The 139591-nt window shown below is 48.1% G+C and overlaps 1 protein-coding gene and 2 long non-coding RNA genes across 4 annotated transcripts; all 3 read left to right on the top strand.

Moving 5' to 3' along the window:
- The first annotated feature begins 7625 nt into the window (after positions 1-7625).
- On the top strand, positions 7626-11271 carry LOC143691898 (uncharacterized). The gene is made up of 3 exons (XR_013180554.1): positions 7626-7967; positions 8588-8651; positions 10146-11271. It is a non-coding gene; the product is annotated as an uncharacterized LOC143691898 (long non-coding RNA).
- A 30687-nt stretch (positions 11272-41958) lies between these two features.
- On the top strand, positions 41959-133580 carry LOC129134156 (uncharacterized). 2 transcript variants are annotated; one of them, XM_077173133.1, is made up of 3 exons: positions 41959-43576; positions 132996-133193; positions 133322-133580. In XM_077173133.1, the coding sequence occupies exon 1, from the start codon at positions 41969-41971 to the stop codon at positions 43109-43111; it is 1143 nt and encodes a 380-aa protein (XP_077029248.1). In that variant the 5' UTR covers positions 41959-41968; the 3' UTR covers positions 43112-43576; positions 132996-133193; positions 133322-133580. The 2 variants fall into 2 exon arrangements, 1 of the variants encoding a protein (XP_077029248.1); XR_008536137.2 differs by lacking the exon at positions 41959-43576 and adding an exon at positions 130258-131528.
- LOC129119211 (uncharacterized) lies at positions 96783-100428 on the top strand. Its single transcript, XR_013180555.1, has 3 exons — positions 96783-97124; positions 97745-97808; positions 99303-100428. It is a non-coding gene; the product is annotated as an uncharacterized LOC129119211 (long non-coding RNA).
- Positions 133581-139591: the final 6011 nt, after the last annotated feature.

Here is a 139591-nt window from a genome sequence, read left to right as displayed (position 1 = left end):
AAAAGTGGTTTTTTTTTTTCCTTCGCTGTTGTATTCGTTGGTGGTTCGTTATATGGTGTGTTGTTTTATTTCTTGGTCTTATTACCTCTGTGTAAATAGTTTTTTTGAGTGAAGCTAACTTTCTGGACGGGTTGGTTTGTATTTGAGGTAGGATAAATTTCAAGAGGTTTCTTTCCTAGACTTCTGACAGGTATTCCTGGGATTTTGGTTTTGTTTACTGTGTGTATCAACAGAGAGATTTGGTAGGGCCAGCTGGGCTGCTGGAGTTTTGGGTGTTAATTTATGAGATGGCTTTTGTTCAATGCAGTTTTGAATTGTTGAAAGGGTTTTTAATGTAGTGGTTTTAAGGCGGTCTTTAAGAATTGTTTGTATCGTTTCACGTTGTTTGTAGTCGGTGTACGATCAGGGATATGGTGGAACTTCTTGAACGTTCTGGTTTTAGCGTTCCTAAGTTCCGATTTCTTTCTGCTTTGCTGTTTTGTTTCTGGTTTTCTTTTGGGGGACAGGGGCGTTTGTAGACGGTGGGTTTCTAGAGGCAATGTGTCTTTCAATTTGGGTAGTGATATTTCTTAGTATTTTAATAGTTTCGATTTTTTTTATTTTCATGCTTTTAATGAGTTGTTTTAAAATTTGGAAGATAACCTTTCTAGATGATTGGTTATTATTTGTGAGTTAGCCTCAAGGTAGAGCTTTGGGGGCTTTTTTTAGTAATGTTTAGGGTCAGTTGTAGGGTTTTGAGTTTAGTGAGTTGGTTGGATTTAATTTTTCACGGGTGTTTGTTTTGACTAGCAGTTCTGTCATTTTCCATGTGTATCTGAGTTTTTTGGGGTTTTGAGCCATTGGTTGAGGAGGAAGTTTATGATGAGAATGTACGGAGCTTTTGGGCTAGTTATAGTGGGATTTCAAATGTCTTGACAGTTCGGTTGATTTGAGTTTTTCTTAGGGTTAAATGTTGTGGGGTCTTTGTTCTGTTAGTCCTAGAAATAGGTTTGGTTTGGATACGCTGCGATGGGATGAGCGTGGGCTGCGTACCGGTGCTGCCGAAGGCGCGGTATTTGTGTGGTTCTGATGCGTTGGGTTAATGAATTGATACGGTCTAATATATAGATTAATTAAAGTAGAAATAAATATCAATATAAAAACAAATATAAAATGATAGTGGTAAACATAAATATAGAAAACAAATAGATAAACACATAAAACTATACTATATAGTATATTATTGTAACAGATGCTAATCTATAGAAACGATAGTCTATTATATATGTATACAAAGATATATAAAGATCGGTTGTAAATATAAAAATATTTAGATAGAGTTAAAAGGAATTGGGGATTTTTTGGGATTTTTTTTATTAGGTTATAGGCTGGGGTTTTTTTTCTAGATAGAAATAATATAAAAATAAAAATCCAGATCTCCAAATATATAACGCGTATACCGATCTCTCTAAATATTGAATATAAAGAAATAGAAGTAAAAGAATATCTAGGATATAAAAATACTATATATCTATTATTCTATTAAAAGGTATTCTCTCTAGTATGTATAATACCTACAAATGTAATAAATAAAAATTATAAAAGTAAATGTGAAGAGAATGATGAAAAATGAGATGATTTTTAGAGTTTTAAATATGGTTTAGATAAAGGGGTGTCTTTGGTTTTTGTTTGGTTAGAGGCAGGGGTTTTATTTGAAAGAATAGAAGTATTATAGAAATGTGAATCTTAAGATAGAAATCTATCATAAGTCTAGAAAGAGAAATGACGAAACTATGGATAGAAATTGAAATCTAAATCTATGTCAGTAATATGAAGAGTTGTAGTATAGAATAGAAATGACCTTATGTGGCAATATAAATGAGAAATGGGAATAGAAATAGAAGAAGATGTAAATATAGTTGGAAAGAAAGGGAATTTTTTGGCTTTTGTTTGAGTAGAGGCAGGGGTTTTATTTGAAATAACACAAGTGTTCCAGAAGTGAAAATCTGAAGGCAGAAATAGATAATCAATGAATCAAAATACGTATAAAAATATAGAAATAAGTCCTCGGAATAGATGGAATATAGAATATCAATTGATTTATAAATTGACATTGATAAAGAGAAATGGATCAGTAAGCAATACACATTATAAATAGAAATGTGACTATCAATAGGAAAACCTAGGGGTAAAATCTATTCAAATATTGTCTAAAAGAAAGGGTTGGGGTTTTTTGGGCTCTTCTTGGGTTAGAGGCAGGGTTTTTATTTGAAATAATATGAACATAGATATTACTCTTACCTGTTTCTAAATATTGAGATAGATAATCAAGATATAAATATAAAACCTAAGGAAATAGAAATAATAGGAAGGGATGTAATATAGAATACAAATAAGAGTATACATTGATATACAGTTTAAATGTCAATGTGAACATGAACCTGAAAGATACAATTTTAAAAAAGATTGAAATAGAGTTGAAAAGAAAGGGGTTCTTTTTGGCTTGAATTTGGGTAGAGGCAGGGGTTTTATTTTAAATAATGGAAGAGTTACAGAAGTAAAAATCCTAACACAGAAATATAGATGAAATATAGAAAGATAGGAATAAAAAGATGTCAATAAATAGAAGAAATAGGAACAGATGTAAAATAGAATATAAACTTATAAAAAATCGGAAATTATAAATGTAAAAATAAACATTACACATCAATATACATTTGAAATATAAATGTGGATATAAAGATGAAAAAAAAATAATTTTTTTACAAATTTAAATGCAGTCGAAATTAAAGGGGGTTCTTTTTGGCTTTTATCCGGGTAGGGGCAGGGGAATTATTTTAAATAATGTAAACGTTACAGAAGCAAAAATCCTAACAAATATATACTTACTATGTAAAAATATGTATAAAAATAGAGAAATAAATTTAAGTACTAGGGAGAGATGTAATATAGAATAGAAATTTATTTATAAATAGAAATGTATAAATATACATCAATACGCATTATAAATAGAAAGGTGAATATTAATATGAAAAACTATTTTAAAAAATATTTACGTATTTTTTAAAAGAAATTGTTGGGTTTGGGTTTGGTTTGGTGTTTTTGGTTTTTTTTTTTTTTTATCCTATTAGGTTAGAGGCAGGAGGATTTTTTTCTTCTTCCTGGTTGTTTTGGGGCATTTATTTCAGAGCAGCTTCTGGGGGGGATCGCCCCTGTTCCTTTTTGCCGCCTTGGCCGCCCGCAGGCCCAAGGCGCGCGGCGCCCCCGGCTGGGGTGGGCGGCAGTGCTGCCGCCTTGTGGGCAGAGCGCGGTACTGCAGCCCGGCGCCGCCGCCAGGCAGCCCTCTTGGGCGTGGCGCGTGGCGGAGTTTGTTTGACCTTCTCAAAAGGGCGGAAGAACGGAGGGCCCCCGGCGGTGTGTCTATCCGGAATGCCTGCACGGAACACCGATGCCGGCGCGGCCCCGACGAGCTTTTCTGTGGCGTTTCAATTGCGATGATGGCATTCCGATTCGCCTGCAGGGTTCGGCGTCGCGGGAAATCGTTTCTAGGGCTCGAGGTGGGTGTCGGCATTTTGATCAGGCAGCTGGCAAAACGGCTACGCCTTGGGGTCTTTCCAAGGGGCGCTGGGGGCGGGGCCGGGGCGGGGCGCCGTGTCGACGAGGTGACGTCATTCGGCGGCACTCTGCCTGCAGTTCGCCCATGCAGACGGCAGGGGGCGCTGTGCCGGCAGTGCGCCCATGCAGGCGGCAAAGGGCGCTGTGCCTGCAGTGCGCCCATGAAGACGGCAGGGGGCGCTGTATAAATAGAGTATTAAGTATAAACTATCTAGAAGAAGAAATAAAAGCTCGATGTCACCTGCAGCTGTAGAAAATTTCAGGCTCCCATGGAGGAAATAGTTTTCCTAAAATCATTACCGTTTTGGGGTTTTTTGCACTCCCCGGTAGCCTGAACGTTTCTACTGCTGCTTTTTTATCCTAAAGCCAGAATGGAAATCCCAGATTAGAAATACAGGGAAAGAAAGAGAGAAAGAAAGAAAGAGAGAGAGAGAAAGAGAGAAAGAGAGAAAGAAAGAAGGAAAGAAAGAAGGAAAGAAAGAGACAGAGAGAAAGAAAGAAAGAGAGAGAGAGAAAGAAAGAGAGAGAGAGAGACAGAAAGCGAGACAGAGAGAAAGAAAGAAAGAGAGAGAGAAAGAAAGAAAGAGAGACAGAGAGAAAGAAAGAGAGAGACAGAGAGAAAGAAAGAAAGAAAGAGAGACAGAGAGAGAGAGAGACAGAAAGAGAGAGAGAAAGAGAGAAAGAAAGAAAGAGAGACAGAGAGAGAGAGACAGAGAGACAGTGAGAACGAAAGAAAGAGAAAGAGAGAAAGAGAGAAAGAAAGAGAGACAGAGAGAGAGAGACAGAAAGAGAGACAGTGAGAACGAAAGAGAGAGAGAGAAAGAGAGAAAGAAAGAGAGACAGAGAGAGAGAGACAGAAAGAGAGACAGTGAGAACGAAAGAGAGAGAGAGAAAGAGAGAAAGAAAGAAAGAGAGACAGAGAGAGAGAGACAGAAAGAGAGACAGTGAGAACGAAAGAGAGAGAGAGAAAGAGAGAAAGAAAGAAAGAGAGAGAGAGAGACAGAAAGAGAGACAGTGAGAACGAAAGAGAGAGAGAGAAAGAGAGAAAGAAAGAAAGAGAGACAGAGAGAGAGAGAAAGAAAGAGAGACAGTGAGAACGAAAGAGAGAGAGAGAAAGAGAGAAAGAAAGAGAGACAGAGAGAGAGAGACAGAAAGAGAGACAGTGAGAACGAAAGAGAGAGAGAGAAAGAGAGAAAGAAAGAAAGAGACACAGAGAGAGAGAGACAGAAAGAGAGACAGTGAGAACGAAAGAGAGAGAGAGAAAGAGAGAAGGAAAGAAAGAGACACAGAGAGAGAGACAGAAAGAGAGACAGTGAGAACGAAAGAGAGAGAGAGAAAGAGAGAAGGAAAGAAAGAGACACAGAGAGAGAGAGACAGAAAGAGAGACAGTGAGAACGAAAGAGAGAGAGAGAAAGAGAGAAGGAAAGAAAGAGACACAGAGAGAGAGAGACAGAAAGAGAGACAGTGAGAACGAAAGAGAGAGAGAGAAAGAGAGAAGGAAAGAAAGAGAGACAGAGAGAGAGAGACAGAAAGAGAGACAGTGAGAACGAAAGAGAGAGAGAGAAAGAGAGAAGGAAAGAAAGAGAGACAGAGAGAGAGAGACAGAAAGAGAGACAGTGAGAACGAAAGAGAGAGAGAGAAAGAGAGAAGGAAAGAAAGAGACACAGAGAGAGAGAGACAGAAAGAGAGACAGTGAGAACGAAAGAGAGAGAGAGAAAGAGAGAAGGAAAGAAAGAGACACAGAGAGAGAGAGACAGAAAGAGAGACAGTGAGAACGAAAGAGAGAGAGAGAAAGAGAGAAGGAAAGAAAGAGACACAGAGAGAGAGAGACAGAAAGAGAGACAGTGAGAACGAAAGAGAGAGAGAGAAAGAGAGAAGGAAAGAAAGAGACACAGAGAGAGAGAGACAGAAAGAGAGACAGTGAGAACGAAAGAGAGAGAGAGAAAGAGAGGAAGAAAGAGAGACAGAGAGAGAGACAGAAAGAGAGACAGTGAGAACGAAAGAGAGAGAGAGAAAGAGAGAAAGAAAGAAAGAGAGACAGAGAGAGAGAGAGACAGAAAGAGAGACAGTGAGAACGAAAGAGAGAGAGAGAAAGAGAGAAAGAAAGAAAGAGAGACAGAGAGAGAGAGAGACAGAAAGAGAGACAGTGAGAACGAAAGAAAGAGAGAGAAAGAAAGAGAGACAGAGAGAGAGAGACAGAAAGAGAGACAGTGAGAACGAAAGAAAGACAGAGAGAGAAAGAGAGGAAGAAAGAGAGACAGAGAGAGAGAGAGACAGAAAGAGAGACAGTGAGAACGAAAGAAAGAGAGAGAGAGAAAGAGAGAAAGAAAGAAAGAGAGACAGAGAGAGAGAGAGACAGAAAGAGAGACTGAGAACGAAAGAAAGAGAGACAGAGAGAGAGAGAGACAGAAAGAGAGACTGAGAACGAAAGAAAGAGAGAGAAAGAAAGAGAGACAGAGAGAGAGAGACAGAAAGAGAGACTGAGAACGAAAGAAAGAGAGAGAAAGAAAGAGAGACAGAGAGAGAGAGACAGAAAGAGAGACAGTGAGAACGAAAGAAAGAGATAAAGAGAGACAGAGAGAGAGAGAAAGGGAGAGAGACAGAGAGACAGAGAGAAAGAAAGAAAGAGAGACAGAAAGAGAGACAGAAAGAAAGAAATAGAGAGAAAGGAAGAGAGCGAGAGAAAGAAAGAAAGAGAGAGAGAAAGAAATAGAGAAAGACAGACAGAAAGAAAGAAAGAGAGAGACAGGAAGAGAGCGAGAGAAAGAAAGAAATAGAGAAAGACAGACAGAAAGAAAGAAAGAGCGAAAGAAAGAAAAGGAAAAAGGAAAGGAAGAAAAAAAAAAGGAGGAAGAGAAAGGAAGAAAAAAAATGAAAAAGGAAAAGGGTGAGAGTGAAAAAGAAAGCGCGAAAGTGGAAAAGGGGGTGAAAAACAGAGTGAAAAAAAGAAAAAAGATTAGGAGTGGAAAAGAAAGGACATTCGGGAGGGGCGGTGCTGCCTAAGGTGCTTCCGCGCCCAGGAGCGAAGGAGCCGTTTGATCCCCTGGCGGGAGCGCCGCTCCCGGTGGCGGAGAACGGAGCGGTGGCTGTCAGTCCGAGACTCCAACTCCCGGCAGGCCCTGCGGCCGTAAAGCGCGGCGTCTGACGCAACGGCCGACGCGCCATATGAATGGCTGGCGGGCCGAGGCGGCCGCGTGCCGGGGGAGCGGGCTGGGCGCGGGGAGCTCCCGGCGCCTGTCCCACGCGGGACGGAGCCGCGGCAGCGACGCCGGAGGGGCGAAGCCTCCGTCCGGCCGCCCGCACGGAGCCGAGCGGCGCGGAAGGGGCGTCCGCCCGGTGCCTCGGCCTCGCTCAGCGGTCCCGGTGGCGGGGGCTGAGCTCGGGCGGGGCGCGCTGCCGCCCGCCGATGGCGGAGCGCCAGGCGGTGCTTTGCTGCCGCGGGCCGGGAGCTGCAGGAGCCGCCCCGGGCGAGCGGCGCCGGGCGCTGCCGCGGTCACTGTGCGGCGGCTGCCCTCGGGCTGGCGGAGGCGCGGGAGCCGCCGAGCTGCAGCCGTCTCCCTCGGGCCGCTGCCGCTGCTGCGGGCGGGGGCGGACGAGCGGCTGCGGAGGCGGCTCCGCGGCGTGCTCAGCCTTGCGAGCAGAGAGCGCTCGACATCGCTGGCATGACACGGCTGCTGAGTGCCTCAGTGCTCGTGGCTCTTTCTTCCACGCAAACAGATGGAGCGGCATCGCTGAGCAGTAAAACACAGCGATGGCCCGGAGAATGGCGAGCGCAAGGAGCGCCGGGCAGGATCCTTCTGATGGCACAGGTGCGATCGGCAAACTCAGCCCCTTGTGCCCCTGCCCTCCCGACCCCCAGGGGAAATGCTCTCCAGCCTCGAGCTGCTGAGAGACAAAACGTGTGATTTGACACTAGGGTCCGGAAAAGGTTTCCGTTTAGATTAGCAAATGCCTCCATTGTTCTCGGTTACATCCTAGGATCGGTTTTAGGCAGTGACTTTCTACCGCTTGTCGGATTTTCTTGTGCAATGGTAAGAAAATAGGCAGGTCTGATACTGGTTTCGCTTTTTTTCTACTTCATGTTCCATGAGCTGCTTTTATCCAAGCAATTGTTTTAAAGTTCTACTGTAGGCGTTTCTGGTTCACTTTTTTTTTTTTGTTTTTTTTCCTCTAAATCGGCAGTAAATATAGCTGAGTAAAATTACCTTGGTTTTCTTCCTTCTTAAATGTTTTTATTGATAATCCTATTTGAATATGCAGAACACGTGGGTATGTCCTGTAATATATCCTAGCTTTTCTTGTTTACAGGGTACTCAGGAAATATTTTTCCCTTCGAGTCCCACTGAAACATTCTCCGTGCAATCTCCGTTAAGGTCTGTGTTTACAAATAAGCCACCATCAGCTGAGATATTTGCCTGTGTACCTTTTCCTGTCATTCAGAGCTTGCGTTCTGTGGTTTTTATGATAAACCTATCAAACTTGCGAAACCGTTTTGCAAGTCTTGACCGTTGAAGGCAGCAAGAAGTGGTTTTAAAGCCTGTTCTTGAGCAGACGAAGGGAAAAAGTGTGAATTTGCTGCTGAACTTGTCCTTTTTCATTTGACTTGCCTTGAATTATTTAGGAAGAGAGAGCACTAGAAAAAAGAGAGAAATAGAATTGGTTCTTGAGCCCTCCTAAAATGCTCCCTGTGATTCCGTGTGGAGCCAAAGTGAAGGGTGATGGAACAGAGCCCCTGTGCTTTAGAAGGAAATCAATTTCAACCTGATCTCCACCCTGAGTCTCCCTAATTTCTGTTTCTAAAATGCAAACTCAGTTTAGGAAGTGTTGGGAGTTAGTATTTTGGGGAAGAAATGGCAGTTGCACAAACCGTTCCATTTCCCAGAGGCTCTGGGAAGGATTCATTTTGTAAGCGCTGTAACTGCCATCGGTTGGGGGTTCGGGGTTGGAATGTGCACTTGCCCTCCTATAAAGCACTCGTTCATTTGCATTTCAGTGCCAGGAGTCTGGAGAAACTGGAGAAGAGCCCAAGAGACATTTTTCATCCTGAGATACAAAAGGTAGGAAGTGACTTTTTTTGGTTTGGTTCTTTTTCTTTATGATTTCCTGGAAATAGAAGTAATTAAGTATAGATCCTACTGGTTTGTTTCTTCCAGTAGCTAATAAGAATAATAATAATAATCTAATACTACTTAAACTGTCTCTTTATCCATTGAACTGGCCATTTCAAATCCAAACTTCTAAACACCAATAAAACCATCATCCTTGTAGAATCTTTAATAGGAGGGGGCTAAAGATGCTGTTTTTGTTGACAGGATTTATTGGTTCTTGAAGGGCAAGAGGTGAGTACAAGCCTAACTACTTCTTGCTCACAGACCCGTCCGGTGAATGCGGCTTTGTATTTGGATGGGCTTTTGATGACTTCTAAATCAATTGCTCGTTACAGTAAAAAGAAGTCATGTTTTTTTGAACCTGACAGCAAAAATAACTTGAAGCACCAATTTAATAATAATTGATCACCCGTCTAAGTTAATGATTTTATGCTATACTATCAAAGTTTAAAGGTAAATTATTGTGTAGTAGGAGATGGTATAAAATGTATGTTCTAACGTGTAGGATGTATGCAAAGATTAGAGGAAACAAATTTTTATGTCTTCTGTTTGACTGTTTACCAAATAATATTTGGTTTTATTTTCCTGGGATCGGTGAATTTTAAATTTGGAGTCCTCTATGCTAAGGATGGTCAGCTTACAGGTGATGAAATGTTCAGTCATGGTGAGGTTTTCACCTTCTCCTTAATTGTTTTGCTCATCTGAAAAGAAAAAAAAAAAAAAAAAAAAAAAGGTATGTTTATTATTTGTTACCCCGTTCTGTCCGTTTCCTCAGTATTTGCTGGAGCTCTGCTTACCCAAGCTTTGGGTAAAACAAGCTTTGGGTTCCTTCTGTCCCACTGGGTGTTGCCCAGTTTGGTTGCATCTGGTGAAATTCAGCCTGAGCCCTTACAGAACCAGCTCAAACCAGGTGAGAGCCATTCGCAGCTCTCTCAGGACACCCGGAGGAGGATGGGTGACGTTTCTGAGCATCTGGCAAGTGCACTTCTATCAAAACTCGGCCTGTGCAATTTCTGGGGAAAACCCTTCTGTATCCTGAAGGGTTCCTCAAAGTCTGTTGAGGATCCGGTTAGCAGTTGCTCACCTGGATGGTTCCAGCTCCTCAAGCTAACACTTGTACTCTTGCCCTGTAGTTTAGATCTGTTGTAGTTTTGTTATTTTGCATGATTTTACGTCTTTGGACAGTAACGTGCATTTCACTCTTTGGAACCTCTCGGATCGTGCTTTGGTGCAGCACCACCTAATGGGACACTTGGCTGCTGTGCTGAAGGGCTTGGTTACTAGAATTGTAAATCCCGGAGAGTTTGTAAGTCTTCTGTCCCCAGGGAGGTGTCACGCTTTGTTCACCGTTGCTCTGTTTGTCGGGTGCTGCTTCTCGTCGGAGGTATTAACTTCAAACTGCCCTGTTCTTTTTTGAACTTTTTTTCCTGGTTCTCTCCGTAGGGCAGGGAAGGACTCTCGTATCCCGGTCGTCAGACTCAGCGCTGCCCGAGAAGATACAGAGACTGTAAAAATCATAAGAAGCAACTAGGACTGCAGAGGAAACAAACTGGAGAGAACAAAAGGTGATATTGTTCTCCTTAGCCTGGATTAGAAACATCCACTGCGCTTTGATGCCGGTGGCTGCCAGGGGCTCGTTAGGTCTCTTGAGGCAGGTGTAGGTGTTCACTTGTAGGTTCTATTTTTTGGCAAAGGACCACGAGAGAAGTTTATTTATAGATCCAAATAAACATTCATCTTATCTGAACATAACCTGTCATCCCCTTTCTGACATTAAGGACTCCTGTATAAATACTTGGGGGGGTTTTCTTTGTCGTTTCTGAATGGTTCCATTTTGCCGGCTACTTGAACGAGTCTGAGGGGGTTTAATTGCATACTGCTTCCTTGAAATTCTGTTGGTCTCTGCTTGGAACCCTTCTTGTACTGCTTAATGAAAGACTTCGGATGGTGTTTTCTTGCCTGTTTGTGTTTAAGGTCGTGCTCTGATGCATTTACAGAAGCCATGGCAGGAGAGAGTCAGCTGCTGGAGAAGAGGAGACAGTATTATCCCTGTGCAGCACGGAACTGTGCTACTGCTGTGTCATCAGCTGTGTCTGCACTGAAAGTAGCCACCTTCACTTGTAGGTAGCTCCTTGGTGCTTTAGGACACGCTGAGGGATTTATTCCTTTTGGGATCCACGATGAGAATTCCCAAGAGAGGTAGTAGTAATAAGGTCTGAGATTGGAAAAAAGCCTGTGTCCTTGGAATGTTGTTGTTGTCGTCAAAAGTTAATTTTTCCTTCTTTCTTAGCCAGTAGTCAGCTTTTTGCTTTATTTTTTGTGGTATCAGTATTTGATTGTTTAAAAAATTGCTTCAAAAGAACTGCAGTGGCTGGCCACCAGGACCTTGTTCCGATTTGCCTATTTGCTTGTAGCTAAAACCTTTCCATATTGTTTATCATTCTATTGAAGAAACTGCTGCCCAGTCAACTAAGAACTGAACATCTGTCTGTCTAGGACATGGGGAGAGGATTTAGGTCATGTCTTTGTTTCCAGAAAAAAGTTCCAGTGTAGTTTCTAACTAGAGGAAAAGGGGGGGGGGGGGGGGGGGGGGGGGTGAAGACGCGGGGCTCTGATGCCCCTGGGGGCACCCCGAGGTGCCCAGGAGAGGGAGCCCCACTGCGGTGCAGGAGCAGGTATGTTATCACGTACTAGAGAGCAAATTATAAATAGAAATATGAAAATTATAAATATAAAAATATTTTTTAGATCGTTAAAGAAAGCGGTTTTTTTAACTTGTCAATAGGCAGGGTTTTGATGATAAAAATGATAAATACAAAGAATATGAAGGTAGAAATCTAAGTCTAGAAAGATATCATAAATACATACAGATAAAGTTTAAAACTAGAAGAAAAAATCAGTTGCAGCAGTAGATACGATACATAATATAGATAATACTTTAAATACATGTCTAGAATTTTATAGATATTATAGATAATTATTAATAGATTGCATCAAAAGAAACGATAAATATAAATGTGAGTATAATTACACAAAGTATAAAAATATTTCGATACCGTTTAAAAGAAGGTGTTTTCGTGTATTTATTTGGTTAGAGATGGGGCTTTTGTTTGGATTAATAGACGTAGTCTAGAAATATAAATCTAACTGTAGAGAGATCCAATCGATAGAGGAGGCTATTTCTAAAAACACAACCGAACGCCGCCGCCTTCGGGGGAATCGCACGAGCTCGGCCGAAGCAAGGCGAGAGCGGCCGACCCTGAGGGCCTCGAGCGAACCGAGGCGAGGCTTCCGAGGCTGCCTGAAGCGAAGCGAGCCGAGCTCAGGCGAAGCGAGCCTGCTGCTCTCGTGCGCGCTGCTTAGCGCCAGTGCGCTCCCAGCCTAATGAGCTCCTGCCCGAGCCCGCGCTCCCGGTCGTGTCCGCGCCGTGGCCGGGCCACCCGCGGGACGCGGCAGCGGGAGAGCCCCGAGCCGGGCGAGCTGAACGGGAGGCGGCGGCGCTTGCCCGCCCGCCGTCGGGGAGCCGAGGCGAGGCGAGCGGAGCCGAAGAGGCGAATGCAGGCGCCAAGAGCCGAGTTGAGGCGCCAAGAGCCGACTCGAGCCGAGCGTCTCCGGAGCGAGCCGAGCTCCGCCGAGCGCCGCAGCATCCCGGGTAGGGCGAGGCGCCGGGCCGGGCTCGGGGTGCAGCCGGGGCTCTGGGAGGCTTCCCCGCCTGTCCCTCTCTCTAGCCCTCCTTCCTTCTCCCCGTCTTCGCCTTCTCTCGCTCCCTTTCCCCCATTCCCTCTCCCCCCGCAAAGCCGGCTCCTTCCTGTCCTGTCCCTAGCCCGCTACTCCCTTCTGTTCCCCCTGTCTCCTTCCTCTGCCCAGCCTCCGTGTACCCTCGTCCCGGGCTTTCCCTTCCCGTGCCGCTTTCCTGCACAGCCCGAGCTCCCTCGCCGCCCTTTGTCGTGCCCTGCTCTCGCTCCTCTCTTCCCGTGCCCCCTTTCCTTCTTTGCCCCGCAGCCGCGGGGCTCGGGCTGCCGGAGAATAAAGCCCCGAGGGCCGGAGCCCGGCGCCCCTGGGCCCTTGCGGGAGTCCCCGCGCGGGGCCGGAGGCTCTCGGCGGATCCCCCCGTGCCGCTCAAGCAGCGCGGCCGACAGCGCCGGAGCTGCGGCTTTGCCGGCATCGCGCTGAGAGCGGCCCCCGCTCCGTGCCGGGCCGTCCCCGCCGTCTGTGCCGCTCCCTCTCTCGCTGCCCCTGGCCCGTGACAGCGAGGCTGGGCAGGAACCTCAAGCCTTCTGGGGGCTGCCCCCCCTTTCTTGTTGCAGCAGAATCCCTTGCTGGGGCCATGCACGTGTGGGAAGGGCTTGGGGGAAGCGCTGCGCTGCTGTCCGGGGCAGTCGGATTCGTTCGGAGCCTTCTTTGGGGGTCAGGGAAAGGCGGGGTGAAGACTCGGGGCTCTGATGCCGTTGGGGGCACCCCAAGGTGCCCGGGAGAGGGAGCCCCACGGCGGTGCAGGAGCAGGTGGGGGGCGGGCGAGGGGCGGGGGTCACGCTGGGTGCCGTCCCCCGGAGGGACCCAAAGCTGCCACCAAATGCACAGGGAGGGGTGAGTGGGTGTAGGATGCTAAAACCTGGCAAGGCATTCGGTTTTCTAGGTATTGCTAAAGAATAGGAATTGGTCTCTAAACTCAGCTGGGGAGAAACCCTCTCTATGCACTCATTTGTTTACAGGAATGTAGAAGGTTCCGACTGGAGATGGGTAGTAGTTCTGAAGATATTGCCGTGAGGTTTTGATCTAGGAACGGACCGAGCTGTGCCCTGGAACCCTCAGAACAGCTGCAGGGGCTGAAGGCGATAGAAAGGGCTCTCTGGCACCTTTTGCCTCCGTTCTCTGCCAGCGCCCAAAGCGTGTCGCAGTCCCGGAAGAGGCGCTTGTCATCCCGAGAGCCAAAAGGAAGACGTGTAAAATCCCAGCTCTGCCTTGTGTTTCGTGTGGGTTTTTTACTTCGTATTGATGTCATTCCAGAGAGCAAGGAAAGAAGAAACGTGACCGGCTCCCACTATTACTGTGTGAAGGCTTTCTTGAAAGGCTGCTGTATTTCTATTGTCTTTTTCCACTCCAAGCTTGACTTTTGCCCTCGTTTTTCGAGCTCTGCTGCATTGGGTGTCCCAAGGAGGGCGGGGTTCCTCAGCAGGGCTCTTAGGAGGCGGCGCTGATTCTGCTTTTTCTGAAGGCGTCTCAAAGCGCGCTACCAGAATGACAGTTTTGTGCACTGGAAAGCTTTCCCTCAGTGCCATCAGCGCACGTCCGTGTCTGAATTGTGGAAGCAGACGGACTCAGAAAAGCCAGCACCCGGAGCAGATTTCTGTTGGCTCTGTGTCTGTGAGAAGCGGGCTGTGTGCTGGACGGGGAGAGGCGCTGTTGGAGAGCGGCATCAGCGCCAGGTGTGAGCTGTGAGGATGATGGGGGGCTCGGAGCAGCCCCAGGTGTGAGCTGTGAGGATGATGAGGGGCCGGCTCCTGCCGGGGGGGGGGGGGGTGCGAGGCTGTTTTAGGGGGAGGCTTCGCCTCAGCTGCCTTTTGCATGGAGCTGCTGAGTAGAGGGGTTCACGGGGGGGCTCCCGGGGCTGTCTCATGGAAGGACTGCGAGAGCTTCTCGCAGCGTCTGGGCGAACACCTGGATACGCGCTTGGATCCGCGGAGCATCGCTTCAAGGAGGTGCCGAGGGACGAATCTTTGCGCCGGGAAGCAGCAGCCGAACGGCTGAGGGCGTGTGGATTTGGAGCGGGGACTTTGGTCCTTTCCCTTTTCAATTGGATCTTGGCAGTCCCCCCTCCCCGCTTCCCCAGGAACAAAAAGGGAGCTTGTGAAGACAAAAGAAATGAAGGAGAGGCAAGCAGCTACTCTCCTAATATTGTCTGTGTTTGAACTAGGGGGGATCCGCTTTCGCTTGCGGTTCCAAGGATGTCGATTGAAGGAAAAGCTGCCTTTTCCCGGCTGTTAGGGGTATCCCAGGGGTGACAGGGAATCCCTGCGTTCCATTTGAACGGGAATGGGCAAAGTATTGTTGTCATCGGATGGCTTTGATTTGAAGGTAGCCAGCCCATTTTCATCATCCTAAGGTTTAAATGGAGGGGACAGCGCTGGTGTCCCTCCTTAGCAAGGGTTTGAATGGAGGTCAAAATCCCCCCTTGCACATGGCTTGAAGGATTTCATTGGAGGAAAGCCCCTTCTTTTCTGCTCTCCTAGGGGATGAACTTGAAGGGGAGAAGCCATTTCTTTGCCCTTGTTGAAGCGAGGTGAGCGCCGCCCGCGGCGTCAGTTTCGGGGTTGAGTTGCGGGAAGCCGCAGCTCTGGCGGCGTTTGCAGGGCTGCAGTCGGGCTGTGCCGCTGCATTTGAGGGCGCTTCTTGTGGCCGCGGCCCGGGCCGGAGCGTTGCCGCTCGGGAGCGCTGCCGGCCCGGGCCGGGCGGGTGCCGAGGCGCACGGGGAATTTGGCGCGGCAGCGGCGGAGCCGCTTTGCCGGTGCGAGCCGCCGTGCGGAGCCGAGGGCAGCTGGCGCCGGGCCGGCCAAGGGCGGCAGAGGCGGCGCGGGCGCTGCTGCGCCGGCCCGGCCGGTGCCGGCCGCTCTGTCCGCTCCGGGCGCGGGGCTCGGGCGCCGCCGGGGCCCCCCGGGCAGGGGGAGCGGGCGGGGGCGGGGGGGTCTCCGGGGCGGCGCCGCCCCTGCGCGCCGGAGCAGCCGCCGGAGGAGCCGCTTTGCCGCCGGGAGCCGCGCTCCGTCCGGGGCCGGCAGCGCGCGGTTGGGCTGCCGCAAGTTCTTGGGTGTCGTGGTTCGGAGGTGCTTTGTAGGGATCGATCGCACGGGTTTGTTCTGGTCGCAGTGGGTGTGCGCTAAGGGCTATGGCGTTCTTCCTGACCGGTACGGTTCTCGGTTCTTCGGGTGGTGACGATAAAGGTTTGGTTTGAATCGAGTTCCGTAGTCGGATATTTTTTTTGCCGGGCTATTCTGTTTTTAAAGGCGTGCAATGGTTTCTACGGGTCGTTGCGTGAAGCAGCGGCTCGGATTTTAATTCTGTCGCCGTGGCTTTTATTAGCGTGGGCGTGTAGCGTTTGTTTCGGTGGGTTCGAGGTGGCGTCGTGTCGTTAATAGCGGCGGGGTTTTTAAAATCTCTCTAATTGCGTTTGTGTTTCTCGTCTTCCAGGGCTTTTATTTCTTTGGTTTGTTTGATTGTAGTGTACGTTTTATTGTGACGGATCATTTGGGAGATCTTGTCAATGGTTACGTTTCTCTTTCGGCTTTGTGTTTATTTCTGGGTGGTATTTTTATTTTGATCGAATGAGGCTCTATGCGTTTATTCTTCAGTTGGGAATAATTTTTTTGAGGTAAATTAAAGTTGCTTTGGTTTGGGGGACTTTTGTTTTACAAATGTATTTTCTTTTGGTTTTTTTTGTTTTTTTGTTTTTTTTTTTCTTTTGGTTTCTTGTTGTCCTTTGACGTATTTGGTGGTTATTGATCAGTTTTATTTTTGGGAACGTGGGTATTTATATGGTGGGTCTTTTTAAGTTGGGTTTTTTTTTTTTTTTTGGGTAGTTATTTTCTTATTTTTTAGTGGTTGAGATTTTTTGGTTTTTTTCTATTTCGTTCATTAGTTCGCTTTCTAAAGTTCTTTTGACAGAGTATTGCTTATTCTTTGAGTTAGTGTAGATGTAGAATTTTGGTTAGTTTTTAAAATAACGTTCAGGGTCAGTGGCACTGATTGGAGTTGAGCGAGTTGGTTTGGGTTTTTTTAGAGGTTTTTGTGATTTGCTGCGTGTGTTTCTCAAGGGTTTTCTTTTCGTTTGGTTCCATTTTTCTGATGTGATGAGAACTGTTAGTGAAAAGAGTGTTGTGTGTTTTTTTCGCTGGCAGTCGTTTGGCTGGTGGAGGTATCTTGATGGTTTTGGAAGACATTGGTGGGAATTCGATGCTGTTTGTTTTGTCATTGCATTTAGGAATTGGATTTTAAATGTAAAATTCTAAGGATAGCTATCTTTAAACAAAACGAGTAGATGTGTAGAAATGGGAATAAACTTTCATTTTGATCTATTCGATCTCTATTTAAAATTTAACAGGTAACTTAAGTCATGATATATTCCAATAAGATATTGTATTTTTCAAAGAGCATTGTGTATGTTGATAGATATATCAATAGAGATGCTAAATATAAACACAGCTCAAAGGAAATTTTAAATCTAGAAATGTGTTGCGAATCTATGCAGATATATAGATCAAATTATTAAAGGATTGTAAATGTAAAGTTACATAAATCCATACAACACGTAATACAAGTGATACCGTATAGATCTTATGATGGTATATTATAGGAAACGGCTATAAATCTAGTACATCACTATGATATAATATCTAAAACATTATAGATATGGTAACTGTAAATACAACAACATTATTAAAAGTAGTTTAAAAGAAAGGATGGTTTTGTTTTTTACTTGGCAAAAGCAGGGGTTTTATTATAAAAACTACAAATACAAATGATAGAAAGGTAGAAATCTACTTGTAAAAAGATCTCATGAATACATCAAGATGGATATAAAAATTGAAAATATTAGAAAAAAGAAGTTGTAGCAGTAGATTTGGTACATGATAAAAATAATGATTTATCTCTATGATGTGAATAATAGATATGTGATATGTAATGATGAATGGAATGCATCAGTATAAACGGTGACTATAAAAGTGAATCTAATTATGCAAGCTCTAAATATAAAACTATTTCAATAGAGTTGAAAAGAAGGGTTTTTTGGTATTTGTTTGGTTAGAGATGGGATTTTTTTTGGAAGAATAAAAGTATGATAGAAATCTAAATGGAAGTCGAGAAATATACAGTCAATATATAATGATATTGCTAAAACCACAAAGTATGAATAAATACAGATAATAGGAATAGGCATAATAGATGGTATAAAGGACGTAACACATCACTGTCCGGTCTAAATATGCGTGTGAATAGAACTAGGAAAACTAGAACTATCAAATTTATTTCAAGAAGGCATGAAAGAAAGGGGGCTTATTTGGTTCTTGTTTGGTAAGAGGCAGGTTTCTGGCATTTATTTTTAGAGGAGTTTTTGGGGGGGATGGCCCCTGTTCTTTTTTGCCGCCTTGGCCGCCCGCAGGCCCAAGGCGCGCGGCGCCCCCGGCTGGGGTGGGCGGCAGTGCTGCCGCCTTGTGGGCAGAGCGCGGTACTGCAGCCCGCCGCCGCCGCCAGGCAGCCCTCTTGGGCGTGGCGCGTGGCGGAGTTTGTTTGACCTTCTGAAAATGGCGGCCAAAAGGGCGGGAAAGCGGAGGACCCCGGTGTGTCTATGCGGACTGCCTGCACGGAACACCGACGCCGGCGCAGCCCCGGCGGGATTTTCTCTTGCGTTTTAGGTGTACCCGACACGGGCTGTGTGGTCAGTGGCGCCGCGGGCGGGCGTATTTTGGCGTGTTTCTGACCGGCATGTGAGTAACCGCCTCTCTCGGCCGAGGGGTCCTCTCTCGGCCGCCATGTTGGGAGTGGCGCGTCGCCAATGTCGCGGGATTTTTTTTTTTTGACCTTCTCAAAATGGCGGCCAAAAGGGCGGGGATATCGCGGACCCGGGAGTCTGCCGCCCTGTGGCCAGAGCCCGGTACTGCAGCCCCCCGAGCCAGCGCCCTGCCCCTCGCCGCTGGCTGCCGGGGGCGGGGCAAGGGCGCGGCTGCCGAGCGAGGCAAGGGCGAGGGGCGGGAGCGAGGGGCGGGCGGGGCGGGAGCGAGGGGCGGGCGGGGCGGGCTCGGTAAATGGCCGGGAGGGGTGAAAGACGTTCAGGAGTGCAAAAGGGACACGATGGCTGAGAAGAATGGCCGGGGGGGGGGGCGGCCCGGCGGGGCCGCTTTCGGCGGGCGGCGGAGGCGCGGTCGTAGCGCTCCGCGGGCCGGGGGCAGCGAGCGGGGGCGGGCGAACGCCGTCGGAACGGAGCTGCACCCCCCCCCGAGCCCGCACACGCGCCTCTCCAGGAAGCGACGGCGGGCCGGAAAATCCCGGCGGGGCGGCGGCGCTGCCCGCCCTTTCTGCCGCCAGCTTTGCAAGGTAAGACCGTCCGCCCCGCCCCGCCCCGTCCCGCCGCCCTCCGGTGTCTGTAAACAGACGGACTCCCTCTGGCTTCCCACTTCTCCGTGCTGGAGAGTGGGAGAAAGGTCCGTGCTGCTTGCCGTGTCCTCGGTGGGCAGAGAGCTCTGACCTTGCCTTGCATGGGCTGCTGAGGATTGGATCCATGGGGATGTGCTTTGATGCATTTAGTGACCTTTACAGATTTCTTTCCCCGCTTTTTTCAGTTCCCAGAATCATGGAAGAATTCAGGTTGCAAGGGGCTCTAAAGATCACCTCATTCCAAGGCTGCTGCTGCCGTGGGCAGGGACGTGCTTCCATCGAGCAGCTTGCTCAGAGCCTCATCGCAGAGCACCGACGGGCCTTGAGCACTTGCAGCGGTGGGGCAGCCCCGGGACCTCTGAGCAACCTGTGCCCTGTGCCAGCCAGGTGCCAGAGGAGGAAGGAAGCCCTTCCCACCTGGAGCAGAGGCTGCGTAGCCTTGTGTCACCGAGCGTGTGAGACAGAAAGGCCCTTCCTTTCTGGAGGGGTAACAACACTCAAAGCTCTTTCTCGGGACAAGCAGAGCAATGGAAGGCCAAAGTAGCCTTCAGTTCTTCCAGCAGCTTTGGGAACAACTTGAAGGAGGAGCAGAGCTGGCCTGGTGCCTGCCATGGCTGTCTGTCTTCTTGGCTGAGGCTTTATAAATGAGGCGCTTTTCTGTAGTTCCTTTTCAGGCATGACGTGCAAGTTGCCCCTAGAAGTCCAAAGGCAGCTGTTTTCTTAGCAGAAGGAAGTCAGGAGGAGGCAAAGCCAGCAGCTAAGTCTGGATAAAAAACTTGGCTAACCTCTTTTCCCCCCCTCCTCCAAACAGGCAAGTGTGAAGCACTCAGCAGAGATCTGCCCAGGAAGAAAAGCAGAGCCAATCTCTGAGAAGAAGGGACGTGCGAGCTCTGGCGAGGACGGCTGCTCCCCCTGGCCTTGGTGTGGGACCTCCTGAGCTGCCATTCCTGTGGTGGGAGTGTTTCTCCTCTCCTCCAGCCAAGCCAGAGACCGCCTAGGGAGGAAGCAGGTAAGGTTGAAGTACCGAGGTCTCCCAGGTAAGAAGTGACACGGCAAAAGGAAATGGCCTCAACTTGCAGCAGGGAAGGCTTAGATTGGATTGGAGGGAAAATTTCTTCCCTGAAAGGGTGCTGAGGCGTAGGAGCAGGCTGCCCAGGAAAGTCCCCATGCCTGGAGACATGTCAAGGATGTCAAGATGTGGTGTTTAGGGACCTGACTTGGGGGGGCAGCAGCTGGGCTCGATGTCCTTAGAAGGCTTTTCCAACCGCAAGGATCCTACGGATCCTATGGTTCTGGAAAGCCTTGACCCCTCTGGCTCTAGCACAGCACCTGGATGCTGACAAAATGAGGCTGGTCCTAGAGCCTGGAGGTCCCTGTGCCACAGGGAGAGGACAAGCCGGTGTCACCTGCAGGGAGGGTCTCGTCCCCAGAGAGCCGTCAGTGACTCCGTCCCTGCCCGGGGCTCTGGGTGCGCCCTCGGGGGGCGGGGGACGACACCTGCCCTCAGGTGTCCCTCTGGGCACCTGGGAAGGGAACCAGGTCCATCCGTGCGGCAGCTCCAGGGCTTGCAGGCTTTGGGGCTTTGCAGCTGTGTGCCTTGTCACAAGGTGGCAGGGACGTGACACTGCCTGGCAACGCTGCTGGCCTCGGATCCTTGCTGCTCTCATCCTTATCCCATATGGATTTAGCAGCAATCTTCTGTCTTTGCTTTCAAACTGTCCTTGGGAGAGTTCCAAGAGAGGGTCATTAGTTATTTCAAAGCCTACATCTTTTACCTCTTGGCACTGAAGAGAAAAGACACAAACCTGCTTTGCATCCTTCTGCCTGGAAGTCATTGTGACACACAGGGAAGGGAGGAAGGGGCTGGCCGGGGTCAGCCTCTGCTGAGCCTCAGCTCTGGCTGCTCCTGCTCACAGGGTAAAGCCAAAAGCTGTCGTGATCAAAAACGCAGGCCGCCCTTCTGACCTGAGTCACAGGGGCCGTTTCTTCTGAATGAATCAAGGTGGGAAATCATTCTTGGAGCTTCAGAAGAAAAAAAACCCCAGAACCGTAGGTACGTTTGTAAGAGTGGGTATGTACGTACATTTCCTTCGATGAAGAAGAAAATCTTAGAAATATCATGTCACGTCTGGCTTCCTAGAGAAGATCCTGACCTCTGGGCTTCTGAAAGCAAATGGCTGTGCATTTATAGGAGCGTTTCCCTTCTTTTTATGTGCCTCCCCCAGTCATCTTCTACCCTTGCCCACGGCAAGGAGAGCGCGGTGATTTGGCTGCTCCGCTCTGCCGAGGTTGTTGCAGGCTGTGTAGCAGGGAGTGAGGCCTTTTGTGGCTGCTCATCAGACATTTTCCTACAGCCTTCTCCCTGCAATGGTAAAATGAGACTTGTGTTAGCGAGCAGTCAAGTAGAGCAGGTAACATTAGAAAAGAATTGTTTCTGAGCTGCTGTTCACTAGCACGTGTTTCCCCTTTCCGGCAGAGCGCGCATCATTGCGGGCTTGGGATCGATTGAAATGCGCTAAGGAAACCAGCTCTGGGGAGGGAGGGAGGGAGGGAGGGAAATGCTCTCTTAACATGTGCCAATTCTTCTGTCAAACTCATCAGGGCAGGACAGCGTTCAGACTGAAAGTGTAAGAAGATGTGGAGGGAGACAGAGAATCTGACAGGAGCACCGGACTCACAAGTGCACGAATTTTGCTTTTGGCTTGGATTCAAACGCAGAAGTTGTAAGGAATTTGGGAAGGAGAAGGGACATTTCAGAAGGAGAAGAAGAAAAAGAAGTTGTTGTTGTTGTTACAGCCCTGGCAAAATCTTTGGTTCTAGCTAATAAAGGAAGCTAGTTGAAATAAAAAAAAAAAGAAAAAAAAGTGGTTTTTTTTTTTCCTTCGCTGTTGTATTCGTTGGTGGTTCGTTATATGGTGTGTTGTTTTATTTCTTGGTCTTATTACCTCTGTGTAAATAGTTTTTTTGAGTGAAGCTAACTTTCTGGACGGGTTGGTTTGTATTTGAGGTAGGATAAATTTCAAGAGGTTTCTTTCCTAGACTTCTGACAGGTATTCCTGGGATTTTGGTTTTGTTTACTGTGTGTATCAACAGAGAGATTTGGTAGGGCCAGCTGGGCTGCTGGAGTTTTGGGTGTTAATTTATGAGATGGCTTTTGTTCAATGCAGTTTTGAATTGTTGAAAGGGTTTTTAATGTAGTGGTTTTAAGGCGGTCTTTAAGAATTGTTTGTATCGTTTCACGTTGTTTGTAGTCGGTGTACGATCAGGGATATGGTGGAACTTCTTGAACGTTCTGGTTTTAGCGTTCCTAAGTTCCGATTTCTTTCTGCTTTGCTGTTTTGTTTCTGGTTTTCTTTTGGGGGACAGGGGCGTTTGTAGACGGTGGGTTTCTAGAGGCAATGTGTCTTTCAATTTGGGTAGTGATATTTCTTAGTATTTTAATAGTTTCGATTTTTTTTATTTTCATGCTTTTAATGAGTTGTTTTAAAATTTGGAAGATAACCTTTCTAGATGATTGGTTATTATTTGTGAGTTAGCCTCAAGGTAGAGCTTTGGGGGCTTTTTTTAGTAATGTTTAGGGTCAGTTGTAGGGTTTTGAGTTTAGTGAGTTGGTTGGATTTAATTTTTCACGGGTGTTTGTTTTGACTAGCAGTTCTGTCATTTTCCATGTGTATCTGAGTTTTTTGGGGTTTTGAGCCATTGGTTGAGGAGGAAGTTTATGATGAGAATGTACGGAGCTTTTGGGCTAGTTATAGTGGGATTTCAAATGTCTTGACAGTTCGGTTGATTTGAGTTTTTCTTAGGGTTAAATGTTGTGGGGTCTTTGTTCTGTTAGTCCTAGAAATAGGTTTGGTTTGGATACGCTGCGATGGGATGAGCGTGGGCTGCGTACCGGTGCTGCCGAAGGCGCGGTATTTGTGTGGTTCTGATGCGTTGGGTTAATGAATTGATACGGTCTAATATATAGATTAATTAAAGTAGAAATAAATATCAATATAAAAACAAATATAAAATGATAGTGGTAAACATAAATATAGAAAACAAATAGATAAACACATAAAACTATACTATATAGTATATTATTGTAACAGATGCTAATCTATAGAAACGATAGTCTATTATATATGTATACAAAGATATATAAAGATCGGTTGTAAATATAAAAATATTTAGATAGAGTTAAAAGGAATTGGGGATTTTTTGGGATTTTTTTTATTAGGTTATAGGCTGGGGTTTTTTTTCTAGATAGAAATAATATAAAAATAAAAATCCAGATCTCCAAATATATAACGCGTATACCGATCTCTCTAAATATTGAATATAAAGAAATAGAAGTAAAAGAATATCTAGGATATAAAAATACTATATATCTATTATTCTATTAAAAGGTATTCTCTCTAGTATGTATAATACCTACAAATGTAATAAATAAAAATTATAAAAGTAAATGTGAAGAGAATGATGAAAAATGAGATGATTTTTAGAGTTTTAAATATGGTTTAGATAAAGGGGTGTCTTTGGTTTTTGTTTGGTTAGAGGCAGGGGTTTTATTTGAAAGAATAGAAGTATTATAGAAATGTGAATCTTAAGATAGAAATCTATCATAAGTCTAGAAAGAGAAATGACGAAACTATGGATAGAAATTGAAATCTAAATCTATGTCAGTAATATGAAGAGTTGTAGTATAGAATAGAAATGACCTTATGTGGCAATATAAATGAGAAATGGGAATAGAAATAGAAGAAGATGTAAATATAGTTGGAAAGAAAGGGATTTTTTTGGCTTTTGTTTGAGTAGAGGCAGGGGTTTTATTTGAAATAACACAAGTGTTCCAGAAGTGAAAATCTGAAGGCAGAAATAGATAATCAATGAATCAAAATACGTATAAAAATATAGAAATAAGTCCTCGGAATAGATGGAATATAGAATATCAATTGATTTATAAATTGACATTGATAAAGAGAAATGGATCAGTAAGCAATACACATTATAAATAGAAATGTGACTATCAATAGGAAAACCTAGGGGTAAAATCTATTCAAATATTGTCTAAAAGAAAGGGTTGGGGTTTTTTGGGCTCTTCTTGGGTTAGAGGCAGGGTTTTTATTTGAAATAATATGAACATAGATATTACTCTTACCTGTTTCTAAATATTGAGATAGATAATCAAGATATAAATATAAAACCTAAGGAAATAGAAATAATAGGAAGGGATGTAATATAGAATACAAATAAGAGTATACATTGATATACAGTTTAAATGTCAATGTGAACATGAACCTGAAAGATACAATTTTAAAAAAGATTGAAATAGAGTTGAAAAGAAAGGGGTTCTTTTTGGCTTGAATTTGGGTAGAGGCAGGGGTTTTATTTTAAATAATGGAAGAGTTACAGAAGTAAAAATCCTAACACAGAAATATAGATGAAATATAGAAAGATAGGAATAAAAAGATGTCAATAAATAGAAGAAATAGGAACAGATGTAAAATAGAATATAAACTTATAAAAAATCGGAAATTATAAATGTAAAAATAAACATTACACATCAATATACATTTGAAATATAAATGTGGATATAAAGATGAAAAAAAAAAAATTTTTTTACAAATTTAAATGCAGTCGAAATTAAAGGGGGTTCTTTTTGGCTTTTATCCGGGTAGGGGCAGGGGAATTATTTTAAATAATGTAAACGTTACAGAAGCAAAAATCCTAACAAATATATACTTACTATGTAAAAATATGTATAAAAATAGAGAAATAAATTTAAGTACTAGGGAGAGATGTAATATAGAATAGAAATTTATTTATAAATAGAAATGTATAAATATACATCAATACGCATTATAAATAGAAAGGTGAATATTAATATGAAAAACTATTTTAAAAAATATTTACGTATTTTTTAAAAGAAATTGTTGGGTTTGGGTTTGGTTTGGTGTTTTTGGTTTTTTTTTTTTTATCCTATTAGGTTAGAGGCAGGAGGATTTTTTTCTTCTTCCTGGTTGTTTTGGGGCATTTATTTCAGAGCAGCTTCTGGGGGGGATCGCCCCTGTTCCTTTTTGCCGCCTTGGCCGCCCGCAGGCCCAAGGCGCGCGGCGCCCCCGGCTGGGGTGGGCGGCAGTGCTGCCGCCTTGTGGGCAGAGCGCGGTACTGCAGCCCGGCGCCGCCGCCAGGCAGCCCTCTTGGGCGTGGCGCGTGGCGGAGTTTGTTTGACCTTCTCAAAAGGGCGGAAGAACGGAGGGCCCCCGGCGGTGTGTCTATCCGGAATGCCTGCACGGAACACCGATGCCGGCGCGGCCCCGACGAGCTTTTCTGTGGCGTTTCAATTGCGATGATGGCATTCCGATTCGCCTGCAGGGTTCGGCGTCGCGGGAAATCGTTTCTAGGGCTCGAGGTGGGTGTCGGCATTTTGATCAGGCAGCTGGCAAAACGGCTACGCCTTGGGGTCTTTCCAAGGGGCGCTGGGGGCGGGGCCGGGGCGGGGCGCCGTGTCGACGAGGTGACGTCATTCGGCGGCACTCTGCCTGCAGTTCGCCCATGCAGACGGCAGGGGGCGCTGTGCCGGCAGTGCGCCCATGCAGGCGGCAAAGGGCGCTGTGCCTGCAGTGCGCCCATGAAGACGGCAGGGGGCGCTGTATAAATAGAGTATTAAGTATAAACTATCTAGAAGAAGAAATAAAAGCTCGATGTCACCTGCAGCTGTAGAAAATTTCAGGCTCCCATGGAGGAAATAGTTTTCCTAAAATCATTACCGTTTTGGGGTTTTTTGCACTCCCCGGTAGCCTGAACGTTTCTACTGCTGCTTTTTTATCCTAAAGCCAGAATGGAAATCCCAGATTAGAAATACAGGGAAAGAAAGAGAGAAAGAAAGAAAGAGAGAGAGAGAAAGAGAGAAAGAGAGAAAGAAAGAAGGAAAGAAAGAAGGAAAGAAAGAGACAGAGAGAAAGAAAGAAAGAGAGAGAGAGAAAGAAAGAGAGAGAGAGAGACAGAAAGCGAGACAGAGAGAAAGAAAGAAAGAGAGAGAGAAAGAAAGAAAGAGAGACAGAGAGAGACAGAGAGAAAGAAAGAGAGAGACAGAGAGAAAGAAAGAAAGAAAGAGAGACAGAGAGAGAGAGAGACAGAAAGAGAGAGAGAAAGAGAGAAAGAAAGAAAGAGAGACAGAGAGAGAGAGACAGAGAGACAGTGAGAACGAAAGAAAGAGAAAGAGAGAAAGAAAGAGAGACAGAGAGAGAGAGACAGAAAGAGAGACAGTGAGAACGAAAGAGAGAGAGAGAAAGAGAGAAAGAAAGAGAGACAGAGAGAGAGAGACAGAAAGAGAGACAGTGAGAACGAAAGAGAGAGAGAGAAAGAGAGAAAGAAAGAAAGAGAGACAGAGAGAGAGAGACAGAAAGAGAGACAGTGAGAACGAAAGAGAGAGAGAGAAAGAGAGAAAGAAAGAGAGACAGAGAGAGAGAGACAGAAAGAGAGACAGTGAGAACGAAAGAGAGAGAGAGAAAGAGAGAAAGAAAGAGAGACAGAGAGAGAGAGACAGAAAGAGAGACAGTGAGAACGAAAGAGAGAGAGAGAAAGAGAGAAAGAAAGAAAGAGAGACAGAGAGAGAGAGACAGAAAGAGAGACAGTGAGAATGAAAGAGAGAGAGAGAAATAGAGAAGGAAAGAAAGAGAGACAGAGAGAGAGACAGAAAGAGAGACAGTGAGAACGAAAGAGAGAGAGAGAAAGAGAGAAGGAAAGAAAGAGACACAGAGAGAGAGAGACAGAAAGAGAGACAGTGAGAACGAAAGAGAGAGAGAGAAAGAGAGAAGGAAAGAAAGAGACACAGAGAGAGAGAGACAGAAAGAGAGACAGTGAGAACGAAAGAGAGAGAGAGAAAGAGAGAAGGAAAGAAAGAGAGACAGAGAGAGAGAGACAGAAAGAGAGACAGTGAGAACGAAAGAGAGAGAGAGAAAGAGAGAAGGAAAGAAAGAGACACAGAGAGAGAGAGACAGAAAGAGAGACAGTGAGAACGAAAGAGAGAGAGAGAAAGAGAGAAGGAAAGAAAGAGACACAGAGAGAGAGAGACAGAAAGAGAGACAGTGAGAACGAAAGAGAGAGAGAGAAAGAGAGAAGGAAAGAAAGAGACACAGAGAGAGAGAGACAGAAAGAGAGACAGTGAGAACGAAAGAGAGAGAGAGAAAGAGAGAAGGAAAGAAAGAGACACAGAGAGAGAGAGACAGAAAGAGAGACAGTGAGAACGAAAGAGAGAGAGAGAAAGAGAGAAGGAAAGAAAGAGACACAGAGAGAGAGAGACAGAAAGAGAGACAGTGAGAACGAAAGAGAGAGAGAGAAAGAGAGAAGGAAAGAAAGAGACACAGAGAGAGAGAGACAGAAAGAGAGACAGTGAGAACGAAAGAGAGAGAGAGAAAGAGAGAAGGAAAGAAAGAGACACAGAGAGAGAGAGACAGAAAGAGAGACAGTGAGAACGAAAGAGAGAGAGAGAAAGAGAGAAGGAAAGAAAGAGACACAGAGAGAGAGAGACAGAAAGAGAGACAGTGAGAACGAAAGAGAGAGAGAGAAAGAGAGGAAGAAAGAGAGACAGAGAGAGAGACAGAAAGAGAGACAGTGAGAACGAAAGAGAGAGAGAGAAAGAGAGGAAGAAAGAGAGACAGAGAGAGAGACAGAAAGAGAGACAGTGAGAACGAAAGAGAGAGAGAGAAAGAGAGAAAGAAAGAAAGAGAGACAGAGAGAGAGAGAGACAGAAAGAGAGACAGTGAGAACGAAAGAAAGAGAGAGAAAGAAAGAGAGACAGAGAGAGAGAGACAGAAAGAGAGACAGTGAGAACGAAAGAGAGAGAGAGAAAGAGAGAAAGAAAGAGAGACAGAGAGAGAGAGACAGAAAGAGAGACAGTGAGAACGAAAGAGAGAGAGAGAAAGAGAGAAAGAAAGAAAGAGAGACAGAGAGAGAGAGACAGAAAGAGAGACAGTGAGAACGAAAGAGAGAGAGAGAAAGAGAGAAGGAAAGAAAGAGACACAGAGAGAGAGAGACAGAAAGAGAGACAGTGAGAACGAAAGAGAGAGAGAGAAAGAGAGAAGGAAAGAAAGAGACACAGAGAGAGAGAGACAGAAAGAGAGACAGTGAGAACGAAAGAGAGAGAGAGAAAGAGAGAAGGAAAGAAAGAGACACAGAGAGAGAGAGACAGAAAGAGAGACAGTGAGAACGAAAGAGAGAGAGAGAAAGAGAGAAGGAAAGAAAGAGACACAGAGAGAGAGAGACAGAAAGAGAGACAGTGAGAACGAAAGAGAGAGAGAGAAAGAGAGAAGGAAAGAAAGAGACACAGAGAGAGAGAGACAGAAAGAGAGACAGTGAGAACGAAAGAGAGAGAGAGAAAGAGAGAAGGAAAGAAAGAGACACAGAGAGAGAGAGACAGAAAGAGAGACAGTGAGAACGAAAGAGAGAGAGAGAAAGAGAGGAAGAAAGAGAGACAGAAAGAGAGACAGTGAGAACGAAAGAAAGAGAGAGAGAGAAAGAGAGGAAGAAAGAGAGACAGAGAGAGAGAGACAGTGAGAACGAAAGAAAGAGAGAGAGAGAAAGAGAGAAAGAAAGAAAGAGAGACAGAGAGAGAGAGAGACAGAAAGAGAGACAGTGAGAACGAAAGAAAGAGAGAGAAAGAAAGAGAGACAGAGAGAGAGAGAGACAGAAAGAGAGACAGTGAGAACGAAAGAAAGAGAGAGAAAGAAAGAGAGACAGAGAGAGAGAGAGACAGAAAGAGAGACAGTGAGAACGAAAGAAAGAGAGAGAAAGAAAGAGAGACAGAGAGAGAGAGACAGAAAGAGAGACAGTGAGAACGAAAGAAAGAGAGAGAAAGAAAGAGAGAAAGAAAGAGAGACAGAGAGAGAGACAGAAAGAGAGACAGTGAGAACGAAAGAGAGAGAGAAAGAGAGACAGAGAGAAAGAAAGAAAGAAAGAGAGACAGAGAGAGAGAGACAGAAAGAGAGACAGTGAGAACGAAAGAAAGAGAGAGAGAAAGAGAGAAAGAAAGAAAGAGAGACAGAGAGACAGACAGAAAGAAAGAAAGAGAGAGACAGGAAGAGAGCGAGAGAAAGAAAGAAATAGAGAAAGACAGACAGAAAGAAAGAAAAGGAAAAAGGAAAGGAAGAAAAAAAAAAGGAGGAAGAGAAAGGAAGAAAAAAAATGAAAAAGGAAAAGGGTGAGAGTGAAAAAGAAAGCGCGAAAGTGGAAAAGGGGGTGAAAAACAGAGTGAAAAAAAGAAAAAAGATTAGGAGTGGAAAAGAAAGGACATTCGGGAGGGGCGGTGCTGCCTAAGGTGCTTCCGCGCCCAGGAGCGAAGGAGCCGTTTGATCCCCTGGCGGGAGCGCCGCTCCCGGTGGCGGAGAACGGAGCGGTGGCTGTCAGTCCGAGACTCCAACTCCCGGCAGGCCCTGCGGCCGTAAAGCGCGGCGTCTGACGCAACGGCCGACGCGCCATATGAATGGCTGGCGGGCCGAGGCGGCCGCGTGCCGGGGGAGCGGGCTGGGCGCGGGGAGCTCCCGGCGCCTGTCCCACGCGGGACGGAGCCGCGGCAGCGACGCCGGAGGGGCGAAGCCTCCGTCCGGCCGCCCGCACGGAGCCGAGCGGCGCGGAAGGGGCGTCCGCCCGGTGCCTCGGCCTCGCTCAGCGGTCCCGGTGGCGGGGGCTGAGCTCGGGCGGGGCGCGCTGCCGCCCGCCGATGGCGGAGCGCCAGGCGGTGCTTTGCTGCCGCGGGCCGGGAGCTGCAGGAGCCGCCCCGGGCGAGCGGCGCCGGGCGCTGCCGCGGTCACTGTGCGGCGGCTGCCCTCGGGCTGGCGGAGGCGCGGGAGCCGCCGAGCTGCAGCCGTCTCCCTCGGGCCGCTGCCGCTGCTGCGGGCGGGGGCGGACGAGCGGCTGCGGAGGCGGCTCCGCGGCGTGCTCAGCCTTGCGAGCAGAGAGCGCTCGACATCGCTGGCATGACACGGCTGCTGAGTGCCTCAGTGCTCGTGGCTCTTCCTTCCACGCAAACAGATGGAGCGGCATCGCTGAGCAGTAAAACACAGCGATGGCCCGGAGAATGGCGAGCGCAAGGAGCGCCGGGCAGGATCCTTCTGATGGCACAGGTGCGATCGGCAAACTCAGCCCCTTGTGCCCCTGCCCTCCCGACCCCCAGGGGAAATGCTCTCCAGCCTCGAGCTGCTGAGAGACAAAACGTGTGATTTGACACTAGGGTCCGGAAAAGGTTTCCGTTTAGATTAGCAAATGCCTCCATTGTTCTCGGTTACATCCTAGGATCGGTTTTAGGCAGTGACTTTCTACCGCTTGTCGGATTTTCTTGTGCAATAGTAAGAAAATAGGCAGGTCTGATACTGGTTTCGCTTTTTTTCTACTTCATGTTCCATGAGCTGCTTTTATCCAAGCAATTGTTTTAAAGTTCTACTGTAGGCGTTTCTGGTTCACTTTTTTTTTTTGTTTTTTTTCCTCTAAATCGGCAGTAAATATAGCTGAGTAAAATTACCTTGGTTTTCTTCCTTCTTAAATGTTTTTATTGATAATCCTATTTGAATATGCAGAACACGTGGGTATGTCCTGTAATATATCCTAGCTTTTCTTGTTTACAGGGTACTCAGAAAATATTTTTCCCTTCGAGTCCCACTGAAACATTCTCCGTGCAATCTCCGTTAAGGTCTGTGTTTACAAATAAGCCACCATCAGCTGAGATATTTGCCTGTGTACCTTTTCCTGTCATTCAGAGCTTGCGTTCTGTGGTTTTTATGATAAACCTATCAAACTTGCGAAACCGTTTTGCAAGTCTTGACCGTTGAAGGCAGCAAGAAGTGGTTTTAAAGCCTGTTCTTGAGCAGACGAAGGGAAAAAGTGTGAATTTGCTGCTGAACTTGTCCTTTTTCATTTGACTTGCCTTGAATTATTTAGGAAGAGAGAGCACTAGAAAAAAGAGAGAAATAGAATTGGTTCTTGAGCCCTCCTAAAATGCTCCCTGTGATTCCGTGTGGAGCCAAAGTGAAGGGTGATGGAACAGAGCCCCTGTGCTTTAGAAGGAAATCAATTTCAACCTGATCTCCACCCTGAGTCTCCCTAATTTCTGTTTCTAAAATGCAAACTCAGTTTAGGAAGTGTTGGGAGTTAGTATTTTGGGGAAGAAATGGCAGTTGCACAAACCGTTCCATTTCCCAGAGGCTCTGGGAAGGATTCATTTTGTAAGCGCTGTAACTGCCATCGGTTGGGGGTTCGGGGTTGGAATGTGCACTTGCCCTCCTATAAAGCACTCGTTCATTTGCATTTCAGTGCCAGGAGTCTGGAGAAACTGGAGAAGAGCCCAAGAGACATTTTTCATCCTGAGATACAAAAGGTAGGAAGTGACTTTTTTTGGTTTGGTTCTTTTTCTTTATGATTTCCTGGAAATAGAAGTAATTAAGTATAGATCCTACTGGTTTGTTTCTTCCAGTAGCTAATAAGAATAATAATAATAATCTAATACTACTTAAACTGTCTCTTTATCCATTGAACTGGCCATTTCAAATCCAAACTTCTAAACACCAATAAAACCATCATCCTTGTAGAATCTTTAATAGGAGGGGGCTAAAGATGCTGTTTTTGTTGACAGGATTTATTGGTTCTTGAAGGGCAAGAGGTGAGTACAAGCCTAACTACTTCTTGCTCACAGACCCGTCCGGTGAATACGGCTTTGTATTTGGATGGGCTTTTGATGACTTCTAAATCAATTGCTCGTTACAGTAAAAAGAAGTCATGTTTTTTTGAACCTGACAGCAAAAATAACTTGAAGCACCAATTTAATAATAATTGATCACCCGTCTAAGTTAATGATTTTATGCTATACTATCAAAGTTTAAAGGTAAATTATTGTGTAGTAGGAGATGGTATAAAATGTATGTTCTAACGTGTAGGATGTATGCAAAGATTAGAGGAAACAAATTTTTATGTCTTCTGTTTGACTGTTTACCAAATAATATTTGGTTTTATTTTCCTGGGATCGGTGAATTTTAAATTTGGAGTCCTCTATGCTAAGGATGGTCAGCTTACAGGTGATGAAATGTTCAGTCATGGTGAGGTTTTCACCTTCTCCTTAATTGTTTTGCTCATCTGAAAAGAAAAAAAAAAAAAAAAAAAAAAAAAGGTATGTTTATTATTTGTTACCCCGTTCTGTCCGTTTCCTCAGTATTTGCTGGAGCTCTGCTTACCCAAGCTTTGGGTAAAACAAGCTTTGGGTTCCTTCTGTCCCACTGGGTGTTGCCCAGTTTGGTTGCATCTGGTGAAATTCAGCCTGAGCCCTTACAGAACCAGCTCAAACCAGGTGAGAGCCATTCGCAGCTCTCTCAGGACACCCGGAGGAGGATGGGTGACGTTTCTGAGCATCTGGCAAGTGCACTTCTATCAAAACTCGGCCTGTGCAATTTCTGGGGAAAACCCTTCTGTATCCTGAAGGGTTCCTCAAAGTCTGTTGAGGATCCGGTTAGCAGTTGCTCACCTGGATGGTTCCAGCTCCTCAAGCTAACACTTGTACTCTTGCCCTGTAGTTTAGATCTATTGTAGTTTTGTTATTTTGCAAGATTTTACGTCTTTGGACAGTAACGTGCATTTCACTCTTTGGAACCTCTCGGATCGTGCTTTGGTGCAGCACCACCTAATGGGACACTTGGCTGCTGTGCTGAAGGGCTTGGTTACTAGAATTGTAAATCCCGGAGAGTTTGTAAGTCTTCTGTCCCCAGGGAGGTGTCACGCTTTGTTCACCGTTGCTCTGTTTGTCGGGTGCTGCTTCTCGTCGGAGGTATTAACTTCAAACTGCCCTGTTCTTTTTTGAACTTTTTTTCCTGGTTCTCTCCGTAGGGCAGGGAAGGACTCTCGTATCCCGGTCGTCAGACTCAGCGCTGCCCGAGAAGATACAGAGACTGTAAAAATCATAAGAAGCAACTAGGACTGCAGAGGAAACAAACTGGAGAGAACAAAAGGTGACATTGTTCTCCTTAGCCTGGATTAGAAACATCCACTGCGCTTTGATGCCGGTGGCTGCCAGGGGCTCGTTAGGTCTCTTGAGGCAGGTGTAGGTGTTCACTTGTAGGTTCTATTTTTTGGCAAAGGACCACGAGAGAAGTTTATTTATAGATCCAAATAAACATTCATCTTATCTGAACATAACCTGTCATCCCCTTTCTGACATTAAGGACTCCTGTATAAATACTTGGGGGGGTTTTCTTTGTCGTTTCTGAATGGTTCCATTTTGCCGGCTACTTGAACAAATCTGAGGGGGTTTAATTGCATACTGCTTCCTTGAAATTCTGTTGGTCTCTGCTTGGAACCCTTCTTGTACTGCTTAATGAAAGACTTCGGATGGTGTTTTCTTGCCTGTTTGTGGTTAAGGTCGTGCTCTGATGCATTTACAGAAGCCATGGCAGGAGAGAGTCAGCTGCTGGAGAAGAGGAGACAGTACTATCCCTGTGCAGCACGGAACTGTGCTACTGCTGTGTCATCAGCTGTGTCTGCACTGAAAGTAGCCACCTTCACTTGTAGGTAGCTCCTTGGTGCTTTAGGACACGCTGAGGGATTTATTCCTTTTGGGATCCACGATGAGAATTCCCAAGAGAGGTAGTAGTAATAAGGTCTGAGATTGGAAAAAAGCCTGTGTCCTTGGAATGTTGTTGTTGTCGTCAAAAGTTAATTTTTCCTTCTTTCTTAGCCAGTAGTCAGCTTTTTGCTTTATTTTTTGTGGTATCAGTATTTGATTGTTTAAAAAATTGCTTCAAAAGAACTGCAGTGGCTGGCCACCAGGACCTTGTTCAGATTTGCCTATTTGCTTGTAGCTAAAACCTTTCCATATTGTTTATCATTCTATTGAAGAAACTGCTGCCCAGTCAACTAAGAACTGAACATCTATCTGTCTAGGACATGGGGAGAGGATTTAGGTCATGTCTTTGTTTCCAGAAAAAAGTTCCAGTGTAGTTTCTAACTAGAGGAAAAGGGGGGGGGGTGAAGACTCGGGGCTCTGATGCCGTTGGGGGCACCCCGAGGTGCCCAGGAGAGGGAGCCCCACTGCGGTGCAGGAGCAGGTATGTTATCACGTACTAGAGAGCAAATTATAAATAGAAATATGAAAATTATAAGTATAAAAATATTTTTTAGATCGTTAAAGAAAGCGGTTTTTTTAACTTGTCAATAGGCAGGGTTTTGATGATAAAAATGATAAATACAAAGAATATGAAGGTAGAAATCTAAGTCTAGAAAGATATCATAAATACATACAGATAAAGTTTAAAACTAGAAGAAAAAATCAGTTGCAGCAGTAGATACGATACATAATATAGATAATACTTTAAATACATGTCTAGAATTTTATAGATATTATAGATAATTATTAATAGATTGCATCAAAAGAAACGATAAATATAAATGTGAGTATAATTACACAAAGTATAAAAATATTTCGATACCGTTTAAAAGAAGGTGTTTTCGTGTATTTATTTGGTTAGAGATGGGGTTTTTGTTTGGATTAATAGAAGTATTCTAGAAATATAAATCTAACTGTAGAGAGATCCAATCGATAGAGGAGGCTATTTCTAAAAACACAACCGAACGCCGCCGCCTTCGGGGGAATCGCACGAGCTCGGCCGAAGCAAGGCGAGAGCGGCCGACCCTGAGGGCCTCGAGCGAACCGAGGCGAGGCTTCCGAGGCTGCCTGAAGCGAAGCGAGCCGAGCTCAGGCGAAGCGAGCCTGCTGCTCTCGTGCGCGCTGCTTAGCGCCAGTGCGCTCCCAGCCTAATGAGCTCCTGCCCGAGCCCGCGCTCCCGGTCGTGTCCGCGCCGTGGCCGGGCCGCCCGCGGGACGCGGCAGCGGGAGAGCCCCGAGCCGGGCGAGCTGAACGGGAGGCGGCGGCGCTTGCCCGCCCGCCGTCGGGGAGCCGAGGCGAGGCGAGCGGAGCCGAGGCGCGCCGAAGGCACAGAGCGGCTGGGAGTTGGGCCGAAGCGAGGCGAGCGGAGCCGAAGAGGCGAATGCAGGCGCCAAGAGCCGAGTTGAGGCGACAGTAGCCGACTGGAGCCGAGCGTCTCCGGAGCGAGCCGAGCTCCGCCGAGCGCCGCAGCATCCCGGGCAGGGCGAGGCGCTGGGCCGGGCTCGGGGTGCAGCCGGGGCTCTGGGAGGCTTCCCCGCCTGTCCCTCTCTCTAGCCCTCCTTCCTTCTCCCCGTCTTCGCCTTCTCTCGCTCCCTTTCCCCCATTCCCTCTCCCCCCGCAAAGCCGGCTCCTTCCTGTCCTGTCCCTAGCCCGCTACTCCCTTCTGTTCCCCCTGTCTCCTTCCTCTGCCCAGCCTCCGTGTACCCTCGTCCCGGGCTTTCCCTTCCCGTGCCGCTTTCCTGCACAGCCCGAGCTCCCTCGCCGCCCTTTGTCGTGCCCTGCTCTCGCTCCTCTCTTCCCGTGCCCCCTTTCCTTCTTTGCCCCGCAGCCGCGGGGCTCGGGCTGCCGGAGAATAAAGCCCCGAGGGCCGGAGCCCGGCGCCCCTGGGCCCTTGCGGGAGTCCCCGCGCGGGGCCGGAGGCTCTCGGCGGATCCCCCCGTGCCGCTCAAGCAGCGCGGCCGACAGCGCCGGAGCTGCGGCTTTGCCGGCATCGCGCTGAGAGCGGCCCCCGCTCCGTGCCGGGCCGTCCCCGCCGTCTGTGCCGCTCCCTCTCTCGCTGCCCCTGGCCCGTGACAGCGAGGCTGGGCAGGAACCTCAAGCCTTCTGGGGGCTGCCCCCCCTTTCTTGTTGCAGCAGAATCCCTTGCTGGGGCTATGCACGTGTGGGAAGGGCTTGGGGGAAGCGCTGCGCTGCTGTCCGGGGCAGTCGGATTCGTTCGGAGCCTTCTTTGGGGGTCAGGGAAAGGCGGGGTGAAGACTCGGGGCTCTGATGCCGTTGGGGGCAGCCCAAGGTGCCCGGGAGAGGGAGCCCCACGGCGGTGCAGGAGCAGGTGGGGGGCGGGCGAGGGGCGGGGGTCACGCTGGGTGCCGTCCCCCAGAGGGACCCAAAGCTGCCACCAAATGCACAGGGAGGGGTGAGTGGGTGTAGCATGCTAAAACCTGGCAAGGCATTCGGTTTTCTAGGTATTGCTAAAGAATAGGAATTGGTCTCTAAACTCAGCTGGGGAGAAGCCCTCTCTATGCACTCATTTGTTTACAGGAATGTAGAAGGTTCCGACTGGAGATGCGTAGTAGTTCTGAAGATATTGCCGTGAGGTTTTGATCTAGGAACGGACCGAGCTGTGCCCTGGAACCCTCAGAACAGCTGCAGGGGCTGAAGGCGATAGAAAGGGCTCTCTGGCACCTTTTGCCTCCGTTCTCTGCCAGCGCCCAAAGCGTGTCGCAGTCCCGGAAGAGGCGCTTGTCATCCCGAGAGCCAAAAGGAAGACGTGTAAAATCCCAGCTCTGCCTTGTGTTTCGTGTGGGTTTTTTACTTCGTATTGATGTCATTCCAGAGAGCAAGGAAAGAAGAAACGTGACCGGCTCCCACTATTACTGTGTGAAGGCTTTCTTGAAAGGCTGCTGTATTTCTATTGTCTTTTTCCACTCCAAGCTTGACTTTTGCCCTCGTTTTTCGAGCTCTGCTGCATTGGGTGTCCCAAGGAGGGCGGGGTTCCTCAGCAGGGCTCTTAGGAGGCGGCGCTGATTCTGCTTTTTCTGAAGGCGTCTCAAAGCGCGCTACCAGAATGACAGTTTTGTGCACTGGAAAGCTTTCCCTCAGTGCCATCAGCGCACGTCCGTGTCTGAATTGTGGAAGCAGACGGACTAAGAACAGCCAGCACCCGGAGCAGATTTCTGTTGGCTCTGTGTCTGTGAGAAGCGGGCTGTGTGCTGGACGGGGAGAGGCGCTGTTGGAGAGTGGCATCAGCGCCAGGTGTGAGCTGTGAGGATGATGAGGGGCCGGCTCCTGCCGGGGGGGGGGGGTGCGAGGCTGTTTTAGGGGGAGGCTTCGCCTCAGCTGCCTTTTGCATGGAGCTGCTGAGTAGAGGGGTTCATGGGGGGGCTCCCGGGGCTGTCTCATGGAAGGACTGCGAGAGCTTCTGGCAGCGTCTGGGCGAACACCTGGATACGCGCTTGGATCCGCGGAGCATCGCTTCAAGGAGGTGCCGAGGGACGAATCTTTGCGCCGGGAAGCAGCAGCCGAACGGCTGAGGGCGTGTGGATTTGGAGCGGGGACTTTGGTCCTTTCCCTTTTCAATTGGATCTTGGCAGTCCCCCCTCCCCGCTTCCCCAGGAACAAAAAGGGAGCTTGTGAAGACAAAAGAAATGAAGGAGAGGCAAGCAGCTACTCTCCTAATCTTGTCTGTGTTGGAACTGGGGGGGATCCGCTTTCGCTTGCGGTTCCAAGGATGTCGGTTGAAGGAAAAGCTGCCTTTTCCCGGCTGTTAGGGGTATCCCAGGGGTGACAGGGAATCCCTGCGTTCCATTTGAACGGGAATGGGCAAAGTATTGTTGTCATCGGATGGCTTTGATTTGAAGGTAGCCAGCCCATTTTCATCATCCTAAGGTTTAAATGGAGGGGACAGCGCTGGTGTCCCTCCTTTGCAAGGGTTTGAATGGAGGTCAAAATCCCCCTTTGCACATGGTTTGAAGGATTTCATTGGAGGAAAGCCCCTTCTTTTCTGCTCTCCTAGGGGATGAACTTGAAGGGGAGAAGCCATTTCTTTGCCCTTGTTGAAGCGAGGTGAGCGCCGCCCGCGGCGTCAGTTTCGGGGTTGAGTTGCGGGAAGCCGCAGCTCTGGCGGCGTTTGCAGGGCTGCAGTCGGGCTGTGCCGCTGCATTTGAGGGCGCTTCTTGTGGCCGCGGCCCGGGCCGGAGCGTTGCCGCTCGGGAGCGCTGCCGGCCCGGGCCGGGCGGGTGCCGAGGCGCACGGGGAATTTGGCGCGGCAGCGGCGGAGCCGCTTTGCCGGTGCGAGCCGCCGTGCGGAGCCGAGGGCAGCTGGCGCCGGGCCGGCCAAGGGCGGCAGAGGCGGCGCGGGCGCTGCTGCGCCGGCCCGGCCGGTGCCGGCCGCTCTGTCCGCTCCGGGCGCGGGGCTCGGGCGCCGCCGGGGCCCCCCGGGCAGGGGGAGCGGGCGGGGGCGGGGGGGTCTCCGGGGCGGCGCCGCCCCTGCGCGCCGGAGCAGCCGCCGGAGGAGTCGCTTTGCCGCCGGGAGCCGCGCTCCGTCCGGGGCCGGCAGCGCGGGGTTGGGCTGCCGCAAGTTCTTGGGTGTCGCGGTTCGGAGGTGGCTTTGTAGGGATCGATCGCACGGGTTTGTTCTGGTCGCAGTGGGTGTGCGCTAAGGGCTATGGCGTTCTTCCTGACCGGTACGGTTCTCGGTTCGGGTGGTGACGATCAAGGTTTGGTTTGAATCGAGTTCTGTAGTCGGATATTTTTTTTTGCCGGGCTATTCTGCTTTTAAAGGCGTGCAATGGTTTCTACGGGTCGTTGCGTGAAGCAGCGGCTCGGATTTTAACTCTGTCGCCGTGGCTTTTATTAGCGTGGGCGTGTAGCGTTTGTTTCGGTGGGTTCGAGGTGGCGTCGTGTCGCTAATAGCAGCGGGGTTTTTAAAATCTCTCTAATTGCGTTTGTGTTTCTCGTCTTCCAGGGCTTTTATTTCTTTGCTTGATTGTAGTGTACGTTTTATTGTGACGGATCCTTTGGGAGATCTTGTCAATGGTTACGTTTCTCTTTCGGCTTTGTGTTTATTTCTGGGTGGTATTTTTATTTTGATCGAATGAGGCTCTATGCGTTTATTCCTCAGTTGGGAATATTTTTTTTGAGGTAAATTAAAGTTGCTTTGGTTTGGGGGACTTTTGTTTTACAAATGTATTTTCTTTTGGTTTTTTTTTTCTTTTTTTCTTTTTTTTCTTTTCGTTTCTTGTTGTCCTTTGACGTATTTGGTGGTTATTGATCAGTTTTATTTTTGGGAACGTGGGTATTTATATGGTGGGTCTTTTTAGGTAGGGTTTTTTTGGGGTTTTTTTTTGGGTAGTTATTTTCTTATTTTTTAGTGGTTGAGATTTTTTGGTTTTTTTCTATTTCGTTCATTAGTTCGCTTTCTAAAGTTCTTTTGACAGAGTATTGCTTATTCTTTGAGTTAGCGTAGATGTAGAACTTCGGTTAGTTTTTAAAATAACGTTCAGGGTCAGTGGCACTGATTGGAGTTGAGCGAGTTGGTTTGGGTTTTTTTAGAGGTTTTTGTGATTTGCTGCGTGTGTTTCTCCAGGGTTTTCTTTTCGTTTGGTTCCATTTTTCTGATGTGATGAGAACTGTTAGTGAAAAGAGTGTTGTGTGTTTTTTTCGCTGGCAGTTGTTTGGCTGGTGGAGGTATCTTGATGGTTTTGGAAGACATTGGTGGGAATTCGATGCTGTTTGTTTTGTCATTGCATTTAGGAATTGGATTTTAAATGTAAAATTCTAAGGATAGCTATCTTTAAACAAAACGAGTAGATGTGTAGAAATGGGAATAAACTTTTTTTTTGATCTATTCGATCTCTATTTAAAATTTAACAGGTAACTTAAGTCATGATCTATTCCAATAAGATATTGTATTTTTCAAAGATCATTGCGTATGTTGATAGATATATCAATAGAGATGCTAAATATAAACACAGCTCAAAGGAAATTTTAAATCTAGAAATGTGTTGCGAATCTATGCAGATATATATATATATCAAATTACTAAAGGGTTGTAAATGTAAAGTGACATAAATCCATACAACACGTAATACAAGCGATACCGTATATATCTTATGATGGTATATTATAGGAAACAGCTATAAATCTAGTACATCGCTATGATATAATATGTAAAACATTATAGATATGGTAACTGTAAATACAACAACATTATTAAAAGTAGTTTAAAAGAAAGGATGGTTTTGTTTTTTACTTGGCAAAAGCAGGGGTTTTATTATAAAAACTACAAATACAAATGATAGAAAGGTAGAAATCTACTTGTAAAAAGATCTCATGAATACATCAAGATGGATATAAAAATTGAAAATATTAGAAAAAAGAAGTTGTAGCAGTAGATTTGGTACATGATAAAAATAATGATTTATCTATATGATGTGAATAATAGATATGTGCTATGTAATGATGAATGGAATGCAACAGTATAAACGGTGACTATAAAAGTGAATATAATTATGCAAGCTCTAAATATAAAACTATTTCAATAGAGTTGAAAAGAAGGGTTTTTTGGTATTTGTTTGGTTAGAGATGGGATTTTTTTTGGAAGAATAAAAGTATGATAGAAATCTAAATGGAAGTCTAGACATATACAATCAATATATAATGACATTGCTACAACCACAAAGTATGAATAAATACAGATAATAGGAATAGGCATAATAGATGGTATAAACGACGTAACACATCACTGTCCGGTCTAAATATGGGTGTGAATAGAACTAGAAAAACTAGAACTATCAAATTTATTTCAAGAAGGCATGAAAGAAAGGGGGCTTATTTGGTTCTTGTTTGGTAAGAGGCAGGTTTTTGGCATTTATTTTTCGAGGAGTTTTTGGGGGGGATGGCCCCTGTTCTTTTTTGCCGCCTTGGCCGCCCGCAGGCGCAAGGCGCGCGGCGCCCCCGGCTGGGGTGGGCGGCAGTGCTGCCGCCTTGTGGGCAGAGCGCGGTACTGCAGCCCGGCGCCGCCGCCAGGCAGCCCTCTTGAGCGTGGCGCGTGGCGGAGTTTGTTTGACCTTCTGAAAATGGCGGCGAAAAGGGCGGGAAAGCGGAGGACCCCGGTGTGTCTATGCGGACTGCCTGCACGGAACACCGACGCCGGCGCAGCCCCGGCGGGATTTTTGTGGCGTTTTAGGTGTACCCGACACGGGCTGTGGGGTCAGCGGCGCCGCGGGCGGGCGTATTTTGGCGTGTTTCTGACCGGCATGTGAGTAACCGCCTCTCTCGGCCGAGGGGTCCTCTCTCGGCCGCCATGTTGGGAGTGGCGCGTCACCACTGTCGCGGGAGTTTGTTTGACCTTCTGAAAATGGCGGCGAAAAGGGCGGGAAAGAGGAGGACCCCGGTGTGTCTATGCGGACTGCCTGCACGGAACACCGACGCCGGCGCGGCCCCGGCGGGATTTTCTCTTGCGTTTCAGGTGTGCCCGACACGGGCTGTGTGGTCAGAGGCGCCGCGGGCGGGCGTATTTTGGCGTGTTTCTGACCGGCATGTGAGTAACCGCCTCTCTCGCCCGAGGGGGGTCCTCTCTTGGCTGCCATGTTGGGAGTGGCGCGTCACCACTGTCGCGGGAGTTTGTTTGACCTTCTGAAAATGGCGGCGAAAAGGGCGGGAAAGCGGAGGACCCCGGTGTGTCTATGCGGACTGCCTGCACGGAACACCGACGCCGGCGCAGCCCCGGCGGGATTTTTGTGGCGTTTTAGGTGTACCCGACACGGGCTGTGGGGTCAGCGGCGCCGCGGGCGGGCGTATTTTGGCGTGTTTCTGACCGGCATGTGAGTAACCGCCTCTCTCGCCCGAGGGGTCCTCTCTCGGCCGCCATGTTGGGAGTGGCGCGTCACCACTGTCGCGGGAGTTTGTTTGACCTTCTGAAAATGGCGGCGAAAAGGGCGGGAAAGAGGAGGACCCCGGTGTGTCTATGCGGACTGCCTGCACGGAACACCGACGCCGGCGCGGCCCCGGCGGGATTTTCTCTTGCGTTTCAGGTGTGCCCGACACGGGCTGTGTGGTCAGAGGCGCCGCGGGCGGGCGTATTTTGGCGTGTTTCTGACCGGCATGTGAGTAACCGCCTCTCTCGCCCGAGGGGGGGTCCTCTCTTGGCTGCCATGTTGGGAGTGGCGCGTCACCACTGTCGCGGGAGTTTGTTTGACCTTCTGAAAATGGCGGCGAAAAGGGCGGGAAAGCGGAGGACCCCGGTGTGTCTATGCGGACTGCCTGCACGGAACACCGACGCCGGCGCAGCCCCGGCGGGATTTTTGTGGCGTTTTAGGTGTGCCCGACACGGGCTGTGTGGTCAGCGGCGCCGCGGGCGGGCGTATTTTGGCGTGTTTCTGACCGGCATGTGAGTAACCGCCTCTCTCGCCCGAGGGGGGGGGGGGGGGGTCCTCTCTTGGCCGCCATGTTGGGAGTGGCGCGTCACCACTGTCGCGGGAGTTTGTTTGACCTTCTGAAAATGGCGGCCAAAAGGGCGGGGATATCGCGGACCCGGGAGTCTGCCGCCCTGTGGCCAGAGCCCGGTACTGCAGCCCCCCGAGCCAGCGCCCTGCCCCTCGCCGCTGGCTGCCGGGGGCGGGGCAAGGGCGCGGCTGCCGAGCGAGGCAAGGGCGAGGGGCGGGAGCGAGGGGCGGGGCGGGAGCGAGGGGCGGGCGGGGCGGGAGCGAGGGGCGGGCGGGGCGGGCTCGGTAAATGGCCGGGAGGGGTGAAAGACGTTCAGGAGTGCAAAAGGGACACGATGGCTGAGAAGAATGGCCGGGGGGGGGGGCGCGGCCCGGCGGGGCCGCTTTCGGCGGGCGGCGGAGGCGCGGTCGCAGCGCTCCGCGGGCCGGGGGCAGCGAGCGGGGGCGGGCGAACGCTGTCGGAACGGGAACGGGGCTGCACCCCCCCGGAGCCCGCGCACGCGCCTCTCGCGCGGCGGAAGCGACGGCGGGCCGGAAAATCCCGGCGGGGCGGCGGCGCTGCCCGCCCTTTCTGCCGCCAGCTTTGCAAGGTAAGACCGCCCGCCCCGTCCCGCCCCGCCCCGTCCCGCCGCCCTCCGGTGTCTGTAAACAGACGGACTCCCTCTGGCTTCCCACTTCTCCGTGCTGGAGAGTGGGAGAAAGGTCCGTGCTGCTTGCCGTGTCCTCGGTGGGCAGAGAGCTCTGACCTTGCCTTGCATGGGCTGCTGAGGATTGGATCCTTGGGGATGTGCTTTGATGCATTTAGTGACCTTTACAGATTTCTTTCCCCGCTTTTTTCAGTTCCCAGAATCATGGAAGAATTCAGGTTGCAAGGGGCTCTAAAGATCACCTCATTCCAAGGCTGCTGCCGCCGTGGGCAGGGACGTGCTTCCATCGAGCAGCTTGCTCAGAGCCTCATCGCAGAGCACCGACGGGCCTTGAACACTTGCAGCGATGGGGCAGCCCCAGGACCTCTGAGCAACCTGTGCCCTGTGCCAGCCGGGTGCCAGAGGAGGAAGGAAGCCCTTCCCACCTGGAGCAGAGGCTGCGTAGCCTTGTGTCACCGAGCGTGTGAGACAGAAAGGCCCTTCCTTTCTGGAGGGGTAACAACACTCAAAGCTCTTTCTCGGGACAAGCCGAGCAATGGAAGGCCAAAGTAGCCTTCAGTTCTTCCAGCAGCTTTGGGAACAACTTGAAGGAGGAGCAGAGCTGGCCTGGTGCCTGCCATGGCTGTCTGTCTTCTTGGCTGAGGCTTTATAAATGAGGCGCTTTTCTGTAGTTCCTTTTCAGGCATGACGTGCAAGTTGCCCCTAGAAGTCCAAAGGCAGCTGTTTTCTTAGCAGAAGGAAGTCAGGAGGAGGCAAAGCCAGCAGCTAAGTCTGGATAAAAAACTTGGCTAACCTCTTTTCCCCCCCTCCTCCAAACAGGCAATTGTGAAGCACTCAGCAGAGATCTGCCCAGGAAGAAAAGCAGAGCCAATCTCTGAGAAGAAGGGACGTGCGAGCTCTGGCGAGGACGGCTGCTCCCCCTGGCCTTGGTGTGGGACCTCCTGAGCTGCCATTCCTGTGGTGGGAGTGTTCCTCCTCTCCTCCGGCCAAGCCAGAGACCGCCTAGGGAAGGAGCAGGTAAGGTTGAAGTACCGAGGTCTCCCAGGTAAGAAGTGACACGGCCAAAGGAAATGGCCTCAACTTGCAGCAGGGAAGGCTTAGATTGGATTGGAGGGAAAATTTCTTCACTGAAAGGGTGCTCAGGCATAGGAGCCCAGGGAAGTCCCCATGCCTGGAGACATGTCAAGGATGTCAAGATGTGGTGTTTAGGGACCTGATTTGGGGGGGCAGCAGCTGGGCTCGATGTCCTTAGAAGGCTTTTCCAACCGCAAGGATCCTACGGATCCTATGGTTCTGGAAAGCCTTGACCCCTCTGGCTCTAGCACAGCACCTGGATGCTGACAAAATGAGGCTGGTCCTAGAGCCTGGAGGTCCCTGTGCCACAGGGAGAGGACAAGCCGGTGTCACCTGCAGGGAGGGTCTCGTCCCCAGAGAGCCGTCAGTGACTCCGTCCCTGCCCGGGGCTCTGGGTGCGCCCTCGGGGGGCGGGGGACGACACCTGCCCTCGGGTGTCCCTCTGGGCACCTGGGAAGGGAACCAGGTCCATCCGTGCGGCAGCTCCAGGGCTTGCAGGCTTTGGGGCTTTGCAGCTGTGTGCCTTGTCACAAGGTGGCAGGGACGTGACACTGCCTGGCAACGCTGCTGGCCTCGGATCCTTGCTGCTCTCATCCTTATCCCATATGGATTTAGCAGCAATCTTCTGTCTTTGCTTTCAAACTGTCCTTGGGAGAGTTCCAAGAGAGGGTCATTAGTTATTTCAAAGCCTACATCTTTTACCTCTTGGCACTGAAGAGAAAAGACACAAACCTGCTTTGCATCCTTCTGCCTGGAAGTCATTGTGACACACAGGGAAGGGAGGAAGGGGCTGGCCGGGGTCAGCCTCTGCTGAGCCTCAGCTCTGGCTGCTCCTGCTCACAGGGTAAAGCCAAAAGCTGTCGTGATCAAAAACGCAGGCCGCCCTTCTGACCTGAGTCACAGGGGCCGTTTCTTCTGAATGAATCAAGGTGGGAAATCATTCTTGGAGCTTCAGAAGAAAAAAAACCCCAGAACCGTAGGTACGTTTGTAAGAGTGGGTATGTACGTACATTTCCTTCGATGAAGAAGAAAATCTTAGAAATATCATGTCACGTCTGGCTTCCTAGAGAAGATCCTGACCTCTGGGCTTCTGAAAGCAAATGGCTGTGCATTTATAGGAGCGTTTCCCTTCTTTTTATGTGCCTCCCCCAGTCATCTTCTACCCTTGCCCACGGCAAGGAGAGCGCGGTGATTTGGCTGCTCCGCTCTGCCGAGGTTGTTGCAGGCTGTGTAGCAGGGAGTGAGGCCTTTTGTGGCTGCTCATCAGACATTTTCCTACAGCCTTCTCCCTGCAATGGTAAAATGAGACTTGTGTTAGCGAGCAGTCAAGTAGAGCAGGTAACATTAGAAAAGAATTGTTTCTGAGCTGCTGTTCACTAGCACGTGTTTCCCCTTTCCGGCAGAGCGCGCATCATTGCGGGCTTGGGATCGATTGAAATGCGCTAAGGAAACCAGCTCTGGGGAGGGAGGGAGGGAAATGCTCTCTTAACATGTGCCAATTCTTCTGTCAAACTCATCAGGGCAGGACAGCGTTCAGACTGAAAGTGTAAGAAGATGTGGAGGGAGACAGAGAATCTGACAGGAGCACCGGACTCACAAGTGCACGAATTTTGCTTTTGGCTTGGATTCAAACGCAGAAGTTGTAAGGAATTTGGGAAGGAGAAGGGACATTTCAGAAGGAGAAGAAGAAAAAGAAGTTGTTGTTGTTGTTACAGCCCTGGCAAAATCTTTGGTTCTAGCTAATAAAGGAAGCTAGTTGAAATAAAAAAAAAAGAAAAAAAAGTGGTTTTTTTTTTTCCTTCGCTGTTGTATTCGTTGGTGGTTCGTTATATGGTGTGTTGTTTTATTTCTTGGTCTTATTACCTCTGTGTAAATAGTTTTTTTGAGTGAAGCTAACTTTCTGGACGGGTTGGTTTGTATTTGAGGTAGGATAAATTTCAAGAGGTTTCTTTCCTAGACTTCTGACAGGTATTCCTGGGATTTTGGTTTTGTTTACTGTGTGTATCAACAGAGAGATTTGGTAGGGCCAGCTGGGCTGCTGGAGTTTTGGGTGTTAATTTATGAGATGGCTTTTGTTCAATGCAGTTTTGAATTGTTGAAAGGGTTTTTAATGTAGTGGTTTTAAGGCGGTCTTTAAGAATTGTTTGTATCGTTTCACGTTGTTTGTAGTCGGTGTACGATCAGGGATATGGTGGAACTTCTTGAACGTTCTGGTTTTAGCGTTCCTAAGTTCCGATTTCTTTCTGCTTTGCTGTTTTGTTTCTGGTTTTCTTTTGGGGGACAGGGGCGTTTGTAGACGGTGGGTTTCTAGAGGCAATGTGTCTTTCAATTTGGGTAGTGATATTTCTTAGTATTTTAATAGTTTCGATTTTTTTTATTTTCATGCTTTTAATGAGTTGTTTTAAAATTTGGAAGATAACCTTTCTAGATGATTGGTTATTATTTGTGAGTTAGCCTCAAGGTAGAGCTTTGGGGGCTTTTTTTAGTAATGTTTAGGGTCAGTTGTAGGGTTTTGAGTTTAGTGAGTTGGTTGGATTTAATTTTTCACGGGTGTTTGTTTTGACTAGCAGTTCTGTCATTTTCCATGTGTATCTGAGTTTTTTGGGGTTTTGAGCCATTGGTTGAGGAGGAAGTTTATGATGAGAATGTACGGAGCTTTTGGGCTAGTTATAGTGGGATTTCAAATGTCTTGACAGTTCGGTTGATTTGAGTTTTTCTTAGGGTTAAATGTTGTGGGGTCTTTGTTCTGTTAGTCCTAGAAATAGGTTTGGTTTGGATACGCTGCGATGGGATGAGCGTGGGCTGCGTACCGGTGCTGCCGAAGGCGCGGTATTTGTGTGGTTCTGATGCGTTGGGTTAATGAATTGATACGGTCTAATATATAGATTAATTAAAGTAGAAATAAATATCAATATAAAAACAAATATAAAATGATAGTGGTAAACATAAATATAGAAAACAAATAGATAAACACATAAAACTATACTATATAGTATATTATTGTAACAGATGCTAATCTATAGAAACGATAGTCTATTATATATGTATACAAAGATATATAAAGATCGGTTGTAAATATAAAAATATTTAGATAGAGTTAAAAGGAATTGGGGATTTTTTGGGATTTTTTTTATTAGGTTATAGGCTGGGGTTTTTTTTCTAGATAGAAATAATATAAAAATAAAAATCCAGATCTCCAAATATATAACGCGTATACCGATCTCTCTAAATATTGAATATAAAGAAATAGAAGTAAAAGAATATCTAGGATATAAAAATACTATATATCTATTATTCTATTAAAAGGTATTCTCTCTAGTATGTATAATACCTACAAATGTAATAAATAAAAATTATAAAAGTAAATGTGAAGAGAATGATGAAAAATGAGATGATTTTTAGAGTTTTAAATATGGTTTAGATAAAGGGGTGTCTTTGGTTTTTGTTTGGTTAGAGGCAGGGGTTTTATTTGAAAGAATAGAAGTATTATAGAAATGTGAATCTTAAGATAGAAATCTATCATAAGTCTAGAAAGAGAAATGACGAAACTATGGATAGAAATTGAAATCTAAATCTATGTCAGTAATATGAAGAGTTGTAGTATAGAATAGAAATGACCTTATGTGGCAATATAAATGAGAAATGGGAATAGAAATAGAAGAAGATGTAAATATAGTTGGAAAGAAAGGGAATTTTTTGGCTTTTGTTTGAGTAGAGGCAGGGGTTTTATTTGAAATAACACAAGTGTTCCAGAAGTGAAAATCTGAAGGCAGAAATAGATAATCAATGAATCAAAATACGTATAAAAATATAGAAATAAGTCCTCGGAATAGATGGAATATAGAATATCAATTGATTTATAAATTGACATTGATAAAGAGAAATGGATCAGTAAGCAATACACATTATAAATAGAAATGTGACTATCAATAGGAAAACCTAGGGGTAAAATCTATTCAAATATTGTCTAAAAGAAAGGGTTGGGGTTTTTTGGGCTCTTCTTGGGTTAGAGGCAGGGTTTTTATTTGAAATAATATGAACATAGATATTACTCTTACCTGTTTCTAAATATTGAGATAGATAATCAAGATATAAATATAAAACCTAAGGAAATAGAAATAATAGGAAGGGATGTAATATAGAATACAAATAAGAGTATACATTGATATACAGTTTAAATGTCAATGTGAACATGAACCTGAAAGATACAATTTTAAAAAAGATTGAAATAGAGTTGAAAAGAAAGGGGTTCTTTTTGGCTTGAATTTGGGTAGAGGCAGGGGTTTTATTTTAAATAATGGAAGAGTTACAGAAGTAAAAATCCTAACACAGAAATATAGATGAAATATAGAAAGATAGGAATAAAAAGATGTCAATAAATAGAAGAAATAGGAACAGATGTAAAATAGAATATAAACTTATAAAAAATCGGAAATTATAAATGTAAAAATAAACATTACACATCAATATACATTTGAAATATAAATGTGGATATAAAGATGAAAAAAAAAAATTTTTTTACAAATTTAAATGCAGTCGAAATTAAAGGGGGTTCTTTTTGGCTTTTATCCGGGTAGGGGCAGGGGAATTATTTTAAATAATGTAAACGTTACAGAAGCAAAAATCCTAACAAATATATACTTACTATGTAAAAATATGTATAAAAATAGAGAAATAAATTTAAGTACTAGGGAGAGATGTAATATAGAATAGAAATTTATTTATAAATAGAAATGTATAAATATACATCAATACGCATTATAAATAGAAAGGTGAATATTAATATGAAAAACTATTTTAAAAAATATTTACGTATTTTTTAAAAGAAATTGTTGGGTTTGGGTTTGGTTTGGTGTTTTTGGTTTTTTTTTTTTTTTATCCTATTAGGTTAGAGGCAGGAGGATTTTTTTCTTCTTCCTGGTTGTTTTGGGGCATTTATTTCAGAGCAGCTTCTGGGGGGGATCGCCCCTGTTCCTTTTTGCCGCCTTGGCCGCCCGCAGGCCCAAGGCGCGCGGCGCCCCCGGCTGGGGTGGGCGGCAGTGCTGCCGCCTTGTGGGCAGAGCGCGGTACTGCAGCCCGGCGCCGCCGCCAGGCAGCCCTCTTGGGCGTGGCGCGTGGCGGAGTTTGTTTGACCTTCTCAAAAGGGCGGAAGAACGGAGGGCCCCCGGCGGTGTGTCTATCCGGAATGCCTGCACGGAACACCGATGCCGGCGCGGCCCCGACGAGCTTTTCTGTGGCGTTTCAATTGCGATGATGGCATTCCGATTCGCCTGCAGGGTTCGGCGTCGCGGGAAATCGTTTCTAGGGCTCGAGGTGGGTGTCGGCATTTTGATCAGGCAGCTGGCAAAACGGCTACGCCTTGGGGTCTTTCCAAGGGGCGCTGGGGGCGGGGCCGGGGCGGGGCGCCGTGTCGACGAGGTGACGTCATTCGGCGGCACTCTGCCTGCAGTTCGCCCATGCAGACGGCAGGGGGCGCTGTGCCGGCAGTGCGCCCATGCAGGCGGCAAAGGGCGCTGTGCCTGCAGTGCGCCCATGAAGACGGCAGGGGGCGCTGTATAAATAGAGTATTAAGTATAAACTATCTAGAAGAAGAAATAAAAGCTCGATGTCACCTGCAGCTGTAGAAAATTTCAGGCTCCCATGGAGGAAATAGTTTTCCTAAAATCATTACCGTTTTGGGGTTTTTTGCACTCCCCGGTAGCCTGAACGTTTCTACTGCTGCTTTTTTATCCTAAAGCCAGAATGGAAATCCCAGATTAGAAATACAGGGAAAGAAAGAGAGAAAGAAAGAAAGAGAGAGAGAGAAAGAGAGAAAGAGAGAAAGAAAGAAGGAAAGAAAGAAGGAAAGAAAGAGACAGAGAGAAAGAAAGAAAGAGAGAGAGAGAAAGAAAGAGAGAGAGAGAGACAGAAAGCGAGACAGAGAGAAAGAAAGAAAGAGAGAGAGAAAGAAAGAAAGAGAGACAGAGAGAGACAGAGAGAAAGAAAGAGAGAGACAGAGAGAAAGAAAGAAAGAAAGAGAGACAGAGAGAGAGAGAGACAGAAAGAGAGAGAGAAAGAGAGAAAGAAAGAAAGAGAGACAGAGAGAGAGAGACAGAGAGACAGTGAGAACGAAAGAAAGAGAAAGAGAGAAAGAGAGAAAGAAAGAGAGACAGAGAGAGAGAGACAGAAAGAGAGACAGTGAGAACGAAAGAGAGAGAGAGAAAGAGAGAAAGAAAGAGAGACAGAGAGAGAGAGACAGAAAGAGAGACAGTGAGAACGAAAGAGAGAGAGAGAAAGAGAGAAAGAAAGAAAGAGAGACAGAGAGAGAGAGACAGAAAGAGAGACAGTGAGAACGAAAGAGAGAGAGAGAAAGAGAGAAAGAAAGAGAGACAGAGAGAGAGAGACAGAAAGAGAGACAGTGAGAACGAAAGAGAGAGAGAGAAAGAGAGAAAGAAAGAAAGAGACACAGAGAGAGAGAGACAGAAAGAGAGACAGTGAGAACGAAAGAGAGAGAGAGAAAGAGAGAAGGAAAGAAAGAGACACAGAGAGAGAGACAGAAAGAGAGACAGTGAGAACGAAAGAGAGAGAGAGAAAGAGAGAAGGAAAGAAAGAGACACAGAGAGAGAGAGACAGAAAGAGAGACAGTGAGAACGAAAGAGAGAGAGAGAAAGAGAGAAGGAAAGAAAGAGACACAGAGAGAGAGAGACAGAAAGAGAGACAGTGAGAACGAAAGAGAGAGAGAGAAAGAGAGAAGGAAAGAAAGAGACACAGAGAGAGAGAGACAGAAAGAGAGACAGTGAGAACGAAAGAGAGAGAGAGAAAGAGAGAAGGAAAGAAAGAGACACAGAGAGAGAGAGACAGAAAGAGAGACAGTGAGAACGAAAGAGAGAGAGAGAAAGAGAGAAAGAAAGAAAGAGACACAGAGAGAGAGAGACAGAAAGAGAGACAGTGAGAACGAAAGAGAGAGAGAGAAAGAGAGAAAGAAAGAGACACAGAGAGAGAGAGACAGAAAGAGAGACAGTGAGAACGAAAGAGAGAGAGAGAAAGAGAGAAAGAAAGAGACACAGAGAGAGAGAGACAGAAAGAGAGACAGTGAGAACGAAAGAGAGAGAGAGAAAGAGAGAAGGAAAGAAAGAGACACAGAGAGAGAGAGACAGAAAGAGAGACAGTGAGAACGAAAGAGAGAGAGAGAAAGAGAGAAGGAAAGAAAGAGAGACAGAGAGAGAGAGACAGAAAGAGAGACAGTGAGAACGAAAGAGAGAGAGAGAAAGAGAGAAGGAAAGAAAGAGACACAGAGAGAGAGAGACAGAAAGAGAGACAGTGAGAACGAAAGAGAGAGAGAGAAAGAGAGAAGGAAAGAAAGAGACACAGAGAGAGAGAGACAGAAAGAGAGACAGTGAGAACGAAAGAGAGAGAGAGAAAGAGAGAAGGAAAGAAAGAGACACAGAGAGAGAGAGACAGAAAGAGAGACAGTGAGAACGAAAGAGAGAGAGAGAAAGAGAGAAGGAAAGAAAGAGACACAGAGAGAGAGAGACAGAAAGAGAGACAGTGAGAACGAAAGAGAGAGAGAGAAAGAGAGAAGGAAAGAAAGAGACACAGAGAGAGAGAGACAGAAAGAGAGACAGTGAGAACGAAAGAGAGAGAGAGAAAGAGAGGAAGAAAGAGAGACAGAGAGAGAGACAGAAAGAGAGACAGTGAGAACGAAAGAGAGAGAGAGAAAGAGAGAAAGAAAGAAAGAGAGACAGAGAGAGAGAGAGACAGAAAGAGAGACAGTGAGAACGAAAGAGAGAGAGAGAAAGAGAGAAAGAAAGAAAGAGAGACAGAGAGAGAGAGAGACAGAAAGAGAGACAGTGAGAACGAAAGAAAGAGAGAGAAAGAAAGAGAGACAGAGAGAGAGAGACAGAAAGAGAGACAGTGAGAACGAAAGAAAGACAGAGAGAGAAAGAGAGGAAGAAAGAGAGACAGAGAGAGAGAGAGACAGAAAGAGAGACAGTGAGAACGAAAGAAAGAGAGAGAGAGAAAGAGAGAAAGAAAGAAAGAGAGACAGAGAGAGAGAGAGACAGAAAGAGAGACTGAGAACGAAAGAAAGAGAGACAGAGAGAGAGAGAGACAGAAAGAGAGACTGAGAACGAAAGAAAGAGAGAGAAAGAAAGAGAGACAGAGAGAGAGAGACAGAAAGAGAGACTGAGAACGAAAGAAAGAGAGAGAAAGAAAGAGAGACAGAGAGAGAGAGACAGAAAGAGAGACAGTGAGAACGAAAGAAAGAGATAAAGAAAGAGAGACAGAGAGAGAGAGAAAGGGAGAGAGACAGAGAGACAGAGAGAAAGAAAGAAAGAGAGACAGAAAGAGAGACAGAAAGAAAGAAATAGAGAGAAAGGAAGAGAGCGAGAGAAAGAAAGAAAGAGAGAGAGAAAGAAATAGAGAAAGACAGACAGAAAGAAAGAAAGAGAGAGACAGGAAGAGAGCGAGAGAAAGAAAGAAATAGAGAAAGACAGACAGAAAGAAAGAAAGAGCGAAAGAAAGAAAAGGAAAAAGGAAAGGAAGAAAAAAAAAAGGAGGAAGAGAAAGGAAGAAAAAAAATGAAAAAGGAAAAGGGTGAGAGTGAAAAAGAAAGCGCGAAAGTGGAAAAGGGGGTGAAAAACAGAGTGAAAAAAAGAAAAAAGATTAGGAGTGGAAAAGAAAGGACATTCGGGAGGGGCGGTGCTGCCTAAGGTGCTTCCGCGCCCAGGAGCGAAGGAGCCGTTTGATCCCCTGGCGGGAGCGCCGCTCCCGGTGGCGGAGAACGGAGCGGTGGCTGTCAGTCCGAGACTCCAACTCCCGGCAGGCCCTGCGGCCGTAAAGCGCGGCGTCTGACGCAACGGCCGACGCGCCATATGAATGGCTGGCGGGCCGAGGCGGCCGCGTGCCGGGGGAGCGGGCTGGGCGCGGGGAGCTCCCGGCGCCTGTCCCACGCGGGACGGAGCCGCGGCAGCGACGCCGGAGGGGCGAAGCCTCCGTCCGGCCGCCCGCACGGAGCCGAGCGGCGCGGAAGGGGCGTCCGCCCGGTGCCTCGGCCTCGCTCAGCGGTCCCGGTGGCGGGGGCTGAGCTCGGGCGGGGCGCGCTGCCGCCCGCCGATGGCGGAGCGCCAGGCGGTGCTTTGCTGCCGCGGGCCGGGAGCTGCAGGAGCCGCCCCGGGCGAGCGGCGCCGGGCGCTGCCGCGGTCACTGTGCGGCGGCTGCCCTCGGGCTGGCGGAGGCGCGGGAGCCGCCGAGCTGCAGCCGTCTCCCTCGGGCCGCTGCCGCTGCTGCGGGCGGGGGCGGACGAGCGGCTGCGGAGGCGGCTCCGCGGCGTGCTCAGCCTTGCGAGCAGAGAGCGCTCGACATCGCTGGCATGACACGGCTGCTGAGTGCCTCAGTGCTCGTGGCTCTTCCTTCCACGCAAACAGATGGAGCGGCATCGCTGAGCAGTAAAACACAGCGATGGCCCGGAGAATGGCGAGCGCAAGGAGCGCCGGGCAGGATCCTTCTGATGGCACAGGTGCGATCGGCAAACTCAGCCCCTTGTGCCCCTGCCCTCCCGACCCCCAGGGGAAATGCTCTCCAGCCTCGAGCTGCTGAGAGACAAAACGTGTGATTTGACACTAGGGTCCGGAAAAGGTTTCCGTTTAGATTAGCAAATGCCTCCATTGTTCTCGGTTACATCCTAGGATCGGTTTTAGGCAGTGACTTTCTACCGCTTGTCGGATTTTCTTGTGCAATGGTAAGAAAATAGGCAGGTCTGATACTGGTTTCGCTTTTTTTCTACTTCATGTTCCATGAGCTGCTTTTATCCAAGCAATTGTTTTAAAGTTCTACTGTAGGCGTTTCTGGTTCACTTTTTTTTTTTTGTTTTTTTTCCTCTAAATCGGCAGTAAATATAGCTGAGTAAAATTACCTTGGTTTTCTTCCTTCTTAAATGTTTTTATTGATAATCCTATTTGAATATGCAGAACACGTGGGTATGTCCTGTAATATATCCTAGCTTTTCTTGTTTACAGGGTACTCAGAAAATATTTTTCCCTTCGAGTCCCACTGAAACATTCTCCGTGCAATCTCCGTTAAGGTCTGTGTTTACAAATAAGCCACCATCAGCTGAGATATTTGCCTGTGTACCTTTTCCTGTCATTCAGAGCTTGCGTTCTGTGGTTTTTATGATAAACCTATCAAACTTGCGAAACCGTTTTGCAAGTCTTGACCGTTGAAGGCAGCAAGAAGTGGTTTTAAAGCCTGTTCTTGAGCAGACGAAGGGAAAAAGTGTGAATTTGCTGCTGAACTTGTCCTTTTTCATTTGACTTGCCTTGAATTATTTAGGAAGAGAGAGCACTAGAAAAAAGAGAGAAATAGAATTGGTTCTTGAGCCCTCCTAAAATGCTCCCTGTGATTCCGTGTGGAGCCAAAGTGAAGGGTGATGGAACAGAGCCCCTGTGCTTTAGAAGGAAATCAATTTCAACCTGATCTCCACCCTGAGTCTCCCTAATTTCTGTTTCTAAAATGCAAACTCAGTTTAGGAAGTGTTGGGAGTTAGTATTTTGGGGAAGAAATGGCAGTTGCACAAACCGTTCCATTTCCCAGAGGCTCTGGGAAGGATTCATTTTGTAAGCGCTGTAACTGCCATCGGTTGGGGGTTCGGGGTTGGAATGTGCACTTGCCCTCCTATAAAGCACTCGTTCATTTGCATTTCAGTGCCAGGAGTCTGGAGAAACTGGAGAAGAGCCCAAGAGACATTTTTCATCCTGAGATACAAAAGGTAGGAAGTGACTTTTTTTGGTTTGGTTCTTTTTCTTTATGATTTCCTGGAAATAGAAGTAATTAAGTATAGATCCTACTGGTTTGTTTCTTCCAGTAGCTAATAAGAATAATAATAATAATCTAATACTACTTAAACTGTCTCTTTATCCATTGAACTGGCCATTTCAAATCCAAACTTCTAAACACCAATAAAACCATCATCCTTGTAGAATCTTTAATAGGAGGGGGCTAAAGATGCTGTTTTTGTTGACAGGATTTATTGGTTCTTGAAGGGCAAGAGGTGAGTACAAGCCTAACTACTTCTTGCTCACAGACCCGTCCGGTGAATGCGGCTTTGTATTTGGATGGGCTTTTGATGACTTCTAAATCAATTGCTCGTTACAGTAAAAAGAAGTCATGTTTTTTTGAACCTGACAGCAAAAATAACTTGAAGCACCAATTTAATAATAATTGATCACCCGTCTAAGTTAATGATTTTATGCTATACTATCAAAGTTTAAAGGTAAATTATTGTGTAGTAGGAGATGGTATAAAATGTATGTTCTAACGTGTAGGATGTATGCAAAGATTAGAGGAAACAAATTTTTATGTCTTCTGTTTGACTGTTTACCAAATAATATTTGGTTTTATTTTCCTGGGATCGGTGAATTTTAAATTTGGAGTCCTCTATGCTAAGGATGGTCAGCTTACAGGTGATGAAATGTTCAGTCATGGTGAGGTTTTCACCTTCTCCTTAATTGTTTTGCTCATCTGAAAAGAAAAAAAAAAAAAAAAAAAAAAAAGGTATGTTTATTATTTGTTACCCCGTTCTGTCCGTTTCCTCAGTATTTGCTGGAGCTCTGCTTACCCAAGCTTTGGGTAAAACAAGCTTTGGGTTCCTTCTGTCCCACTGGGTGTTGCCCAGTTTGGTTGCATCTGGTGAAATTCAGCCTGAGCCCTTACAGAACCAGCTCAAACCAGGTGAGAGCCATTCGCAGCTCTCTCAGGACACCCGGAGGAGGATGGGTGACGTTTCTGAGCATCTGGCAAGTGCACTTCTATCAAAACTCGGCCTGTGCAATTTCTGGGGAAAACCCTTCTGTATCCTGAAGGGTTCCTCAAAGTCTGTTGAGGATCCGGTTAGCAGTTGCTCACCTGGATGGTTCCAGCTCCTCAAGCTAACACTTGTACTCTTGCCCTGTAGTTTAGATCTATTGTAGTTTTGTTATTTTGCATGATTTTACGTCTTTGGACAGTAACGTGCATTTCACTCTTTGGAACCTCTCGGATCGTGCTTTGGTGCAGCACCACCTAATGGGACACTTGGCTGCTGTGCTGAAGGGCTTGGTTACTAGAATTGTAAATCCCGGAGAGTTTGTAAGTCTTCTGTCCCCAGGGAGGTGTCACGCTTTGTTCACCGTTGCTCTGTTTGTCGGGTGCTGCTTCTCGTCGGAGGTATTAACTTCAAACTGCCCTGTTCTTTTTTGAACTTTTTTTCCTGGTTCTCTCCGTAGGGCAGGGAAGGACTCTCGTATCCCGGTCGTCAGACTCAGCGCTGCCCGAGAAGATACAGAGACTGTAAAAATCATAAGAAGCAACTAGGACTGCAGAGGAAACAAACTGGAGAGAACAAAAGGTGATATTGTTCTCCTTAGCCTGGATTAGAAACATCCACTGCGCTTTGATGCCGGTGGCTGCCAGGGGCTCGTTAGGTCTCTTGAGGCAGGTGTAGGTGTTCACTTGTAGGTTCTATTTTTTGGCAAAGGACCACGAGAGAAGTTTATTTATAGATCCAAATAAACATTCATCTTATCTGAACATAACCTGTCATCCCCTTGTCATCAAACCCTGACATTAAGGACTCCTGTATAAATACTTGGGGGGGTTTTCTTTGTCGTTTCTGAATGGTTCCATTTTGCCGGCTACTTGAACGAGTCTGAGGGGGTTTAATTGCATACTGCTTCCTTGAAATTCTGTTGGTCTCTGCTTGGAACCCTTCTTGTACTGCTTAATGAAAGACTTCGGATGGTGTTTTCTTGCCTGTTTGTGTTTAAGGTCGTGCTCTGATGCATTTACAGAAGCCATGGCAGGAGAGAGTCAGCTGCTGGAGAAGAGGAGACAGTATTATCCCTGTGCAGCACGGAACTGTGCTACTGCTGTGTCATCAGCTGTGTCTGCACTGAAAGTAGCCACCTTCACTTGTAGGTAGCTCCTTGGTGCTTTAGGACACGCTGAGGGATTTATTCCTTTTGGGATCCACGATGAGAATTCCCAAGAGAGGTAGTAGTAATAAGGTCTGAGATTGGAAAAAAGCCTGTGTCCTTGGAATGTTGTTGTTGTCGTCAAAAGTTAATTTTTCCTTCTTTCTTAGCCAGTAGTCAGCTTTTTGCTTTATTTTTTGTGGTATCAGTATTTGATTGTTTAAAAAATTGCTTCAAAAGAACTGCAGTGGCTGGCCACCAGGACCTTGTTCCGATTTGCCTATTTGCTTGTAGCTAAAACCTTTCCATATTGTTTATCATTCTATTGAAGAAACTGCTGCCCAGTCAACTAAGAACTGAACATCTGTCTGTCTAGGACATGGGGAGAGGATTTAGGTCATGTCTTTGTTTCCAGAAAAAAGTTCCAGTGTAGTTTCTAACTAGAGGAAAAGGGGGGGGGGGGGGGGGGGGGGGGGGGTGAAGGGGGGGTGAAGACGCGGGGCTCTGATGCCCCTGGGGGCACCCCGAGGTGCCCAGGAGAGGGAGCCCCACTGCGGTGCAGGAGCAGGTATGTTATCACGTACTAGAGAGCAAATTATAAATAGAAATATGAAAATTATAAATATAAAAATATTTTTTAGATCGTTAAAGAAAGCGGTTTTTTTAACTTGTCAATAGGCAGGGTTTTGATGATAAAAATGATAAATACAAAGAATATGAAGGTAGAAATCTAAGTCTAGAAAGATATCATAAATACATACAGATAAAGTTTAAAACTAGAAGAAAAAATCAGTTGCAGCAGTAGATACGATACATAATATAGATAATACTTTAAATACATGTCTAGAATTTTATAGATATTATAGATAATTATTAATAGATTGCATCAAAAGAAACGATAAATATAAATGTGAGTATAATTACACAAAGTATAAAAATATTTCGATACCGTTTAAAAGAAGGTGTTTTCGTGTATTTATTTGGTTAGAGATGGGGCTTTTGTTTGGATTAATAGACGTAGTCTAGAAATATAAATCTAACTGTAGAGAGATCCAATCGATAGAGGAGGCTATTTCTAAAAACACAACCGAACGCCGCCGCCTTCGGGGGAATCGCACGAGCTCGGCCGAAGCAAGGCGAGAGCGGCCGACCCTGAGGGCCTCGAGCGAACCGAGGCGAGGCTTCCGAGGCTGCCTGAAGCGAAGCGAGCCGAGCTCAGGCGAAGCGAGCCTGCTGCTCTCGTGCGCGCTGCTTAGCGCCAGTGCGCTCCCAGCCTAATGAGCTCCTGCCCGAGCCCGCGCTCCCGGTCGTGTCCGCGCCGTGGCCGGGCCACCCGCGGGACGCGGCAGCGGGAGAGCCCCGAGCCGGGCGAGCTGAACGGGAGGCGGCGGCGCTTGCCCGCCCGCCGTCGGGGAGCCGAGGCGAGGCGAGCGGAGCCGAAGAGGCGAATGCAGGCGCCAAGAGCCGAGTTGAGGCGCCAAGAGCCGACTCGAGCCGAGCGTCTCCGGAGCGAGCCGAGCTCCGCCGAGCGCCGCAGCATCCCGGGTAGGGCGAGGCGCCGGGCCGGGCTCGGGGTGCAGCCGGGGCTCTGGGAGGCTTCCCCGCCTGTCCCTCTCTCTAGCCCTCCTTCCTTCTCCCCGTCTTCGCCTTCTCTCGCTCCCTTTCCCCCATTCCCTCTCCCCCCGCAAAGCCGGCTCCTTCCTGTCCTGTCCCTAGCCCGCTACTCCCTTCTGTTCCCCCTGTCTCCTTCCTCTGCCCAGCCTCCGTGTACCCTCGTCCCGGGCTTTCCCTTCCCGTGCCGCTTTCCTGCACAGCCCGAGCTCCCTCGCCGCCCTTTGTCGTGCCCTGCTCTCGCTCCTCTCTTCCCGTGCCCCCTTTCCTTCTTTGCCCCGCAGCCGCGGGGCTCGGGCTGCCGGAGAATAAAGCCCCGAGGGCCGGAGCCCGGCGCCCCTGGGCCCTTGCGGGAGTCCCCGCGCGGGGCCGGAGGCTCTCGGCGGATCCCCCCGTGCCGCTCAAGCAGCGCGGCCGACAGCGCCGGAGCTGCGGCTTTGCCGGCATCGCGCTAAGAGCGGCCCCCGCTCCGTGCCGGGCCGTCCCCGCCGTCTGTGCCGCTCCCTCTCTCGCTGCCCCTGGCCCGTGACAGCGAGGCTGGGCAGGAACCTCAAGCCTTCTGGGGGCTGCCCCCCCTTTCTTGTTGCAGCAGAATCCCTTGCTGGGGCCATGCACGTGTGGGAAGGGCTTGGGGGAAGCGCTGCGCTGCTGTCCGGGGCAGTCGGATTCGTTCGGAGCCTTCTTTGGGGGTCAGGGAAAGGCGGGGTGAAGACTCGGGGCTCTGATGCCGTTGGGGGCACCCCAAGGTGCCCGGGAGAGGGAGCCCCACGGCGGTGCAGGAGCAGGTGGGGGGCGGGCGAGGGGCGGGGGTCACGCTGGGTGCCGTCCCCCGGAGGGACCCAAAGCTGCCACCAAATGCACAGGGAGGGGTGAGTGGGTGTAGGATGCTAAAACCTGGCAAGGCATTCGGTTTTCTAGGTATTGCTAAAGAATAGGAATTGGTCTCTAAACTCAGCTGGGGAGAAGCCCTCTCTATGCACTCATTTGTTTACAGGAATGTAGAAGGTTCCGACTGGAGATGGGTAGTAGTTCTGAAGATATTGCCGTGAGGTTTTGATCTAGGAACGGACCGAGCTGTGCCCTGGAACCCTCAGAACAGCTGCAGGGGCTGAAGGCGATAGAAAGGGCTCTCTGGCACCTTTTGCCTCCGTTCTCTGCCAGCGCCCAAAGCGTGTCGCAGTCCCGGAAGAGGCGCTTGTCATCCCGAGAGCCAAAAGGAAGACGTGTAAAATCCCAGCTCTGCCTTGTGTTTCGTGTGGGTTTTTTACTTCGTATTGATGTCATTCCAGAGAGCAAGGAAAGAAGAAACGTGACCGGCTCCCACTATTACTGTGTGAAGGCTTTCTTGAAAGGCTGCTGTATTTCTATTGTCTTTTTCCACTCCAAGCTTGACTTTTGCCCTCGTTTTTCGAGCTCTGCTGCATTGGGTGTCCCAAGGAGGGCGGGGTTCCTCAGCAGGGCTCTTAGGAGGCGGCGCTGATTCTGCTTTTTCTGAAGGCGTCTCAAAGCGCGCTACCAGAATGACAGTTTTGTGCACTGGAAAGCTTTCCCTCAGTGCCATCAGCGCACGTCCGTGTCTGAATTGTGGAAGCAGACGGACTCAGAAAAGCCAGCACCCGGAGCAGATTTCTGTTGGCTCTGTGTCTGTGAGAAGCGGGCTGTGTGCTGGACGGGGAGAGGCGCTGTTGGAGAGCGGCATCAGCGCCAGGTGTGAGCTGTGAGGATGATGGGGGGCTCGGAGCAGCCCCAGGTGTGAGCTGTGAGGATGATGAGGGGCCGGCTCCTGCCGGGGGGGGGGGGGTGCGAGGCTGTTTTAGGGGGAGGCTTCGCCTCAGCTGCCTTTTGCATGGAGCTGCTGAGTAGAGGGGTTCACGGGGGGGCTCCCGGGGCTGTCTCATGGAAGGACTGCGAGAGCTTCTCGCAGCGTCTGGGCGAACACCTGGATACGCGCTTGGATCCGCGGAGCATCGCTTCAAGGAGGTGCCGAGGGACGAATCTTTGCGCCGGGAAGCAGCAGCCGAACGGCTGAGGGCGTGTGGATTTGGAGCGGGGACTTTGGTCCTTTCCCTTTTCAATTGGATCTTGGCAGTCCCCCCTCCCCGCTTCCCCAGGAACAAAAAGGGAGCTTGTGAAGACAAAAGAAATGAAGGAGAGGCAAGCAGCTACTCTCCTAATATTGTCTGTGTTTGAACTAGGGGGGATCCGCTTTCGCTTGCGGTTCCAAGGATGTCGATTGAAGGAAAAGCTGCCTTTTCCCGGCTGTTAGGGGTATCCCAGGGGTGACAGGGAATCCCTGCGTTCCATTTGAACGGGAATGGGCAAAGTATTGTTGTCATCGGATGGCTTTGATTTGAAGGTAGCCAGCCCATTTTCATCATCCTAAGGTTTAAATGGAGGGGACAGCGCTGGTGTCCCTCCTTAGCAAGGGTTTGAATGGAGGTCAAAATCCCCCCTTGCACATGGCTTGAAGGATTTCATTGGAGGAAAGCCCCTTCTTTTCTGCTCTCCTAGGGGATGAACTTGAAGGGGAGAAGCCATTTCTTTGCCCTTGTTGAAGCGAGGTGAGCGCCGCCCGCGGCGTCAGTTTCGGGGTTGAGTTGCGGGAAGCCGCAGCTCTGGCGGCGTTTGCAGGGCTGCAGTCGGGCTGTGCCGCTGCATTTGAGGGCGCTTCTTGTGGCCGCGGCCCGGGCCGGAGCGTTGCCGCTCGGGAGCGCTGCCGGCCCGGGCCGGGCGGGTGCCGAGGCGCACGGGGAATTTGGCGCGGCAGCGGCGGAGCCGCTTTGCCGGTGCGAGCCGCCGTGCGGAGCCGAGGGCAGCTGGCGCCGGGCCGGCCAAGGGCGGCAGAGGCGGCGCGGGCGCTGCTGCGCCGGCCCGGCCGGTGCCGGCCGCTCTGTCCGCTCCGGGCGCGGGGCTCGGGCGCCGCCGGGGCCCCCCGGGCAGGGGGAGCGGGCGGGGGCGGGGGGGTCTCCGGGGCGGCGCCGCCCCTGCGCGCCGGAGCAGCCGCCGGAGGAGCCGCTTTGCCGCCGGGAGCCGCGCTCCGTCCGGGGCCGGCAGCGCGCGGTTGGGCTGCCGCAAGTTCTTGGGTGTCGTGGTTCGGAGGTGCTTTGTAGGGATCGATCGCACGGGTTTGTTCTGGTCGCAGTGGGTGTGCGCTAAGGGCTATGGCGTTCTTCCTGACCGGTACGGTTCTCGGTTCTTCGGGTGGTGACGATAAAGGTTTGGTTTGAATCGAGTTCCGTAGTCGGATATTTTTTTTGCCGGGCTATTCTGTTTTTAAAGGCGTGCAATGGTTTCTACGGGTCGTTGCGTGAAGCAGCGGCTCGGATTTTAATTCTGTCGCCGTGGCTTTTATTAGCGTGGGCGTGTAGCGTTTGTTTCGGTGGGTTCGAGGTGGCGTCGTGTCGTTAATAGCGGCGGGGTTTTTAAAATCTCTCTAATTGCGTTTGTGTTTCTCGTCTTCCAGGGCTTTTATTTCTTTGGTTTGTTTGATTGTAGTGTACGTTTTATTGTGACGGATCATTTGGGAGATCTTGTCAATGGTTACGTTTCTCTTTCGGCTTTGTGTTTATTTCTGGGTGGTATTTTTATTTTGATCGAATGAGGCTCTATGCGTTTATTCTTCAGTTGGGAATAATTTTTTTGAGGTAAATTAAAGTTGCTTTGGTTTGGGGGACTTTTGTTTTACAAATGTATTTTCTTTTGGTTTTTTTTTGTTTTTTTGTTTTTTTTTTTCTTTTGGTTTCTTGTTGTCCTTTGACGTATTTGGTGGTTATTGATCAGTTTTATTTTTGGGAACGTGGGTATTTATATGGTGGGTCTTTTTAAGTTGGGTTTTTTTTTTTTTTTTGGGTAGTTATTTTCTTATTTTTTAGTGGTTGAGATTTTTTGGTTTTTTTCTATTTCGTTCATTAGTTCGCTTTCTAAAGTTCTTTTGACAGAGTATTGCTTATTCTTTGAGTTAGTGTAGATGTAGAATTTTGGTTAGTTTTTAAAATAACGTTCAGGGTCAGTGGCACTGATTGGAGTTGAGCGAGTTGGTTTGGGTTTTTTTAGAGGTTTTTGTGATTTGCTGCGTGTGTTTCTCAAGGGTTTTCTTTTCGTTTGGTTCCATTTTTCTGATGTGATGAGAACTGTTAGTGAAAAGAGTGTTGTGTGTTTTTTTCGCTGGCAGTCGTTTGGCTGGTGGAGGTATCTTGATGGTTTTGGAAGACATTGGTGGGAATTCGATGCTGTTTGTTTTGTCATTGCATTTAGGAATTGGATTTTAAATGTAAAATTCTAAGGATAGCTATCTTTAAACAAAACGAGTAGATGTGTAGAAATGGGAATAAACTTTCATTTTGATCTATTCGATCTCTATTTAAAATTTAACAGGTAACTTAAGTCATGATATATTCCAATAAGATATTGTATTTTTCAAAGAGCATTGTGTATGTTGATAGATATATCAATAGAGATGCTAAATATAAACACAGCTCAAAGGAAATTTTAAATCTAGAAATGTGTTGCGAATCTATGCAGATATATAGATCAAATTATTAAAGGATTGTAAATGTAAAGTTACATAAATCCATACAACACGTAATACAAGTGATACCGTATAGATCTTATGATGGTATATTATAGGAAACGGCTATAAATCTAGTACATCACTATGATATAATATCTAAAACATTATAGATATGGTAACTGTAAATACAACAACATTATTAAAAGTAGTTTAAAAGAAAGGATGGTTTTGTTTTTTACTTGGCAAAAGCAGGGGTTTTATTATAAAAACTACAAATACAAATGATAGAAAGGTAGAAATCTACTTGTAAAAAGATCTCATGAATACATCAAGATGGATATAAAAATTGAAAATATTAGAAAAAAGAAGTTGTAGCAGTAGATTTGGTACATGATAAAAATAATGATTTATCTCTATGATGTGAATAATAGATATGTGATATGTAATGATGAATGGAATGCATCAGTATAAACGGTGACTATAAAAGTGAATCTAATTATGCAAGCTCTAAATATAAAACTATTTCAATAGAGTTGAAAAGAAGGGTTTTTTGGTATTTGTTTGGTTAGAGATGGGATTTTTTTTGGAAGAATAAAAGTATGATAGAAATCTAAATGGAAGTCGAGAAATATACAGTCAATATATAATGATATTGCTAAAACCACAAAGTATGAATAAATACAGATAATAGGAATAGGCATAATAGATGGTATAAAGGACGTAACACATCACTGTCCGGTCTAAATATGCGTGTGAATAGAACTAGGAAAACTAGAACTATCAAATTTATTTCAAGAAGGCATGAAAGAAAGGGGGCTTATTTGGTTCTTGTTTGGTAAGAGGCAGGTTTCTGGCATTTATTTTTAGAGGAGTTTTTGGGGGGGATGGCCCCTGTTCTTTTTTGCCGCCTTGGCCGCCCGCAGGCCCAAGGCGCGCGGCGCCCCCGGCTGGGGTGGGCGGCAGTGCTGCCGCCTTGTGGGCAGAGCGCGGTACTGCAGCCCGCCGCCGCCGCCAGGCAGCCCTCTTGGGCGTGGCGCGTGGCGGAGTTTGTTTGACCTTCTGAAAATGGCGGCCAAAAGGGCGGGAAAGCGGAGGACCCCGGTGTGTCTATGCGGACTGCCTGCACGGAACACCGACGCCGGCGCAGCCCCGGCGGGATTTTCTCTTGCGTTTTAGGTGTACCCGACACGGGCTGTGTGGTCAGTGGCGCCGCGGGCGGGCGTATTTTGGCGTGTTTCGGACCGGCATGTGAGTAACCGCCTCTCTCGGCCGAGGGGTCCTCTCTCGGCCGCCATGTTGGGAGTGGCGCGTCGCCAATGTCGCGGGATTTTTTTTTTTTGACCTTCTCAAAATGGCGGCCAAAAGGGCGGGGATATCGCGGACCCGGGAGTCTGCCGCCCTGTGGCCAGAGCCCGGTACTGCAGCCCCCCGAGCCAGCGCCCTGCCCCTCGCCGCTGGCTGCCGGGGGCGGGGCAAGGGCGCGGCTGCCGAGCGAGGCAAGGGCGAGGGGCGGGAGCGAGGGGCGGGCGGGGCGGGAGCGAGGGGCGGGCGGGGCGGGCTCGGTAAATGGCCGGGAGGGGTGAAAGACGTTCAGGAGTGCAAAAGGGACACGATGGCTGAGAAGAATGGCCGGGGGGGGGGGCGGCCCGGCGGGGCCGCTTTCGGCGGGCGGCGGAGGCGCGGTCGTAGCGCTCCGCGGGCCGGGGGCAGCGAGCGGGGGCGGGCGAACGCCGTCGGAACGGAGCTGCACCCCCCCCCGAGCCCGCACACGCGCCTCTCCAGGAAGCGACGGCGGGCCGGAAAATCCCGGCGGGGCGGCGGCGCTGCCCGCCCTTTCTGCCGCCAGCTTTGCAAGGTAAGACCGTCCGCCCCGCCCCGCCCCGTCCCGCCGCCCTCCGGTGTCTGTAAACAGACGGACTCCCTCTGGCTTCCCACTTCTCCGTGCTGGAGAGTGGGAGAAAGGTCCGTGCTGCTTGCCGTGTCCTCGGTGGGCAGAGAGCTCTGACCTTGCCTTGCATGGGCTGCTGAGGATTGGATCCATGGGGATGTGCTTTGATGCATTTAGTGACCTTTACAGATTTCTTTCCCCGCTTTTTTCAGTTCCCAGAATCATGGAAGAATTCAGGTTGCAAGGGGCTCTAAAGATCACCTCATTCCAAGGCTGCTGCTGCCGTGGGCAGGGACGTGCTTCCATCGAGCAGCTTGCTCAGAGCCTCATCGCAGAGCACCGACGGGCCTTGAGCACTTGCAGCGGTGGGGCAGCCCCGGGACCTCTGAGCAACCTGTGCCCTGTGCCAGCCAGGTGCCAGAGGAGGAAGGAAGCCCTTCCCACCTGGAGCAGAGGCTGCGTAGCCTTGTGTCACCGAGCGTGTGAGACAGAAAGGCCCTTCCTTTCTGGAGGGGTAACAACACTCAAAGCTCTTTCTCGGGACAAGCAGAGCAATGGAAGGCCAAAGTAGCCTTCAGTTCTTCCAGCAGCTTTGGGAACAACTTGAAGGAGGAGCAGAGCTGGCCTGGTGCCTGCCATGGCTGTCTGTCTTCTTGGCTGAGGCTTTATAAATGAGGCGCTTTTCTGTAGTTCCTTTTCAGGCATGACGTGCAAGTTGCCCCTAGAAGTCCAAAGGCAGCTGTTTTCTTAGCAGAAGGAAGTCAGGAGGAGGCAAAGCCAGCAGCTAAGTCTGGATAAAAAACTTGGCTAACCTCTTTTCCCCCCCTCCTCCAAACAGGCAAGTGTGAAGCACTCAGCAGAGATCTGCCCAGGAAGAAAAGCAGAGCCAATCTCTGAGAAGAAGGGACGTGCGAGCTCTGGCGAGGACGGCTGCTCCCCCTGGCCTTGGTGTGGGACCTCCTGAGCTGCCATTCCTGTGGTGGGAGTGTTTCTCCTCTCCTCCAGCCAAGCCAGAGACCGCCTAGGGAGGAAGCAGGTAAGGTTGAAGTACCGAGGTCTCCCAGGTAAGAAGTGACACGGCAAAAGGAAATGGCCTCAACTTGCAGCAGGGAAGGCTTAGATTGGATTGGAGGGAAAATTTCTTCCCTGAAAGGGTGCTGAGGCGTAGGAGCAGGCTGCCCAGGAAAGTCCCCATGCCTGGAGACATGTCAAGGATGTCAAGATGTGGTGTTTAGGGACCTGACTTGGGGGGGCAGCAGCTGGGCTCGATGTCCTTAGAAGGCTTTTCCAACCGCAAGGATCCTACGGATCCTATGGTTCTGGAAAGCCTTGACCCCTCTGGCTCTAGCACAGCACCTGGATGCTGACAAAATGAGGCTGGTCCTAGAGCCTGGAGGTCCCTGTGCCACAGGGAGAGGACAAGCCGGTGTCACCTGCAGGGAGGGTCTCGTCCCCAGAGAGCCGTCAGTGACTCCGTCCCTGCCCGGGGCTCTGGGTGCGCCCTCGGGGGGCGGGGGACGACACCTGCCCTCAGGTGTCCCTCTGGGCACCTGGGAAGGGAACCAGGTCCATCCGTGCGGCAGCTCCAGGGCTTGCAGGCTTTGGGGCTTTGCAGCTGTGTGCCTTGTCACAAGGTGGCAGGGACGTGACACTGCCTGGCAACGCTGCTGGCCTCGGATCCTTGCTGCTCTCATCCTTATCCCATATGGATTTAGCAGCAATCTTCTGTCTTTGCTTTCAAACTGTCCTTGGGAGAGTTCCAAGAGAGGGTCATTAGTTATTTCAAAGCCTACATCTTTTACCTCTTGGCACTGAAGAGAAAAGACACAAACCTGCTTTGCATCCTTCTGCCTGGAAGTCATTGTGACACACAGGGAAGGGAGGAAGGGGCTGGCCGGGGTCAGCCTCTGCTGAGCCTCAGCTCTGGCTGCTCCTGCTCACAGGGTAAAGCCAAAAGCTGTCGTGATCAAAAACGCAGGCCGCCCTTCTGACCTGAGTCACAGGGGCCGTTTCTTCTGAATGAATCAAGGTGGGAAATCATTCTTGGAGCTTCAGAAGAAAAAAAACCCCAGAACCGTAGGTACGTTTGTAAGAGTGGGTATGTACGTACATTTCCTTCGATGAAGAAGAAAATCTTAGAAATATCATGTCACGTCTGGCTTCCTAGAGAAGATCCTGACCTCTGGGCTTCTGAAAGCAAATGGCTGTGCATTTATAGGAGCGTTTCCCTTCTTTTTATGTGCCTCCCCCAGTCATCTTCTACCCTTGCCCACGGCAAGGAGAGCGCGGTGATTTGGCTGCTCCGCTCTGCCGAGGTTGTTGCAGGCTGTGTAGCAGGGAGTGAGGCCTTTTGTGGCTGCTCATCAGACATTTTCCTACAGCCTTCTCCCTGCAATGGTAAAATGAGACTTGTGTTAGCGAGCAGTCAAGTAGAGCAGGTAACATTAGAAAAGAATTGTTTCTGAGCTGCTGTTCACTAGCACGTGTTTCCCCTTTCCGGCAGAGCGCGCATCATTGCGGGCTTGGGATCGATTGAAATGCGCTAAGGAAACCAGCTCTGGGGAGGGAGGGAGGGAAATGCTCTCTTAACATGTGCCAATTCTTCTGTCAAACTCATCAGGGCAGGACAGCGTTCAGACTGAAAGTGTAAGAAGATGTGGAGGGAGACAGAGAATCTGACAGGAGCACCGGACTCACAAGTGCACGAATTTTGCTTTTGGCTTGGATTCAAACGCAGAAGTTGTAAGGAATTTGGGAAGGAGAAGGGACATTTCAGAAGGAGAAGAAGAAAAAGAAGTTGTTGTTGTTGTTACAGCCCTGGCAAAATCTTTGGTTCTAGCTAATAAAGGAAGCTAGTTGAAATAAAAAAAAAAGAAAAAAAAGTGGTTTTTTTTTTTCCTTCGCTGTTGTATTCGTTGGTGGTTCGTTATATGGTGTGTTGTTTTATTTCTTGGTCTTATTACCTCTGTGTAAATAGTTTTTTTGAGTGAAGCTAACTTTCTGGACGGGTTGGTTTGTATTTGAGGTAGGATAAATTTCAAGAGGTTTCTTTCCTAGACTTCTGACAGGTATTCCTGGGATTTTGGTTTTGTTTACTGTGTGTATCAACAGAGAGATTTGGTAGGGCCAGCTGGGCTGCTGGAGTTTTGGGTGTTAATTTATGAGATGGCTTTTGTTCAATGCAGTTTTGAATTGTTGAAAGGGTTTTTAATGTAGTGGTTTTAAGGCGGTCTTTAAGAATTGTTTGTATCGTTTCACGTTGTTTGTAGTCGGTGTACGATCAGGGATATGGTGGAACTTCTTGAACGTTCTGGTTTTAGCGTTCCTAAGTTCCGATTTCTTTCTGCTTTGCTGTTTTGTTTCTGGTTTTCTTTTGGGGGACAGGGGCGTTTGTAGACGGTGGGTTTCTAGAGGCAATGTGTCTTTCAATTTGGGTAGTGATATTTCTTAGTATTTTAATAGTTTCGATTTTTTTTATTTTCATGCTTTTAATGAGTTGTTTTAAAATTTGGAAGATAACCTTTCTAGATGATTGGTTATTATTTGTGAGTTAGCCTCAAGGTAGAGCTTTGGGGGCTTTTTTTAGTAATGTTTAGGGTCAGTTGTAGGGTTTTGAGTTTAGTGAGTTGGTTGGATTTAATTTTTCACGGGTGTTTGTTTTGACTAGCAGTTCTGTCATTTTCCATGTGTATCTGAGTTTTTTGGGGTTTTGAGCCATTGGTTGAGGAGGAAGTTTATGATGAGAATGTACGGAGCTTTTGGGCTAGTTATAGTGGGATTTCAAATGTCTTGACAGTTCGGTTGATTTGAGTTTTTCTTAGGGTTAAATGTTGTGGGGTCTTTGTTCTGTTAGTCCTAGAAATAGGTTTGGTTTGGATACGCTGCGATGGGATGAGCGTGGGCTGCGTACCGGTGCTGCCGAAGGCGCGGTATTTGTGTGGTTCTGATGCGTTGGGTTAATGAATTGATACGGTCTAATATATAGATTAATTAAAGTAGAAATAAATATCAATATAAAAACAAATATAAAATGATAGTGGTAAACATAAATATAGAAAACAAATAGATAAACACATAAAACTATACTATATAGTATATTATTGTAACAGATGCTAATCTATAGAAACGATAGTCTATTATATATGTATACAAAGATATATAAAGATCGGTTGTAAATATAAAAATATTTAGATAGAGTTAAAAGGAATTGGGGATTTTTTGGGATTTTTTTTATTAGGTTATAGGCTGGGGTTTTTTTTCTAGATAGAAATAATATAAAAATAAAAATCCAGATCTCCAAATATATAATGCGTATACCGATCTCTCTAAATATTGAATATAAAGAAATAGAAGTAAAAGAATATCTAGGATATAAAAATACTATATATCTATTATTCTATTAAAAGGTATTCTCTCTAGTATGTATAATACCTACAAATGTAATAAATAAAAATTATAAAAGTAAATGTGAAGAGAATGATGAAAAATGAGATGATTTTTAGAGTTTTAAATATGGTTTAGATAAAGGGGTGTCTTTGGTTTTTGTTTGGTTAGAGGCAGGGGTTTTATTTGAAAGAATAGAAGTATTATAGAAATGTGAATCTTAAGATAGAAATCTATCATAAGTCTAGAAAGAGAAATGACGAAACTATGGATAGAAATTGAAATCTAAATCTATGTCAGTAATATGAAGAGTTGTAGTATAGAATAGAAATGACCTTATGTGGCAATATAAATGAGAAATGGGAATAGAAATAGAAGAAGATGTAAATATAGTTGGAAAGAAAGGGAATTTTTTGGCTTTTGTTTGAGTAGAGGCAGGGGTTTTATTTGAAATAACACAAGTGTTCCAGAAGTGAAAATCTGAAGGCAGAAATAGATAATCAATGAATCAAAATACGTATAAAAATATAGAAATAAGTCCTCGGAATAGATGGAATATAGAATATCAATTGATTTATAAATTGACATTGATAAAGAGAAATGGATCAGTAAGCAATACACATTATAAATAGAAATGTGACTATCAATAGGAAAACCTAGGGGTAAAATCTATTCAAATATTGTCTAAAAGAAAGGGTTGGGGTTTTTTGGGCTCTTCTTGGGTTAGAGGCAGGGTTTTTATTTGAAATAATATGAACATAGATATTACTCTTACCTGTTTCTAAATATTGAGATAGATAATCAAGATATAAATATAAAACCTAAGGAAATAGAAATAATAGGAAGGGATGTAATATAGAATACAAATAAGAGTATACATTGATATACAGTTTAAATGTCAATGTGAACATGAACCTGAAAGATACAATTTTAAAAAAGATTGAAATAGAGTTGAAAAGAAAGGGGTTCTTTTTGGCTTGAATTTGGGTAGAGGCAGGGGTTTTATTTTAAATAATGGAAGAGTTACAGAAGTAAAAATCCTAACACAGAAATATAGATGAAATATAGAAAGATAGGAATAAAAAGATGTCAATAAATAGAAGAAATAGGAACAGATGTAAAATAGAATATAAACTTATAAAAAATCGGAAATTATAAATGTAAAAATAAACATTACACATCAATATACATTTGAAATATAAATGTGGATATAAAGATGAAAAAAAAATAATTTTTTTACAAATTTAAATGCAGTCGAAATTAAAGGGGGTTCTTTTTGGCTTTTATCCGGGTAGGGGCAGGGGAATTATTTTAAATAATGTAAACGTTACAGAAGCAAAAATCCTAACAAATATATACTTACTATGTAAAAATATGTATAAAAATAGAGAAATAAATTTAAGTACTAGGGAGAGATGTAATATAGAATAGAAATTTATTTATAAATAGAAATGTATAAATATACATCAATACGCATTATAAATAGAAAGGTGAATATTAATATGAAAAACTATTTTAAAAAATATTTACGTATTTTTTAAAAGAAATTGTTGGGTTTGGGTTTGGTTTGGTGTTTTTGGTTTTTTTTTTTTTTTATCCTATTAGGTTAGAGGCAGGAGGATTTTTTTCTTCTTCCTGGTTGTTTTGGGGCATTTATTTCAGAGCAGCTTCTGGGGGGGATCGCCCCTGTTCCTTTTTGCCGCCTTGGCCGCCCGCAGGCCCAAGGCGCGCGGCGCCCCCGGCTGGGGTGGGCGGCAGTGCTGCCGCCTTGTGGGCAGAGCGCGGTACTGCAGCCCGGCGCCGCCGCCAGGCAGCCCTCTTGGGCGTGGCGCGTGGCGGAGTTTGTTTGACCTTCTCAAAAGGGCGGAAGAACGGAGGGCCCCCGGCGGTGTGTCTATCCGGAATGCCTGCACGGAACACCGATGCCGGCGCGGCCCCGACGAGCTTTTCTGTGGCGTTTCAATTGCGATGATGGCATTCCGATTCGCCTGCAGGGTTCGGCGTCGCGGGAAATCGTTTCTAGGGCTCGAGGTGGGTGTCGGCATTTTGATCAGGCAGCTGGCAAAACGGCTACGCCTTGGGGTCTTTCCAAGGGGCGCTGGGGGCGGGGCCGGGGCGGGGCGCCGTGTCGACGAGGTGACGTCATTCGGCGGCACTCTGCCTGCAGTTCGCCCATGCAGACGGCAGGGGGCGCTGTGCCGGCAGTGCGCCCATGCAGGCGGCAAAGGGCGCTGTGCCTGCAGTGCGCCCATGAAGACGGCAGGGGGCGCTGTATAAATAGAGTATTAAGTATAAACTATCTAGAAGAAGAAATAAAAGCTCGATGTCACCTGCAGCTGTAGAAAATTTCAGGCTCCCATGGAGGAAATAGTTTTCCTAAAATCATTACCGTTTTGGGGTTTTTTGCACTCCCCGGTAGCCTGAACGTTTCTACTGCTGCTTTTTTATCCTAAAGCCAGAATGGAAATCCCAGATTAGAAATACAGGGAAAGAAAGAGAGAAAGAAAGAAAGAGAGAGAGAGAAAGAGAGAAAGAGAGAAAGAAAGAAGGAAAGAAAGAAGGAAAGAAAGAGACAGAGAGAAAGAAAGAAAGAGAGAGAGAGAAAGAAAGAGAGAGAGAGAGACAGAAAGCGAGACAGAGAGAAAGAAAGAAAGAGAGAGAGAAAGAAAGAAAGAGAGACAGAGAGAAAGAAAGAGAGAGACAGAGAGAAAGAAAGAAAGAAAGAGAGACAGAGAGAGAGAGAGACAGAAAGAGAGAGAGAAAGAGAGAAAGAAAGAAAGAGAGACAGAGAGAGAGAGACAGAGAGACAGTGAGAACGAAAGAAAGAGAAAGAGAGAAAGAGAGAAAGAAAGAGAGACAGAGAGAGAGAGACAGAAAGAGAGACAGTGAGAACGAAAGAGAGAGAGAGAAAGAGAGAAAGAAAGAGAGACAGAGAGAGAGAGACAGAAAGAGAGACAGTGAGAACGAAAGAGAGAGAGAGAAAGAGAGAAAGAAAGAAAGAGAGACAGAGAGAGAGAGACAGAAAGAGAGACAGTGAGAACGAAAGAGAGAGAGAGAAAGAGAGAAAGAAAGAAAGAGAGAGAGAGAGACAGAAAGAGAGACAGTGAGAACGAAAGAGAGAGAGAGAAAGAGAGAAAGAAAGAAAGAGAGACAGAGAGAGAGAGAAAGAAAGAGAGACAGTGAGAACGAAAGAGAGAGAGAGAAAGAGAGAAAGAAAGAGAGACAGAGAGAGAGAGACAGAAAGAGAGACAGTGAGAACGAAAGAGAGAGAGAGAAAGAGAGAAAGAAAGAAAGAGACACAGAGAGAGAGAGACAGAAAGAGAGACAGTGAGAACGAAAGAGAGAGAGAGAAAGAGAGAAGGAAAGAAAGAGACACAGAGAGAGAGACAGAAAGAGAGACAGTGAGAACGAAAGAGAGAGAGAGAAAGAGAGAAGGAAAGAAAGAGACACAGAGAGAGAGAGACAGAAAGAGAGACAGTGAGAACGAAAGAGAGAGAGAGAAAGAGAGAAGGAAAGAAAGAGACACAGAGAGAGAGAGACAGAAAGAGAGACAGTGAGAACGAAAGAGAGAGAGAGAAAGAGAGAAGGAAAGAAAGAGAGACAGAGAGAGAGAGACAGAAAGAGAGACAGTGAGAACGAAAGAGAGAGAGAGAAAGAGAGAAGGAAAGAAAGAGAGACAGAGAGAGAGAGACAGAAAGAGAGACAGTGAGAACGAAAGAGAGAGAGAGAAAGAGAGAAGGAAAGAAAGAGACACAGAGAGAGAGAGACAGAAAGAGAGACAGTGAGAACGAAAGAGAGAGAGAGAAAGAGAGAAGGAAAGAAAGAGACACAGAGAGAGAGAGACAGAAAGAGAGACAGTGAGAACGAAAGAGAGAGAGAGAAAGAGAGAAGGAAAGAAAGAGACACAGAGAGAGAGAGACAGAAAGAGAGACAGTGAGAACGAAAGAGAGAGAGAGAAAGAGAGAAGGAAAGAAAGAGACACAGAGAGAGAGAGACAGAAAGAGAGACAGTGAGAACGAAAGAGAGAGAGAGAAAGAGAGAAGGAAAGAAAGAGACACAGAGAGAGAGAGACAGAAAGAGAGACAGTGAGAACGAAAGAGAGAGAGAGAAAGAGAGGAAGAAAGAGAGACAGAGAGAGAGACAGAAAGAGAGACAGTGAGAACGAAAGAGAGAGAGAGAAAGAGAGAAAGAAAGAAAGAGAGACAGAGAGAGAGAGAGACAGAAAGAGAGACAGTGAGAACGAAAGAGAGAGAGAGAAAGAGAGAAAGAAAGAAAGAGAGACAGAGAGAGAGAGAGACAGAAAGAGAGACAGTGAGAACGAAAGAAAGAGAGAGAAAGAAAGAGAGACAGAGAGAGAGAGACAGAAAGAGAGACAGTGAGAACGAAAGAAAGACAGAGAGAGAAAGAGAGGAAGAAAGAGAGACAGAGAGAGAGAGAGACAGAAAGAGAGACAGTGAGAACGAAAGAAAGAGAGAGAGAGAAAGAGAGAAAGAAAGAGAGACAGAGAGAGAGAGAGACAGAAAGAGAGACTGAGAACGAAAGAAAGAGAGACAGAGAGAGAGAGAGACAGAAAGAGAGACTGAGAACGAAAGAAAGAGAGAGAAAGAAAGAGAGACAGAGAGAGAGAGACAGAAAGAGAGACAGTGAGAACGAAAGAAAGAGATAAAGAGAGACAGAGAGAGAGAGAAAGGGAGAGAGACAGAGAGACAGAGAGAAAGAAAGAAAGAGAGACAGAAAGAGAGACAGAAAGAAAGAAATAGAGAGAAAGGAAGAGAGCGAGAGAAAGAAAGAAAGAGAGAGAGAAAGAAATAGAGAAAGACAGACAGAAAGAAAGAAAGAGAGAGACAGGAAGAGAGCGAGAGAAAGAAAGAAATAGAGAAAGACAGACAGAAAGAAAGAAAGAGCGAAAGAAAGAAAAGGAAAAAGGAAAGGAAGAAAAAAAAAAGGAGGAAGAGAAAGGAAGAAAAAAAATGAAAAAGGAAAAGGGTGAGAGTGAAAAAGAAAGCGCGAAAGTGGAAAAGGGGGTGAAAAACAGAGTGAAAAAAAGAAAAAAGATTAGGAGTGGAAAAGAAAGGACATTCGGGAGGGGCGGTGCTGCCTAAGGTGCTTCCGCGCCCAGGAGCGAAGGAGCCGTTTGATCCCCTGGCGGGAGCGCCGCTCCCGGTGGCGGAGAACGGAGCGGTGGCTGTCAGTCCGAGACTCCAACTCCCGGCAGGCCCTGCGGCCGTAAAGCGCGGCGTCTGACGCAACGGCCGACGCGCCATATGAATGGCTGGCGGGCCGAGGCGGCCGCGTGCCGGGGGAGCGGGCTGGGCGCGGGGAGCTCCCGGCGCCTGTCCCACGCGGGACGGAGCCGCGGCAGCGACGCCGGAGGGGCGAAGCCTCCGTCCGGCCGCCCGCACGGAGCCGAGCGGCGCGGAAGGGGCGTCCGCCCGGTGCCTCGGCCTCGCTCAGCGGTCCCGGTGGCGGGGGCTGAGCTCGGGCGGGGCGCGCTGCCGCCCGCCGATGGCGGAGCGCCAGGCGGTGCTTTGCTGCCGCGGGCCGGGAGCTGCAGGAGCCGCCCCGGGCGAGCGGCGCCGGGCGCTGCCGCGGTCACTGTGCGGCGGCTGCCCTCGGGCTGGCGGAGGCGCGGGAGCCGCCGAGCTGCAGCCGTCTCCCTCGGGCCGCTGCCGCTGCTGCGGGCGGGGGCGGACGAGCGGCTGCGGAGGCGGCTCCGCGGCGTGCTCAGCCTTGCGAGCAGAGAGCGCTCGACATCGCTGGCATGACACGGCTGCTGAGTGCCTCAGTGCTCGTGGCTCTTTCTTCCACGCAAACAGATGGAGCGGCATCGCTGAGCAGTAAAACACAGCGATGGCCCGGAGAATGGCGAGCGCAAGGAGCGCCGGGCAGGATCCTTCTGATGGCACAGGTGCGATCGGCAAACTCAGCCCCTTGTGCCCCTGCCCTCCCGACCCCCAGGGGAAATGCTCTCCAGCCTCGAGCTGCTGAGAGACAAAACGTGTGATTTGACACTAGGGTCCGGAAAAGGTTTCCGTTTAGATTAGCAAATGCCTCCATTGTTCTCGGTTACATCCTAGGATCGGTTTTAGGCAGTGACTTTCTACCGCTTGTCGGATTTTCTTGTGCAATGGTAAGAAAATAGGCAGGTCTGATACTGGTTTCGCTTTTTTTCTACTTCATGTTCCATGAGCTGCTTTTATCCAAGCAATTGTTTTAAAGTTCTACTGTAGGCGTTTCTGGTTCACTTTTTTTTTTTTGTTTTTTTTCCTCTAAATCGGCAGTAAATATAGCTGAGTAAAATTACCTTGGTTTTCTTCCTTCTTAAATGTTTTTATTGATAATCCTATTTGAATATGCAGAACACGTGGGTATGTCCTGTAATATATCCTAGCTTTTCTTGTTTACAGGGTACTCAGGAAATATTTTTCCCTTCGAGTCCCACTGAAACATTCTCCGTGCAATCTCCGTTAAGGTCTGTGTTTACAAATAAGCCACCATCAGCTGAGATATTTGCCTGTGTACCTTTTCCTGTCATTCAGAGCTTGCGTTCTGTGGTTTTTATGATAAACCTATCAAACTTGCGAAACCGTTTTGCAAGTCTTGACCGTTGAAGGCAGCAAGAAGTGGTTTTAAAGCCTGTTCTTGAGCAGACGAAGGGAAAAAGTGTGAATTTGCTGCTGAACTTGTCCTTTTTCATTTGACTTGCCTTGAATTATTTAGGAAGAGAGAGCACTAGAAAAAAGAGAGAAATAGAATTGGTTCTTGAGCCCTCCTAAAATGCTCCCTGTGATTCCGTGTGGAGCCAAAGTGAAGGGTGATGGAACAGAGCCCCTGTGCTTTAGAAGGAAATCAATTTCAACCTGATCTCCACCCTGAGTCTCCCTAATTTCTGTTTCTAAAATGCAAACTCAGTTTAGGAAGTGTTGGGAGTTAGTATTTTGGGGAAGAAATGGCAGTTGCACAAACCGTTCCATTTCCCAGAGGCTCTGGGAAGGATTCATTTTGTAAGCGCTGTAACTGCCATCGGTTGGGGGTTCGGGGTTGGAATGTGCACTTGCCCTCCTATAAAGCACTCGTTCATTTGCATTTCAGTGCCAGGAGTCTGGAGAAACTGGAGAAGAGCCCAAGAGACATTTTTCATCCTGAGATACAAAAGGTAGGAAGTGACTTTTTTTGGTTTGGTTCTTTTTCTTTATGATTTCCTGGAAATAGAAGTAATTAAGTATAGATCCTACTGGTTTGTTTCTTCCAGTAGCTAATAAGAATAATAATAATAATCTAATACTACTTAAACTGTCTCTTTATCCATTGAACTGGCCATTTCAAATCCAAACTTCTAAACACCAATAAAACCATCATCCTTGTAGAATCTTTAATAGGAGGGGGCTAAAGATGCTGTTTTTGTTGACAGGATTTATTGGTTCTTGAAGGGCAAGAGGTGAGTACAAGCCTAACTACTTCTTGCTCACAGACCCGTCCGGTGAATGCGGCTTTGTATTTGGATGGGCTTTTGATGACTTCTAAATCAATTGCTCGTTACAGTAAAAAGAAGTCATGTTTTTTTGAACCTGACAGCAAAAATAACTTGAAGCACCAATTTAATAATAATTGATCACCCGTCTAAGTTAATGATTTTATGCTATACTATCAAAGTTTAAAGGTAAATTATTGTGTAGTAGGAGATGGTATAAAATGTATGTTCTAACGTGTAGGATGTATGCAAAGATTAGAGGAAACAAATTTTTATGTCTTCTGTTTGACTGTTTACCAAATAATATTTGGTTTTATTTTCCTGGGATCGGTGAATTTTAAATTTGGAGTCCTCTATGCTAAGGATGGTCAGCTTACAGGTGATGAAATGTTCAGTCATGGTGAGGTTTTCACCTTCTCCTTAATTGTTTTGCTCATCTGAAAAGAAAAAAAAAAAAAAAAAAAAAAAAGGTATGTTTATTATTTGTTACCCCGTTCTGTCCGTTTCCTCAGTATTTGCTGGAGCTCTGCTTACCCAAGCTTTGGGTAAAACAAGCTTTGGGTTCCTTCTGTCCCACTGGGTGTTGCCCAGTTTGGTTGCATCTGGTGAAATTCAGCCTGAGCCCTTACAGAACCAGCTCAAACCAGGTGAGAGCCATTCGCAGCTCTCTCAGGACACCCGGAGGAGGATGGGTGACGTTTCTGAGCATCTGGCAAGTGCACTTCTATCAAAACTCGGCCTGTGCAATTTCTGGGGAAAACCCTTCTGTATCCTGAAGGGTTCCTCAAAGTCTGTTGAGGATCCGGTTAGCAGTTGCTCACCTGGATGGTTCCAGCTCCTCAAGCTAACACTTGTACTCTTGCCCTGTAGTTTAGATCTATTGTAGTTTTGTTATTTTGCATGATTTTACGTCTTTGGACAGTAACGTGCATTTCACTCTTTGGAACCTCTCGGATCGTGCTTTGGTGCAGCACCACCTAATGGGACACTTGGCTGCTGTGCTGAAGGGCTTGGTTACTAGAATTGTAAATCCCGGAGAGTTTGTAAGTCTTCTGTCCCCAGGGAGGTGTCACGCTTTGTTCACCGTTGCTCTGTTTGTCGGGTGCTGCTTCTCGTCGGAGGTATTAACTTCAAACTGCCCTGTTCTTTTTTGAACTTTTTTTCCTGGTTCTCTCCGTAGGGCAGGGAAGGACTCTCGTATCCCGGTCGTCGGACTCAGCGCTGCCCGAGAAGATACAGAGACTGTAAAAATCATAAGAAGCAACTAGGACTGCAGAGGAAACAAACTGGAGAGAACAAAAGGTGATATTGTTCTCCTTAGCCTGGATTAGAAACATCCACTGCGCTTTGATGCCGGTGGCTGCCAGGGGCTCGTTAGGTCTCTTGAGGCAGGTGTAGGTGTTCACTTGTAGGTTCTATTTTTTGGCAAAGGACCACGAGAGAAGTTTATTTATAGATCCAAATAAACATTCATCTTATCTGAACATAACCTGTCATCCCCTTTCTGACATTAAGGACTCCTGTATAAATACTTGGGGGGGTTTTCTTTGTCGTTTCTGAATGGTTCCATTTTGCCGGCTACTTGAACGAGTCTGAGGGGGTTTAATTGCATACTGCTTCCTTGAAATTCTGTTGGTCTCTGCTTGGAACCCTTCTTGTACTGCTTAATGAAAGACTTCGGATGGTGTTTTCTTGCCTGTTTGTGTTTAAGGTCGTGCTCTGATGCATTTACAGAAGCCATGGCAGGAGAGAGTCAGCTGCTGGAGAAGAGGAGACAGTATTATCCCTGTGCAGCACGGAACTGTGCTACTGCTGTGTCATCAGCTGTGTCTGCACTGAAAGTAGCCACCTTCACTTGTAGGTAGCTCCTTGGTGCTTTAGGACACGCTGAGGGATTTATTCCTTTTGGGATCCACGATGAGAATTCCCAAGAGAGGTAGTAGTAATAAGGTCTGAGATTGGAAAAAAGCCTGTGTCCTTGGAATGTTGTTGTTGTCGTCAAAAGTTAATTTTTCCTTCTTTCTTAGCCAGTAGTCAGCTTTTTGCTTTATTTTTTGTGGTATCAGTATTTGATTGTTTAAAAAATTGCTTCAAAAGAACTGCAGTGGCTGGCCACCAGGACCTTGTTCCGATTTGCCTATTTGCTTGTAGCTAAAACCTTTCCATATTGTTTATCATTCTATTGAAGAAACTGCTGCCCAGTCAACTAAGAACTGAACATCTGTCTGTCTAGGACATGGGGAGAGGATTTAGGTCATGTCTTTGTTTCCAGAAAAAAGTTCCAGTGTAGTTTCTAACTAGAGGAAAAGGGGGGGGGGGGGGGGGGGGGGGGGGGGTGAAGACGCGGGGCTCTGATGCCCCTGGGGGCACCCCGAGGTGCCCAGGAGAGGGAGCCCCACTGCGGTGCAGGAGCAGGTATGTTATCACGTACTAGAGAGCAAATTATAAATAGAAATATGAAAATTATAAATATAAAAATATTTTTTAGATCGTTAAAGAAAGCGGTTTTTTTAACTTGTCAATAGGCAGGGTTTTGATGATAAAAATGATAAATACAAAGAATATGAAGGTAGAAATCTAAGTCTAGAAAGATATCATAAATACATACAGATAAAGTTTAAAACTAGAAGAAAAAATCAGTTGCAGCAGTAGATACGATACATAATATAGATAATACTTTAAATACATGTCTAGAATTTTATAGATATTATAGATAATTATTAATAGATTGCATCAAAAGAAACGATAAATATAAATGTGAGTATAATTACACAAAGTATAAAAATATTTCGATACCGTTTAAAAGAAGGTGTTTTCGTGTATTTATTTGGTTAGAGATGGGGCTTTTGTTTGGATTAATAGACGTAGTCTAGAAATATAAATCTAACTGTAGAGAGATCCAATCGATAGAGGAGGCTATTTCTAAAAACACAACCGAACGCCGCCGCCTTCGGGGGAATCGCACGAGCTCGGCCGAAGCAAGGCGAGAGCGGCCGACCCTGAGGGCCTCGAGCGAACCGAGGCGAGGCTTCCGAGGCTGCCTGAAGCGAAGCGAGCCGAGCTCAGGCGAAGCGAGCCTGCTGCTCTCGTGCGCGCTGCTTAGCGCCAGTGCGCTCCCAGCCTAATGAGCTCCTGCCCGAGCCCGCGCTCCCGGTCGTGTCCGCGCCGTGGCCGGGCCACCCGCGGGACGCGGCAGCGGGAGAGCCCCGAGCCGGGCGAGCTGAACGGGAGGCGGCGGCGCTTGCCCGCCCGCCGTCGGGGAGCCGAGGCGAGGCGAGCGGAGCCGAAGAGGCGAATGCAGGCGCCAAGAGCCGAGTTGAGGCGCCAAGAGCCGACTCGAGCCGAGCGTCTCCGGAGCGAGCCGAGCTCCGCCGAGCGCCGCAGCATCCCGGGTAGGGCGAGGCGCCGGGCCGGGCTCGGGGTGCAGCCGGGGCTCTGGGAGGCTTCCCCGCCTGTCCCTCTCTCTAGCCCTCCTTCCTTCTCCCCGTCTTCGCCTTCTCTCGCTCCCTTTCCCCCATTCCCTCTCCCCCCGCAAAGCCGGCTCCTTCCTGTCCTGTCCCTAGCCCGCTACTCCCTTCTGTTCCCCCTGTCTCCTTCCTCTGCCCAGCCTCCGTGTACCCTCGTCCCGGGCTTTCCCTTCCCGTGCCGCTTTCCTGCACAGCCCGAGCTCCCTCGCCGCCCTTTGTCGTGCCCTGCTCTCGCTCCTCTCTTCCCGTGCCCCCTTTCCTTCTTTGCCCCGCAGCCGCGGGGCTCGGGCTGCCGGAGAATAAAGCCCCGAGGGCCGGAGCCCGGCGCCCCTGGGCCCTTGCGGGAGTCCCCGCGCGGGGCCGGAGGCTCTCGGCGGATCCCCCCGTGCCGCTCAAGCAGCGCGGCCGACAGCGCCGGAGCTGCGGCTTTGCCGGCATCGCGCTAAGAGCGGCCCCCGCTCCGTGCCGGGCCGTCCCCGCCGTCTGTGCCGCTCCCTCTCTCGCTGCCCCTGGCCCGTGACAGCGAGGCTGGGCAGGAACCTCAAGCCTTCTGGGGGCTGCCCCCCCTTTCTTGTTGCAGCAGAATCCCTTGCTGGGGCCATGCACGTGTGGGAAGGGCTTGGGGGAAGCGCTGCGCTGCTGTCCGGGGCAGTCGGATTCGTTCGGAGCCTTCTTTGGGGGTCAGGGAAAGGCGGGGTGAAGACTCGGGGCTCTGATGCCGTTGGGGGCACCCCAAGGTGCCCGGGAGAGGGAGCCCCACGGCGGTGCAGGAGCAGGTGGGGGGCGGGCGAGGGGCGGGGGTCACGCTGGGTGCCGTCCCCCGGAGGGACCCAAAGCTGCCACCAAATGCACAGGGAGGGGTGAGTGGGTGTAGGATGCTAAAACCTGGCAAGGCATTCGGTTTTCTAGGTATTGCTAAAGAATAGGAATTGGTCTCTAAACTCAGCTGGGGAGAAACCCTCTCTATGCACTCATTTGTTTACAGGAATGTAGAAGGTTCCGACTGGAGATGGGTAGTAGTTCTGAAGATATTGCCGTGAGGTTTTGATCTAGGAACGGACCGAGCTGTGCCCTGGAACCCTCAGAACAGCTGCAGGGGCTGAAGGCGATAGAAAGGGCTCTCTGGCACCTTTTGCCTCCGTTCTCTGCCAGCGCCCAAAGCGTGTCGCAGTCCCGGAAGAGGCGCTTGTCATCCCGAGAGCCAAAAGGAAGACGTGTAAAATCCCAGCTCTGCCTTGTGTTTCGTGTGGGTTTTTTACTTCGTATTGATGTCATTCCAGAGAGCAAGGAAAGAAGAAACGTGACCGGCTCCCACTATTACTGTGTGAAGGCTTTCTTGAAAGGCTGCTGTATTTCTATTGTCTTTTTCCACTCCAAGCTTGACTTTTGCCCTCGTTTTTCGAGCTCTGCTGCATTGGGTGTCCCAAGGAGGGCGGGGTTCCTCAGCAGGGCTCTTAGGAGGCGGCGCTGATTCTGCTTTTTCTGAAGGCGTCTCAAAGCGCGCTACCAGAATGACAGTTTTGTGCACTGGAAAGCTTTCCCTCAGTGCCATCAGCGCACGTCCGTGTCTGAATTGTGGAAGCAGACGGACTCAGAAAAGCCAGCACCCGGAGCAGATTTCTGTTGGCTCTGTGTCTGTGAGAAGCGGGCTGTGTGCTGGACGGGGAGAGGCGCTGTTGGAGAGCGGCATCAGCGCCAGGTGTGAGCTGTGAGGATGATGGGGGGCTCGGAGCAGCCCCAGGTGTGAGCTGTGAGGATGATGAGGGGCCGGCTCCTGCCGGGGGGGGGGGGGGTGCGAGGCTGTTTTAGGGGGAGGCTTCGCCTCAGCTGCCTTTTGCATGGAGCTGCTGAGTAGAGGGGTTCACGGGGGGGCTCCCGGGGCTGTCTCATGGAAGGACTGCGAGAGCTTCTCGCAGCGTCTGGGCGAACACCTGGATACGCGCTTGGATCCGCGGAGCATCGCTTCAAGGAGGTGCCGAGGGACGAATCTTTGCGCCGGGAAGCAGCAGCCGAACGGCTGAGGGCGTGTGGATTTGGAGCGGGGACTTTGGTCCTTTCCCTTTTCAATTGGATCTTGGCAGTCCCCCCTCCCCGCTTCCCCAGGAACAAAAAGGGAGCTTGTGAAGACAAAAGAAATGAAGGAGAGGCAAGCAGCTACTCTCCTAATATTGTCTGTGTTTGAACTAGGGGGGATCCGCTTTCGCTTGCGGTTCCAAGGATGTCGATTGAAGGAAAAGCTGCCTTTTCCCGGCTGTTAGGGGTATCCCAGGGGTGACAGGGAATCCCTGCGTTCCATTTGAACGGGAATGGGCAAAGTATTGTTGTCATCGGATGGCTTTGATTTGAAGGTAGCCAGCCCATTTTCATCATCCTAAGGTTTAAATGGAGGGGACAGCGCTGGTGTCCCTCCTTAGCAAGGGTTTGAATGGAGGTCAAAATCCCCCCTTGCACATGGCTTGAAGGATTTCATTGGAGGAAAGCCCCTTCTTTTCTGCTCTCCTAGGGGATGAACTTGAAGGGGAGAAGCCATTTCTTTGCCCTTGTTGAAGCGAGGTGAGCGCCGCCCGCGGCGTCAGTTTCGGGGTTGAGTTGCGGGAAGCCGCAGCTCTGGCGGCGTTTGCAGGGCTGCAGTCGGGCTGTGCCGCTGCATTTGAGGGCGCTTCTTGTGGCCGCGGCCCGGGCCGGAGCGTTGCCGCTCGGGAGCGCTGCCGGCCCGGGCCGGGCGGGTGCCGAGGCGCACGGGGAATTTGGCGCGGCAGCGGCGGAGCCGCTTTGCCGGTGCGAGCCGCCGTGCGGAGCCGAGGGCAGCTGGCGCCGGGCCGGCCAAGGGCGGCAGAGGCGGCGCGGGCGCTGCTGCGCCGGCCCGGCCGGTGCCGGCCGCTCTGTCCGCTCCGGGCGCGGGGCTCGGGCGCCGCCGGGGCCCCCCGGGCAGGGGGAGCGGGCGGGGGCGGGGGGGTCTCCGGGGCGGCGCCGCCCCTGCGCGCCGGAGCAGCCGCCGGAGGAGCCGCTTTGCCGCCGGGAGCCGCGCTCCGTCCGGGGCCGGCAGCGCGCGGTTGGGCTGCCGCAAGTTCTTGGGTGTCGTGGTTCGGAGGTGCTTTGTAGGGATCGATCGCACGGGTTTGTTCTGGTCGCAGTGGGTGTGCGCTAAGGGCTATGGCGTTCTTCCTGACCGGTACGGTTCTCGGTTCTTCGGGTGGTGACGATAAAGGTTTGGTTTGAATCGAGTTCCGTAGTCGGATATTTTTTTTGCCGGGCTATTCTGTTTTTAAAGGCGTGCAATGGTTTCTACGGGTCGTTGCGTGAAGCAGCGGCTCGGATTTTAATTCTGTCGCCGTGGCTTTTATTAGCGTGGGCGTGTAGCGTTTGTTTCGGTGGGTTCGAGGTGGCGTCGTGTCGTTAATAGCGGCGGGGTTTTTAAAATCTCTCTAATTGCGTTTGTGTTTCTCGTCTTCCAGGGCTTTTATTTCTTTGGTTTGTTTGATTGTAGTGTACGTTTTATTGTGACGGATCATTTGGGAGATCTTGTCAATGGTTACGTTTCTCTTTCGGCTTTGTGTTTATTTCTGGGTGGTATTTTTATTTTGATCGAATGAGGCTCTATGCGTTTATTCTTCAGTTGGGAATAATTTTTTTGAGGTAAATTAAAGTTGCTTTGGTTTGGGGGACTTTTGTTTTACAAATGTATTTTCTTTTGGTTTTTTTTGTTTTTTTGTTTTTTTTTTTCTTTTGGTTTCTTGTTGTCCTTTGACGTATTTGGTGGTTATTGATCAGTTTTATTTTTGGGAACGTGGGTATTTATATGGTGGGTCTTTTTAAGTTGGGTTTTTTTTTTTTTTTTGGGTAGTTATTTTCTTATTTTTTAGTGGTTGAGATTTTTTGGTTTTTTTCTATTTCGTTCATTAGTTCGCTTTCTAAAGTTCTTTTGACAGAGTATTGCTTATTCTTTGAGTTAGTGTAGATGTAGAATTTTGGTTAGTTTTTAAAATAACGTTCAGGGTCAGTGGCACTGATTGGAGTTGAGCGAGTTGGTTTGGGTTTTTTTAGAGGTTTTTGTGATTTGCTGCGTGTGTTTCTCAAGGGTTTTCTTTTCGTTTGGTTCCATTTTTCTGATGTGATGAGAACTGTTAGTGAAAAGAGTGTTGTGTGTTTTTTTCGCTGGCAGTCGTTTGGCTGGTGGAGGTATCTTGATGGTTTTGGAAGACATTGGTGGGAATTCGATGCTGTTTGTTTTGTCATTGCATTTAGGAATTGGATTTTAAATGTAAAATTCTAAGGATAGCTATCTTTAAACAAAACGAGTAGATGTGTAGAAATGGGAATAAACTTTCATTTTGATCTATTCGATCTCTATTTAAAATTTAACAGGTAACTTAAGTCATGATATATTCCAATAAGATATTGTATTTTTCAAAGAGCATTGTGTATGTTGATAGATATATCAATAGAGATGATAAATATAAACACAGCTCAAAGGAAATTTTAAATCTAGAAATGTGTTGCGAATCTATGCAGATATATAGATCAAATTATTAAAGGATTGTAAATGTAAAGTTACATAAATCCATACAACACGTAATACAAGTGATACCGTATAGATCTTATGATGGTATATTATAGGAAACGGCTATAAATCTAGTACATCACTATGATATAATATCTAAAACATTATAGATATGGTAACTGTAAATACAACAACATTATTAAAAGTAGTTTAAAAGAAAGGATGGTTTTGTTTTTTACTTGGCAAAAGCAGGGGTTTTATTATAAAAACTACAAATACAAATGATAGAAAGGTAGAAATCTACTTGTAAAAAGATCTCATGAATACATCAAGATGGATATAAAAATTGAAAATATTAGAAAAAAGAAGTTGTAGCAGTAGATTTGGTACATGATAAAAATAATGATTTATCTCTATGATGTGAATAATAGATATGTGATATGTAATGATGAATGGAATGCATCAGTATAAACGGTGACTATAAAAGTGAATCTAATTATGCAAGCTCTAAATATAAAACTATTTCAATAGAGTTGAAAAGAAGGGTTTTTTGGTATTTGTTTGGTTAGAGATGGGATTTTTTTTGGAAGAATAAAAGTATGATAGAAATCTAAATGGAAGTCGAGAAATATACAGTCAATATATAATGATATTGCTAAAACCACAAAGTATGAATAAATACAGATAATAGGAATAGGCATAATAGATGGTATAAAGGACGTAACACATCACTGTCCGGTCTAAATATGCGTGTGAATAGAACTAGGAAAACTAGAACTATCAAATTTATTTCAAGAAGGCATGAAAGAAAGGGGGCTTATTTGGTTCTTGTTTGGTAAGAGGCAGGTTTCTGGCATTTATTTTTAGAGGAGTTTTTGGGGGGGATGGCCCCTGTTCTTTTTTGCCGCCTTGGCCGCCCGCAGGCCCAAGGCGCGCGGCGCCCCCGGCTGGGGTGGGCGGCAGTGCTGCCGCCTTGTGGGCAGAGCGCGGTACTGCAGCCCGCCGCCGCCGCCAGGCAGCCCTCTTGGGCGTGGCGCGTGGCGGAGTTTGTTTGACCTTCTGAAAATGGCGGCCAAAAGGGCGGGAAAGCGGAGGACCCCGGTGTGTCTATGCGGACTGCCTGCACGGAACACCGACGCCGGCGCAGCCCCGGCGGGATTTTCTCTTGCGTTTTAGGTGTACCCGACACGGGCTGTGTGGTCAGTGGCGCCGCGGGCGGGCGTATTTTGGCGTGTTTCTGACCGGCATGTGAGTAACCGCCTCTCTCGGCCGAGGGGTCCTCTCTCGGCCGCCATGTTGGGAGTGGCGCGTCGCCAATGTCGCGGGATTTTTTTTTTTTGACCTTCTCAAAATGGCGGCCAAAAGGGCGGGGATATCGCGGACCCGGGAGTCTGCCGCCCTGTGGCCAGAGCCCGGTACTGCAGCCCCCCGAGCCAGCGCCCTGCCCCTCGCCGCTGGCTGCCGGGGGCGGGGCAAGGGCGCGGCTGCCGAGCGAGGCAAGGGCGAGGGGCGGGAGCGAGGGGCGGGCGGGGCGGGAGCGAGGGGCGGGCGGGGCGGGCTCGGTAAATGGCCGGGAGGGGTGAAAGACGTTCAGGAGTGCAAAAGGGACACGATGGCTGAGAAGAATGGCCGGGGGGGGGGGCGGCCCGGCGGGGCCGCTTTCGGCGGGCGGCGGAGGCGCGGTCGTAGCGCTCCGCGGGCCGGGGGCAGCGAGCGGGGGCGGGCGAACGCCGTCGGAACGGAGCTGCACCCCCCCCCGAGCCCGCACACGCGCCTCTCCAGGAAGCGACGGCGGGCCGGAAAATCCCGGCGGGGCGGCGGCGCTGCCCGCCCTTTCTGCCGCCAGCTTTGCAAGGTAAGACCGTCCGCCCCGCCCCGCCCCGTCCCGCCGCCCTCCGGTGTCTGTAAACAGACGGACTCCCTCTGGCTTCCCACTTCTCCGTGCTGGAGAGTGGGAGAAAGGTCCGTGCTGCTTGCCGTGTCCTCGGTGGGCAGAGAGCTCTGACCTTGCCTTGCATGGGCTGCTGAGGATTGGATCCATGGGGATGTGCTTTGATGCATTTAGTGACCTTTACAGATTTCTTTCCCCGCTTTTTTCAGTTCCCAGAATCATGGAAGAATTCAGGTTGCAAGGGGCTCTAAAGATCACCTCATTCCAAGGCTGCTGCTGCCGTGGGCAGGGACGTGCTTCCATCGAGCAGCTTGCTCAGAGCCTCATCGCAGAGCACCGACGGGCCTTGAGCACTTGCAGCGGTGGGGCAGCCCCGGGACCTCTGAGCAACCTGTGCCCTGTGCCAGCCAGGTGCCAGAGGAGGAAGGAAGCCCTTCCCACCTGGAGCAGAGGCTGCGTAGCCTTGTGTCACCGAGCGTGTGAGACAGAAAGGCCCTTCCTTTCTGGAGGGGTAACAACACTCAAAGCTCTTTCTCGGGACAAGCAGAGCAATGGAAGGCCAAAGTAGCCTTCAGTTCTTCCAGCAGCTTTGGGAACAACTTGAAGGAGGAGCAGAGCTGGCCTGGTGCCTGCCATGGCTGTCTGTCTTCTTGGCTGAGGCTTTATAAATGAGGCGCTTTTCTGTAGTTCCTTTTCAGGCATGACGTGCAAGTTGCCCCTAGAAGTCCAAAGGCAGCTGTTTTCTTAGCAGAAGGAAGTCAGGAGGAGGCAAAGCCAGCAGCTAAGTCTGGATAAAAAACTTGGCTAACCTCTTTTCCCCCCCTCCTCCAAACAGGCAAGTGTGAAGCACTCAGCAGAGATCTGCCCAGGAAGAAAAGCAGAGCCAATCTCTGAGAAGAAGGGACGTGCGAGCTCTGGCGAGGACGGCTGCTCCCCCTGGCCTTGGTGTGGGACCTCCTGAGCTGCCATTCCTGTGGTGGGAGTGTTTCTCCTCTCCTCCAGCCAAGCCAGAGACCGCCTAGGGAGGAAGCAGGTAAGGTTGAAGTACCGAGGTCTCCCAGGTAAGAAGTGACACGGCAAAAGGAAATGGCCTCAACTTGCAGCAGGGAAGGCTTAGATTGGATTGGAGGGAAAATTTCTTCCCTGAAAGGGTGCTGAGGCGTAGGAGCAGGCTGCCCAGGAAAGTCCCCATGCCTGGAGACATGTCAAGGATGTCAAGATGTGGTGTTTAGGGACCTGACTTGGGGGGGCAGCAGCTGGGCTCGATGTCCTTAGAAGGCTTTTCCAACCGCAAGGATCCTACGGATCCTATGGTTCTGGAAAGCCTTGACCCCTCTGGCTCTAGCACAGCACCTGGATGCTGACAAAATGAGGCTGGTCCTAGAGCCTGGAGGTCCCTGTGCCACAGGGAGAGGACAAGCCGGTGTCACCTGCAGGGAGGGTCTCGTCCCCAGAGAGCCGTCAGTGACTCCGTCCCTGCCCGGGGCTCTGGGTGCGCCCTCGGGGGGCGGGGGACGACACCTGCCCTCAGGTGTCCCTCTGGGCACCTGGGAAGGGAACCAGGTCCATCCGTGCGGCAGCTCCAGGGCTTGCAGGCTTTGGGGCTTTGCAGCTGTGTGCCTTGTCACAAGGTGGCAGGGACGTGACACTGCCTGGCAACGCTGCTGGCCTCGGATCCTTGCTGCTCTCATCCTTATCCCATATGGATTTAGCAGCAATCTTCTGTCTTTGCTTTCAAACTGTCCTTGGGAGAGTTCCAAGAGAGGGTCATTAGTTATTTCAAAGCCTACATCTTTTACCTCTTGGCACTGAAGAGAAAAGACACAAACCTGCTTTGCATCCTTCTGCCTGGAAGTCATTGTGACACACAGGGAAGGGAGGAAGGGGCTGGCCGGGGTCAGCCTCTGCTGAGCCTCAGCTCTGGCTGCTCCTGCTCACAGGGTAAAGCCAAAAGCTGTCGTGATCAAAAACGCAGGCCGCCCTTCTGACCTGAGTCACAGGGGCCGTTTCTTCTGAATGAATCAAGGTGGGAAATCATTCTTGGAGCTTCAGAAGAAAAAAAACCCCAGAACCGTAGGTACGTTTGTAAGAGTGGGTATGTACGTACATTTCCTTCGATGAAGAAGAAAATCTTAGAAATATCATGTCACGTCTGGCTTCCTAGAGAAGATCCTGACCTCTGGGCTTCTGAAAGCAAATGGCTGTGCATTTATAGGAGCGTTTCCCTTCTTTTTATGTGCCTCCCCCAGTCATCTTCTACCCTTGCCCACGGCAAGGAGAGCGCGGTGATTTGGCTGCTCCGCTCTGCCGAGGTTGTTGCAGGCTGTGTAGCAGGGAGTGAGGCCTTTTGTGGCTGCTCATCAGACATTTTCCTACAGCCTTCTCCCTGCAATGGTAAAATGAGACTTGTGTTAGCGAGCAGTCAAGTAGAGCAGGTAACATTAGAAAAGAATTGTTTCTGAGCTGCTGTTCACTAGCACGTGTTTCCCCTTTCCGGCAGAGCGCGCATCATTGCGGGCTTGGGATCGATTGAAATGCGCTAAGGAAACCAGCTCTGGGGAGGGAGGGAGGGAAATGCTCTCTTAACATGTGCCAATTCTTCTGTCAAACTCATCAGGGCAGGACAGCGTTCAGACTGAAAGTGTAAGAAGATGTGGAGGGAGACAGAGAATCTGACAGGAGCACCGGACTCACAAGTGCACGAATTTTGCTTTTGGCTTGGATTCAAACGCAGAAGTTGTAAGGAATTTGGGAAGGAGAAGGGACATTTCAGAAGGAGAAGAAGAAAAAGAAGTTGTTGTTGTTGTTACAGCCCTGGCAAAATCTTTGGTTCTAGCTAATAAAGGAAGCTAGTTGAAATAAAAAAAAAAAGAAAAAAAAGTGGTTTTTTTTTTTCCTTCGCTGTTGTATTCGTTGGTGGTTCGTTATATGGTGTGTTGTTTTATTTCTTGGTCTTATTACCTCTGTGTAAATAGTTTTTTTGAGTGAAGCTAACTTTCTGGACGGGTTGGTTTGTATTTGAGGTAGGATAAATTTCAAGAGGTTTCTTTCCTAGACTTCTGACAGGTATTCCTGGGATTTTGGTTTTGTTTACTGTGTGTATCAACAGAGAGATTTGGTAGGGCCAGCTGGGCTGCTGGAGTTTTGGGTGTTAATTTATGAGATGGCTTTTGTTCAATGCAGTTTTGAATTGTTGAAAGGGTTTTTAATGTAGTGGTTTTAAGGCGGTCTTTAAGAATTGTTTGTATCGTTTCACGTTGTTTGTAGTCGGTGTACGATCAGGGATATGGTGGAACTTCTTGAACGTTCTGGTTTTAGCGTTCCTAAGTTCCGATTTCTTTCTGCTTTGCTGTTTTGTTTCTGGTTTTCTTTTGGGGGACAGGGGCGTTTGTAGACGGTGGGTTTCTAGAGGCAATGTGTCTTTCAATTTGGGTAGTGATATTTCTTAGTATTTTAATAGTTTCGATTTTTTTTATTTTCATGCTTTTAATGAGTTGTTTTAAAATTTGGAAGATAACCTTTCTAGATGATTGGTTATTATTTGTGAGTTAGCCTCAAGGTAGAGCTTTGGGGGCTTTTTTTAGTAATGTTTAGGGTCAGTTGTAGGGTTTTGAGTTTAGTGAGTTGGTTGGATTTAATTTTTCACGGGTGTTTGTTTTGACTAGCAGTTCTGTCATTTTCCATGTGTATCTGAGTTTTTTGGGGTTTTGAGCCATTGGTTGAGGAGGAAGTTTATGATGAGAATGTACGGAGCTTTTGGGCTAGTTATAGTGGGATTTCAAATGTCTTGACAGTTCGGTTGATTTGAGTTTTTCTTAGGGTTAAATGTTGTGGGGTCTTTGTTCTGTTAGTCCTAGAAATAGGTTTGGTTTGGATACGCTGCGATGGGATGAGCGTGGGCTGCGTACCGGTGCTGCCGAAGGCGCGGTATTTGTGTGGTTCTGATGCGTTGGGTTAATGAATTGATACGGTCTAATATATAGATTAATTAAAGTAGAAATAAATATCAATATAAAAACAAATATAAAATGATAGTGGTAAACATAAATATAGAAAACAAATAGATAAACACATAAAACTATACTATATAGTATATTATTGTAACAGATGCTAATCTATAGAAACGATAGTCTATTATATATGTATACAAAGATATATAAAGATCGGTTGTAAATATAAAAATATTTAGATAGAGTTAAAAGGAATTGGGGATTTTTTGGGATTTTTTTTATTAGGTTATAGGCTGGGGTTTTTTTTCTAGATAGAAATAATATAAAAATAAAAATCCAGATCTCCAAATATATAACGCGTATACCGATCTCTCTAAATATTGAATATAAAGAAATAGAAGTAAAAGAATATCTAGGATATAAAAATACTATATATCTATTATTCTATTAAAAGGTATTCTCTCTAGTATGTATAATACCTACAAATGTAATAAATAAAAATTATAAAAGTAAATGTGAAGAGAATGATGAAAAATGAGATGATTTTTAGAGTTTTAAATATGGTTTAGATAAAGGGGTGTCTTTGGTTTTTGTTTGGTTAGAGGCAGGGGTTTTATTTGAAAGAATAGAAGTATTATAGAAATGTGAATCTTAAGATAGAAATCTATCATAAGTCTAGAAAGAGAAATGACGAAACTATGGATAGAAATTGAAATCTAAATCTATGTCAGTAATATGAAGAGTTGTAGTATAGAATAGAAATGACCTTATGTGGCAATATAAATGAGAAATGGGAATAGAAATAGAAGAAGATGTAAATATAGTTGGAAAGAAAGGGAATTTTTTGGCTTTTGTTTGAGTAGAGGCAGGGGTTTTATTTGAAATAACACAAGTGTTCCAGAAGTGAAAATCTGAAGGCAGAAATAGATAATCAATGAATCAAAATACGTATAAAAATATAGAAATAAGTCCTCGGAATAGATGGAATATAGAATATCAATTGATTTATAAATTGACATTGATAAAGAGAAATGGATCAGTAAGCAATACACATTATAAATAGAAATGTGACTATCAATAGGAAAACCTAGGGGTAAAATCTATTCAAATATTGTCTAAAAGAAAGGGTTGGGGTTTTTTGGGCTCTTCTTGGGTTAGAGGCAGGGTTTTTATTTGAAATAATATGAACATAGATATTACTCTTACCTGTTTCTAAATATTGAGATAGATAATCAAGATATAAATATAAAACCTAAGGAAATAGAAATAATAGGAAGGGATGTAATATAGAATACAAATAAGAGTATACATTGATATACAGTTTAAATGTCAATGTGAACATGAACCTGAAAGATACAATTTTAAAAAAGATTGAAATAGAGTTGAAAAGAAAGGGGTTCTTTTTGGCTTGAATTTGGGTAGAGGCAGGGGTTTTATTTTAAATAATGGAAGAGTTACAGAAGTAAAAATCCTAACACAGAAATATAGATGAAATATAGAAAGATAGGAATAAAAAGATGTCAATAAATAGAAGAAATAGGAACAGATGTAAAATAGAATATAAACTTATAAAAAATCGGAAATTATAAATGTAAAAATAAACATTACACATCAATATACATTTGAAATATAAATGTGGATATAAAGATGAAAAAAAAATAATTTTTTTACAAATTTAAATGCAGTCGAAATTAAAGGGGGTTCTTTTTGGCTTTTATCCGGGTAGGGGCAGGGGAATTATTTTAAATAATGTAAACGTTACAGAAGCAAAAATCCTAACAAATATATACTTACTATGTAAAAATATGTATAAAAATAGAGAAATAAATTTAAGTACTAGGGAGAGATGTAATATAGAATAGAAATTTATTTATAAATAGAAATGTATAAATATACATCAATACGCATTATAAATAGAAAGGTGAATATTAATATGAAAAACTATTTTAAAAAATATTTACGTATTTTTTAAAAGAAATTGTTGGGTTTGGGTTTGGTTTGGTGTTTTTGGTTTTTTTTTTTTTTTATCCTATTAGGTTAGAGGCAGGAGGATTTTTTTCTTCTTCCTGGTTGTTTTGGGGCATTTATTTCAGAGCAGCTTCTGGGGGGGATCGCCCCTGTTCCTTTTTGCCGCCTTGGCCGCCCGCAGGCCCAAGGCGCGCGGCGCCCCCGGCTGGGGTGGGCGGCAGTGCTGCCGCCTTGTGGGCAGAGCGCGGTACTGCAGCCCGGCGCCGCCGCCAGGCAGCCCTCTTGGGCGTGGCGCGTGGCGGAGTTTGTTTGACCTTCTCAAAAGGGCGGAAGAACGGAGGGCCCCCGGCGGTGTGTCTATCCGGAATGCCTGCACGGAACACCGATGCCGGCGCGGCCCCGACGAGCTTTTCTGTGGCGTTTCAATTGCGATGATGGCATTCCGATTCGCCTGCAGGGTTCGGCGTCGCGGGAAATCGTTTCTAGGGCTCGAGGTGGGTGTCGGCATTTTGATCAGGCAGCTGGCAAAACGGCTACGCCTTGGGGTCTTTCCAAGGGGCGCTGGGGGCGGGGCCGGGGCGGGGCGCCGTGTCGACGAGGTGACGTCATTCGGCGGCACTCTGCCTGCAGTTCGCCCATGCAGACGGCAGGGGGCGCTGTGCCGGCAGTGCGCCCATGCAGGCGGCAAAGGGCGCTGTGCCTGCAGTGCGCCCATGAAGACGGCAGGGGGCGCTGTATAAATAGAGTATTAAGTATAAACTATCTAGAAGAAGAAATAAAAGCTCGATGTCACCTGCAGCTGTAGAAAATTTCAGGCTCCCATGGAGGAAATAGTTTTCCTAAAATCATTACCGTTTTGGGGTTTTTTGCACTCCCCGGTAGCCTGAACGTTTCTACTGCTGCTTTTTTATCCTAAAGCCAGAATGGAAATCCCAGATTAGAAATACAGGGAAAGAAAGAGAGAAAGAAAGAAAGAGAGAGAGAGAAAGAGAGAAAGAGAGAAAGAAAGAAGGAAAGAAAGAAGGAAAGAAAGAGACAGAGAGAAAGAAAGAAAGAGAGAGAGAGAAAGAAAGAGAGAGAGAGAGACAGAAAGCGAGACAGAGAGAAAGAAAGAAAGAGAGAGAGAAAGAAAGAAAGAGAGACAGAGAGAAAGAAAGAGAGAGACAGAGAGAAAGAAAGAAAGAAAGAGAGACAGAGAGAGAGAGAGACAGAAAGAGAGAGAGAAAGAGAGAAAGAAAGAAAGAGAGACAGAGAGAGAGAGACAGAGAGACAGTGAGAACGAAAGAAAGAGAAAGAGAGAAAGAGAGAAAGAAAGAGAGACAGAGAGAGAGAGACAGAAAGAGAGACAGTGAGAACGAAAGAGAGAGAGAGAAAGAGAGAAAGAAAGAGAGACAGAGAGAGAGAGACAGAAAGAGAGACAGTGAGAACGAAAGAGAGAGAGAGAAAGAGAGAAAGAAAGAAAGAGAGACAGAGAGAGAGAGACAGAAAGAGAGACAGTGAGAACGAAAGAGAGAGAGAGAAAGAGAGAAAGAAAGAAAGAGAGAGAGAGAGACAGAAAGAGAGACAGTGAGAACGAAAGAGAGAGAGAGAAAGAGAGAAAGAAAGAAAGAGAGACAGAGAGAGAGAGAAAGAAAGAGAGACAGTGAGAACGAAAGAGAGAGAGAGAAAGAGAGAAAGAAAGAGAGACAGAGAGAGAGAGACAGAAAGAGAGACAGTGAGAACGAAAGAGAGAGAGAGAAAGAGAGAAAGAAAGAAAGAGACACAGAGAGAGAGAGACAGAAAGAGAGACAGTGAGAACGAAAGAGAGAGAGAGAAAGAGAGAAGGAAAGAAAGAGACACAGAGAGAGAGACAGAAAGAGAGACAGTGAGAACGAAAGAGAGAGAGAGAAAGAGAGAAGGAAAGAAAGAGACACAGAGAGAGAGAGACAGAAAGAGAGACAGTGAGAACGAAAGAGAGAGAGAGAAAGAGAGAAGGAAAGAAAGAGACACAGAGAGAGAGAGACAGAAAGAGAGACAGTGAGAACGAAAGAGAGAGAGAGAAAGAGAGAAGGAAAGAAAGAGACACAGAGAGAGAGAGACAGAAAGAGAGACAGTGAGAACGAAAGAGAGAGAGAGAAAGAGAGAAGGAAAGAAAGAGAGACAGAGAGAGAGAGACAGAAAGAGAGACAGTGAGAACGAAAGAGAGAGAGAGAAAGAGAGAAGGAAAGAAAGAGACACAGAGAGAGAGAGACAGAAAGAGAGACAGTGAGAACGAAAGAGAGAGAGAGAAAGAGAGAAGGAAAGAAAGAGACACAGAGAGAGAGAGACAGAAAGAGAGACAGTGAGAACGAAAGAGAGAGAGAGAAAGAGAGAAGGAAAGAAAGAGACACAGAGAGAGAGAGACAGAAAGAGAGACAGTGAGAACGAAAGAGAGAGAGAGAAAGAGAGAAGGAAAGAAAGAGACACAGAGAGAGAGAGACAGAAAGAGAGACAGTGAGAACGAAAGAGAGAGAGAGAAAGAGAGGAAGAAAGAGAGACAGAGAGAGAGACAGAAAGAGAGACAGTGAGAACGAAAGAGAGAGAGAGAAAGAGAGAAAGAAAGAAAGAGAGACAGAGAGAGAGAGAGACAGAAAGAGAGACAGTGAGAACGAAAGAGAGAGAGAGAAAGAGAGAAAGAAAGAAAGAGAGACAGAGAGAGAGAGAGACAGAAAGAGAGACAGTGAGAACGAAAGAAAGAGAGAGAAAGAAAGAGAGACAGAGAGAGAGAGACAGAAAGAGAGACAGTGAGAACGAAAGAAAGACAGAGAGAGAAAGAGAGGAAGAAAGAGAGACAGAGAGAGAGAGAGACAGAAAGAGAGACAGTGAGAACGAAAGAAAGAGAGAGAGAGAAAGAGAGAAAGAAAGAAAGAGAGACAGAGAGAGAGAGAGACAGAAAGAGAGACTGAGAACGAAAGAAAGAGAGACAGAGAGAGAGAGAGACAGAAAGAGAGACTGAGAACGAAAGAAAGAGAGAGAAAGAAAGAGAGACAGAGAGAGAGAGACAGAAAGAGAGACTGAGAACGAAAGAAAGAGAGAGAAAGAAAGAGAGACAGAGAGAGAGAGACAGAAAGAGAGACAGTGAGAACGAAAGAAAGAGATAAAGAGAGACAGAGAGAGAGAGAAAGGGAGAGAGACAGAGAGACAGAGAGAAAGAAAGAAAGAGAGACAGAAAGAGAGACAGAAAGAAAGAAATAGAGAGAAAGGAAGAGAGCGAGAGAAAGAAAGAAAGAGAGAGAGAAAGAAATAGAGAAAGACAGACAGAAAGAAAGAAAGAGAGAGACAGGAAGAGAGCGAGAGAAAGAAAGAAATAGAGAAAGACAGACAGAAAGAAAGAAAGAGCGAAAGAAAGAAAAGGAAAAAGGAAAGGAAGAAAAAAAAAAGGAGGAAGAGAAAGGAAGAAAAAAAATGAAAAAGGAAAAGGGTGAGAGTGAAAAAGAAAGCGCGAAAGTGGAAAAGGGGGTGAAAAACAGAGTGAAAAAAAGAAAAAAGATTAGGAGTGGAAAAGAAAGGACATTCGGGAGGGGCGGTGCTGCCTAAGGTGCTTCCGCGCCCAGGAGCGAAGGAGCCGTTTGATCCCCTGGCGGGAGCGCCGCTCCCGGTGGCGGAGAACGGAGCGGTGGCTGTCAGTCCGAGACTCCAACTCCCGGCAGGCCCTGCGGCCGTAAAGCGCGGCGTCTGACGCAACGGCCGACGCGCCATATGAATGGCTGGCGGGCCGAGGCGGCCGCGTGCCGGGGGAGCGGGCTGGGCGCGGGGAGCTCCCGGCGCCTGTCCCACGCGGGACGGAGCCGCGGCAGCGACGCCGGAGGGGCGAAGCCTCCGTCCGGCCGCCCGCACGGAGCCGAGCGGCGCGGAAGGGGCGTCCGCCCGGTGCCTCGGCCTCGCTCAGCGGTCCCGGTGGCGGGGGCTGAGCTCGGGCGGGGCGCGCTGCCGCCCGCCGATGGCGGAGCGCCAGGCGGTGCTTTGCTGCCGCGGGCCGGGAGCTGCAGGAGCCGCCCCGGGCGAGCGGCGCCGGGCGCTGCCGCGGTCACTGTGCGGCGGCTGCCCTCGGGCTGGCGGAGGCGCGGGAGCCGCCGAGCTGCAGCCGTCTCCCTCGGGCCGCTGCCGCTGCTGCGGGCGGGGGCGGACGAGCGGCTGCGGAGGCGGCTCCGCGGCGTGCTCAGCCTTGCGAGCAGAGAGCGCTCGACATCGCTGGCATGACACGGCTGCTGAGTGCCTCAGTGCTCGTGGCTCTTTCTTCCACGCAAACAGATGGAGCGGCATCGCTGAGCAGTAAAACACAGCGATGGCCCGGAGAATGGCGAGCGCAAGGAGCGCCGGGCAGGATCCTTCTGATGGCACAGGTGCGATCGGCAAACTCAGCCCCTTGTGCCCCTGCCCTCCCGACCCCCAGGGGAAATGCTCTCCAGCCTCGAGCTGCTGAGAGACAAAACGTGTGATTTGACACTAGGGTCCGGAAAAGGTTTCCGTTTAGATTAGCAAATGCCTCCATTGTTCTCGGTTACATCCTAGGATCGGTTTTAGGCAGTGACTTTCTACCGCTTGTCGGATTTTCTTGTGCAATGGTAAGAAAATAGGCAGGTCTGATACTGGTTTCGCTTTTTTTCTACTTCATGTTCCATGAGCTGCTTTTATCCAAGCAATTGTTTTAAAGTTCTACTGTAGGCGTTTCTGGTTCACTTTTTTTTTTTTGTTTTTTTTCCTCTAAATCGGCAGTAAATATAGCTGAGTAAAATTACCTTGGTTTTCTTCCTTCTTAAATGTTTTTATTGATAATCCTATTTGAATATGCAGAACACGTGGGTATGTCCTGTAATATATCCTAGCTTTTCTTGTTTACAGGGTACTCAGGAAATATTTTTCCCTTCGAGTCCCACTGAAACATTCTCCGTGCAATCTCCGTTAAGGTCTGTGTTTACAAATAAGCCACCATCAGCTGAGATATTTGCCTGTGTACCTTTTCCTGTCATTCAGAGCTTGCGTTCTGTGGTTTTTATGATAAACCTATCAAACTTGCGAAACCGTTTTGCAAGTCTTGACCGTTGAAGGCAGCAAGAAGTGGTTTTAAAGCCTGTTCTTGAGCAGACGAAGGGAAAAAGTGTGAATTTGCTGCTGAACTTGTCCTTTTTCATTTGACTTGCCTTGAATTATTTAGGAAGAGAGAGCACTAGAAAAAAGAGAGAAATAGAATTGGTTCTTGAGCCCTCCTAAAATGCTCCCTGTGATTCCGTGTGGAGCCAAAGTGAAGGGTGATGGAACAGAGCCCCTGTGCTTTAGAAGGAAATCAATTTCAACCTGATCTCCACCCTGAGTCTCCCTAATTTCTGTTTCTAAAATGCAAACTCAGTTTAGGAAGTGTTGGGAGTTAGTATTTTGGGGAAGAAATGGCAGTTGCACAAACCGTTCCATTTCCCAGAGGCTCTGGGAAGGATTCATTTTGTAAGCGCTGTAACTGCCATCGGTTGGGGGTTCGGGGTTGGAATGTGCACTTGCCCTCCTATAAAGCACTCGTTCATTTGCATTTCAGTGCCAGGAGTCTGGAGAAACTGGAGAAGAGCCCAAGAGACATTTTTCATCCTGAGATACAAAAGGTAGGAAGTGACTTTTTTTGGTTTGGTTCTTTTTCTTTATGATTTCCTGGAAATAGAAGTAATTAAGTATAGATCCTACTGGTTTGTTTCTTCCAGTAGCTAATAAGAATAATAATAATAATCTAATACTACTTAAACTGTCTCTTTATCCATTGAACTGGCCATTTCAAATCCAAACTTCTAAACACCAATAAAACCATCATCCTTGTAGAATCTTTAATAGGAGGGGGCTAAAGATGCTGTTTTTGTTGACAGGATTTATTGGTTCTTGAAGGGCAAGAGGTGAGTACAAGCCTAACTACTTCTTGCTCACAGACCCGTCCGGTGAATGCGGCTTTGTATTTGGATGGGCTTTTGATGACTTCTAAATCAATTGCTCGTTACAGTAAAAAGAAGTCATGTTTTTTTGAACCTGACAGCAAAAATAACTTGAAGCACCAATTTAATAATAATTGATCACCCGTCTAAGTTAATGATTTTATGCTATACTATCAAAGTTTAAAGGTAAATTATTGTGTAGTAGGAGATGGTATAAAATGTATGTTCTAACGTGTAGGATGTATGCAAAGATTAGAGGAAACAAATTTTTATGTCTTCTGTTTGACTGTTTACCAAATAATATTTGGTTTTATTTTCCTGGGATCGGTGAATTTTAAATTTGGAGTCCTCTATGCTAAGGATGGTCAGCTTACAGGTGATGAAATGTTCAGTCATGGTGAGGTTTTCACCTTCTCCTTAATTGTTTTGCTCATCTGAAAAGAAAAAAAAAAAAAAAAAAAAAAAGGTATGTTTATTATTTGTTACCCCGTTCTGTCCGTTTCCTCAGTATTTGCTGGAGCTCTGCTTACCCAAGCTTTGGGTAAAACAAGCTTTGGGTTCCTTCTGTCCCACTGGGTGTTGCCCAGTTTGGTTGCATCTGGTGAAATTCAGCCTGAGCCCTTACAGAACCAGCTCAAACCAGGTGAGAGCCATTCGCAGCTCTCTCAGGACACCCGGAGGAGGATGGGTGACGTTTCTGAGCATCTGGCAAGTGCACTTCTATCAAAACTCGGCCTGTGCAATTTCTGGGGAAAACCCTTCTGTATCCTGAAGGGTTCCTCAAAGTCTGTTGAGGATCCGGTTAGCAGTTGCTCACCTGGATGGTTCCAGCTCCTCAAGCTAACACTTGTACTCTTGCCCTGTAGTTTAGATCTATTGTAGTTTTGTTATTTTGCATGATTTTACGTCTTTGGACAGTAACGTGCATTTCACTCTTTGGAACCTCTCGGATCGTGCTTTGGTGCAGCACCACCTAATGGGACACTTGGCTGCTGTGCTGAAGGGCTTGGTTACTAGAATTGTAAATCCCGGAGAGTTTGTAAGTCTTCTGTCCCCAGGGAGGTGTCACGCTTTGTTCACCGTTGCTCTGTTTGTCGGGTGCTGCTTCTCGTCGGAGGTATTAACTTCAAACTGCCCTGTTCTTTTTTGAACTTTTTTTCCTGGTTCTCTCCGTAGGGCAGGGAAGGACTCTCGTATCCCGGTCGTCAGACTCAGCGCTGCCCGAGAAGATACAGAGACTGTAAAAATCATAAGAAGCAACTAGGACTGCAGAGGAAACAAACTGGAGAGAACAAAAGGTGATATTGTTCTCCTTAGCCTGGATTAGAAACATCCACTGCGCTTTGATGCCGGTGGCTGCCAGGGGCTCGTTAGGTCTCTTGAGGCAGGTGTAGGTGTTCACTTGTAGGTTCTATTTTTTGGCAAAGGACCACGAGAGAAGTTTATTTATAGATCCAAATAAACATTCATCTTATCTGAACATAACCTGTCATCCCCTTTCTGACATTAAGGACTCCTGTATAAATACTTGGGGGGGTTTTCTTTGTCGTTTCTGAATGGTTCCATTTTGCCGGCTACTTGAACGAGTCTGAGGGGGTTTAATTGCATACTGCTTCCTTGAAATTCTGTTGGTCTCTGCTTGGAACCCTTCTTGTACTGCTTAATGAAAGACTTCGGATGGTGTTTTCTTGCCTGTTTGTGTTTAAGGTCGTGCTCTGATGCATTTACAGAAGCCATGGCAGGAGAGAGTCAGCTGCTGGAGAAGAGGAGACAGTATTATCCCTGTGCAGCACGGAACTGTGCTACTGCTGTGTCATCAGCTGTGTCTGCACTGAAAGTAGCCACCTTCACTTGTAGGTAGCTCCTTGGTGCTTTAGGACACGCTGAGGGATTTATTCCTTTTGGGATCCACGATGAGAATTCCCAAGAGAGGTAGTAGTAATAAGGTCTGAGATTGGAAAAAAGCCTGTGTCCTTGGAATGTTGTTGTTGTCGTCAAAAGTTAATTTTTCCTTCTTTCTTAGCCAGTAGTCAGCTTTTTGCTTTATTTTTTGTGGTATCAGTATTTGATTGTTTAAAAAATTGCTTCAAAAGAACTGCAGTGGCTGGCCACCAGGACCTTGTTCCGATTTGCCTATTTGCTTGTAGCTAAAACCTTTCCATATTGTTTATCATTCTATTGAAGAAACTGCTGCCCAGTCAACTAAGAACTGAACATCTGTCTGTCTAGGACATGGGGAGAGGATTTAGGTCATGTCTTTGTTTCCAGAAAAAAGTTCCAGTGTAGTTTCTAACTAGAGGAAAAGGGGGGGGGGGGGGGGGGGGGGGGGGGTGAAGACGCGGGGCTCTGATGCCCCTGGGGGCACCCCGAGGTGCCCAGGAGAGGGAGCCCCACTGCGGTGCAGGAGCAGGTATGTTATCACGTACTAGAGAGCAAATTATAAATAGAAATATGAAAATTATAAATATAAAAATATTTTTTAGATCGTTAAAGAAAGCGGTTTTTTTAACTTGTCAATAGGCAGGGTTTTGATGATAAAAATGATAAATACAAAGAATATGAAGGTAGAAATCTAAGTCTAGAAAGATATCATAAATACATACAGATAAAGTTTAAAACTAGAAGAAAAAATCAGTTGCAGCAGTAGATACGATACATAATATAGATAATACTTTAAATACATGTCTAGAATTTTATAGATATTATAGATAATTATTAATAGATTGCATCAAAAGAAACGATAAATATAAATGTGAGTATAATTACACAAAGTATAAAAATATTTCGATACCGTTTAAAAGAAGGTGTTTTCGTGTATTTATTTGGTTAGAGATGGGGCTTTTGTTTGGATTAATAGACGTAGTCTAGAAATATAAATCTAACTGTAGAGAGATCCAATCGATAGAGGAGGCTATTTCTAAAAACACAACCGAACGCCGCCGCCTTCGGGGGAATCGCACGAGCTCGGCCGAAGCAAGGCGAGAGCGGCCGACCCTGAGGGCCTCGAGCGAACCGAGGCGAGGCTTCCGAGGCTGCCTGAAGCGAAGCGAGCCGAGCTCAGGCGAAGCGAGCCTGCTGCTCTCGTGCGCGCTGCTTAGCGCCAGTGCGCTCCCAGCCTAATGAGCTCCTGCCCGAGCCCGCGCTCCCGGTCGTGTCCGCGCCGTGGCCGGGCCACCCGCGGGACGCGGCAGCGGGAGAGCCCCGAGCCGGGCGAGCTGAACGGGAGGCGGCGGCGCTTGCCCGCCCGCCGTCGGGGAGCCGAGGCGAGGCGAGCGGAGCCGAAGAGGCGAATGCAGGCGCCAAGAGCCGAGTTGAGGCGCCAAGAGCCGACTCGAGCCGAGCGTCTCCGGAGCGAGCCGAGCTCCGCCGAGCGCCGCAGCATCCCGGGTAGGGCGAGGCGCCGGGCCGGGCTCGGGGTGCAGCCGGGGCTCTGGGAGGCTTCCCCGCCTGTCCCTCTCTCTAGCCCTCCTTCCTTCTCCCCGTCTTCGCCTTCTCTCGCTCCCTTTCCCCCATTCCCTCTCCCCCCGCAAAGCCGGCTCCTTCCTGTCCTGTCCCTAGCCCGCTACTCCCTTCTGTTCCCCCTGTCTCCTTCCTCTGCCCAGCCTCCGTGTACCCTCGTCCCGGGCTTTCCCTTCCCGTGCCGCTTTCCTGCACAGCCCGAGCTCCCTCGCCGCCCTTTGTCGTGCCCTGCTCTCGCTCCTCTCTTCCCGTGCCCCCTTTCCTTCTTTGCCCCGCAGCCGCGGGGCTCGGGCTGCCGGAGAATAAAGCCCCGAGGGCCGGAGCCCGGCGCCCCTGGGCCCTTGCGGGAGTCCCCGCGCGGGGCCGGAGGCTCTCGGCGGATCCCCCCGTGCCGCTCAAGCAGCGCGGCCGACAGCGCCGGAGCTGCGGCTTTGCCGGCATCGCGCTGAGAGCGGCCCCCGCTCCGTGCCGGGCCGTCCCCGCCGTCTGTGCCGCTCCCTCTCTCGCTGCCCCTGGCCCGTGACAGCGAGGCTGGGCAGGAACCTCAAGCCTTCTGGGGGCTGCCCCCCCTTTCTTGTTGCAGCAGAATCCCTTGCTGGGGCCATGCACGTGTGGGAAGGGCTTGGGGGAAGCGCTGCGCTGCTGTCCGGGGCAGTCGGATTCGTTCGGAGCCTTCTTTGGGGGTCAGGGAAAGGCGGGGTGAAGACTCGGGGCTCTGATGCCGTTGGGGGCACCCCAAGGTGCCCGGGAGAGGGAGCCCCACGGCGGTGCAGGAGCAGGTGGGGGGCGGGCGAGGGGCGGGGGTCACGCTGGGTGCCGTCCCCCGGAGGGACCCAAAGCTGCCACCAAATGCACAGGGAGGGGTGAGTGGGTGTAGGATGCTAAAACCTGGCAAGGCATTCGGTTTTCTAGGTATTGCTAAAGAATAGGAATTGGTCTCTAAACTCAGCTGGGGAGAAACCCTCTCTATGCACTCATTTGTTTACAGGAATGTAGAAGGTTCCGACTGGAGATGGGTAGTAGTTCTGAAGATATTGCCGTGAGGTTTTGATCTAGGAACGGACCGAGCTGTGCCCTGGAACCCTCAGAACAGCTGCAGGGGCTGAAGGCGATAGAAAGGGCTCTCTGGCACCTTTTGCCTCCGTTCTCTGCCAGCGCCCAAAGCGTGTCGCAGTCCCGGAAGAGGCGCTTGTCATCCCGAGAGCCAAAAGGAAGACGTGTAAAATCCCAGCTCTGCCTTGTGTTTCGTGTGGGTTTTTTACTTCGTATTGATGTCATTCCAGAGAGCAAGGAAAGAAGAAACGTGACCGGCTCCCACTATTACTGTGTGAAGGCTTTCTTGAAAGGCTGCTGTATTTCTATTGTCTTTTTCCACTCCAAGCTTGACTTTTGCCCTCGTTTTTCGAGCTCTGCTGCATTGGGTGTCCCAAGGAGGGCGGGGTTCCTCAGCAGGGCTCTTAGGAGGCGGCGCTGATTCTGCTTTTTCTGAAGGCGTCTCAAAGCGCGCTACCAGAATGACAGTTTTGTGCACTGGAAAGCTTTCCCTCAGTGCCATCAGCGCACGTCCGTGTCTGAATTGTGGAAGCAGACGGACTCAGAAAAGCCAGCACCCGGAGCAGATTTCTGTTGGCTCTGTGTCTGTGAGAAGCGGGCTGTGTGCTGGACGGGGAGAGGCGCTGTTGGAGAGCGGCATCAGCGCCAGGTGTGAGCTGTGAGGATGATGGGGGGCTCGGAGCAGCCCCAGGTGTGAGCTGTGAGGATGATGAGGGGCCGGCTCCTGCCGGGGGGGGGGGGGGTGCGAGGCTGTTTTAGGGGGAGGCTTCGCCTCAGCTGCCTTTTGCATGGAGCTGCTGAGTAGAGGGGTTCACGGGGGGGCTCCCGGGGCTGTCTCATGGAAGGACTGCGAGAGCTTCTCGCAGCGTCTGGGCGAACACCTGGATACGCGCTTGGATCCGCGGAGCATCGCTTCAAGGAGGTGCCGAGGGACGAATCTTTGCGCCGGGAAGCAGCAGCCGAACGGCTGAGGGCGTGTGGATTTGGAGCGGGGACTTTGGTCCTTTCCCTTTTCAATTGGATCTTGGCAGTCCCCCCTCCCCGCTTCCCCAGGAACAAAAAGGGAGCTTGTGAAGACAAAAGAAATGAAGGAGAGGCAAGCAGCTACTCTCCTAATATTGTCTGTGTTTGAACTAGGGGGGATCCGCTTTCGCTTGCGGTTCCAAGGATGTCGATTGAAGGAAAAGCTGCCTTTTCCCGGCTGTTAGGGGTATCCCAGGGGTGACAGGGAATCCCTGCGTTCCATTTGAACGGGAATGGGCAAAGTATTGTTGTCATCGGATGGCTTTGATTTGAAGGTAGCCAGCCCATTTTCATCATCCTAAGGTTTAAATGGAGGGGACAGCGCTGGTGTCCCTCCTTAGCAAGGGTTTGAATGGAGGTCAAAATCCCCCCTTGCACATGGCTTGAAGGATTTCATTGGAGGAAAGCCCCTTCTTTTCTGCTCTCCTAGGGGATGAACTTGAAGGGGAGAAGCCATTTCTTTGCCCTTGTTGAAGCGAGGTGAGCGCCGCCCGCGGCGTCAGTTTCGGGGTTGAGTTGCGGGAAGCCGCAGCTCTGGCGGCGTTTGCAGGGCTGCAGTCGGGCTGTGCCGCTGCATTTGAGGGCGCTTCTTGTGGCCGCGGCCCGGGCCGGAGCGTTGCCGCTCGGGAGCGCTGCCGGCCCGGGCCGGGCGGGTGCCGAGGCGCACGGGGAATTTGGCGCGGCAGCGGCGGAGCCGCTTTGCCGGTGCGAGCCGCCGTGCGGAGCCGAGGGCAGCTGGCGCCGGGCCGGCCAAGGGCGGCAGAGGCGGCGCGGGCGCTGCTGCGCCGGCCCGGCCGGTGCCGGCCGCTCTGTCCGCTCCGGGCGCGGGGCTCGGGCGCCGCCGGGGCCCCCCGGGCAGGGGGAGCGGGCGGGGGCGGGGGGGTCTCCGGGGCGGCGCCGCCCCTGCGCGCCGGAGCAGCCGCCGGAGGAGCCGCTTTGCCGCCGGGAGCCGCGCTCCGTCCGGGGCCGGCAGCGCGCGGTTGGGCTGCCGCAAGTTCTTGGGTGTCGTGGTTCGGAGGTGCTTTGTAGGGATCGATCGCACGGGTTTGTTCTGGTCGCAGTGGGTGTGCGCTAAGGGCTATGGCGTTCTTCCTGACCGGTACGGTTCTCGGTTCTTCGGGTGGTGACGATAAAGGTTTGGTTTGAATCGAGTTCCGTAGTCGGATATTTTTTTTGCCGGGCTATTCTGTTTTTAAAGGCGTGCAATGGTTTCTACGGGTCGTTGCGTGAAGCAGCGGCTCGGATTTTAATTCTGTCGCCGTGGCTTTTATTAGCGTGGGCGTGTAGCGTTTGTTTCGGTGGGTTCGAGGTGGCGTCGTGTCGTTAATAGCGGCGGGGTTTTTAAAATCTCTCTAATTGCGTTTGTGTTTCTCGTCTTCCAGGGCTTTTATTTCTTTGGTTTGTTTGATTGTAGTGTACGTTTTATTGTGACGGATCATTTGGGAGATCTTGTCAATGGTTACGTTTCTCTTTCGGCTTTGTGTTTATTTCTGGGTGGTATTTTTATTTTGATCGAATGAGGCTCTATGCGTTTATTCTTCAGTTGGGAATAATTTTTTTGAGGTAAATTAAAGTTGCTTTGGTTTGGGGGACTTTTGTTTTACAAATGTATTTTCTTTTGGTTTTTTTTGTTTTTTTGTTTTTTTTTTTCTTTTGGTTTCTTGTTGTCCTTTGACGTATTTGGTGGTTATTGATCAGTTTTATTTTTGGGAACGTGGGTATTTATATGGTGGGTCTTTTTAAGTTGGGTTTTTTTTTTTTTTTTGGGTAGTTATTTTCTTATTTTTTAGTGGTTGAGATTTTTTGGTTTTTTTCTATTTCGTTCATTAGTTCGCTTTCTAAAGTTCTTTTGACAGAGTATTGCTTATTCTTTGAGTTAGTGTAGATGTAGAATTTTGGTTAGTTTTTAAAATAACGTTCAGGGTCAGTGGCACTGATTGGAGTTGAGCGAGTTGGTTTGGGTTTTTTTAGAGGTTTTTGTGATTTGCTGCGTGTGTTTCTCAAGGGTTTTCTTTTCGTTTGGTTCCATTTTTCTGATGTGATGAGAACTGTTAGTGAAAAGAGTGTTGTGTGTTTTTTTCGCTGGCAGTCGTTTGGCTGGTGGAGGTATCTTGATGGTTTTGGAAGACATTGGTGGGAATTCGATGCTGTTTGTTTTGTCATTGCATTTAGGAATTGGATTTTAAATGTAAAATTCTAAGGATAGCTATCTTTAAACAAAACGAGTAGATGTGTAGAAATGGGAATAAACTTTCATTTTGATCTATTCGATCTCTATTTAAAATTTAACAGGTAACTTAAGTCATGATATATTCCAATAAGATATTGTATTTTTCAAAGAGCATTGTGTATGTTGATAGATATATCAATAGAGATGCTAAATATAAACACAGCTCAAAGGAAATTTTAAATCTAGAAATGTGTTGCGAATCTATGCAGATATATAGATCAAATTATTAAAGGATTGTAAATGTAAAGTTACATAAATCCATACAACACGTAATACAAGTGATACCGTATAGATCTTATGATGGTATATTATAGGAAACGGCTATAAATCTAGTACATCACTATGATATAATATCTAAAACATTATAGATATGGTAACTGTAAATACAACAACATTATTAAAAGTAGTTTAAAAGAAAGGATGGTTTTGTTTTTTACTTGGCAAAAGCAGGGGTTTTATTATAAAAACTACAAATACAAATGATAGAAAGGTAGAAATCTACTTGTAAAAAGATCTCATGAATACATCAAGATGGATATAAAAATTGAAAATATTAGAAAAAAGAAGTTGTAGCAGTAGATTTGGTACATGATAAAAATAATGATTTATCTCTATGATGTGAATAATAGATATGTGATATGTAATGATGAATGGAATGCATCAGTATAAACGGTGACTATAAAAGTGAATCTAATTATGCAAGCTCTAAATATAAAACTATTTCAATAGAGTTGAAAAGAAGGGTTTTTTGGTATTTGTTTGGTTAGAGATGGGATTTTTTTTGGAAGAATAAAAGTATGATAGAAATCTAAATGGAAGTCGAGAAATATACAGTCAATATATAATGATATTGCTAAAACCACAAAGTATGAATAAATACAGATAATAGGAATAGGCATAATAGATGGTATAAAGGACGTAACACATCACTGTCCGGTCTAAATATGCGTGTGAATAGAACTAGGAAAACTAGAACTATCAAATTTATTTCAAGAAGGCATGAAAGAAAGGGGGCTTATTTGGTTCTTGTTTGGTAAGAGGCAGGTTTCTGGCATTTATTTTTAGAGGAGTTTTTGGGGGGGATGGCCCCTGTTCTTTTTTGCCGCCTTGGCCGCCCGCAGGCCCAAGGCGCGCGGCGCCCCCGGCTGGGGTGGGCGGCAGTGCTGCCGCCTTGTGGGCAGAGCGCGGTACTGCAGCCCGCCGCCGCCGCCAGGCAGCCCTCTTGGGCGTGGCGCGTGGCGGAGTTTGTTTGACCTTCTGAAAATGGCGGCCAAAAGGGCGGGAAAGCGGAGGACCCCGGTGTGTCTATGCGGACTGCCTGCACGGAACACCGACGCCGGCGCAGCCCCGGCGGGATTTTCTCTTGCGTTTTAGGTGTACCCGACACGGGCTGTGTGGTCAGTGGCGCCGCGGGCGGGCGTATTTTGGCGTGTTTCTGACCGGCATGTGAGTAACCGCCTCTCTCGGCCGAGGGGTCCTCTCTCGGCCGCCATGTTGGGAGTGGCGCGTCGCCAATGTCGCGGGATTTTTTTTTTTTGACCTTCTCAAAATGGCGGCCAAAAGGGCGGGGATATCGCGGACCCGGGAGTCTGCCGCCCTGTGGCCAGAGCCCGGTACTGCAGCCCCCCGAGCCAGCGCCCTGCCCCTCGCCGCTGGCTGCCGGGGGCGGGGCAAGGGCGCGGCTGCCGAGCGAGGCAAGGGCGAGGGGCGGGAGCGAGGGGCGGGCGGGGCGGGAGCGAGGGGCGGGCGGGGCGGGCTCGGTAAATGGCCGGGAGGGGTGAAAGACGTTCAGGAGTGCAAAAGGGACACGATGGCTGAGAAGAATGGCCGGGGGGGGGGGCGGCCCGGCGGGGCCGCTTTCGGCGGGCGGCGGAGGCGCGGTCGTAGCGCTCCGCGGGCCGGGGGCAGCGAGCGGGGGCGGGCGAACGCCGTCGGAACGGAGCTGCACCCCCCCCCGAGCCCGCACACGCGCCTCTCCAGGAAGCGACGGCGGGCCGGAAAATCCCGGCGGGGCGGCGGCGCTGCCCGCCCTTTCTGCCGCCAGCTTTGCAAGGTAAGACCGTCCGCCCCGCCCCGCCCCGTCCCGCCGCCCTCCGGTGTCTGTAAACAGACGGACTCCCTCTGGCTTCCCACTTCTCCGTGCTGGAGAGTGGGAGAAAGGTCCGTGCTGCTTGCCGTGTCCTCGGTGGGCAGAGAGCTCTGACCTTGCCTTGCATGGGCTGCTGAGGATTGGATCCATGGGGATGTGCTTTGATGCATTTAGTGACCTTTACAGATTTCTTTCCCCGCTTTTTTCAGTTCCCAGAATCATGGAAGAATTCAGGTTGCAAGGGGCTCTAAAGATCACCTCATTCCAAGGCTGCTGCTGCCGTGGGCAGGGACGTGCTTCCATCGAGCAGCTTGCTCAGAGCCTCATCGCAGAGCACCGACGGGCCTTGAGCACTTGCAGCGGTGGGGCAGCCCCGGGACCTCTGAGCAACCTGTGCCCTGTGCCAGCCAGGTGCCAGAGGAGGAAGGAAGCCCTTCCCACCTGGAGCAGAGGCTGCGTAGCCTTGTGTCACCGAGCGTGTGAGACAGAAAGGCCCTTCCTTTCTGGAGGGGTAACAACACTCAAAGCTCTTTCTCGGGACAAGCAGAGCAATGGAAGGCCAAAGTAGCCTTCAGTTCTTCCAGCAGCTTTGGGAACAACTTGAAGGAGGAGCAGAGCTGGCCTGGTGCCTGCCATGGCTGTCTGTCTTCTTGGCTGAGGCTTTATAAATGAGGCGCTTTTCTGTAGTTCCTTTTCAGGCATGACGTGCAAGTTGCCCCTAGAAGTCCAAAGGCAGCTGTTTTCTTAGCAGAAGGAAGTCAGGAGGAGGCAAAGCCAGCAGCTAAGTCTGGATAAAAAACTTGGCTAACCTCTTTTCCCCCCCTCCTCCAAACAGGCAAGTGTGAAGCACTCAGCAGAGATCTGCCCAGGAAGAAAAGCAGAGCCAATCTCTGAGAAGAAGGGACGTGCGAGCTCTGGCGAGGACGGCTGCTCCCCCTGGCCTTGGTGTGGGACCTCCTGAGCTGCCATTCCTGTGGTGGGAGTGTTTCTCCTCTCCTCCAGCCAAGCCAGAGACCGCCTAGGGAGGAAGCAGGTAAGGTTGAAGTACCGAGGTCTCCCAGGTAAGAAGTGACACGGCAAAAGGAAATGGCCTCAACTTGCAGCAGGGAAGGCTTAGATTGGATTGGAGGGAAAATTTCTTCCCTGAAAGGGTGCTGAGGCGTAGGAGCAGGCTGCCCAGGAAAGTCCCCATGCCTGGAGACATGTCAAGGATGTCAAGATGTGGTGTTTAGGGACCTGACTTGGGGGGGCAGCAGCTGGGCTCGATGTCCTTAGAAGGCTTTTCCAACCGCAAGGATCCTACGGATCCTATGGTTCTGGAAAGCCTTGACCCCTCTGGCTCTAGCACAGCACCTGGATGCTGACAAAATGAGGCTGGTCCTAGAGCCTGGAGGTCCCTGTGCCACAGGGAGAGGACAAGCCGGTGTCACCTGCAGGGAGGGTCTCGTCCCCAGAGAGCCGTCAGTGACTCCGTCCCTGCCCGGGGCTCTGGGTGCGCCCTCGGGGGGCGGGGGACGACACCTGCCCTCAGGTGTCCCTCTGGGCACCTGGGAAGGGAACCAGGTCCATCCGTGCGGCAGCTCCAGGGCTTGCAGGCTTTGGGGCTTTGCAGCTGTGTGCCTTGTCACAAGGTGGCAGGGACGTGACACTGCCTGGCAACGCTGCTGGCCTCGGATCCTTGCTGCTCTCATCCTTATCCCATATGGATTTAGCAGCAATCTTCTGTCTTTGCTTTCAAACTGTCCTTGGGAGAGTTCCAAGAGAGGGTCATTAGTTATTTCAAAGCCTACATCTTTTACCTCTTGGCACTGAAGAGAAAAGACACAAACCTGCTTTGCATCCTTCTGCCTGGAAGTCATTGTGACACACAGGGAAGGGAGGAAGGGGCTGGCCGGGGTCAGCCTCTGCTGAGCCTCAGCTCTGGCTGCTCCTGCTCACAGGGTAAAGCCAAAAGCTGTCGTGATCAAAAACGCAGGCCGCCCTTCTGACCTGAGTCACAGGGGCCGTTTCTTCTGAATGAATCAAGGTGGGAAATCATTCTTGGAGCTTCAGAAGAAAAAAAACCCCAGAACCGTAGGTACGTTTGTAAGAGTGGGTATGTACGTACATTTCCTTCGATGAAGAAGAAAATCTTAGAAATATCATGTCACGTCTGGCTTCCTAGAGAAGATCCTGACCTCTGGGCTTCTGAAAGCAAATGGCTGTGCATTTATAGGAGCGTTTCCCTTCTTTTTATGTGCCTCCCCCAGTCATCTTCTACCCTTGCCCACGGCAAGGAGAGCGCGGTGATTTGGCTGCTCCGCTCTGCCGAGGTTGTTGCAGGCTGTGTAGCAGGGAGTGAGGCCTTTTGTGGCTGCTCATCAGACATTTTCCTACAGCCTTCTCCCTGCAATGGTAAAATGAGACTTGTGTTAGCGAGCAGTCAAGTAGAGCAGGTAACATTAGAAAAGAATTGTTTCTGAGCTGCTGTTCACTAGCACGTGTTTCCCCTTTCCGGCAGAGCGCGCATCATTGCGGGCTTGGGATCGATTGAAATGCGCTAAGGAAACCAGCTCTGGGGAGGGAGGGAGGGAGGGAGGGAAATGCTCTCTTAACATGTGCCAATTCTTCTGTCAAACTCATCAGGGCAGGACAGCGTTCAGACTGAAAGTGTAAGAAGATGTGGAGGGAGACAGAGAATCTGACAGGAGCACCGGACTCACAAGTGCACGAATTTTGCTTTTGGCTTGGATTCAAACGCAGAAGTTGTAAGGAATTTGGGAAGGAGAAGGGACATTTCAGAAGGAGAAGAAGAAAAAGAAGTTGTTGTTGTTGTTACAGCCCTGGCAAAATCTTTGGTTCTAGCTAATAAAGGAAGCTAGTTGAAATAAAAAAAAAAAGAAAAAAAAGTGGTTTTTTTTTTTCCTTCGCTGTTGTATTCGTTGGTGGTTCGTTATATGGTGTGTTGTTTTATTTCTTGGTCTTATTACCTCTGTGTAAATAGTTTTTTTGAGTGAAGCTAACTTTCTGGACGGGTTGGTTTGTATTTGAGGTAGGATAAATTTCAAGAGGTTTCTTTCCTAGACTTCTGACAGGTATTCCTGGGATTTTGGTTTTGTTTACTGTGTGTATCAACAGAGAGATTTGGTAGGGCCAGCTGGGCTGCTGGAGTTTTGGGTGTTAATTTATGAGATGGCTTTTGTTCAATGCAGTTTTGAATTGTTGAAAGGGTTTTTAATGTAGTGGTTTTAAGGCGGTCTTTAAGAATTGTTTGTATCGTTTCACGTTGTTTGTAGTCGGTGTACGATCAGGGATATGGTGGAACTTCTTGAACGTTCTGGTTTTAGCGTTCCTAAGTTCCGATTTCTTTCTGCTTTGCTGTTTTGTTTCTGGTTTTCTTTTGGGGGACAGGGGCGTTTGTAGACGGTGGGTTTCTAGAGGCAATGTGTCTTTCAATTTGGGTAGTGATATTTCTTAGTATTTTAATAGTTTCGATTTTTTTTATTTTCATGCTTTTAATGAGTTGTTTTAAAATTTGGAAGATAACCTTTCTAGATGATTGGTTATTATTTGTGAGTTAGCCTCAAGGTAGAGCTTTGGGGGCTTTTTTTAGTAATGTTTAGGGTCAGTTGTAGGGTTTTGAGTTTAGTGAGTTGGTTGGATTTAATTTTTCACGGGTGTTTGTTTTGACTAGCAGTTCTGTCATTTTCCATGTGTATCTGAGTTTTTTGGGGTTTTGAGCCATTGGTTGAGGAGGAAGTTTATGATGAGAATGTACGGAGCTTTTGGGCTAGTTATAGTGGGATTTCAAATGTCTTGACAGTTCGGTTGATTTGAGTTTTTCTTAGGGTTAAATGTTGTGGGGTCTTTGTTCTGTTAGTCCTAGAAATAGGTTTGGTTTGGATACGCTGCGATGGGATGAGCGTGGGCTGCGTACCGGTGCTGCCGAAGGCGCGGTATTTGTGTGGTTCTGATGCGTTGGGTTAATGAATTGATACGGTCTAATATATAGATTAATTAAAGTAGAAATAAATATCAATATAAAAACAAATATAAAATGATAGTGGTAAACATAAATATAGAAAACAAATAGATAAACACATAAAACTATACTATATAGTATATTATTGTAACAGATGCTAATCTATAGAAACGATAGTCTATTATATATGTATACAAAGATATATAAAGATCGGTTGTAAATATAAAAATATTTAGATAGAGTTAAAAGGAATTGGGGATTTTTTGGGATTTTTTTTATTAGGTTATAGGCTGGGGTTTTTTTTCTAGATAGAAATAATATAAAAATAAAAATCCAGATCTCCAAATATATAACGCGTATACCGATCTCTCTAAATATTGAATATAAAGAAATAGAAGTAAAAGAATATCTAGGATATAAAAATACTATATATCTATTATTCTATTAAAAGGTATTCTCTCTAGTATGTATAATACCTACAAATGTAATAAATAAAAATTATAAAAGTAAATGTGAAGAGAATGATGAAAAATGAGATGATTTTTAGAGTTTTAAATATGGTTTAGATAAAGGGGTGTCTTTGGTTTTTGTTTGGTTAGAGGCAGGGGTTTTATTTGAAAGAATAGAAGTATTATAGAAATGTGAATCTTAAGATAGAAATCTATCATAAGTCTAGAAAGAGAAATGACGAAACTATGGATAGAAATTGAAATCTAAATCTATGTCAGTAATATGAAGAGTTGTAGTATAGAATAGAAATGACCTTATGTGGCAATATAAATGAGAAATGGGAATAGAAATAGAAGAAGATGTAAATATAGTTGGAAAGAAAGGGATTTTTTTGGCTTTTGTTTGAGTAGAGGCAGGGGTTTTATTTGAAATAACACAAGTGTTCCAGAAGTGAAAATCTGAAGGCAGAAATAGATAATCAATGAATCAAAATACGTATAAAAATATAGAAATAAGTCCTCGGAATAGATGGAATATAGAATATCAATTGATTTATAAATTGACATTGATAAAGAGAAATGGATCAGTAAGCAATACACATTATAAATAGAAATGTGACTATCAATAGGAAAACCTAGGGGTAAAATCTATTCAAATATTGTCTAAAAGAAAGGGTTGGGGTTTTTTGGGCTCTTCTTGGGTTAGAGGCAGGGTTTTTATTTGAAATAATATGAACATAGATATTACTCTTACCTGTTTCTAAATATTGAGATAGATAATCAAGATATAAATATAAAACCTAAGGAAATAGAAATAATAGGAAGGGATGTAATATAGAATACAAATAAGAGTATACATTGATATACAGTTTAAATGTCAATGTGAACATGAACCTGAAAGATACAATTTTAAAAAAGATTGAAATAGAGTTGAAAAGAAAGGGGTTCTTTTTGGCTTGAATTTGGGTAGAGGCAGGGGTTTTATTTTAAATAATGGAAGAGTTACAGAAGTAAAAATCCTAACACAGAAATATAGATGAAATATAGAAAGATAGGAATAAAAAGATGTCAATAAATAGAAGAAATAGGAACAGATGTAAAATAGAATATAAACTTATAAAAAATCGGAAATTATAAATGTAAAAATAAACATTACACATCAATATACATTTGAAATATAAATGTGGATATAAAGATGAAAAAAAAATAATTTTTTTACAAATTTAAATGCAGTCGAAATTAAAGGGGGTTCTTTTTGGCTTTTATCCGGGTAGGGGCAGGGGAATTATTTTAAATAATGTAAACGTTACAGAAGCAAAAATCCTAACAAATATATACTTACTATGTAAAAATATGTATAAAAATAGAGAAATAAATTTAAGTACTAGGGAGAGATGTAATATAGAATAGAAATTTATTTATAAATAGAAATGTATAAATATACATCAATACGCATTATAAATAGAAAGGTGAATATTAATATGAAAAACTATTTTAAAAAATATTTACGTATTTTTTAAAAGAAATTGTTGGGTTTGGGTTTGGTTTGGTGTTTTTGGTTTTTTTTTTTTTATCCTATTAGGTTAGAGGCAGGAGGATTTTTTTCTTCTTCCTGGTTGTTTTGGGGCATTTATTTCAGAGCAGCTTCTGGGGGGGATCGCCCCTGTTCCTTTTTGCCGCCTTGGCCGCCCGCAGGCCCAAGGCGCGCGGCGCCCCCGGCTGGGGTGGGCGGCAGTGCTGCCGCCTTGTGGGCAGAGCGCGGTACTGCAGCCCGGCGCCGCCGCCAGGCAGCCCTCTTGGGCGTGGCGCGTGGCGGAGTTTGTTTGACCTTCTCAAAAGGGCGGAAGAACGGAGGGCCCCCGGCGGTGTGTCTATCCGGAATGCCTGCACGGAACACCGATGCCGGCGCGGCCCCGACGAGCTTTTCTGTGGCGTTTCAATTGCGATGATGGCATTCCGATTCGCCTGCAGGGTTCGGCGTCGCGGGAAATCGTTTCTAGGGCTCGAGGTGGGTGTCGGCATTTTGATCAGGCAGCTGGCAAAACGGCTACGCCTTGGGGTCTTTCCAAGGGGCGCTGGGGGCGGGGCCGGGGCGGGGCGCCGTGTCGACGAGGTGACGTCATTCGGCGGCACTCTGCCTGCAGTTCGCCCATGCAGACGGCAGGGGGCGCTGTGCCGGCAGTGCGCCCATGCAGGCGGCAAAGGGCGCTGTGCCTGCAGTGCGCCCATGAAGACGGCAGGGGGCGCTGTATAAATAGAGTATTAAGTATAAACTATCTAGAAGAAGAAATAAAAGCTCGATGTCACCTGCAGCTGTAGAAAATTTCAGGCTCCCATGGAGGAAATAGTTTTCCTAAAATCATTACCGTTTTGGGGTTTTTTGCACTCCCCGGTAGCCTGAACGTTTCTACTGCTGCTTTTTTATCCTAAAGCCAGAATGGAAATCCCAGATTAGAAATACAGGGAAAGAAAGAGAGAAAGAAAGAAAGAGAGAGAGAGAAAGAGAGAAAGAGAGAAAGAAAGAAGGAAAGAAAGAAGGAAAGAAAGAGACAGAGAGAAAGAAAGAAAGAGAGAGAGAGAAAGAAAGAGAGAGAGAGAGACAGAAAGCGAGACAGAGAGAAAGAAAGAAAGAGAGAGAGAAAGAAAGAAAGAGAGACAGAGAGAGACAGAGAGAAAGAAAGAGAGAGACAGAGAGAAAGAAAGAAAGAAAGAGAGACAGAGAGAGAGAGAGACAGAAAGAGAGAGAGAAAGAGAGAAAGAAAGAAAGAGAGACAGAGAGAGAGAGACAGAGAGACAGTGAGAACGAAAGAAAGAGAAAGAGAGAAAGAAAGAGAGACAGAGAGAGAGAGACAGAAAGAGAGACAGTGAGAACGAAAGAGAGAGAGAGAAAGAGAGAAAGAAAGAGAGACAGAGAGAGAGAGACAGAAAGAGAGACAGTGAGAACGAAAGAGAGAGAGAGAAAGAGAGAAAGAAAGAAAGAGAGACAGAGAGAGAGAGACAGAAAGAGAGACAGTGAGAACGAAAGAGAGAGAGAGAAAGAGAGAAAGAAAGAGAGACAGAGAGAGAGAGACAGAAAGAGAGACAGTGAGAACGAAAGAGAGAGAGAGAAAGAGAGAAAGAAAGAGAGACAGAGAGAGAGAGACAGAAAGAGAGACAGTGAGAACGAAAGAGAGAGAGAGAAAGAGAGAAAGAAAGAAAGAGAGACAGAGAGAGAGAGACAGAAAGAGAGACAGTGAGAATGAAAGAGAGAGAGAGAAATAGAGAAGGAAAGAAAGAGAGACAGAGAGAGAGACAGAAAGAGAGACAGTGAGAACGAAAGAGAGAGAGAGAAAGAGAGAAGGAAAGAAAGAGACACAGAGAGAGAGAGACAGAAAGAGAGACAGTGAGAACGAAAGAGAGAGAGAGAAAGAGAGAAGGAAAGAAAGAGACACAGAGAGAGAGAGACAGAAAGAGAGACAGTGAGAACGAAAGAGAGAGAGAGAAAGAGAGAAGGAAAGAAAGAGAGACAGAGAGAGAGAGACAGAAAGAGAGACAGTGAGAACGAAAGAGAGAGAGAGAAAGAGAGAAGGAAAGAAAGAGACACAGAGAGAGAGAGACAGAAAGAGAGACAGTGAGAACGAAAGAGAGAGAGAGAAAGAGAGAAGGAAAGAAAGAGACACAGAGAGAGAGAGACAGAAAGAGAGACAGTGAGAACGAAAGAGAGAGAGAGAAAGAGAGAAGGAAAGAAAGAGACACAGAGAGAGAGAGACAGAAAGAGAGACAGTGAGAACGAAAGAGAGAGAGAGAAAGAGAGAAGGAAAGAAAGAGACACAGAGAGAGAGAGACAGAAAGAGAGACAGTGAGAACGAAAGAGAGAGAGAGAAAGAGAGAAGGAAAGAAAGAGACACAGAGAGAGAGAGACAGAAAGAGAGACAGTGAGAACGAAAGAGAGAGAGAGAAAGAGAGAAGGAAAGAAAGAGACACAGAGAGAGAGAGACAGAAAGAGAGACAGTGAGAACGAAAGAGAGAGAGAGAAAGAGAGAAGGAAAGAAAGAGACACAGAGAGAGAGAGACAGAAAGAGAGACAGTGAGAACGAAAGAGAGAGAGAGAAAGAGAGGAAGAAAGAGAGACAGAGAGAGAGACAGAAAGAGAGACAGTGAGAACGAAAGAGAGAGAGAGAAAGAGAGAAAGAAAGAAAGAGAGACAGAGAGAGAGAGAGACAGAAAGAGAGACAGTGAGAACGAAAGAAAGAGAGAGAAAGAAAGAGAGACAGAGAGAGAGAGACAGAAAGAGAGACAGTGAGAACGAAAGAGAGAGAGAGAAAGAGAGAAAGAAAGAGAGACAGAGAGAGAGAGACAGAAAGAGAGACAGTGAGAACGAAAGAGAGAGAGAGAAAGAGAGAAAGAAAGAAAGAGAGACAGAGAGAGAGAGACAGAAAGAGAGACAGTGAGAACGAAAGAGAGAGAGAGAAAGAGAGAAGGAAAGAAAGAGACACAGAGAGAGAGAGACAGAAAGAGAGACAGTGAGAACGAAAGAGAGAGAGAGAAAGAGAGAAGGAAAGAAAGAGACACAGAGAGAGAGAGACAGAAAGAGAGACAGTGAGAACGAAAGAGAGAGAGAGAAAGAGAGAAGGAAAGAAAGAGACACAGAGAGAGAGAGACAGAAAGAGAGACAGTGAGAACGAAAGAGAGAGAGAGAAAGAGAGAAGGAAAGAAAGAGACACAGAGAGAGAGAGACAGAAAGAGAGACAGTGAGAACGAAAGAGAGAGAGAGAAAGAGAGAAGGAAAGAAAGAGACACAGAGAGAGAGAGACAGAAAGAGAGACAGTGAGAACGAAAGAGAGAGAGAGAAAGAGAGAAGGAAAGAAAGAGACACAGAGAGAGAGAGACAGAAAGAGAGACAGTGAGAACGAAAGAGAGAGAGAGAAAGAGAGGAAGAAAGAGAGACAGAAAGAGAGACAGTGAGAACGAAAGAAAGAGAGAGAGAGAAAGAGAGGAAGAAAGAGAGACAGAGAGAGAGAGACAGTGAGAACGAAAGAAAGAGAGAGAGAGAAAGAGAGAAAGAAAGAAAGAGAGACAGAGAGAGAGAGAGACAGAAAGAGACAGTGAGAACGAAAGAAAGAGAGAGAAAGAAAGAGAGACAGAGAGAGAGAGAGACAGAAAGAGAGACAGTGAGAACGAAAGAAAGAGAGAGAAAGAAAGAGAGACAGAGAGAGAGAGAGACAGAAAGAGAGACAGTGAGAACGAAAGAAAGAGAGAGAAAGAAAGAGAGACAGAGAGAGAGAGACAGAAAGAGAGACAGTGAGAACGAAAGAAAGAGAGAGAAAGAAAGAGAGAAAGAAAGAGAGACAGAGAGAGAGACAGAAAGAGAGACAGTGAGAACGAAAGAGAGAGAGAAAGAGAGACAGAGAGAAAGAAAGAAAGAAAGAGAGACAGAGAGAGAGAGACAGAAAGAGAGACAGTGAGAACGAAAGAAAGAGAGAGAGAAAGAGAGAAAGAAAGAAAGAGAGACAGAGAGACAGACAGAAAGAAAGAAAGAGAGAGACAGGAAGAGAGCGAGAGAAAGAAAGAAATAGAGAAAGACAGACAGAAAGAAAGAAAAGGAAAAAGGAAAGGAAGAAAAAAAAAAGGAGGAAGAGAAAGGAAGAAAAAAAATGAAAAAGGAAAAGGGTGAGAGTGAAAAAGAAAGCGCGAAAGTGGAAAAGGGGGTGAAAAACAGAGTGAAAAAAAGAAAAAAGATTAGGAGTGGAAAAGAAAGGACATTCGGGAGGGGCGGTGCTGCCTAAGGTGCTTCCGCGCCCAGGAGCGAAGGAGCCGTTTGATCCCCTGGCGGGAGCGCCGCTCCCGGTGGCGGAGAACGGAGCGGTGGCTGTCAGTCCGAGACTCCAACTCCCGGCAGGCCCTGCGGCCGTAAAGCGCGGCGTCTGACGCAACGGCCGACGCGCCATATGAATGGCTGGCGGGCCGAGGCGGCCGCGTGCCGGGGGAGCGGGCTGGGCGCGGGGAGCTCCCGGCGCCTGTCCCACGCGGGACGGAGCCGCGGCAGCGACGCCGGAGGGGCGAAGCCTCCGTCCGGCCGCCCGCACGGAGCCGAGCGGCGCGGAAGGGGCGTCCGCCCGGTGCCTCGGCCTCGCTCAGCGGTCCCGGTGGCGGGGGCTGAGCTCGGGCGGGGCGCGCTGCCGCCCGCCGATGGCGGAGCGCCAGGCGGTGCTTTGCTGCCGCGGGCCGGGAGCTGCAGGAGCCGCCCCGGGCGAGCGGCGCCGGGCGCTGCCGCGGTCACTGTGCGGCGGCTGCCCTCGGGCTGGCGGAGGCGCGGGAGCCGCCGAGCTGCAGCCGTCTCCCTCGGGCCGCTGCCGCTGCTGCGGGCGGGGGCGGACGAGCGGCTGCGGAGGCGGCTCCGCGGCGTGCTCAGCCTTGCGAGCAGAGAGCGCTCGACATCGCTGGCATGACACGGCTGCTGAGTGCCTCAGTGCTCGTGGCTCTTCCTTCCACGCAAACAGATGGAGCGGCATCGCTGAGCAGTAAAACACAGCGATGGCCCGGAGAATGGCGAGCGCAAGGAGCGCCGGGCAGGATCCTTCTGATGGCACAGGTGCGATCGGCAAACTCAGCCCCTTGTGCCCCTGCCCTCCCGACCCCCAGGGGAAATGCTCTCCAGCCTCGAGCTGCTGAGAGACAAAACGTGTGATTTGACACTAGGGTCCGGAAAAGGTTTCCGTTTAGATTAGCAAATGCCTCCATTGTTCTCGGTTACATCCTAGGATCGGTTTTAGGCAGTGACTTTCTACCGCTTGTCGGATTTTCTTGTGCAATAGTAAGAAAATAGGCAGGTCTGATACTGGTTTCGCTTTTTTTCTACTTCATGTTCCATGAGCTGCTTTTATCCAAGCAATTGTTTTAAAGTTCTACTGTAGGCGTTTCTGGTTCACTTTTTTTTTTTGTTTTTTTTCCTCTAAATCGGCAGTAAATATAGCTGAGTAAAATTACCTTGGTTTTCTTCCTTCTTAAATGTTTTTATTGATAATCCTATTTGAATATGCAGAACACGTGGGTATGTCCTGTAATATATCCTAGCTTTTCTTGTTTACAGGGTACTCAGAAAATATTTTTCCCTTCGAGTCCCACTGAAACATTCTCCGTGCAATCTCCGTTAAGGTCTGTGTTTACAAATAAGCCACCATCAGCTGAGATATTTGCCTGTGTACCTTTTCCTGTCATTCAGAGCTTGCGTTCTGTGGTTTTTATGATAAACCTATCAAACTTGCGAAACCGTTTTGCAAGTCTTGACCGTTGAAGGCAGCAAGAAGTGGTTTTAAAGCCTGTTCTTGAGCAGACGAAGGGAAAAAGTGTGAATTTGCTGCTGAACTTGTCCTTTTTCATTTGACTTGCCTTGAATTATTTAGGAAGAGAGAGCACTAGAAAAAAGAGAGAAATAGAATTGGTTCTTGAGCCCTCCTAAAATGCTCCCTGTGATTCCGTGTGGAGCCAAAGTGAAGGGTGATGGAACAGAGCCCCTGTGCTTTAGAAGGAAATCAATTTCAACCTGATCTCCACCCTGAGTCTCCCTAATTTCTGTTTTTAAAATGCAAACTCAGTTTAGGAAGTGTTGGGAGTTAGTATTTTGGGGAAGAAATGGCAGTTGCACAAACCGTTCCATTTCCCAGAGGCTCTGGGAAGGATTCATTTTGTAAGCGCTGTAACTGCCATCGGTTGGGGGTTCGGGGTTGGAATGTGCACTTGCCCTCCTATAAAGCACTCGTTCATTTGCATTTCAGTGCCAGGAGTCTGGAGAAACTGGAGAAGAGCCCAAGAGACATTTTTCATCCTGAGATACAAAAGGTAGGAAGTGACTTTTTTTGGTTTGGTTCTTTTTCTTTATGATTTCCTGGAAATAGAAGTAATTAAGTATAGATCCTACTGGTTTGTTTCTTCCAGTAGCTAATAAGAATAATAATAATAATCTAATACTACTTAAACTGTCTCTTTATCCATTGAACTGGCCATTTCAAATCCAAACTTCTAAACACCAATAAAACCATCATCCTTGTAGAATCTTTAATAGGAGGGGGCTAAAGATGCTGTTTTTGTTGACAGGATTTATTGGTTCTTGAAGGGCAAGAGGTGAGTACAAGCCTAACTACTTCTTGCTCACAGACCCGTCCGGTGAATACGGCTTTGTATTTGGATGGGCTTTTGATGACTTCTAAATCAATTGCTCGTTACAGTAAAAAGAAGTCATGTTTTTTTGAACCTGACAGCAAAAATAACTTGAAGCACCAATTTAATAATAATTGATCACCCGTCTAAGTTAATGATTTTATGCTATACTATCAAAGTTTAAAGGTAAATTATTGTGTAGTAGGAGATGGTATAAAATGTATGTTCTAACGTGTAGGATGTATGCAAAGATTAGAGGAAACAAATTTTTATGTCTTCTGTTTGACTGTTTACCAAATAATATTTGGTTTTATTTTCCTGGGATCGGTGAATTTTAAATTTGGAGTCCTCTATGCTAAGGATGGTCAGCTTACAGGTGATGAAATGTTCAGTCATGGTGAGGTTTTCACCTTCTCCTTAATTGTTTTGCTCATCTGAAAAGAAAAAAAAAAAAAAAAAAAAAAAAAGGTATGTTTATTATTTGTTACCCCGTTCTGTCCGTTTCCTCAGTATTTGCTGGAGCTCTGCTTACCCAAGCTTTGGGTAAAACAAGCTTTGGGTTCCTTCTGTCCCACTGGGTGTTGCCCAGTTTGGTTGCATCTGGTGAAATTCAGCCTGAGCCCTTACAGAACCAGCTCAAACCAGGTGAGAGCCATTCGCAGCTCTCTCAGGACACCCGGAGGAGGATGGGTGACGTTTCTGAGCATCTGGCAAGTGCACTTCTATCAAAACTCGGCCTGTGCAATTTCTGGGGAAAACCCTTCTGTATCCTGAAGGGTTCCTCAAAGTCTGTTGAGGATCCGGTTAGCAGTTGCTCACCTGGATGGTTCCAGCTCCTCAAGCTAACACTTGTACTCTTGCCCTGTAGTTTAGATCTATTGTAGTTTTGTTATTTTGCAAGATTTTACGTCTTTGGACAGTAACGTGCATTTCACTCTTTGGAACCTCTCGGATCGTGCTTTGGTGCAGCACCACCTAATGGGACACTTGGCTGCTGTGCTGAAGGGCTTGGTTACTAGAATTGTAAATCCCGGAGAGTTTGTAAGTCTTCTGTCCCCAGGGAGGTGTCACGCTTTGTTCACCGTTGCTCTGTTTGTCGGGTGCTGCTTCTCGTCGGAGGTATTAACTTCAAACTGCCCTGTTCTTTTTTGAACTTTTTTTCCTGGTTCTCTCCGTAGGGCAGGGAAGGACTCTCGTATCCCGGTCGTCAGACTCAGCGCTGCCCGAGAAGATACAGAGACTGTAAAAATCATAAGAAGCAACTAGGACTGCAGAGGAAACAAACTGGAGAGAACAAAAGGTGATATTGTTCTCCTTAGCCTGGATTAGAAACATCCACTGCGCTTTGATGCCGGTGGCTGCCAGGGGCTCGTTAGGTCTCTTGAGGCAGGTGTAGGTGTTCACTTGTAGGTTCTATTTTTTGGCAAAGGACCACGAGAGAAGTTTATTTATAGATCCAAATAAACATTCATCTTATCTGAACATAACCTGTCATCCCCTTTCTGACATTAAGGACTCCTGTATAAATACTTGGGGGGGTTTTCTTTGTCGTTTCTGAATGGTTCCATTTTGCCGGCTACTTGAACGAGTCTGAGGGGGTTTAATTGCATACTGCTTCCTTGAAATTCTGTTGGTCTCTGCTTGGAACCCTTCTTGTACTGCTTAATGAAAGACTTCGGATGGTGTTTTCTTGCCTGTTTGTGTTTAAGGTCGTGCTCTGATGCATTTACAGAAGCCATGGCAGGAGAGAGTCAGCTGCTGGAGAAGAGGAGACAGTATTATCCCTGTGCAGCACGGAACTGTGCTACTGCTGTGTCATCAGCTGTGTCTGCACTGAAAGTAGCCACCTTCACTTGTAGGTAGCTCCTTGGTGCTTTAGGACACGCTGAGGGATTTATTCCTTTTGGGATCCACGATGAGAATTCCCAAGAGAGGTAGTAGTAATAAGGTCTGAGATTGGAAAAAAGCCTGTGTCCTTGGAATGTTGTTGTTGTCGTCAAAAGTTAATTTTTCCTTCTTTCTTAGCCAGTAGTCAGCTTTTTGCTTTATTTTTTGTGGTATCAGTATTTGATTGTTTAAAAAATTGCTTCAAAAGAACTGCAGTGGCTGGCCACCAGGACCTTGTTCCGATTTGCCTATTTGCTTGTAGCTAAAACCTTTCCATATTGTTTATCATTCTATTGAAGAAACTGCTGCCCAGTCAACTAAGAACTGAACATCTGTCTGTCTAGGACATGGGGAGAGGATTTAGGTCATGTCTTTGTTTCCAGAAAAAAGTTCCAGTGTAGTTTCTAACTAGAGGAAAAGGGGGGGGGGGGGGGGGGGGGGGGGGGTGAAGACGCGGGGCTCTGATGCCCCTGGGGGCACCCCGAGGTGCCCAGGAGAGGGAGCCCCACTGCGGTGCAGGAGCAGGTATGTTATCACGTACTAGAGAGCAAATTATAAATAGAAATATGAAAATTATAAATATAAAAATATTTTTTAGATCGTTAAAGAAAGCGGTTTTTTTAACTTGTCAATAGGCAGGGTTTTGATGATAAAAATGATAAATACAAAGAATATGAAGGTAGAAATCTAAGTCTAGAAAGATATCATAAATACATACAGATAAAGTTTAAAACTAGAAGAAAAAATCAGTTGCAGCAGTAGATACGATACATAATATAGATAATACTTTAAATACATGTCTAGAATTTTATAGATATTATAGATAATTATTAATAGATTGCATCAAAAGAAACGATAAATATAAATGTGAGTATAATTACACAAAGTATAAAAATATTTCGATACCGTTTAAAAGAAGGTGTTTTCGTGTATTTATTTGGTTAGAGATGGGGCTTTTGTTTGGATTAATAGACGTAGTCTAGAAATATAAATCTAACTGTAGAGAGATCCAATCGATAGAGGAGGCTATTTCTAAAAACACAACCGAACGCCGCCGCCTTCGGGGGAATCGCACGAGCTCGGCCGAAGCAAGGCGAGAGCGGCCGACCCTGAGGGCCTCGAGCGAACCGAGGCGAGGCTTCCGAGGCTGCCTGAAGCGAAGCGAGCCGAGCTCAGGCGAAGCGAGCCTGCTGCTCTCGTGCGCGCTGCTTAGCGCCAGTGCGCTCCCAGCCTAATGAGCTCCTGCCCGAGCCCGCGCTCCCGGTCGTGTCCGCGCCGTGGCCGGGCCACCCGCGGGACGCGGCAGCGGGAGAGCCCCGAGCCGGGCGAGCTGAACGGGAGGCGGCGGCGCTTGCCCGCCCGCCGTCGGGGAGCCGAGGCGAGGCGAGCGGAGCCGAAGAGGCGAATGCAGGCGCCAAGAGCCGAGTTGAGGCGCCAAGAGCCGACTCGAGCCGAGCGTCTCCGGAGCGAGCCGAGCTCCGCCGAGCGCCGCAGCATCCCGGGTAGGGCGAGGCGCCGGGCCGGGCTCGGGGTGCAGCCGGGGCTCTGGGAGGCTTCCCCGCCTGTCCCTCTCTCTAGCCCTCCTTCCTTCTCCCCGTCTTCGCCTTCTCTCGCTCCCTTTCCCCCATTCCCTCTCCCCCCGCAAAGCCGGCTCCTTCCTGTCCTGTCCCTAGCCCGCTACTCCCTTCTGTTCCCCCTGTCTCCTTCCTCTGCCCAGCCTCCGTGTACCCTCGTCCCGGGCTTTCCCTTCCCGTGCCGCTTTCCTGCACAGCCCGAGCTCCCTCGCCGCCCTTTGTCGTGCCCTGCTCTCGCTCCTCTCTTCCCGTGCCCCCTTTCCTTCTTTGCCCCGCAGCCGCGGGGCTCGGGCTGCCGGAGAATAAAGCCCCGAGGGCCGGAGCCCGGCGCCCCTGGGCCCTTGCGGGAGTCCCCGCGCGGGGCCGGAGGCTCTCGGCGGATCCCCCCGTGCCGCTCAAGCAGCGCGGCCGACAGCGCCGGAGCTGCGGCTTTGCCGGCATCGCGCTGAGAGCGGCCCCCGCTCCGTGCCGGGCCGTCCCCGCCGTCTGTGCCGCTCCCTCTCTCGCTGCCCCTGGCCCGTGACAGCGAGGCTGGGCAGGAACCTCAAGCCTTCTGGGGGCTGCCCCCCCTTTCTTGTTGCAGCAGAATCCCTTGCTGGGGCCATGCACGTGTGGGAAGGGCTTGGGGGAAGCGCTGCGCTGCTGTCCGGGGCAGTCGGATTCGTTCGGAGCCTTCTTTGGGGGTCAGGGAAAGGCGGGGTGAAGACTCGGGGCTCTGATGCCGTTGGGGGCACCCCAAGGTGCCCGGGAGAGGGAGCCCCACGGCGGTGCAGGAGCAGGTGGGGGGCGGGCGAGGGGCGGGGGTCACGCTGGGTGCCGTCCCCCGGAGGGACCCAAAGCTGCCACCAAATGCACAGGGAGGGGTGAGTGGGTGTAGGATGCTAAAACCTGGCAAGGCATTCGGTTTTCTAGGTATTGCTAAAGAATAGGAATTGGTCTCTAAACTCAGCTGGGGAGAAACCCTCTCTATGCACTCATTTGTTTACAGGAATGTAGAAGGTTCCGACTGGAGATGGGTAGTAGTTCTGAAGATATTGCCGTGAGGTTTTGATCTAGGAACGGACCGAGCTGTGCCCTGGAACCCTCAGAACAGCTGCAGGGGCTGAAGGCGATAGAAAGGGCTCTCTGGCACCTTTTGCCTCCGTTCTCTGCCAGCGCCCAAAGCGTGTCGCAGTCCCGGAAGAGGCGCTTGTCATCCCGAGAGCCAAAAGGAAGACGTGTAAAATCCCAGCTCTGCCTTGTGTTTCGTGTGGGTTTTTTACTTCGTATTGATGTCATTCCAGAGAGCAAGGAAAGAAGAAATGTGACCGGCTCCCACTATTACTGTGTGAAGGCTTTCTTGAAAGGCTGCTGTATTTCTATTGTCTTTTTCCACTCCAAGCTTGACTTTTGCCCTCGTTTTTCGAGCTCTGCTGCATTGGGGGTGTCCCAAGGAGGGCGGGGTTCCTCAGCAGGGCTCTTAGGAGGCGGCGCTGATTCTGCTTTTTCTGCAGGCGTCTCAAAGCGTGCTACCAGAATGACAGTTTTGTGCACTGGAAAGCTTTCCCTCAGTGCCATCAGCGCACGTCCGTGTCTGAATTGTGGAAGCAGACGGACTCAGAAAAGCCAGCACCCGGAGCAGATTTCTGTTGGCTCTGTGTCTGTGAGAAGCGGGCTGTGTGCTGGACGGGGAGAGGCGCTGTTGGAGAGCGGCATCAGCGCCAGGTGTGAGCTGTGAGGATGATGGGGGGCTCGGAGCAGCCCCAGGTGTGAGCTGTGAGGATGATGAGGGGCCGGCTCCTGCCGGGGGGGGGGGGGGTGCGAGGCTGTTTTAGGGGGAGGCTTCGCCTCAGCTGCCTTTTGCATGGAGCTGCTGAGTAGAGGGGTTCACGGGGGGGCTCCCGGGGCTGTCTCATGGAAGGACTGCGAGAGCTTCTCGCAGCGTCTGGGCGAACACCTGGATACGCGCTTGGATCCGCGGAGCATCGCTTCAAGGAGGTGCCGAGGGACGAATCTTTGCGCCGGGAAGCAGCAGCCGAACGGCTGAGGGCGTGTGGATTTGGAGCGGGGACTTTGGTCCTTTCCCTTTTCAATTGGATCTTGGCAGTCCCCCCTCCCCGCTTCCCCAGGAACAAAAAGGGAGCTTGTGAAGACAAAAGAAATGAAGGAGAGGCAAGCAGCTACTCTCCTAATATTGTCTGTGTTTGAACTAGGGGGGATCCGCTTTCGCTTGCGGTTCCAAGGATGTCGATTGAAGGAAAAGCTGCCTTTTCCCGGCTGTTAGGGGTATCCCAGGGGTGACAGGGAATCCCTGCGTTCCATTTGAACGGGAATGGGCAAAGTATTGTTGTCATCGGATGGCTTTGATTTGAAGGTAGCCAGCCCATTTTCATCATCCTAAGGTTTAAATGGAGGGGACAGCGCTGGTGTCCCTCCTTAGCAAGGGTTTGAATGGAGGTCAAAATCCCCCCTTGCACATGGCTTGAAGGATTTCATTGGAGGAAAGCCCCTTCTTTTCTGCTCTCCTAGGGGATGAACTTGAAGGGGAGAAGCCATTTCTTTGCCCTTGTTGAAGCGAGGTGAGCGCCGCCCGCGGCGTCAGTTTCGGGGTTGAGTTGCGGGAAGCCGCAGCTCTGGCGGCGTTTGCAGGGCTGCAGTCGGGCTGTGCCGCTGCATTTGAGGGCGCTTCTTGTGGCCGCGGCCCGGGCCGGAGCGTTGCCGCTCGGGAGCGCTGCCGGCCCGGGCCGGGCGGGTGCCGAGGCGCACGGGGAATTTGGCGCGGCAGCGGCGGAGCCGCTTTGCCGGTGCGAGCCGCCGTGCGGAGCCGAGGGCAGCTGGCGCCGGGCCGGCCAAGGGCGGCAGAGGCGGCGCGGGCGCTGCTGCGCCGGCCCGGCCGGTGCCGGCCGCTCTGTCCGCTCCGGGCGCGGGGCTCGGGCGCCGCCGGGGCCCCCCGGGCAGGGGGAGCGGGCGGGGGCGGGGGGGTCTCCGGGGCGGCACCGCCCCTGCGCGCCGGAGCAGCCGCCGGAGGAGCCGCTTTGCCGCCGGGAGCCGCGCTCCGTCCGGGGCCGGCAGCGCGCGGTTGGGCTGCCGCAAGTTCTTGGGTGTCGTGGTTCGGAGGTGCTTTGTAGGGATCGATCGCACGGGTTTGTTCTGGTCGCAGTGGGTGTGCGCTAAGGGCTATGGCGTTCTTCCTGACCGGTACGGTTCTCGGTTCTTCGGGTGGTGACGATAAAGGTTTGGTTTGAATCGAGTTCCGTAGTCGGATATTTTTTTTGCCGGGCTATTCTGTTTTTAAAGGCGTGCAATGGTTTCTACGGGTCGTTGCGTGAAGCAGCGGCTCGGATTTTAATTCTGTCGCCGTGGCTTTTATTAGCGTGGGCGTGTAGCGTTTGTTTCGGTGGGTTCGAGGTGGCGTCGTGTCGTTAATAGCGGCGGGGTTTTTAAAATCTCTCTAATTGCGTTTGTGTTTCTCGTCTTCCAGGGCTTTTATTTCTTTGGTTTGTTTGATTGTAGTGTACGTTTTATTGTGACGGATCATTTGGGAGATCTTGTCAATGGTTACGTTTCTCTTTCGGCTTTGTGTTTATTTCTGGGTGGTATTTTTATTTTGATCGAATGAGGCTCTATGCGTTTATTCTTCAGTTGGGAATAATTTTTTTGAGGTAAATTAAAGTTGCTTTGGTTTGGGGGACTTTTGTTTTACAAATGTATTTTCTTTTGGTTTTTTTTGTTTTTTTGTTTTTTTTTTTCTTTTGGTTTCTTGTTGTCCTTTGACGTATTTGGTGGTTATTGATCAGTTTTATTTTTGGGAACGTGGGTATTTATATGGTGGGTCTTTTTAAGTTGGGTTTTTTTTTTTTTTTGGGTAGTTATTTTCTTATTTTTTAGTGGTTGAGATTTTTTGTTTTTTTTCTATTTCGTTCATTAGTTCGCTTTCTAAAGTTCTTTTGACAGAGTATTGCTTATTCTTTGAGTTAGTGTAGATGTAGAATTTTGGTTAGTTTTTAAAATAACGTTCAGGGTCAGTGGCACTGATTGGAGTTGAGCGAGTTGGTTTGGGTTTTTTTAGAGGTTTTTGTGATTTGCTGCGTGTGTTTCTCAAGGGTTTTCTTTTCGTTTGGTTCCATTTTTCTGATGTGATGAGAACTGTTAGTGAAAAGAGTGTTGTGTGTTTTTTTCGCTGGCAGTCGTTTGGCTGGTGGAGGTATCTTGATGGTTTTGGAAGACATTGGTGGGAATTCGATGCTGTTTGTTTTGTCATTGCATTTAGGAATTGGATTTTAAATGTAAAATTCTAAGGATAGCTATCTTTAAACAAAACGAGTAGATGTGTAGAAATGGGAATAAACTTTCATTTTGATCTATTCGATCTCTATTTAAAATTTAACAGGTAACTTAAGTCATGATATATTCCAATAAGATATTGTATTTTTCAAAGAGCATTGTGTATGTTGATAGATATATCAATAGAGATGCTAAATATAAACACAGCTCAAAGGAAATTTTAAATCTAGAAATGTGTTGCGAATCTATGCAGATATATAGATCAAATTATTAAAGGATTGTAAATGTAAAGTTACATAAATCCATACAACACGTAATACAAGTGATACCGTATAGATCTTATGATGGTATATTATAGGAAACGGCTATAAATCTAGTACATCACTATGATATAATATCTAAAACATTATAGATATGGTAACTGTAAATACAACAACATTATTAAAAGTAGTTTAAAAGAAAGGATGGTTTTGTTTTTTACTTGGCAAAAGCAGGGGTTTTATTATAAAAACTACAAATACAAATGATAGAAAGGTAGAAATCTACTTGTAAAAAGATCTCATGAATACATCAAGATGGATATAAAAATTGAAAATATTAGAAAAAAGAAGTTGTAGCAGTAGATTTGGTACATGATAAAAATAATGATTTATCTCTATGATGTGAATAATAGATATGTGATATGTAATGATGAATGGAATGCATCAGTATAAACGGTGACTATAAAAGTGAATCTAATTATGCAAGCTCTAAATATAAAACTATTTCAATAGAGTTGAAAAGAAGGGTTTTTTGGTATTTGTTTGGTTAGAGATGGGATTTTTTTTGGAAGAATAAAAGTATGATAGAAATCTAAATGGAAGTCGAGAAATATACAGTCAATATATAATGATATTGCTAAAACCACAAAGTATGAATAAATACAGATAATAGGAATAGGCATAATAGATGGTATAAAGGACGTAACACATCACTGTCCGGTCTAAATATGCGTGTGAATAGAACTAGGAAAACTAGAACTATCAAATTTATTTCAAGAAGGCATGAAAGAAAGGGGGCTTATTTGGTTCTTGTTTGGTAAGAGGCAGGTTTCTGGCATTTATTTTTAGAGGAGTTTTTGGGGGGGATGGCCCCTGTTCTTTTTTGCCGCCTTGGCCGCCCGCAGGCCCAAGGCGCGCGGCGCCCCCGGCTGGGGTGGGCGGCAGTGCTGCCGCCTTGTGGGCAGAGCGCGGTACTGCAGCCCGCCGCCGCCGCCAGGCAGCCCTCTTGGGCGTGGCGCGTGGCGGAGTTTGTTTGACCTTCTGAAAATGGCGGCGAAAAGGGCGGGAAAGCGGAGGACCCTGGTGTGTCTATGCGGACTGCCTGCACGGAACACGGACGCCGGCGCAGCCCCGGCGGAATTTTTGTGGCGTTTTAGGTGTACCCAACATGGGCTGTGGGGTCAGCGGCGCCGTGGGCGGGCGTATTTTGGCGTGTTTCGGACCGGCATGTGAGTAACCGCCTCTCTCGGCCGAGGGGGCCTCTCTGCGCCGCCATGTTGGGAGTGGCGTGTCACCAATGTCGCGGGAGTTTGTTTGACCTTCTGAAAATGGCGGCCAAAAGGGCGGGGATATCGCGGACCCGGGAGTCTGCCGCCCTGTGGCCAGAGCCCGGTACTGCAGCCCCCCGAGCCAGCGCCCTGCCCCTCGCCGCTGGCTGCCGGGGGCGGGGCAAGGGCGCGGCTGCCGAGCGAGGCAAGGGCGAGGGGCGGGAGCGAGGGGCGGGCGGGGCGGGAGCGAGGGGCGGGCGGGGCGGGAGCGAGGGGCGGGCGGGGCGGGAGCGAGGGGCGGGCGGGGCGGGAGCGAGGGGCGGGCGGGAGCGAGGGGCGGGCGGGAGCGAGGGGCGGGCGGGAGCGAGGGGCGGGCGGGGCGGGCTCGGTAAATGGCCGGGAGGGGTGAAAGACGTTCAGGAGTGCAAAAGGGACACGATGGCTGAGAAGAATGGCCGGGGGGGGGGGCGGCCCGGCGGGGCCGCTTTCGGCGGGCGGCGGAGGCGCGGTCGTAGCGCTCCGCGGGCCGGGGGCAGCGAGCGGGGGCGGGCGAACGCCGTCGGAACGGAGCTGCACCCCCCCCCGAGCCCGCACACGCGCCTCTCCAGGAAGCGACGGCGGGCCGGAAAATCCCGGCGGGGCGGCGGCGCTGCCCGCCCTTTCTGCCGCCAGCTTTGCAAGGTAAGACCGTCCGCCCCGCCCCGCCCCGTCCCGCCGCCCTCCGGTGTCTGTAAACAGACGGACTCCCTCTGGCTTCCCACTTCTCCGTGCTGGAGAGTGGGAGAAAGGTCCGTGCTGCTTGCCGTGTCCTCGGTGGGCAGAGAGCTCTGACCTTGCCTTGCATGGGCTGCTGAGGATTGGATCCATGGGGATGTGCTTTGATGCATTTAGTGACCTTTACAGATTTCTTTCCCCGCTTTTTTCAGTTCCCAGAATCATGGAAGAATTCAGGTTGCAAGGGGCTCTAAAGATCACCTCATTCCAAGGCTGCTGCTGCCGTGGGCAGGGACGTGCTTCCATCGAGCAGCTTGCTCAGAGCCTCATCGCAGAGCACCGACGGGCCTTGAGCACTTGCAGCGGTGGGGCAGCCCCGGGACCTCTGAGCAACCTGTGCCCTGTGCCAGCCAGGTGCCAGAGGAGGAAGGAAGCCCTTCCCACCTGGAGCAGAGGCTGCGTAGCCTTGTGTCACCGAGCGTGTGAGACAGAAAGGCCCTTCCTTTCTGGAGGGGTAACAACACTCAAAGCTCTTTCTCGGGACAAGCAGAGCAATGGAAGGCCAAAGTAGCCTTCAGTTCTTCCAGCAGCTTTGGGAACAACTTGAAGGAGGAGCAGAGCTGGCCTGGTGCCTGCCATGGCTGTCTGTCTTCTTGGCTGAGGCTTTATAAATGAGGCGCTTTTCTGTAGTTCCTTTTCAGGCATGACGTGCAAGTTGCCCCTAGAAGTCCAAAGGCAGCTGTTTTCTTAGCAGAAGGAAGTCAGGAGGAGGCAAAGCCAGCAGCTAAGTCTGGATAAAAAACTTGGCTAACCTCTTTTCCCCCCCTCCTCCAAACAGGCAAGTGTGAAGCACTCAGCAGAGATCTGCCCGGGAGGAAAAGCAGAGCCAATCTCTGAGAAGAAGGGACATGCGAGCTCTGGCGAGGACGGCTGCTCCCCCTGGCCTTGGTGTGGGACCTCCTGAGCTGCCATTCCTGTGGTGGGAGTGTTTCTCCTCTCCTCCAGCCAAGCCAGAGACCGCCTAGGGAAGGAGCAGGTAAGGTTGAAGTACCGAGGTCTCCCAGGTAAGAAGTGACACGGCAAAAGGAAATGGCCTCAACTTGCAGCAGGGAAGGCTTAGATTGGATTGGAGGGAAAATTTCTTCCCTGAAAGGGTGCTGAGGCGTAGGAGCAGGCTGCCCAGGAAAGTCCCCATGCCTGGAGACATGTCAAGGATGTCAAGATGTGGTGTTTAGGGACCTGACTTGGGGGGGCAGCAGCTGGGCTCGATGTCCTTAGAAGGCTTTTCCAACCGCAAGGATCCTACGGATCCTATGGTTCTGGAAAGCCTTGACCCCTCTGGCTCTAGCACAGCACCTGGATGCTGACAAAATGAGGCTGGTCCTAGAGCCTGGAGGTCCCTGTGCCACAGGGAGAGGACAAGCCGGTGTCACCTGCAGGGAGGGTCTCGTCCCCAGAGAGCCGTCAGTGACTCCGTCCCTGCCCGGGGCTCTGGGTGCGCCCTCGGGGGGCGGGGGACGACACCTGCCCTCAGGTGTCCCTCTGGGCACCTGGGAAGGGAACCAGGTCCATCCGTGCGGCAGCTCCAGGGCTTGCAGGCTTTGGGGCTTTGCAGCTGTGTGCCTTGTCACAAGGTGGCAGGGACGTGACACTGCCTGGCAACGCTGCTGGCCTCGGATCCTTGCTGCTCTCATCCTTATCCCATATGGATTTAGCAGCAATCTTCTGTCTTTGCTTTCAAACTGTCCTTGGGAGAGTTCCAAGAGAGGGTCATTAGTTATTTCAAAGCCTACATCTTTTACCTCTTGGCACTGAAGAGAAAAGACACAAACCTGCTTTGCATCCTTCTGCCTGGAAGTCATTGTGACACACAGGGAAGGGAGGAAGGGGCTGGCCGGGGTCAGCCTCTGCTGAGCCTCAGCTCTGGCTGCTCCTGCTCACAGGGTAAAGCCAAAAGCTGTCGTGATCAAAAACGCAGGCCGCCCTTCTGACCTGAGTCACAGGGGCCGTTTCTTCTGAATGAATCAAGGTGGGAAATCATTCTTGGAGCTTCAGAAGAAAAAAAACCCCAGAACCGTAGGTACGTTTGTAAGAGTGGGTATGTACGTACATTTCCTTCGATGAAGAAGAAAATCTTAGAAATATCATGTCACGTCTGGCTTCCTAGAGAAGATCCTGACCTCTGGGCTTCTGAAAGCAAATGGCTGTGCATTTATAGGAGCGTTTCCCTTCTTTTTATGTGCCTCCCCCAGTCATCTTCTACCCTTGCCCACGGCAAGGAGAGCGCGGTGATTTGGCTGCTCCGCTCTGCCGAGGTTGTTGCAGGCTGTGTAGCAGGGAGTGAGGCCTTTTGTGGCTGCTCATCAGACATTTTCCTACAGCCTTCTCCCTGCAATGGTAAAATGAGACTTGTGTTAGCGAGCAGTCAAGTAGAGCAGGTAACATTAGAAAAGAATTGTTTCTGAGCTGCTGTTCACTAGCACGTGTTTCCCCTTTCCGGCAGAGTGCAGCCGCCCAAGAAGGGATTTTTTTGGCTCAGCCAGATGTGCTCCCGCCTCCCACCGAGACGCTGAGACGGAGCTGAGTTTGCCTTCCAATGTCTTGGAACAGAGGTTCATGGGAAGTTTTCTCAGCTATCTAAGGCACGGAGCCCTGGAGCCAAGTCAGCCTGAGCTGCTGCGTGCTTGCTGTGAGCCTTGAGGTGAGCGCACATCGTTGCGGGCTTGGGATCGATTGAAATGCGCTAAGGAAACCAGCTCTGGGGAGGGAGGGAGGGAGGAAGGGAAATGCTCTCTTAACATGTGCCAATTCTTCTGTCAAACCCATCAGGGCAGGACAGCGTTCAGACTGAAAGTGTAAGAAGATGTGGAGTGAGACAGAATCTGACAGGAGCACCGGACTCACAAGTGCATGAATTTTGCTTTTTGCTTGGATTCAAACTCGGAAGTTGTAAGGAATTTGGGAAGGAGAAGGGACATTTCAGAAGGAGAAGAAGAAAAAGAAGTTGTTGTTTTTACAGCCCTGGCAAAATCTTTGGTTCTAGCTAATAAAGGAAGCTAGTTGAAATAAAAAAAAAGAAAAAAATGGGTTTTTTTCCTTCGCTGTTGTATTCGTTGGTGGGTCGTTATAGGGTGTGTTGTTTTATTTCTTGGTCCTATTAACTCTGTGTAAATAGTTTTTTGAGTGAAGCTAACTTTCTGGACGGGTTGGTTTGTATTTGAGGTAGGATTAATTTCAAGAGGTTTCTTTCCTAGACTTCTGATCGGTATTGCTGGGATTTTGGTTTTTTTGTTTACTGTATGTATCAAGAGAGAGATTTGGTAGGGCCAGCTGGGCTGCTGGAGTTTTGGGTGTTAATTTATTAGATGGCTTTTGTTAAACACAGAATAATTATGTAAGTTAACAGCAAATTACCCAATATATCTAGGTAAGCTACCTAAACACAATGCTTTATGTCTTACCATTTTTCTGTTCTTCTGCTCCAAGTAGTTGTGTCAAAAAAGAAAGCGCTGTTATTTTTCTGAAGAGCTTTCTTCTATAACAAGGCCTTTACTCCCTTTGAATTTGAGTCAGAGGAGCCAAACAGCTGCAGCTGCTCTGTGGGCTTCTATATTTGGTGGGATTAGCCCCCTCCCTTTTCCCAGGCATCATGGGAATGGGAGGCGGGTACCATCAGGGGTATATTAACCCCAGCTTTTGGTGAGGGGCTTCATTCCGTCTCTGGGGTGTGCTGGGGTGAGAGCTCTCCTGTTATTTCAGTGAAGAGCCTCTTTTAGCTTAGCTTGCTTTCAGCAGGTGTTTCTGGGCATCTAAAGCAATAGAGGCTTTGAAGATACTGTGAAGAAAATGGCATGGAATACAGGGAGTATTTAAGGTGAAGATTTCGGATTTTGTGTTTAGGGGTGATAAAGCGTATCTGCAATTTCTGGTTTTGTTCTTGTTTTGTGTTTTTATTGTTTTTAGGAGGTGCACAGCTTCCAGAGATCCCAGGTTGTGTCAAGCACAGCACTTCTTTCAGCAGATTCATCATGTCACAGGAGGCATCTGGCAGTGTTAAAAATGATGTTTGAGATTGAGGCTTCAGGTGAGTTGAGGGTTGTGACTGGGAGAGGGAGGGTGAGCAGGTATCCAGTTAGGAGTTATTGGGGGGCAGGGGGGTTTGCAGGCAGCAGGGTGAGAAAGGGTGTTTATTTGAGGGCCCCCCCACACAAGGCTTTTCAGAAGCATAGCAGAGGCATTCACATGTTTTCCTCACACAAGGTCATCCACTGCACTCACAGGAATGCCATTTCACTTTGCTTTTCTCTAACCCAGGTGCCACTAATAATAAAGGCCACAGCCTTGGAATCAGGATGAAGGTGGAGCCTGAAAGAGCCAGGCACACTCAGGAGAGGGCAAGTAGCTGACTTGCTGGGATTTGGCCTACATAACTCTAAACTCATACGTTGGTTTTGTTTTTCTTTATTGTAGCTGACCGAGAGGCTAACAGGTGATCACGGGGCCCTCCGAGGCAGACTCATTTCAGGTGCAACGTGGATTCATATCACTGATCATCCAAAAGATAAGTCGGGGGCCATGGCCTGGAGAAGGGAGGGTAGCAGGTTGGGAGTTCTTGGGACAGATTTAAAAATTAGCAGAGGGAAAAGCAATCTTCTCCAAGGGGCCTCTTAGGACAGCTAAAGGGAGAGACTCCACATTTGATGGCAGCGTGCAGGCGGGCAGGGCAGAGCAGTTCCGGTCCACGTCGTATTGTCCGGTGTACCGTGTTACCTACTGTGTCTTTGGGGTCCCTTTTGCCTTTTCCCCTCGAGACCCTCACCACAAGCATAATGTGTCGTGTTTAACGTCCCCCCGTTTGTCACGTTCTGTGTCATGGGTGTCTGCACATGTTTGTGCCGGAGCTGCTCTGCCCTGCCGCAGAGGCTGATGCAACAGGACAAGGCTCAGGGACACGCAGTTTGTGGGGTGTTGCCGGGCTCTAGATGATATTCCTAGATAGACAGAAGATGTTTGGAGCTGCGAAGATATCTTGCAGCCCTTTGACGTTTGTCCTCGCTTTCTTTCAGACGCAGAAGGATAAAATCCAGGGCAAAATCCATCCACCCATCCCGAGTGAGGAGGTTCCCCTGAGCAGGTCAGTCACCGCTTGTCTCTGCAGGGAGATTGTAAAGTGTGACTCTGTTACAGCTCTGTTCTTTTTCTTTTTAGGAAGCAAAGCTGGACATCAGCAGTCAAGGTGAGGTGGGCAAGGTGAGCATTGAGTAGCGTACAGAAGCAGTTGTTATTGCTCCAGTCTCACTTTCCGGTGCAACTCTAAGCATCTGTTCCTGTTTCTGCGCTTTAGGCAATCCACTAGGAGTATGCCAGGCCCCAGTCACCAACCGGCTGACGTGCCGGGTTTGCCGCTCTCCCGAGCCCTGCGGAAGAATCACGGGACTCGTTGATGAAGCCTCTGCCTTTTCTATATAAAGGTGTCACCAGGGTAGCCTTGGGCACGGGCCGAGGAGTTGCGGTGAGTCGGGGAAGTAGGGAGGAGGAGCTAGGGTCCACTCAGGTTTCAGCAACGCCACATCACCTCGTCTCCTCTTAGCCCAGGCGTGCCCCACGACGATGGCGTCAGCCTCCGAGTGCGGCTGAAGCGTGCGGCCCCAGGAGCCGGGCATTCTTGGGAAAAGAGTGAGTGGCAGAATTGTTGGGTTTTGGCCAATGTGCTGCTGAGGTTATGCATTGATATTTTGTTTACTTTATTGGAGCAGACGAAGAAACAACAGGAAGTTGTTTAACAACAGTGCCAGCAGGACCTTCCCAGCTGTCGAGGCAGCCTTCCTTTGCACCTGACACAGACCGGCATCCCCAGATGTCTGAGAGATAAGTAGAGGGCTACGACCCACAGAGGGGATGAAACCAGGGCGCAGGGCAGGGACCCACCGGGAGGGGTTTTTGAGTCCGCTTTGGAGACGGGGGTGTCCACGAAGCGGCCCCTTAGGCCTGGGGGGGAAATAAAAGCAAAGTCTCACTTTTGATCGCAGTGCTGAGGTGTACAGGGCAGAGCAGTCCCGGTGTGTATTGTGTCCCTTGTCTTTTGTGTATTATGTGTGGTTGGATGTGTCATGTCCTTTACCTTAGGCCTTTGAGGAGCCTAGCAGAAACCGTGGCATCATTGTTAGCATCTGTAATCTCTACATTCCTTGGCCTGGTACCCAGGCCATTGAACCTTTGACTCGGGAGCTCCGACAGGCATCAGAATTGCATCTCTCTTTGGAAGCATCCAGTCAGGTGGCTTTTCAGGTCTTGTTCTGAGCTGCACGGACAGCCGTGCTCCGCAATGCTCCATTTCAACGGATTAGGACTTGTAAGAATGTGAGGTTAGGGAGAGGATTCTGACCGTAGGATTCCTGGGTATCCATCTTTGCAGTTCTTGGAATAAATCCTTCAGCCAGCATCTTCCTCCAGGGTTCTCTGAGCCTCATCAGTTTGCCATCTGTCTCATCTCGGTCATCTCCTTTTGCATTCTCTGAGTCCTTGCAGCCACTTTGCTTGCCAGGAGCTTTCTGTTCCTGTTGTGTCCCCCCTGTCTGTCACGTCCCGTCCCGTGTCACGGGTGTCAGCACACACATTTGTGCCGGAGCTGCTCTGCCCTGCCGCATAGCCTGGTGCAGTAGGAGTAGTCCCTGGGAGTTTGTAATGTGGGGTGTAGTGGGACTCTAGATGGGATTTGTAGATAGACACAAGACGTCTGGAGCTCCTAAGTTATCCTGCAACAGTTTGACTCTTGTCCTAACTTTTTTTTCAGATTCAGATGGATTAAATGTGTGCCAGAGGGCCCCATCCCGGATGAGGGGTTTCCCCCGAGCAGGTGAGGCGCCGTTTGTCTCTGCAGCAGAAGTGTAAATGGTGACTCTGTTACAGCACTGTTCTTTGTCTTTCTTTTTAGAAAGCAAATGTGGATACCAGCTGTCAAGGTGAGCAGTGGAGAGAAGTAGTTGTTATTGCTCAGGTCTCAATTTCTGGTGCAGCTCTAAGCTTCCGTTCTCGTTTGTGCACTTTAGGCAATCCACTCGGAGTATGCCAAGCCCCCGTCACCAGCTGGCTGATGCTCCGGGTTTCCTGCAAATGTGAGCCCTGTGGATGCATTACAGGACTTGGTGATGAAGCCCTGAACTTTTCTATTTAAAGGTGCCATCCAGGTGGCCTCCAGCAAGTGCTGAGGAGTTGTGGTGAGTCAGGGAAGTAGGGGGGAGGAGCGAGGGTCCACTCAGGTTTCAGCCGTGACAAATCACCTCATCTCCTCTTAATCCAGGCGTCCCCTGTGGCGACGGCCTCGGTCTCTGAGCGTGCCCGAAGCGTGCGGCCCGAGCAGCTGAGCGTTCTTAGGAGCACGGTGAGTAGCAGACTTGTGGGGTTTTGGCCGATGTGGTGCCACAATCAGGCATTGATGTTTGGTTTTCTTTAATACAGCTGTCGAAGAGACACCAGCCCGGTGCCAGCAGGACCTTCCCAGCTGACGAGGTGGACTTTCTTTGCACCTGAGACCGGCATCCCCAGATGTCTGAGAGAGAAGTAGAGGGCTACGACCCCCAGGGGGGATGAAAGCAGGGTGCTGGTTTGGGAATTACTGGGATGGGTTTTTGAGTCCGCTTTGGAGGTGGGGGGGGTGTCCATGAAGTGGCCCCTTAGGCCCCATAAAAGCAAAATCTCACTTTTGATCCCAGTGCTGAGGTGAGCAGGGCAGAACAGTCCCAGTGTGTATGATGTCCCTTGTCTATTGTGCCTTGTGTGTTGTTTGGGTATCTCATGTCTCTTACCTTAGCCTTTTCAGGGGCCTGTCAGAAACCTTGGCATTGTTCTTATCCTCTGTGATCTCTGCATTTCTTGGCCTGGCACCCATGCCATACAACCTTTGCCTGGGGAGCTCAGACATGTATCAGATTCGCATCTCTCTTTGGAAGCATCCGGTCAGATGTCTTTTCAGGTCCTGTTCTGAGCTGTACAGATAGCTATGCCCTGCCAGGATCCATTATGGCAGCTTAGGGCTTGAAAGAACGTGAGGACAGGTAGAGGCTTCTGACCGTAGGATTCTTGGGCATCCATCTTTGCAGTTCTTGGAATAAATAATTCAGTTAGCATCTTCTTCCTTCAGTGTTTTCTGAGCCACATCAGCTTGCCATCAGTCTCACCTCGGTCATCTCATTTGGCATGCTCTCGTTGCTCACAGTAATCCTTTTTGCCAAGAGATTCCTGTCTGTGTTGTGTGCCCATTGTTTGTCGTGTCCTGTCTGTCCTGTGTCACGGGTGTCTGCACATATTTGTGCCAGAGCTGCTCTGCCCTGCTGCATAGCCTTGTGTAATAGGACAAGCCCTGGGGGGTTGAAATTTTTCATGTGGGGTGTACTTGGACTCTAGATGCTGTTCCTAGATTGATATAAGGTGTTTGCAGCTTTTGAGTCATCCTGCAGGTGTTTGACATATGTTCTAACTCTCTTGCAGGTGCAGATGCATTGCATCCATGGCAGAGCACCCCATCCCGGGTGAGGGGGTTCCCCATAGCAGGTCAGTCACCATTTGTCTGTGCAGGGGATGTGTCAAGTGTGACCCTGTTACAGCGCTGTTCTTTGTCTTTATTTTTAGGAAGTATAGCTGGATCTCAGCAGTCAAGTTCAAAAGGGTAAGGTGAGCAGTAGCCTTTCTTGTTGCTGAGGTCTCAATTCCTGGGGCAAGTCTAAGTCTCCATTCTCGTTTTTGTGCCTTAGGCCATCTGCTCGGAGCATGCCAAGCTCCCATCCCCAGCTGGCCGACGGACCGGGTTTGCCGCTCTCGCGAGCCCCGCGTTCCGGGCAGCCGTCAGGAACCGCCGAGGAGTTGCGGTGAGTCAGGGAAGTAGGGAGGAGGAGCGAGTGTCCGCTCAGGTTTCAGCAATGCCACGTCACCTCCTGTCCTCTTAACCCAGGCGCACCCCACGACGACGGCGTCGGCCTCCGAGCGCGGCCAGAGCGTGCGACCCGAGGAGCCGGGCCTTCTTAGGAGAACGGTGAGTAGCAGACTTGTGGGGTTTTGGCCAATGTGGTGCCACGATCAGGCATTGATGTTTGGTTTCCTTTG

This window comes from Agelaius phoeniceus, unplaced genomic scaffold (genome assembly GCF_051311805.1).
Source record: "Agelaius phoeniceus isolate bAgePho1 unplaced genomic scaffold, bAgePho1.hap1 Scaffold_184, whole genome shotgun sequence".
In the NCBI taxonomy this organism is placed as follows: domain Eukaryota; kingdom Metazoa; phylum Chordata; class Aves; order Passeriformes; family Icteridae; genus Agelaius; species Agelaius phoeniceus.
This window is presented reverse-complemented; position numbering and strand designations above follow the sequence as displayed.

Bases quoted from the DNA above. Each gene is read 5' to 3' on its own strand.
- LOC129134156 (XM_077173133.1), top strand. From the start codon at position 41,969: ATGGCGGCCAAAAGGGCGGGGATATCGCGGACCCGGGAGTCTGCCGCC.